Consider the following 122,456-nt stretch of genomic DNA (forward strand, 5'->3'; position numbering starts at 1 on the left):
AAAGGCCCCTGCCATGCCCCGTCTCCTGGGAACTCCCCCTATGCTGGGGGGGGAGCTGCAAGGGAGAATAATGTATGGGGGCTCTGCACCCCAGAAGCACTCCTGGCGAGGGGGAATCCTCAGGAGGCCAGATCCCATAGCTTCACAGCTACCAGGATCTGGCTTATCACCTTTACAGGAACAACAGTGCACAGAGCAGGCGTGACCCTAAACTCGCACTGACACTGACTTCAGCAGATTTCCTCCGGTATTACACAACCATCAATGAGCAAAGGGCCAGGTTCCCTTGGTATTCAGCCTTGTGGCGCAATAGAACCACTATCCCACAGATCCACATCAGAGCCGGCGAGAGGCTTTTATTCAAGTCCCGTAGCTCTCTTTCATCCTCCCGCTCTGGAAGTGAAACTTACCGGACGTCCCCCTCACCTTCCCACGCGCACTGTATTTTAACGAGACGGCCAACGCGGGTGGCGGCTGCGGAAGGAGGAGAGGAAATGTGACACATTTCCTAATGAATCCCTATGTCGAAAACTTGCACTGAATTCCCCTCATGAAATCTACAAAGGCCTCTCTCCGGGTGAAGTGCTAGTGGGACCAGCAGACTCAGGTTTGGTCACAGGTTGGTCTCCAGGGCTTTAAATAGTCTCATTTGAGGAACAACATCTGTCCTTGGCCTAAATTGGCAATTCAGGAGCTCCTGACCTCAGTATAAAGGCTCTGATGTCTTATTTAAACAGATTTCTGAGACTCTGGCTGGAGGGAGGTTGTCTGACATTGATCCGAGATCAGAACCACGTCTGGTACGGTATCTAGATACCAAGGAGGTGGACAGTTTACAAGTATCTGCCAAACTCTTCATAGAAGGCAGATGGACGGGGAGATAGGGTGCTGGACTGCAAGTCAGGAGTCCTGGGTTCTCTTCCTGTCTCTGCCTGTCACTTGCTGTGCGACGTTGGGCAAGGTACTTCATTCGCCTCTCCCTGCCTCAGTTTCCCTCTCTATAAAAAAGGCAATAACAACACTCACCCTCCTCTGCGGAGTACTTTGAAACCCTGACATGAAAGGCGCTCGAGAAGTGTAATACAGTAACGAGAGCGTCTCACATCCAAGGGTGAAGCAGGTTTCACTGGTCTGCTCTCAGGCGAGGCCAGGCTGAGACGGAAGGTGATCTAGCTCCAGTATTTGGGTTGCAAGCGCTTCCTGTTCGTTTACAAACAACTGTTTCTACTCGATTGTGTTTGAATTAATTTTCTTGTCACTGAAACCTGGTGGTTTCTCTCTCTCCAAGCTCATCTGGGCAAAGTCTAAAGCGTGGGGCTGTTGGCCTCTTTGCCAGGAAACTGGCGCAACCCCTGGAATTTCAGAACTGCGTCCGAGTCTCCAGCCATCCCTCCCCCCAGGATAAAGGGGAGGAAAACACAGCAGGGATGAGCGGAATGTGCCCCCCTTTGGGGAGGGACTCTGCGCCCCTTCTGAAGCATTAGTCAAACCTTGTTTTTGGGGACCCAAGCCTGGCATGGAAACCAAGGCGTTAGCCCCACCTAGTGGCACAGATGAGAATGGCGGGAGAATAAGACCCCCATAGCCCAGCCTCATTTCTTTACCATGCTCTCTGTCCTCCGCCTGCTCTCTTCCGTGCTTCAGATGGATCTCGTGGGCTTGCCATGTACCATGGATCCCTGCCTTCTCGATAAACATAGGCCCCTGGGCACTGCACAGCAACCAGCCTGGAGAGAGGAGGAGAGAACACTCACCAGGCGAAGAGATGTTCGTCACATTGCTGAATGCACCACTGGAAGGCGCTCCGATACTACGGTCATGGGCATGGTATAAAAACCTACAGAACAGACTAGGCTCCCTCCCTTTCACCTCTCTCTAGAGCAGTGGTTCTCAACCAGGGGGCTGGGGCCCCCTGGGGGGCCGTGAGCAGGTTTCAGGGGGGGCTGCCAAGCAGGGCCAGCTTTAGATTCGCTGGGGCCCAGGGTAGAGAGCTGAAGCCCAGGGCTCTGAACCTCACCAGCCAGGGCTGTAGTCAAAGCCTGAGCAATGTAGCGTCACGGGGGGGCCCTTTGGCATGGGGCACCAGACAATTGCCCTGTTTGCTACCCCCTAACTCCAGACCTGGCTTTTGTATGCAGAAAACCAGATGTTGTGGCACAGGTGGGCCGTGGAGTTTTCATAGCATGTTGGTGAGCGGGGAGGGGGGCTCAGAAAGAAAAAGGTTGAGAACCCCTGCTCAGGAGTGCTTCCCTGGCCCTCACAACATCCCTGTGAGGTAGAGCAGGGCTAGTCTCCCTAGGTTTATATTTGGGAAACGTGGCAGAGAAAGACTAAGTGACTTGCCCAAGGTCACCTAGGAGTCTGAGGACAGAGCGGGGACTTGACCCTGTGTCTCTCCAGTCCCAGATGAGCCCCCTACCCACTGGGGTGGACTGACCAGTACTACACCACTTTGCTCTCCTTGGCTGACTTGGGTCATTGTGGTTCCACTTCATCTGAACTCTCTGACCCATGCAGCTGCCGAGGGGCTGAGGTTTGCACCAGCGGAGGCCTCTGGAGCAAGGAGCGCTGGACCCCGAACTTGGATGAACTGATAATGGCGGCTGCGCCACACCTCTCTCTGCAGCCTGCGTGGCAAACATGGACTCACTCAGCTGATCACTCCAGCAGGCAGGGGCTCGGCCTTCCACTCTCTGGCTTAGCGCCTCTGCATTTTCCTCGCAGGATATTTCATTCTTTGTTATCTCTGCCAGACACATCAGATTCCTCTCGGCTGGCCGGTCTTCTGCAGCCAGACACGCCGGTATAGCCAGGGTCACTTGCCTTGTGATAAAAAGCATCTGGTCCAAGGTCCTTTCGGGTGCTGTTGTCCGGCTTCCAAGAAAACTGGAGCTCCATTAGAACAACCTCTGATGCCTCTCTGTTGACAGCACCCACTGCCCCTGGGCTGGGATCCTTTACATTGCTCCGTTTGCGTCTAAATCTATTGCTCCAGGGGCAGTTTTATCTTCAGATTTTAATTTTAGAGTTGAGTACCCCAAGTCATGAGAGTTTGTGTCCCACTCACAACCGGACTCGGCCCTGGGGAATACTGACAGGGGCGACCATGAGGGACACGTAAAGGCCAGATTTACCAAGGTATTTAGGTGCCTAGTGGGGTTTACAGCAGCGCAGATGCCTAACTCCCATTGGAAGTTACTAGAGCCCAGATTGTCAACGGTATTTAGGTGATAACTTCCATTGAAATCAATGGACGCCAGGGGCCCAAACACCTGTGAGGATGCAGGCCTAGGCTCCTAGCTTCATTGTAGGCTCCTAAACCCCTTTGAGAATCTGGCCCTAAATCACGACCTTCTCCAAAACATGATGTCATAAGAACAGCCTTACTGGGTCAGACCAAAGGTCCATCCAGCCCTGTATCCTGTCTGCCGACAGTGGCCAATGCCAGGTGCCCCAGAGGGAGTGAACCTAACAGGTAATGATCAAGTGATCTCTCTCCTGCCGTCCATCTCCACCCTCTGACAAACAGAGGCTAGGGACACCATTCCTGACCCCTCCTGGCTAATAGCCATGAATGGACTTAACCTCCATGAATTTATCCAGTTCTCTTTTAAACACTGTTATAGTCCTAGCCTTCACAACCTCCTCAGGCAAGGAGTTCCACGGGTTGACTGTGCGCTGTGTGAAGAAGAACTTCCTTTTATTTGTTTTAAACATTCTGAACACACACCCACACTTTCTCCCTTTCACTCACACCAGCCCTTTACTTTTCTTTCTGACCAGTTACATTCCAGATTTACCAGTGTCACTTGGCCACCTTTGCTCTTACCCTAATAGCCACAGGGTGGCTTCCCTGAGATCTCAGACGATGCCTCCCCGAAACCCCCTTCCCTTGGCCAAAGTTCTGTCTCACGGCCTTGCCCCAGGTCTAGGGCTAGCAGAGGGCTGCCATCACCCCGCCACTGAATTTAACAGGGGCAAAAAAAGGTGCTGGCTTGCAGCCCTGGAGACCAAAGTCCTGGCTTCCTCCCCAGCACAGGTGCGCAGAGAGAGGTATCAGGTTGCAGCGGTTCCTCCAGTGACTTGGCCTATCCTGGAGGGAGATTTGCTAAGGAGGAAGTTCACTCAATGGCCCATTCAGTTTTGCGGGCAGGGAAGGGGATTTTTCCATTGTTTGCTCTTCAGACATGAGCAGTTGGGGAATGAACTCTGCCTGCCCTTTTGTGTTTGAAGAGCAAACAAACAATGCAGAAATCCCCTTCCAGGGAGGCCAGGTTCAGCAGCTGGGCTGGGCTGCTTCCTCCCTGGGCTGTTTGTGTTGAGAAATCATGAGCTAGCCCCTGGCACCGCTACAACCAAAAGGCCGTTCCAGGCTGAGCGCTCGACAGCTGTTGCAAATTTCCTCCTAACTCTTGCTTTCCTGGAAATCTCCTTTTTTCCCCTTCATCCCCCACCCCCAAAGCTCTGTAATAAAAGGGAGGTCTCCGCTTTCACTCCCAGCAGAGCTGCCACCACCAAGACAAGACACTGCCCCGGACTTCGAGACAGATCCACCCGCGTCTCTGCAGCCAGCATGGGTCACCTTTCGCCCTTCCTAGCTCTGGTTGTTTTGCTGGGCATCTCGGTGTGTGGTGAGTGCATCCGTTCTCTGACCCTTCCCATACTCCGTTCTCTTTTCGGACTCATCCGGCCATGGCAGAGAGTGACGCGGGACTGCATGGGAGGGGCTCAGGTGGGCACCGCAGGGCATGCCTAACTAAGAACTGACACAATAAGTGAAGCAGTTGGGTATCTGAGCCGTAGTAATGTGCTTCCTTGCTACATAAAGGGGCAACAATTTAACTTTATAGCTTCAGCATCAGGCCTAGGGGAACCTAGGACATTTCACCGCTTTCTCCAGCCCCTTCCAGCTGAGGATCTCAAAGCACTTTACCAACCCTCTATCTAATCTTATCTATAGACAATACAGCTTCACAACCCCCCCTCGTGACAGGGAAACCGAGGCACAGAGGTGGAATGCTTTGGCCTAGCTCACACTGTGAATCCGGGTCAGAATCTGGACTAGAACCCTGTCTCAAATCTATAGACAATGCAGCTTCATCAGGCTCTGTCTCCCAAACGCCTAAACCCATAAACTAGGGTGGGCTTCTCAGGACACAACTCCCAGAGGCCACCAGCTGCAGGTATTTTTTGCAGCCCAAAAGGAACCATCTGAGCTCCTGCATTGCACAAGCCAGAGCTACTCAGCCAGGGAGTCCTGCACTGAGCAGAGGCTGGAGAGGGGAGGCAGTTTGAGACAATGCGGGTAAACTGAGGGAGACAAAGAACAAAACATATTTCTGCTGGTGCAAAACGGTGAGGGGGGGGGAGTGAAAGGCAGGTTAAATACCCTGCCCATCTGGGGAGAGATGGGGGTGGTGGAGCTGATAACAGAAAAGTTTGGGTGTGGAATCCGCTCGCTTGCCCTGATTTTTTTTGCTGCAATAGAATCTGATTCCCTGGAAACCAAAAAGCATCTTGGGGTCTAGATAGGACGAGGCTAATAATAACAATCCAGAGTGCGTTTTCATCTGTGTCTCTCCAAGCGCTTTCCAAAGGAAGGGTCATGACCACCATTTTACATATGGGGAAACTGAGGCCCAGAGACACGAAGTGACTTGTCCACGGTCACCCAGCAGACCAGTGGCAGAACTCACCTCTCCTGAGTCCCAGCCCATTGCATTAGCCACTAGGAAACACAGCCTCCCCTTGGGTTAGGATACCATGGTGACGGTTGCTGGATGGATCTACAGCTGAGGTTTCCTCCCTACCAGGGACGGAGATGGGGTGGGGGCTGGGGACACTGTTCATCTTCTTCTAGGTCGCTGAGCTGGGATCATGTACTACAATCTCACGTTTCGTACGTGGGGCTTTCTTTTTAGTTTCTTCTTCTTCAAGTTGCTGAAGGGGAGAGAGATTTTCAAAGGTCCAGGGAAAAAAAATCTGATTGTCCAACCAGCCAGCAGAGCTCTGCAGACACAATCCAATCGGCTGCACCATGAGCCTGGGCAAAACTATTTTTGACCATTATTTGCACAGGCAGTCTGATTGGTTAACACATGCTCTGCCCGCGTTTGTTTTTAAAAAGCCAGGGGGGAAGGTGATAGAAACCGGCTGATTCATCCTGGACCGATTTCAGGCCATCGCAAGAGAGACTCGTATGTGACGATACAGAATGCGTTACAACCGAGCACTTGCTGAAGGTCCAACTTGCCAGCCCCGCCGTTCCCCCCTTGTGCTTGAAGGCAAATGCGCCTTTGTAACTGAATCAGGCAGAGGAGGGTCTCAAACCTGTCTGTCTTACACCCCAGGGGAGCGCCCCAACCAGCTGGCTGCTCTGGGGTGGGCCTCTAAAGGTCTCGCTGGAGAACACAAACAAACTGTCCACGAAACAGAATTCTTGTTTCTCATCCATCGGAAGAGAAGATGCTCAGACCCCCCTGGGGAATGAGGGCCTGATACGTCCCTTAGCTAGATGCCCTGCTCTGGATGTGGTCACCGTTAACGCTAAGGGGAGACGCTCCCACAGGAAAGGAAGGCTGGGCAGAGCAGGTTCAGTGGCTAACGTTCTGTTTCTCCTCCCATCAGGGGGTCGCCCCAGGGGCCGTATTCTCGGGGGCTACGAAGCTCCTCCCCACCTGAAACCCTACATGGCTTCCCTGCAGGTGGATGGGAAGCATGTGTGCGGCGGGTTCCTGATCGCTGAGCAGTGGGTGCTGAGCGCGGCTCACTGCCTGGAAGACAAGTGAGTACCGGCCTTCGCGTCTGATGGGGCGGGAGCGCGCTGCGGGAGAGAAAGGGGGCGTGGAGGTGGGGCCAACTGGTTCTAATACAGACCCCAGTAGTTGTTTCAGGGTCGTTTGAGGGTCACTATGAAGGGAAAGCCCAGGGCCCAACAAGTACTGAGGCTGGATTCCCCTGTCACCCAAAGAACACATGTTCCTTCCTAGCCGGGGCTGGGTTGACTCTCCATGGCTGGGGAAAGGCCGAGGTTGACTACTGGTGATCGCTGTATATTGAGGTGAACTACAGCTGGGAGGGACCAGGACGCTCTCGCAGCTCAGTGTGGTGGGTGAGCAGAGCGCCTCACGCTACCGTCTCCATCTCGACTGCAGGCAAGGCAAGCCGTTCCAGGTCCTCCTGGGAGCCCACTCTCTCTCGCAGCCAGAACCGCACAAGCGCCTTTATGAGGTGCGCGCGGAGATCGGCCACCCTGGCAGCAGCACGGAGACCTACGACGACGACCTCCTTCTCCTCCAGGTGAGCACGACCCACAGCGGCACCATCCCCCGCTGCAGGCACGGTGCCTCCCAGACCCTACTGGAGTCAATGGGGGGGAAACTCCCACTGACTCCCGTGGGCTTCGGGCCAGGCCCAGCTCCTCACAGGCACCGAACTCCTGTTGATTTCACAGCTGAGTCTTGCTTGACTGGGCTGAGATCCAACAGGCCTGATACCCCACAGACATCTCTGGCTGGGGTCACCCCTGATTCACCCCACTGCAAGGGAGAGGAGGATGAAGCCCAAGGCACTGGCAAGGATAGGGCCCGTTCTATCCACCAGCTGAGGGAGAACCCTCCCCACACGGCTGCAGCAGGGACTTCAGTCACATTGGCACTGACTCCGTGGGTGCTCTGGGGCTGGAGCCCCCACAGGGGAAAAAAACAGTGGGTGCTCAGCACCCATCAGCCACCCTCTGATCCGCTGGTAGGCGCTGGAGGGAGGGGGTGGAGTGGGGGCAGGAAGAGGCGGAGTGAGGGTGGGGTCTTGGGGGGCAGAGTGGGGGCAGGGCCTCAGGGCACAGCGGGGGTGGAGCACCCACCTTGAAAAAAGAAAGTCGGCGCCTGTGTCCCGTCACCATTAGTTGGGGTATTTCCCAGGTGATCGTCACGTACCCTGTGCTAACGCAGCGCAGCTCTGTCCCCCTCTAGTGGCCACACCCGGTACAGGTTTGAGTCCCCTCCTGGTCCTTTTAGCTCAAGCTGTAGAGAGACTCCTGCTGGAAGATCCAGAGGTCCCAGGTTTTATCCCCGCAGAGCGCCCAGCCAGGGTCAGCGTTACAGCTACAGAGTCTGTCTCTCTCACCCCGACTGACCCTTGCCTCTTTGCCTCCCAAATCAGCTAGAGGAGAAAGCGCTCCTCAACGAGCATGTGAAGATCCTGCCCTTCCAGAGGCAAGACAGGGATGTCCCTGCCGACACCGTGTGCGAGGTGGCCGGCTGGGGTGAAATGAGCCACACTGGGAAACTGCCTGACAAACTGCAGCAGGTGGCGCGTCCGGTGATCAGCCGGGAGATCTGCAACCGCAGGATCCACCACGACAACACCATCACAGAGAAGATGATGTGCACCGACTCCAGGAAGAAGGACACCTGCCCGGTATCTATCTCTGGGAGAAATCCCTCAGCTCATTTCTCTTGCCTGGGGGGGTCAGAGCTGCGTCTATGCGCTTGGGTGTATCAGTGCGAACAGGCGTATGCGTGGGTGTCTGTGCAGGTGTGTGTGTGTATGATTATTCTGGTAGCCTACCTATCCTCCTGCTCCCGGGGGAAAAAACAGAAGCACGTAACTTCTGGAGTCCTGGGTCCTTTGCTCTCTCCCTGCAGAGCTCTGGGGCATCATTTTCCTCTTAGGCTGGAGTCAGGCCTGATTTTCACCTGTGTAAGAGAGCAGAATCAGGCCCTGAGTGTCACCCCCTTGCTGTTGGAAAGAGAGAAGAAGCAAAGTCCTAGTTTGTATGGAGCACATGTACAATCCCATAGATCTCAGAGTGCTCCCCGGAAGTGGGTCTCTCTTATTAGCCCCATTTTACAGATGAGGAGCCTGAGGCACAGATACTTACCACTGGTCACTCTGCAAATAAGTGGCCGGATCACCACTGAAGTAAATGGGACCAGGATTTCTCCCTAGATCTCCTGGCTGTTACACCCGAATCCACTTCACCAAACGGCCTCGCCTGGATACACGAATAAGGGGAATAACTAAAATCCTAGATCCTTCCCCCTGCTTTTAGGGCTTGTCCACACAAAGAGCTATTACAGAGTAAACTATTTCTGATAACTCCATGTGTGGACACTCTTATTCTGAATTAGCTTAGTCCAGTGGATTAAACTACTGCACCAATGAATTAAGGTGATTCTGAACGAGGCACTCTCATTCCAGAATAAGCGCATCCACCCATGGAGTTAATCTGCTTTAAACTCACACCCTGGATTCATTTTCACATGTAGCCAAATCCTTAGAGTCAGGTTCTGGCCCATCTCACCAATGACACCTATGCAAGATGGGCGTCGACTGCGCCCGCCCTCACTCCAGAGCATTTGCCACAGGTGGATTTGGCAGCACAAGTTGTAGCATCTTGACCTAGCTGCCCCGCCGCCCCCATGAACACGTTGCAAAGCTGAATACAAGATAATTATCAGCATGTGAGCAAACACGCAGGGGTGCTTAATAAAACTTCTAGCTTATCTTCCAGGAAGCCAGCCGGCAGGCAGCGGCGGTGCAAGTTACACAGCCCTTGCTACCTTGGAGCGGGGAGTTTGGTTATTTTTTAACCCCACATAACCTGTTTTCTGTTCAAAATGAATCGAACCATTCGGCGAGGTGGAAGGGTGGGGAGGAAGTAACCGTGATTCGATCCAAGCGCTGTGTTATGGCTCGAGAGACCACGCGGCCTAGTGGATAGGGAATGGAACTGGGAACCGAAAAACCTAGTTAGGTACAAAGGACTTGCCAGGTCCATCTAGCCCAGTAGATAACAGGAACCAGAACCAGTTGCTTCGGGGGAACATGCAAGAATTCCACCACAGGCAGATGTGGGACATTCTGTTCCCCCTTCCCCCCCCATTCAGTCTCATCCTGATCTGATAGGTAGGGATTAGTTCAAGCCCTGAAGCCTGAGGTTTAACATTATTAATGATGACCTATTAAATTGGGATATTCCTGACATCCCTATAAATGTACCATCTCCTTTCGGGATCTATTCCTGCCTCTGCCGTGTGTGCCTGGGCCGATCGCTCTGCTCTTCTGTGCCTCCAGTTCCCCTCCTGTCCCTTGTCTATTTAGCCTGTGGGTTCCTCGGGACGGGGTGTGTCATGCTTCGGGTCTGTGCAGCACCTGGCACAACAGGGCCTTGATCTCAGCTGGAGCCTCTTTTATCAAATATTGCATTATTTGATGCAATACAAATAACGGGGAGACACAGGGCAAGCTTCCCCCCACCATCTTGGACAAGGGGGGAGGGGTGTATGTAACAGACGCCCTTCTAGCCTGGGAAGGGTGGTGATGGGTAGCCATGCCCAGCGTGGGCTGATGGGCGAGGAAGGCTGGCAGACAGCCTGGCTCCCAGGACTAGGGAGTTGGCCCAGAAGGGGGGGGAAGAGGCACAGTGCCAAGAGGCTGATCCTGTGACTTGATTCTCCAGGGGGATTCCGGCGGGCCGCTCGTTTGCAATGGGATCGCCGAAGGGGTGGTGGCTGCCGGCTCTCGGGTCTGTGGGAACTACAAGAAGCCCGGAATCTACACCCGGATCCCCCCTTACGTCGACTGGATCGAGAGAGTCATGGCTTCAGCTAACTGAAGGCGGACGGGTCGGCCCTGGATTGGAAGGGACCCGCAGGGGCACACAGCAGACTGCACGCTATTTCCCACGGGCAGGGCTAGCGGCTAGCATGGCAGAGAGCACTCAGACACTGCAAACGTCAATGTAACCGGACATCGGGGGCTTATAGGGGTCCCCTACCCCTGCTTTCAGCTCGCCTCGCAATCAGATAAGCAATCCGATAAGCTCAGTGCAGCACTTCCCCGCAAGCAGCATCCCGGAGAGGGGAGGAGACGCCCTGAGCCAACTGGACGACTGGCTCCTTCCACCAACACAACGGCTGCTCCTGGAAACCACCCGGCCTAGCTCTCCTGTCTGCAAAGAGACGTGTCTGGCCTGCCAAAGGGGTGCTTTGCAAGGGGGTGGGAAGGGGAAGAGGTTGGTCACCCTACAGGATGGGGCTCAAGGCAGGATTTCAGGTGGCATCTTGTCAACTCTGCCCTCCCCGGCGCAAGCCTGCTCCAGTGTGGCTGTTAACAGTGAGCACAAGTATTGCAATAAAAGGGAACTGATTGTAACTGTGGGTCACCAGAGTCCTTGGGGTTGCACAGATGTGACACACTGGGGGTCGAATTGGGGGGGGGGTTCCTGGGGGAGGGGAAAGTGTAACAGGATCTTTCCTCATCCCACATCAGACGTGGCCCTTCCTCAGTTTCCCCACGTGGTTCACTCACTGTCTCATGTTCTGGTGGCACTTCACTCTCCTGCTCTTGGATGTGAGATTCTCATGCCGCTCCGTGATTTAGCCCTCTGGCCAAACCAGAGTCCAGAGGCCATTCCCTTCCCTGCCCCTCCCCGCCCCACACACACTGTTGGAGAGGGTGGGGGGGAACAAAACGCCAACTAAACAAGGCAGACGTCCAGCAACCTCACGCCGGCTCTTCCCTTGGTCAATGGGGGCCACACAACGCGCCACCCTCACCAAGCTACAGTTCCCCTTCCGGTCCAGTCCTGGCCTCATGGGTTCATTGGCACTGGGCAAGAGAAGACAGCATGGGGGAGGGCACCGTTTCCTCCCTGGACGACCCAGCCTGGCCCCCTGAGCAAGCACAAGTCTCAATTCCCTTCCACGCCAGCCTGCCCAGGCTACTTCCTTCAGGAGCTGTCCCTCCTGCAGGCCTCCTAATTCCCTTCCGAGGCAGGGGCTGCTGTCCCGGCTGCGGGCCTTGCCCTCTGGCTGGTGGAGAGACTCCTCTCCAGCCTCCCTGCAGCTCTCAGCCATGCTCACCTGCCCCAACCCATCAGCTGGGAGGCAGATCCCTAGGCACTGGTGGGGCTGAGCGCAACTCCCCTTAAAGGGCCAGTGCACCCTGGGACTGAAGGTGCTGATTTATTTAGTGCTGGCACAACAGCTCTCGGGGTTGAAGGCGTCTGCCCACTGCACAGACGGCGGCGGGGTGAGAATCCTGCATGGAGCACCAGACCCTGTCCTGGAGGGATGAGAGGGGAGCTGTTTCTGAGCAGGCCAATGGGTGCTGGCTGGGGAGGGAGGGTTTGGAACGGGCACTTTTTCCACTGGGGGCCGGGATGGAGACTCATCAAACTTGTCACCTAGGCTGGATCAGAACCGAGAGGCCAAAGAAAGACTCTCTCCTGGCCACCTGTGGTTGCTACTATTGTACTGATGAGTATTGGGTAGGTAGTAAGACACGGTTCCTGTCTCAATGGGCTTCCAGTCTGGGGCAGTTTTCCCGCTGAGGACATCTACTGATCTCTCCCAGCCTATCTCCCAACCCTCTGAAGGTCTCATTCACCCCTAGTGTAGCTTCATTGACTTCCAGGCAGCTACACCAGGGATGAATTTGGCTTCAACGCTCATGGGGAGTCTCCTTGTCTGAAAGGAAGGCTGCATAGACAGACGGGAATCACCAGACTGGATCAGAACTGAGGTCCATCATCCTATTTCTGAGCAGTGGCCAGCACTGGCTGCTTCAGAGGAAGGTGTAAGATCTATACAGTAGGAAGTTATGACATCATCTTTTCTAATTGCCGTCGGTTAGAGGTTGGTTTACCCCTGGAAGCAGGGGGGGTTATATCACCATAGCTCTTGAGCTCATCGGTATCTTGTGGCCGTAAGTTCCACAGGCTCATTGTGCCAGTTTTAGTGCCAGCTGCCATTCAAAGAAAAGAGAACCTGGTGAACCAGGGGTCTGTGGTGGTTTTGCATGGGAGCGGGTGGGAATCCCAGTTGAGCCATGCTGGTTTGTAGCATCTGCCAGGGAGGGGGAAACTTTCAAACTGATGGCAAAGTTCAACTGAGCAAAATAAAAACCCAGCTACAGGCTCGGCTAGATCCACTGGGAAACGGTCGTGCCCAGTTGTGGGTTCTCCCTGGGGTCCTTGATGCCTCTGGAGATGGCAAGGAGAGGAACTAAGATGGCTGCTGGATGGACTTAAAAAACTGCAAACGTCTCCCAAACTTTGCTTCCCCAGACCAAGGCAGATCCATGTCTGAGTTACACACCGTGAGATGCGGGGGGCATCCAGGGGGTCCGATGGTTCTGAACTTGGAGCTGGACAGTTACATAAACAAACCTCCATCTCACCAGCTGCCCCTCCCAGCCGCCTCCAGGCCAAAGCCCGACTGCTGTGCATTCCCGATGCAGTCCGCTCGGTCGCAGCGGAGGGGCAGAGCGTGCCGCAGGTCAGCAGCGATCAGGATTCTGGAGTCAACAGAAATCTGGTGCTTGGGGGCCTCCGGCTCACCAGGAATCAAGGCTGCTTATTGGATGTTGCATGACACCCCCTCAACACAGGCTGTTGTGTACTTTGCCCTTTACACAACAGTGATAGCACAAAGAAACCACCGGCACAATAGCCAAATAACCATGTTACTAACAACATACAAGGCCTAGTTACAGGCACACACACACACACACTGTTGCTCTGGCTAGGTTCTAAAACCTAGAGCCCAGTGAGCACCACTCGAGGGCTCACAGGTTACTTAAAGGGAGACCACCCAATTCCGGTACACTGCACAGTCCAACAGACGTGCTGTTCTCCACCTCTGCTCCCCTTCCCGCCCAAACCTGCAGGAAGATGATCAGGCCCCAGCATCTGCCTTGGTTTTACTTGCACATAAGGAAGTGAGCTGAGACCCTACAAACTCATTCCTGAGGGGAATGCACCTTGGGGGCTCTGTTTTCCCAAGTCCTTGAAGCTGGGCTGGGCGCTCAGCACAATGGAGCCCGGACTCTGCTGTTAGACTTGGCCTTATCCCGCCGTCTCTCGCATCTCTTCTGAGTACGGCTCTGTGGCTCTGTGGTTTCCGTTTTGCAGATAAAGCACCTTTGTGCTGATCCAAGCAATTTGCTGCTCCCTTCAAAGGCATAAGAGCCCGGCTGTGTTTTTATTTCAGCCCAGTCACACTTCGAGGACACAGGAGATGGAGAGATCCGGCACTGTCCTGCTGGGGCTGCTGCTGGCGTGTTCCAGCCATGCAGGTATGTGAATCGCACACCTGGGCCCGCTCTTGTTTCTCCGGCAGGATCTGCACTAGCCATGGAGCTGTGTCAAAGCAACACCTCCCCACACCCCGCCCCGCCCCGCCCGGCTCACTCCCTCACCTGGCATTGCACAGGCTTTGGCTACTGCCACAGTCAGATCCAAACCAGGCGCCGAAAGCCGGATCCAGCCACTCTTCTAACATGGGCTACGGCTGAGAGGCAGTGGGCGTACGCGGGGGAGCTGTATTTGACATCATGTCTTCTGGCCTTAGAGATCCCAGGGGCCACACACAGGGGTAGAGATGTGTACGCTCCCTGTGACGCTGGGGGCACAATTTTCTGCTCCCTCCAGATTTTCCTGCATCCGACTCACCAGCTGTTGGGCGCAGGTCTGTTTCCACCACTCACCCCACCCGTCTCCACGGCTTTGGTTTCTAGACCCTGGTGAATGCTGGACTCCTCTTAGCCAGGTCCTGCATGGACGCACGGCTGGCCGGAATGGCGGCCATCCTCACGATTTTACACGCAGGTCAAATTTTGCCCTGGGTTGCGCCACTTTGCTGGGGTTGAACTTGACCTTCTTGCCGCTCGGCTGGCCCAGCTGCTGTCCCGGAGCAGCGCAGGTACACTCAGACCAGCGGACAGTTCGAATCCTGACGTCCGCTCTCTCTCTGCTCTGCCAGGCGGCAGCAGATAAACTCCGTCTTCTCCCCTTCGGCAGGCAAGCAGGATGCTCTGATCCTCGGGGGACACAGAGTGCAGAATCACTCCAGGCCCTACATGGCCATCCTGCAAAGCGAATATAAGGAAATCCTGTGTGATGGGTTCCTGATCCAGCCAGAGTGGGTGATGACCGCAGCCCATTGCAGGACCGCCAGGTGGGTGCCTTGATCGTTCAGCTGAAGGCTCATGGGAAATAGGCTCCTTGGGTGCTGTAGGTGTAAACCCCCAATGCGTCCCCTCTTCCTCCATACACTACACATCCAGGATTCATAGCTGTCTAGCAGGCGTCTCTCTCCCCATGCTCGTACACTGCACTAGTCAGTCATAGCTTCTCAAATGGGGAAACTAAGGCACAGGGAGGAAAAGTGACTTATTGAAGGGCTCAGCCAGTCGGCCAGTAGCAGACAGGCTGAGAACCCTGGTTTCCTGTTTCTGAGACATGCTGCTTTAGCGAGAGAACCACGCTGCCTGTCTCAAGGACAGTGCACAGGGTCTGGGTTGCCGCTGATGGCTCTCTGTTCATGGGTCTGTTGCTTCTCACAGTAACACGCGAGTCCTGATTGCACTGGGGATCGAGCTGCTGAGCGACTCATCCAACCACTTAAGGGACATCGCAAAGTTTTACCAGCACCCTGATTACAACCCGACCACCTTGGAAAATGACATCATGCTGGTCCAAGTAAGTACCTCCTCCCAGTTCTCACCCAATTCCAGGGAGCCCGGGGTCATCATCACAGTTAAACACAAGGGCGCAATGTGTGTGTGTGTGTGTGTGTGTGTGTGTGTGTGAGAGAGAGAGAGAGAGAGAAAGAAAGAAAAGTCCGTGCTATAGTAATTGAGCTTTATTTGATAGCTAGCCTACTCCTGCTGCTGGGATGTCCTGTTCCAGGGCTGACGAGTTTACACTCCATGGACAAGTTTCAGAGTAACAGCCGTGTTAGTCTGTATCCGCAAAAAGAAGAACAGGAGTACTTGTGGCACCTTAGAGACTAACAAATTTATTAGAGCATAAGCTTTCGTGGACTACAGCCCACTTCTTCGGATGCATATAGAATGGAACATATAATGAGGAGATATATATACACACATACAGAGAGCATAAACAGGTGGGAGTTGTCTTACCAACTCTGAGAGGCCAATTAATTAAGAGAAAAAAAAAAAAAACTTTTGAAGTGATAATCAAGCTAGCCAAGTACTCCATGGACAGAGGTGCATGTAGCAAAAATGATGAACGGAGAGACCGGGCGGATTCTCCCCTGGAATTGCCCAATCGGTCAATTTGCCTGGCTACTTAACATCTCCAGGACTTGATTCTCCACGCCCCTGCACCTGCTGCAGGCATCAGCACCTGCGCAAAGCGCTACCGAATCGTAGCTCTTTGCACTGGTGTAAATAACCGTGGGAGCTGCAGGCCAAGGGTGAAACCTGGACCACGGTTTCTAGGTTATTTGAGTGCCCTCCCGAGTCGGCGGGAGGTGAACGTCACCCCGGTTCAAAGGGGTCTCATGCAAATCATTTAATCGGTTCTTTGCAGATGTGCTATTTCTGACGCTGGGAATGAGGACAAGGGGGCTCAACATCTGCCCTGCTGTGTATGTCCCACTTGCACCTACCTTTTCAGTCTCAGGATGCTCTGGTGTGGCTGACAGCATGCTCTTTGTCGGATATCGCTTTGCAACTCCGCTTTATAACCTGCATTTGACGGGTTACCTGCCACAGGGAGGGGATAAAATTTCAAGCTAAGAAACACACAAATACATAAAGAAATAGATTCGCTGACAATCCAGGCTAGAAAAGTTCTTTCTGCCAGGAGGGACTGAGGTTTTAAAAAATGGGAGATTATATTTTAGATTGTATTGCATCAGTGCCTTGCTATCTGAACGGAGAGCCGTTGTGCTAGGCTCTGCGCAGACAGAGATTAAGAGACAGACCCTGCTGGAAGCCCCCACAGTCTAAACAGGCAAAGGGTGGGAGAGGAAATAGAGGCTGAAATTATTCTCAAAAGCATTGAAGTCCCTGGGAGCTGCTGGGTGTTCAGCACATTTGAACACCAGTTCTCTTATTTAGGCACCTAAATATAGGGGTTTGGACTCCTAGTTTTTTAAAATCGTGGCTCTACTTTCCGACACATAAAAATGTCTGACTTTCCCTCTAGAGGGCACCAGGCTCCATCAAAGGCAGCCACTGTGTATTTAAAGCAGAGGTGGGCGAAATGTGTATTTCCAGCCAAAGGCCCAAAGTACCTGAAATCCGAGTCCAGGGTCTCTCCACCAAACCCAAAACACTGGGCCATCACAGGCCCTTTAGCAGACAGGCTAAGATGCTTCCCAGAGCCCTTCTACCCCTTGAGCATTGACTGACAAACAAAAAGGGCATTAGGTCCTGTGCCAAGCAACTGAGTGAGGAAGCATGCGCTGTGAATTAATTCTCCCACTGTCTGCAGCTGAACACCCCTGTTCCCTACGATAAAACAGTCCAACCAGTGAAACTCCCGCAGCAGGACAGGGAGATCCCCTGCAAGGCTGCCTGCAGCACCGCGGGCTGGGGACGCACCACGGATGACAATTGGGACGCACCATGGACACACAGCCCGGTTCTGCAGGAGGTGAACGTCACCCTGGTTCCTAGGGGCTCTTGCGCATCACTCCACACGCGGAAAATCACCAGGAATATGATTTGTGCTGGGAACGAGAAGCACAACGCCTGCCAGGTACCTTCTTTTCTCTTGCTCACTGAGGAGAGGCCTGATAAGTAGCAGACAGGCTCCAGGCTCACAGTTACCAGGGCCACAGTTACCCAGAAACCCTGGGGAATTTCTTCCCGACGGGGCATCCTGGGTAACTGATTGGCCCTTTACTGTAGTGCAATCAGCAGTCCGTTTCCTGTGTGGTTTAGACCAGGCTGGGCTACAGGCAGACTGTAGGTGATCTGCCTGTGGAACCCATTGCCACAGGATAGCCTCAAGAGCTTAGCAGGCTTCATAAAAGGACTGGACGTTTCTGTGGATCACAGGAATATCCGGAGTTATGCTAATATGGATTTGGGGGCAGGGGTGGAGGGATATAAACTCGCATGTTTCAGGGCATGATCCAACCGTTAACTATAAGAGGTCAGGAAGAAAGGCTCCCTGGGGGCCCATTATCTCATAACAACCTACTCCTGCGGTTTTTGCAGCTTCTTAAACCTATAAACAGCCAGCACTGCAGGAGGACAGATCCTGGAGCTCTGGTCTGATCCAGTCTGGTAATTCCCACATTCGTCATTGAGATCCAGATTTGGCTGTCAGGTCATTGGACTGCAGGCTTCCTTCAGCGAGCGTAAAATGCTGCTAGTCTGAGGCGTCAGCCTCTCACCTGCTCTTTGCCCGGGTGCAAGTGACTGCGCGAGAGGCAGGGCAAGAGAATGGCAGGCCACTGAGTTCAAGGGGTGATGCACCGAGAGGTGGGGGGGCCTAGAGGTGAGGGTGCTAGCTTGGAACGTGGGACTGCTCCTTTGCAGGCTTCCTGTGTGCCTGTGGTTAAATCACTTAGGTGCAGATCAAAGGGATTTAGGTACCTGACTCCCAGAGGATTTAGATGCCTAACTGCCTTTGAGGATCTGGGCCTTGCTCTCTTGGGGCCTGAGTTCCTCCTCTGTAACCTGGGGACAATAGCACTGCCCTACCTCCCAGAAGGGCAGTGAGGGTAGAGTCATAGGGATAGTGAGGTGCTCAGATACTGTGATAATGGGGCCTAGAAGTACCTAAGGTAGCTGCCCTGAGACATGAGTCAGATCAGGCTTCCGTGGTTCCTGTGCTGTTAACATAGGGCCTGGCTCTCGTGTGTCACGTCTGCAGGGCGACTCGGGCGGGCCGCTGGTTTGCAACGGCGTGGCTGAAGGCGTGGTCTCCTTCGGCAGCAAGCAATGTGGCAAGACCCCAGCGGTTTATACCAAGATCTCCAGATACCTGCCGTGGATCAACAAAATCATCAAGTCGGCCAGTTAAAGGATCCCGGGGGGCTGCTCAGCCCCCATCCTTCCCGATCAGCAACATCTCCCTTCTGTGAATCCTGCCCCAGCACCCCCGACAGGAATGGCTCCCTCAGCCTGCTCCCCCAAGTGCTGCTAAGAACCCCACCCACACCTGACTCTATTAAGAAAAATACAAGCCGAGAACGTGCTTGCTTTAACCACTTCACTGCTGAACAGGACAGTAGGGGCTCACCCCAGCTGGGTCTGGTGCGCTCTGATGGTGCACAGGACCCCGGCCTCCCCTAAAGGCTGTGAAAGGATTAAATGGGGAAGAGAGGTTTTTACATCTAGATAATCCAGTCTGGGAGAGTAATCCATTTGTTCTCTGTTTAATTCAGTGGTGACAGCGATCAGTGTGAGTTAGTGGCTGCACCACCGGGGATAAGAGCCTACTATAGCTAGCAGGGTTATTCCTTTAGCTCAAGCAGTGGACACTCTGCCTTTAGCACTAGAGATCAGGGGTTCAGTCCCCAGTGACACCACCAGAGGATGATTGTGTGTCCATACCCCACCTTTCCAATCTCGGCCTGCCCACTGATGCTACCAGAACTGGCTGTTGCCTGACCCATGTTGCAATGGCTAGGAAAGTCTCTGGATTCTTCTCTCCTTTATTTGGCCTATGCAAACTCGGGATCTCATTTCCTTTGCCCATAGTTTGTTCCACCCACCTGTCTTATATAGCTTGTAGTTCTTTGGGGCAGGGACCATTTCTCTGTGTTTGTACAGCACCTGGCACCAAGAAGCCCTGATTCATTTTGGAAGCTGCTAGGCCCTACCAGAAATACACATAATAAATAACAATATCCTGCTGCTATTTTGATACTATGAAGCCTTTTGCTTTTCTGTGTGAAAAATGCTTTTCGTCTGATCCTAATAAATCTGCTTCATACCTGGTGTTTGTCTGAAACCTGCTCAACAGAAATTTGCCCCTCTCCTGCCTTCCCTTCTCCGGGAGGATTTATTTGCAAATATTCCAGCTGCAGATTGGGAATGCCTCCTTTCCACCCCATTCCAGGGGATGTGCGCGCTATCTGCACCCAGGGCACTGTACATACTGCTTGGGATCAGAGCACCTAAGCTGTGTGTCATATGCCCTATAGTGTCTGTGTAACACTGACAGACCCCGGTCGTCGGCGGGCGGGATCAAACCTGGCACCTCTGGAGCTTAGTGCATGAGCCTCTAGGGCAGGGGTGGGCAAATATTTGGCTCGAGGGCCACATTGGGGTTCCAAAACTGGATGGAGGGCCGGGGAGGGAAGGCTGTGCTCCCCAAATAGCCTGGTCCCCGCCCCCCGACTACCTCCCTCAGAACCCCCAACCCATCCAACCCCCTGCTCCTTGTCCCCTAAGCGCCCCCCTGGGATCTCTGTTAAAAGCCAACTTGCTGTTAGTTAAGGCTGTAGTCAGCCTCATTTACTCTCTCTCCAAGCGGTCTCGGTGTCACGAGAGGGACACAGTCCACCCCCAGGAGGTGTGTGGGTTCCATCTGCATATGATGGGGATTCTCCTTTAGCCCAGCCGAGAGGGGCCTGTACCTGGGCCTATGGGTGCAAGTTCTGGGCTGTGATGTTTTGAGGGTAGTGAGTTTGTGAGGCTGATAGGAACCCAGAGGAAGCAGTTCTGTAGTGTTTCTTATGAGCTCCCATGCACTGAGATCAAGAGAAAACCTGGGGGAGAGGAAACAACACCTCTTTCTAGTCCCCACTGGCTTTGGCTTTTGAAGTCCCTCCTTGGTCATGAAAGAGGAATGTCATCCCACATCAGCCATCATGTGTCTGTCATGTGTACATATGTGTGCGCACACAACCTAGGCTCTCCAGCGTGGCCATCTCTAGTCAAGTTTGGGGGGAGCAGCAGGCAGTCCCTGTGCTGGAGTGCAGCAGTCGAAAGCTGCTCTCGGATGAAGGCGGAGCAGTTGGCCAGGGCCTCGGCCTCCGTTCAGGTAGGCAAGAGGAAGCGAACGCCAAACTTTAACACTTGGGGTGCATAGAGCTGCCATTGGACAACCCATAGATCTACTGCCACCTTGTCTTAGATCTCCTCTGAGCAGGCCCTAATGCAGTTCCCAAACTTTAACAACCTGTGAGCCCCTTTCACTAAAAGGTCAAGTCTCACGAACACCCCCCAAAAATGAATAGTTCCAGGGATTTTCTCCTTTACCTGAGTATAAATTATAACAGCAGTGATCTTGGCAATATAAAATTTGTTTTTATGACTTGCTTCTCACACAGTATTTATTATTAATTATTTATCATTACAGTATTTTTATTACATTATGAAAACGGCAACACGCTTCCAAGATCTCATTTTGTATCACTCTGAAGAAGCCTGTTCTAAGACAAGGCTCCTATGTTTCATCAAGGAGTATCAGATGTGAAACAGCAGGAAGGGATTTAAGAAGCCAACTCAGAGTTCCTCCTACACAAGCATTCGGGTCTTGAGCAGTCCAGGCAAACAACGCACGTTACAACAAAGCTTAAACTTCTTCTTCATCATAATTTTAAAAATAATCCTGGCTGCCTATTTCATTTTAAAAACAGCAAAAAATATCCACCTCCCGTTCCATTTCTTATAAGGAGTCTTGACGTTGAAATCTCCTCAGTGTGATAGAGATGCTTGCTTTGATCTGCTTAGCTCTTGGAAGTCCAGGGGCTCTGGGCTGCTGCCCCCGTGCTGCCCGGGGTTTCTAGGGACAGCTCTGTCCGCCATTAGGGAATTCTTTCCCGAGAACCCCCTGTAACATTTTGCAAACTCCCAGGGGGCCACGAATCCCAGTTTGGGAACCACTGTCTTAATGTATCATGTTCACTAGGGTCACCTTCTATTTCACCTCAGTTACAGATGCTTAGGGACCTTGTACAACTGCCCCCTCTCCCCCCCCCCCCCCCCACATCAGCCCTGCCTCAGAGCTAAACAGAGTTGAGTCAGGTCTATATTTGACTGGAAGTCAAGGGATGAGTGGTGGCAAAGGCTGGTGTTCTTGTATCTGCCCCAGTGCTGTAGAGGGTGCTGTGCTGATGGAGGGGCAAAACTGAGTCCTTGATTACACTTGTGTTCCTTAAAGATCCCGTGGATTCATGTGGAGACGGGGGTTAATCCCAAGATCTGGGGCAAATTCAACTCAGGCCATTACAGCTGCAGAGGGGGAGCATCATTACTCTGCCCACCTAGATTACTTAGTTCAGAGTATTCGGAGTGGTGGGATGGGAACTCAAAGCAACGAAGTGCCATTTTAGGATCCATCATGTAACCTCCTCCCATCTGCTGCGCACCAGCTCAGGTCAGATGTGGGCAAGTCAGTTTCAGTTGTCCCTGATCCATACACATCACTGAATCTCGTTAGAGGGGTTATAATTCATCTTCCACCTTAATGCAAGAAATGTCTATGTCAGCTCCAAAGTGCATCGGCTGCAAGAGCTACTTCACAAGAAAACACCTCAATCAATGAAAGATCTGCTTAGGAAATGCTGTCAAGGCAACACTCTGTCCAGGTACTTAGATTGATCATCACCACCTATTTATCTGATGCAAAGCTACAGAGCTGGGTACAGAAGTTTGGAGTCAGCATCAGGAACGCCGCCAGCTTTTCTGCCACCCTGAAATGCCGCGCCCCGCACAGAGGCGGCGTAAGGTCCCGCCACCGAAATACTGCCGCGGTCGCCACCCCCCAAATCGCAGCGCCCTAGGCACCCGCCTAGGTCGCCTAATGGGTTGCACCGGCCCTGGTCAGCATGCCTCACCCAGCACAGATCTCCTGCCTGGAAGGACCAGGTACATAATTCAGAGGCACTCAGCAAATTAAATCATCCATGCCCCAGGCCTCTGGATGCTAGCAAAACAGGTCAGGTTTACCCGCCATGCACTGGGATGCATAGTTCACATTTAAGGCCAAGATCCAGCTCTCTTTTCGCTGGGCACGGACCAAGGCCTTGCATCTCTGCTCTCCACTGGGCTCAGACCAGACAAGGAGTAGTTTAAAGATCAGAGGAAAAGGTTGCATATATGCAATAGAGCTCTTGCTGGTGGCTAATCAGAAGTGAGTAAAGTATACTACCCAGAAAGGTCACCTTCAGCTAGGAGCGTCTGCAGGGAATTCTTATTTACGTGTCTGACAGGAACACCCAGAGGCCTCAGCCCCGATCAGCATTCCATTGTCTGAGGTGCTGCACAGACACATAGGGAGAGACAGTCCCTGCCCCACAGAGCTTGCAATCTCAAAAGATGTGTTGCTATTTTCATTTCACAGGCAGGGAACTGAAGCACAGCGAGATTAAGTGACTTGACAATAGTCATACATAAACCAGTGGCAGAGCCAGAAATGGAACCCAGAACCTTCACAAGGCCAACCTGAACGGTGGCCCTACCACCAGCAGAGCGCATTGAAACATCCCCTTCCAGGGGCTAATAATCTGTCATAGTTTCTCCTCCGACATTTGTACGCGGGGCAGGCGATGGTGCAGCAGTGAGAGTGAACCATTTTGCGTCTCGGCACCTTGCAAGGCAGCTCAGCGATAAGATCGAGAGCTGAGACATTTGTTGTTTTCGTTCTTTTTTTCAGCAGAATCTGCAAATTGCTGATAAGAGAAATAACCAGTATAGTCTCGCAGCTTAACTGGCCGTGGGAAGGAAATGAGGGATAATCTCGGTATCGCAGCGCTCCCGCCTTGAGTCTATTAACAACCATTTTGGAGAGGCAGATTCCTGGATAGAAAGACAACTTCTGATTAACTCAAAGATACTAAACCACAGCTAATTTCCCCCCCTCCATTTTAAATTGCTCGTGATATCTTTCATCTAAAGGGGACAAATGCTTAGCACACAAAAGGCAAGGTGTGATAACTGATCATTGGTATTACAGAAGCACAAGCAGATCCCGTTGTGCTAGATACTGTACGTATAGACAGTCCCTGTCCAGACGAGCTTACAATCCAAACAGAGAAGGGCTAGGTGGGGAAACAGAGGCACAGAGACCTGCCCAACATAAGAGCACATGCCACCTGATTCTCTGGCCAACACCCTACACACTCAACCACTTTGTCTCCACTGAAGGACGTCCATAGCTGCCTATTACCTGGTTTCTTGTGCCTTCCTCTGAAGCAGCTAGCCACTGTCGGCGATGGCTACTGGCCCAGATGGATCACTGCTCTGACAAGAATTGCTCTGTTGGCTATCACACTGGCACCTAGAAGCCTCAATTGAGATCAGGGCCTGTTGTACCAAGCACTCCACAGAGACATAGTGAGAGATGGCCCCTGCCCCAAAGAGCTGACATCCTAACTAGAGAAGCCAGACAAAAAGATTATTATCCCCATTTTACAGAGGAGAAACTGAGACGCGGAGAGATGAAATGACTTGCCCAGGGTCACACAGGGCGTCTGTGACACCGCTGGAAACTGGACCCACATCTCTTGAATCCCACCCCACTGCCCCGACTTCTTGCTATGTGTATAGACAGCACCAGTGTAAAGGGAGGCCACCTCGGCTGGGCCCTCTGGGCACTGCTGCAATACGAATTATTGATGCGGAGGAGTAAGATTGGCGAGGGTGGTAGAGGGGTGGGGCAGAACGGAACTGAAAAGGAATGGAATTCCTACCCTATGTGGACACACTTGACCACCTTGGGCCGAATCAAGGTGATACCTGTGGACTTTCTTCTCTTGCCCCAGAGTAGGAGAGAGAGGTCTAGTGGCTAGGGCACAAGCCAGGAGAACCCCAGTTGTATTTGTAGTTCTGCCACTAGCTGACCTTGGCCACATCCCTTTGAGAGCTATGGATGACAATCGCTGTATTACAGCGAGGTATTATCATCTTCCTGCCATTGATGGTTTGCATGAGAAACAGCTTTGATCCCAGGAACGTCCTATCTGCATCTCCGGCAAGAAATGCAAACTGAGAAACAGCATCTGGCTTCTTACAAGACAATTTAGAGACGTTGAACGACTTTGGGAGGGTGAGAACATAAAACCCTGAGCAGATTAACTCAGATTTGCATAAGAGCCACAATAAGCGGGTAATTATAGTCTGACAGAAATGTGCAGGGGATCATCCTCCACCAGACATTCAATTATATCACCGCAACACCAATGGATTAAACCCTGGCTGCTGGTTCCTCATTGTGAGCTTGTAGGAGGCTGAGTTGGTGGAAAGACTCCGATTGACTTCAAAGTGATTTGAGTTAGGGTCTAGGTGTTTTAGCAGTGGGCTACAGTCACCCCCCTTTCTTGCCAATGCACACTCCACCCGACACCTCAGAGACAGCATGGGTAATGCGGATTCTAAGCTGCAGCCCAAACACTGATAACTGGCGCTAATTGGTGGACAAAAGAATGAGCCATGGCTCTTTATGGGGGTGCTTAAGAAAAGAGACTTGGGGGGAAATCATGACACCAGACGGACTGAAAGGAAGGAGCTCTGTTATCATGCCTGCCACCCCCACCATCTCCTGGGACCCTAGGATCCACCGTGGTGCTGTTGGGCCTTCACCATCCTGAGAGATGTCCTGACCGGACTGGGCTGGGGAGACGAAACCAACGACCTCACCACCTCCTCTGACTTTGGCTAAGTCCTGAACAGCACCTCTAATGTGAGATGGGGGCTCCTGCCAACACCCTCTCTTTCTCCCACCTTATTTCTTCTTTTCCATTCTCCTTCTGTTTAATCAGAGTCTGGATCAGTTGCCCAAGACTTGACTCTTTTGCAGCACTGACCAGGGAGGCAGCTAAAAGCAACACCCTAAACAGTCCAGCACCGGTGCGAGTTTGTCAGCTCTCGGGGTGACAGATCAGACCACGTGCTGTGCTCAAATCCCTCCAGCAGCGAGGTTACAACTAAGCATCAGCATCACCCCGAAGTCGCATTTTCTTTTCTCTTCCCTGTTGTGTGTGTCTGTCTTACAGGAAGCAGGATAGGACTTTAAACAACAGCAGCTCCCGCCATTCCCAACTAACTTTTCTCTTCTCCCCAACATGGGATAGCTAATACGCTCTTAAAGACTGTCACACGGGGAGGAGGCAGGGTTTCCTTATAAAAGCTCTCTACAGCTACAGGGAAAGGGAATAAGCAATAGTGTTAAAATAAAAGCCTTAATACTGTATATTTCCAACGTTTTACCTCTTTCCCCTTCTTTTTCAGTACCTTTAATAAAAGATGATAAAGATTTTTTTGACTGGTGCTTGTTTCCAAGGGAAGAGTTTTCCCTGGTGGGTACAAACAGGTGTCTCCCTTCTGCTGCGAGCAGGTGGGAGTGATTCACCCAGGACACCTCCAGTACCCCTGAAAGTGTCACACTCAGCAAGGGCAGCAGGTCACAGCTGAGACACACTCAGGGTGTTGGGATCAAATCCTCATTTTGAGTCCTGGGATGAGCCACATCCCTGCTCTAGAAGTCAGCTGGTTAGTGGGATCAGCCGCCCTTTTCCTTGTTAAGTGGGTCTCTGCCTCATTTTTATTTCTGTTGGGAGCCAACTTTCATCCCTTCTCTCTGTAACTGGACTGGCTGGGCACTCTCAGCTCAGTGCTCTGACACGACTGCCCCAACCGTTTGGTTGATGGAGCAGCACACACTGTGATCATGTTAAAAATTTCTTTTTGTACCTGACGGAGAGCCCTGGGGACCTGAGTCGCCTAGCATGGGAACTACGGGTGCTGCAGCACTCCCAGGTTTTGTGCGGGGTCCTGGCCCCCGACCCCACGCCTAGGGTTCCAGTGCTGCCAGCCCCACTCCTGGCGCTCTGCTCCCGGCCCCAGCTATGGTTCCAGCCTCAGCCCCCTTACCCCTGTCTGTGTCCCTGCACCCTCCCGGAGCCACGGCCCGGTTCTGGCCCCAGCTCTGGGGAGAGGGGGTGCGGACAGGGGTAAGTGGGAGGGCGAAGTAAAAAGTTGGGGGACCACTGGCTTTCAGCACCCCCACTATAAAAAGTATTCCTGCACCACTGCCGAGCCTTGCAGCTCTCCACAGAGCAGTGGCATCGCAGTATGAACTTCCCCTCCCACTACCCCAACCAGTCTGCCACCTCACCCCTTGCTGTGGAGACAGAGGCCAGATCAGGCCTCATGACCCATCGATGCCTTGATCTCTCTACTGGGAATGCCAAGGCTCCTACTATAGATTGTTCAAACAAGCAGGGCCAGCTGTGATGGTGATTGTTGCCATTTGTACACCTGGAATGAGACCAGTAACCACCAATTTAAAGGCACAAGGACCCAATTTTTAGAGGTACTGAGCAACTGCTGCTCCCCGAGCTGTGGGTGCTCAGCAGTTCTGAAATTCAGGCCTTCGGCACCTTTTCCTCCTGCATGATCATCATCTTCAGCAACTGTTATGAACAAGGGGGCTGGATCCACACCAGTGGCTATCCACCAAGTTTGGCTGTTGGTTCTCATCCGACTCTCTGCAGCCAGGAGGAGACACGCTCTCTCTGCACCAAGGTGAATTCACATGGACACCGCACGGGCTTTTTTGCATCAGACCGCTGGAGACTCTGCCCATGGGGAGCTGGGCAACTGACCGTTGCCCCCTGCTCTCCAGCCTCGTTCTTAAATCAACAGGAGATGGCAGGGCAGTTTTGTTTGGATAGCGCTTAGCATTTCAGAGGGGAGGAAACTGGCTTCTATGGAGACTCAAGACCCGATTCAAGCCAATGAGACTTACATTCTGCTTCCTGTGGCCCCCCCAGAGGTAGAGAATAGCCCAGTGCTCTTTGCCCATACACTCATCACACCCATTGGGGGCTGGGCTCTATATCAGTCTTGCTCCATTGTGACTGCTCTACAGTAGTTGGGCAGGGCCCCGGTGCAGAGCAGATTCTCACCAGGCCATTTCCCCTCCCGTTAAGTCCCCTTTATGCTGCCAAAGTGGTGTAAAAGCACCTGAGGGTGATGCCAGGCCTGCTGCTCTACAATTTGTACAAGATCTTACATACGCTCTAACTTGAAAGTTAACCAATTCATTTAATTCGAACACAAACCCCGATTTCCTAGTCCCTCAGTCACGCAGCCCCCCAGGATCCTGCAAAGGGACACACCTAAGCAGAGCCTTCTGAGCATGCAACGGGAGCTCAGCCAACTGCACGAACGGGGCCGCAGACTACGTCTGGAGCTGAACGTAGACGTACATTTCCTACTACAGTAGCCAAAAAAACCCTCATACCTCCTTGTGGTTAAATGTTCTTTTCAGACTTCTATTACCCCATCCCCTGAAACCGAAAACTATAAACAAGCCCCCCATAGCCCAGGGAGCACATGAATGAACTCTTATCAGCCATGCATCTAAATGCTGAAAACCCCAGGGCAATTGTGTGTAGTTGATGCCACAAAACAGCTGTAATTAATGTGCGGTTGTTGGTGATCGAGTGTCCACAAGGAAACGGTAGGGGAACACAATCGAGTACGGTACTCGCGCTTGCTGAGCTAGCATGCCCCTGCTCCCCGCATTAAGGTAACACAGTACATGTTCTTCAAGTACAAGTGTGATTGGGGGCAGCTAATGTCGAAAGGTGGGATGGGAGATCAAATATAGTCAGTTACTCAAAGTTTTTTTCCTTTTCAACTTCTAATAAATGTTGTTTTCAAGCAGCTGCCAGGTTATTTTCTTCCTCGTTTGGCTAGTGATTTAACCCCTCTTTCCTAATGGAGCTAAAATTAACATGGCTTTCCAGTTCATCTCCTTGTTTATGCACCAGGAGAACAGCGTGTGCATTAGATACTTGTTTCTGCAGCACTAACGTCAGCTTATTATGCTGTTGTCTAAATTGTTCCCACAGCAATAGAAATTTTAAAACATCACAGCAATGTAGTTCCACGTAGCTGCTGCTGAGAGTTTTAATGAAATTAACGTTTGTTTGTTTCATCCACATGGCCTCGCTTGTGGTCACCTAGACTTTAAGCTCTTTTAAGGCAGGGTCTGTCTTTCTACTAAGGCAAAGGTCCCCAAATTGTGGGGTGTACCTCCTAAGGGGGTGTGGATAAACATCCAGGGGGGTGCAGCAGGGCCCGGGCTAGCCCCTACGGGGGGCAGCGAGGGAGTGCCGGCCAGCCCCTCCCCCAGCTCTACTCTGGTCCCGCCCCAGCCGTGTCCCCATTTTCCAGCCCCGTCCCCAGCCTCGGCTGTGGCTCCATTCCTGGCCCGGGTCCAAGGCTAGGGGCGGGGCCAGGAGCGGAGCCGCACCTGGCCACGGGCCCAGCTGCTAGCCCCCACCACATCCCAGTTGCCGCTCTCCTTCCGTCCGCAGCCCCATTCCTGGCCCAACCCACTCACAGCTGTGGCCCCAGCCTCACCCCGTCTGGGTCTCTGCTCCCAGCTCTGGCTCGGGGGAGGGAACAGGGGTAAGAGGGGGGCATGATCCTCAGAAGTTTGGGGACCACTCTACTAAGGGTTTGAACAGTCCCTATTTCTAGACTATTGGGGCTGGTTGTAGCTACTGTAATACAAATAATTAATAGATTTTAACATTAGAAGAGATCCATGGATCCAGACCTAATGCATCCGAGGGTGCTGAGGGAGTTGGCTGATGTGATTGCAGAGCCGTTGGCCATTATCTTTGAAAACACGTGGCGAGCGGGGGAGGTCCCGGATGATTGCCCATCTTTAGAAAAGGGAAGGAGAACCCGGGGAACTAGACCGGTCAGCCTCACCTCAGTCCCTGGAAAAATCATGGAGCAGGTCCTCAAGGAATCAATTCTGAAGCACTGGGAGAGAGGAAGGTGATCAGGAAAAGTCAACATGGATTCACCCAGGGCAAGTCATGATTGACCAACCTGATTGCTTTCTATGATGAGATAACTGGCTCTGTGGATATGGGGAAAGCTTCTGATACGGTCTCCCACAGTATTCTTGCCAGCAAGTTAAAAAGTATGGATTGGATGAATGAACTATAAGGTGGATAGAAAGTTGGCTAGATCGTTGGGCTCAACGGGTAGCGATCAACGGCTCCCTGTCTAGTTGGCAGCCGGTATCAAGCGGAGTGCCCCAGGGGTTGGTCCTGGGGCTGGTTTTGTTCAACTTCTTTATTAATGATCTGGATGATGGGATGGATTGCATCCTCAGCAAGTTCGCCGATGACACTAAGCTGGGGAGTGAGGTAGATACGCTGGAGGGTAGGGATAGGGTCCAGAGTGACCTAGACAAATTAGAGGATTGGGCCAAAAGAAATCTGATGAAGTTCAACAAGGACAAGTGCAGCGTCCTGCACTTAGGACGGAAGAATCTCATTCACCGCTACAGGCTGGGGACCGACTGGCTAAGCAGCAGTTCTGAGGAAAAGGACCTGGGGATTCCAGTGGACGAGAAGCTGGATCTGAGTCAGCAATGTGCCCTTGTTGCCAAGAAGGCTAACGGCATATTGGGCTGTATTAGTAGGAGCATTGCCAGAAGATGGAAAGAAGTGATTATTCCCCTCTATTCGGCACTGGTGAGGCCACAACTGGAGTATTGCGTCCAGTTTTGGGCCCCCCGCTACAGAAAGGATGTGGACAAATTGGAGAGAGTCCAGCGGAGGGCAACGAAAATGTTTAAGGGGCTGGGGCACATGACTTACGAGGAGAGGCTGAGGGAACTGGGCTTATTTGGTCTGCAGAAGAGAAAAGAGTGATGGGGGATTTGATAGCAGCCTTCAACTACCTGAAGGGGGGTTCCAAAGAGAATGGAACTAAGCTGTTCTCAGTGGTGGCAGATGACAGAACAAGGCGCAATGGTCTCAAGTTGCAGTGGGGGAGGTCTAGGTTGGATATTAGGAAACACTATTTCACTAGGAGGGTGGTGAAGCACTGGAATGGGTTCCCTAGGGAGGTGGTGGAATCTCCTTCCTTAGAGGTTTTTAAGGCCCGGCTTGACAACGCCCTGGCTGGGATGATTTAGTTGGGGTTGGTCCTGCTTTGAGCAGGGGGTTGGACTAGATTAGACTTAGACTTCCTGAGGTCCCTTCCAACCCTAATCTTCTAGGATTAGATCTAGTCTGACCTCCTCTGTAACATCTGTAGGCTAGAGAATTTCGCCCACTAACCTCCTGTATTGAGCCCAGTAACGTGTGTTTGACTAAAGCATTTTCCATAATAGCATCCTGTCTTTGAAGCCATTAACAGATGGAGGCTTCATCACTTTCCTTGAGAGTTTGTTTCAGTGCTTAGTCACCCTCACTGGTAAAAATGCATGCCCTATTTCTTAACTGAATGTATCTGGCTTTTAACAGCCAGCCACTGGCTTCTCCTTGGGCCTTTCTCTGCTAGATTAAAGAGCCCTGCAGTGTCTGGTATTTTCTCCCTTTGAAGTTTCTCATACATGGCAATCTAGTCACTCAATAAAAGAGGAAAAAGCTTTCTGGTGATTTAAAGAGATTTTACCAAAACTTTTTGTACAAAATGAAGAGACCCGTTATTTACAAGACAGCTGCTAGTTCAAGGACAGCCCTACTACTTGTATCATCCCAGGGCAGTAATGTCCTTCTGTCACTTTCTCTGTTCCTCTGAAACAGGGAGAAATGCTCTCAATCATTAAAATATTGATACTTTACACTGATAAAAAGCCTTTCACCAGAGGATCAAAGTGATTTATAAAGGGTATGTGTGTGTGTGGGCAGGGGGGAAATCAGCATTATCCCTATGCTTTTAAAGATGGGAAAACCTACGTTAACCAACTTGTTCCATGTTTCACAGGCTGTCGGTGGGAGAAGTCCCATTCAACTGCTTTGACCATTAGACCATGCTGCCCCTTAGAGAATGGTAGAGAAAACCATCTGGAAAGATTCCCCTCTTAAAAATCCTCTTTTCCTTTCAGCTTAGAGCACAAAGGAAACAAAATCAATACAGGCAAAACCAAGGAGGATGAGAATCTAACCGTTCTACATTGCGTCTTGGGCAGTATTGAGTGGTTCCTTTGTGATGGCTGGATAAGGAAGAGCATTGTGTCCTCTCTTAAGGTTTCAGAGGGCTGACTCTGGTCCAAATTCCCAGAGGTTCCTAAAATGGGAAGGTTGCTCTGAGCTTTTCTCCCCCACCTAGAGAACGTTATTCTCTTTTCCCCCTGCAAGAGGAGATTTCAGGAGTAGCTGAGTGGCATTCTTCTCCAAAGCCCCCCACAGAGGCAGTTTTTGATCCAACGCTGCTCCCACTGTTTCACTGCTGTGGTTTTGTTGGGCGATTTCAGCATGGTTACGCAGCCACATCTGAGAGAGACACGAACACAGAAAACAGGTCACCTGAAATGCAAGCTGGCACTACCGAGGGACTTTATGGATCAGGTTGGGATGGAGAAATCATAGGAGGGAATTAGCTTTTTGTCCTTTCCAGGTGATGTTTGGGAGAATCAAAGCAAAATGGAACAGGTATTGGAAATGATCCCCAATGAAGAGGGGAGATCAGAGGAACCCAAGGCTGTCTTCAAGATAATGGCCCCCGGCTGCTATTTATATGAAATGTAGCAAACACACTGGCCTCGTCAAAACAATCTGGTCTGGTGACTTTCTATTAAAGCCAACATTTAAGACCAATTTAATCATCTGATCAGATGGCTGCTCGTTCACTGCACTATCACGGCATAATCCAGGCTCATTATTAGGAGAGAAGTGAGAGAAAGTGTGTGACTCTACACCCCATATTCTTCATAGCAATATTGTTATGATAGGATTATGGCATAACTAGGATGTATTTTAGACAAGGTAAGTCATGCGACATATCGTTGGAAAGGTTATGATTTACTGAATATGATTATCCTGTTTGTATGCATGTATCATTTTCGTATCTGAAGCTAGGAATATTGTCTATGCATCTATTACAAATGTGTTTACACCTGGGGAATAACCACTAGGCAGAATGCAATCAGTCTAGGGCCTTGTCTACACTACCAAGTTTTTGGGCGACAAAACAGCAAGAACAAGTACGCACTACAATGGGACTCTTGTCACCAAAACCCCGCAAGAGACTGTTGTCTTTTCCCCTCTCTTTATTGTCGACGAAGAGCCAAGTAGACACTGCTGATTGTTTCGTCGACAGAACTGGCTTCCGCCAGTAGCCCACAATGCCTGCCCCGATTGCTCTGCTCAGTGTTTTGATCTCTGCTGCCCTGCTGGCACGCGCCCCTTTCCTTTCAAAGCTCCGGGAAGTATTTGTGCGCTGCTCCGTTTGGGGAACAAACAAAGAGCAAATCATTGGACTGCTCCTGTCCTGCCCGGCACTAGGAACATAGCAGCAGGCAGAGGGGGACAGTCTGCTGTGGTGCTTAGCCACTCCTCAGCACGGAGAGCTCACCGAGCTCTCACGATGCTGCTCTCGGCAGCTGAGGGGGCTACAGGAGAACTCGGCCAACAGGAAGTTTAGACTTGAAATTAGACGAAGGTTTCTAACCATCGGAGGAGTGAAGTTCTGGAATAGCCTTCCAAGGGGAGCAGTGGAGGCAAAAGACATATCTGGCTTCAAGACTAAGCTTGATAAGTTTATGGAAGGGATGGTATAGGCTAATTTTGGCAATTAATTGATCTTTGACTATTAGCAGTAAACACGCCCAATGGCCTGTGATGGAATGTTAGATGGGGTGGGATCTGAGTTACTACAGAGAATTCTTTCCTAGGTATCTGGCTGGTGAGTCTTGCCCACATGCTCAGGGTTTAGCTGATCGCCATATTTGGGGTCGGGAAGGAATTTTCCTCCAGGGCAGATTGGCAAAGGCCCTGGGGGGTTTTCGCCTTCCTCTGCAGCGTGGGGCACGGGTCACTTGCTGGAGGATTCTCTGCACCTTGAAGTCTTTAAACCACAAGTTGAGGACTTCAATAACTCAGGGGTTTGTTACAGAGTGGGTGGGTGAGATTCTGTGGCCTGCGTTGTGCGGGAGGTCAGACTAGAAGATCACAATGGTCCCTTCTGACCTTGAAGTCTAGGAGTCTATAATCCCAAGAGGTGCAGTGATCAGCAATTCCTTCCCACAACACTGCACTGTGGGATACATACCCACGGTGCATTGCTCACCCTGTCGATGATGGTGCTCCCAATGTGGACATGATCTATTGACAGAGAGAGCAAGTGGGAACACCCTTTGGCGATTTCGTTTTGTCAACTTCTGGGTGTCAACACAGGGTTTATCAACAAAACTTAGTAGCGTAGACAAGCCCTCAATGACTGTGTGGGAAAGGCCATTAGGGAGAACAATAGGTCTTAGAAGATGCTAATCTCCCACCTGGGAACCTTCCTGGGGATGCTGCAAACAGCCTCTGAGTCATGGCTGTGGTGGCCCTAAGAGTCACCTGGTACTGGACTCCATGATAAACCTAGTGTTTTTCCACTGACCGGGTGTGGGAATCCAACTGGGAGACAAAGGGTTTCCACCATATGCTAAAACTATTTAAGGCAGGGGAGGGACATCATCATGGGTTGTTCTTCACTGACTCCAGCCCAAGAAAGAAGACTGCTGGAAACCCCTAAGCCGCAAAAGACTGAACTAGAGGAGAAGGGCTGAGTCCAGGCAAGAGGGCTGTCTAGCCTGCGAAAGGAATAACTGGAGTTTTAAGCTGCAAGCAAGTGCAGCTTGCCTTCAAGAATCTCCGCAACCTGCCTAAAACAACATTGAGGGTGAGAATTTACTACACGCATCCCATTTCTTTAGTATATTAAGCTTCGATTGCGGGTTTGTTTTATTTGCTAGGCAATCTGCTTTAATCTGTTTAATATCCCTTATAAATCACTTAAAATTATCATTTGTAGTTAACAAACTTCTTTTTGGTTTCAGAGGGGTAGCCGTGTGAGTCTGTATCAGCAAAAACAACGAGGAGTCCTTGTGGCACCTTAGAGACTAACAGATTTATTTTTGTTTTGTCTACACCAGTGTGTGGAAATCATAACGGTGGGGCAGAAAGCTGTGTATATTCCTCTCCACATTGAGAGGGGGAATTTCATGAGCTTCCGCTGTACAGATTTCTGTGCAGCGCAAGATGGTATAATTTTGGGTTTACCCTCTAGAGGGGGGTGTGCACTTGAGTACCGGGCAGTTCCTTAGCTGAGCTTTCCCACGCAGAGCTAATCTCAGCATCTGTGGGAAGCTGCCGCTGGGTGTGTCCCTATCCGTATGTGTGCTCGTAAAGTGCAGTCTGAAGCTTGAGGGAAGGCGTCGCAGGCTGTACAGTGTTAAGGGAACCCAGGCTGATGGGTCAGGCGGGGTCAGTGATACCCCAGTTCCTAGTGGCACCCTGGGGGAAATCTGTCACAAGGTGCAGTTTGGAAGGACTTCAAATGCAGACCCATTCTGAAAAGCGATTCTAAAAATGGCATTGTGCGGTTCTGTATTCATTCCCTTTCATCCACTCCAAACCCGGTACACTGAATAGTATCTCTAGCTTCCAAGCACGCAAACACAGCCCGGGGAGCTTTCCTAGTCATGAACAGTCGCCAGTTATAATCGGCAGCCCAAGTTCTGCCCTCAGTTATGCCTGTGCAACAACGCTGTCCTTATATCCTGCACCTAAAGCGATATTATCTTCAGATGTCACTGAGTGCAAAATTTGGCCTTGCAATTGGAATGTAGTTAACAATTCTGCTGGGCTGGGCTGGCTTTGCAGGACATAACAAGCAGTAAAACACACACAGAACAGTAAAACTTTGAATACCCCTGGGGAGCGTTGTATGGAGTAAGAATGGTGCCATTTTACAGACTTTTCAGACTAGATCAGCACTTTAGGGATCTTAGTGAGCCCAGGGCAAAAGGGTCAGAGTACAGCATAACCATGATGGTCTCGGCTTCCTTCCAATATCAGAGGGCATGAACATAAACTGAGAAAGAGCCATGTACTAAAGGCAACATTTTGTCATGTGCACAGTAGTTAACGTGGAAAAAACTACCAAGGAATTGCTAACAATACAGATCTATTAGTGTATAGGCTAACACAGCTTTTAAGCGGTCAAGCCGTGAATAAATACAGCCGTGAATTAACGGAGTTACACATGCAGAGCTTACCGGGTACATGACTTGCACTCCTCTGTTGGATACGCCCCTAAGTGAAGCCGTCTCAAGTGGTCAATTTTTGGCTGCCCAGGTGCCCTGCATAGGAAGAAAAAATGTGAGAAAACCACACTGCTGAAAAACTGTAAAAGCTGTTTCCATGATCGCAGGCTTGTTACACAGAAGGCTTGAGATCCGAACAACCAAGGTTCACATGGAACTATGGTCGACTGATTCCCTCTGGCAGGTGTGTCGTGTATCTCCTAATGGGGCGCTGTGATGACCCTTCTCCAAGTGTAAGGGGCTGCACTCAAGGGATTAAAGTTCTACTTCTACCCATTATGATTAACTATCACAGTCTCACAAACCGCTGCCTTCTTCCGGTGAGTGAATTTCTATTATATAAATAGGAAGCATTTAACCCTCATATCCTGGCCAAACCCCATCTTAAGAATTTACATTCTGCTTACCTAAATTCCCCCATAGTTTCAACCAAATACTGCATCTTTTCCTCCAAGTTCCCTGCTTAAACCTAACATAGGGAATTTGACAGAGAATGCAGAAGTGGCTGATTTCAGTGAGGGCTGACTTGATCCCTGACCATGCAGTCTGCAAAGCACAGTGAGATTTAACAGGAGGAAAGATACAATGTAAGGTAGTGTTGCATTTTTAATTCCCATCACATTTTATTCTTTGAATTCCCATTTCAGATTCCTTAGAGCCTATGTGTCAATAAAACACTATACCCATTTTAGAGACTGAAAAATCGAGGTGCAGAGAGAGCAAGCAACTCATCTGTGGTCACAGAGTGAATCTGTGGCAGAGTCAGGAGTCCTAACCCAGTCCCCTACATTAACCAATAGAGCACACTCCCCTCCCTAAGAAAGGAATAGCAATTTTGACTTCTGGTCTATTTTACTATAATCCCTAGATTACACTCCTTCCCAGAGCTGAGAACGGGATCCAGGAGTCCTGATTCCCAGTCCTCTCTCTCTGCTTTAACCACACTACCTGCTTGTTTCAGATTTCCATACCTGACAAAGACATCAAACTGCGATGAAACAGTGTGACCAATGAGTCCAGGGGCCTTCCCGAACTGCAGTCTGATGAGTTGCTTGTTCTGCAGCTTGCTGATAATGCCATTATTAATGGGTAACCAATCTACATTGGGAATAAGCAACTGGCTGGGGAGAAGACAACACTCGTCAATCAGGGTATCGTCTGGCTCGCTCGGGTGAGTTTCGTCACGACCTGCATGGGAGACGAAGCACAGAGAGAACTTCCTCTAGCATGCTACTTGCTTAAAGGACAATAAATGCTGTTGCCTGCAAGTTTCCCCCTCCCCGATCCAGTATGGCAGCTCAGGAAACAAATAAACAATCCTTTAGCCTCTCTTTCTCCTTCTAATTGCTGCAGACATACCCAGAGCCTCATTATCCCCAAGTGTTTTTCCTGTGTACAATATGCAACATCCACTGCGCACAATATAGGATGAGTCTCTCTAATTCCAGGAAGTTTTAAACCCTTACAGCACAGCCAGAGTTTAGTCAACAGCCTGAAGAGTAGGGACATGCTGTCCTGGGTATCTGAGGTTGCCGTGTAAACAGGGAGGCAGCTTGGCTTCAACAGGCCCCAGATCCGGATCACCACCATGAGCTCTCTAAGCATCCCCAGCGATGCCCCGTCTCGCAGGAAGCTGTGCCCTGGTCGCACAGGGGATCCCTGCAGGGAAAAGGAGGAAGGGAAGGGAAGAGAAACTTTTAGGATCTGGGCTCACAGACATCACCACCCGAACCATTTCCCATACAGGTGATCTAGCTAAGATACTTATATGGCCCCCCATTATTGTCATCATCTGCTATATTTTGCAGCATGGCAAGAGGTTAGTATAGTGCCATGTGCATTTGTGTTCGCTGTAGGCGCCCACAGAGCAGAAGATCAGAAGTCAGGAGTTCTGGAGTCCAACTCTGATTTCACTTACACAGGTGGTTTCTCCATTCAGCGTTACTCTGGATTTATGCTGGCATGAGCACAATCAAAACCAGGACTTGTGGTTTCTATTCCTAGCTCTGCCATTAATTTGCTGAGTGGTCATGAGTAAATCACTTTCCCTATGTAAGAAGAAAATAATGCTATTGACAGGCTTAATTAATGCTTGGAAAGCACTCAGACTTAGATGAAAGGCCCTAGGAGAAGGGCTAAGAAGGGTTATTATGTCCTCTGCGTAGATCTGCACACTCAATTTCCTTTAGCACACTGCAAGATGAAAAGTTACACTGAAAAAGACGTACTTGGCATTAACACTGGCTTCAGAGCAATCCATTTCTAGGACAACAGCACACGTTGGGCACACTGATTAACCCAAACAGCACATGGCCACTGAATGAAAGGCGGCTTTCGTTACCCGGCTGCCAAAGGTGGAGGACAAGTTCTCACCTGGTTAGGGAGGCTGGCAAGCAGATAGAGCACAAAGTCTCCCACCCACTGGATGAGCTGCTGCAGGGACTGCAGGGTAGTCATCTCCAGGACAAACTCCTCTGTCTTCAGGTTAATCATCACTTTGTCAATGTCTGAAATGGAAGCAAGAGAGCTCCTAGCACAGGGAGAAAAGAGGCGCTGGGAGTTTCCACCATTATGAACAGACTGCTCTCCTTGCTTTTAAACCCAGCTACTGACTACAAAGGCATGAAACTTTACAGCTACCCCAACAGGGCAGCCTATAAAAGGCAGTGTGGTCCAATGGGTAAGGCACTGGGCTAGGCTGCAGGAGACCTGGGTTCTGGTCCCAGCTCTGCCAACTGCCCTGCTGTATGTCCCTTCCCCCACTATGCCGCTGTTTCTCCTCCCACCCTTTGTCTGTCTTGTCTAATAGACCGTAAGCTCTTCAGAGGCAAGTCTCTGCCGAACTGTGAACCTGCAAGCCCGACTCTGGTTGGAGCGTCTATGTACTATCGCAGTATAAACAGATACACACCCCTGGGGAGCTTTCATGCCCAGCGCCTGTAACAGCCTACATGGAGTTGTCCACATTATCCTGTTTCATTGGTGGGCATCTGGTCTCTGACACCATCATCTTTTGGGGTTCCACCAACACGCCTCAGGTTCACAAGTGAGTGAACCTTTGCTGGGACTGGTAGCCACTAAGGTGTGGAACTCACTCCCCCTATGGAGTGTCCACCCTAATCTAAGTCCCCGCAACGAAAGACTGATTCAGAAAGGGAGGGAGCTGATCATCAGCCATGCAAATAGCCGTGCTGCAGCAAGGGATGCGAACCACTACCTATGTCCGTAATCTTGGAGCAGATCTCGGTGAGCCGGTCACCGGGGCTCTTGTCTGGAGTGTTCAGGAAGTGTGGGCGGAGCAGCGATTTCAAGGTGCAGCTGATGGCGATCAGAAATAGCTTGGCGTGATAGTCACACACGCGTGCCACCGTGTTGGAGGAAAGCTTGCAGAGAGAGGCCTTCATGGCAACGATGCGGGTGGAGAGAACCTGTTTGACAGGGCCACACAAGGATGGGCACAGAAACAAGATCAGATTTAGAATGAACCTACTTAAAACAAAAACCCATTTCCTCTCTCTCTAGACATCACCCTGAGGAATGAATGCTATTCTGCGTGTGTACTACCACTGGCCACAGTACCAATTTACATCAGCAACAGGCTTTACCAGCCTACCAGGAGTTTCCCGAGAGCTGCTACCAGGCAGGAGCTGCTAAAATCTAATACTCTGAAGGCAGAGTAGCCAAGACAGTGGTACCAACCATATGCTTAAAATGCTAAGTAAGCCTAAACCAGCCATGCTCTATCATTGGGGCAAACCCATTAGACACTAGGCAGTATGCTAAGTTCATGCATAAGAATTCTCTACACAGTAATCACCCTGGCTGAAGTCATATGCCCTTCCCAATCACTCCAAGCCCCCAACAGTAGATAAGTACCAGATTCGGAGACGCAGTGTAGCCTAGTAGTTAAAGTAACCCTTGGAAGTTCACTGGAAACCAGTGAACCCTGGAAATTAACATCCCCCCATCTACACCTGTTCCTTGACCCCCCTCCTACCAGTCCACACTCTGCCCTGGGCCTAGCGTCCCTCGGCTGTTCCCTCACCTGCTGCAGGGCTGCATTCTGGCGCATATACTCCTCATGCAGCTTCTCCACCAGGTTCTGCACCATGTTGGGCTGAACATGGAGCAGGATATCCCACCAGTCGTACCCTGTCACCATGCAGTATTCCAGTAGGAACAGCAGGTGGCGGAGAGACATGTTCATGTCCAGCACATGGCCCATGGAGGGAGAGATCCGGAGCATGCTGAGCTGAAGAAAGAAAGGAAAGGGAACACACATCAAGAGGATCCATCCATTCTAAGGGACTAACAACACATGGAATCAGAGTGGCAGGAGATCAGACAAAGTTATCATTGATCTACAAAGCCATGAACAGTGTCAGCAACATTCCAGCAAGTGTTGTCTGCACTATACCCTGCAAATGTACCCCCGCTATGATCTGTGGAGACAATCTCCTAGGGTACGGGCACTTCAGTCTCCATAGCAGTCTCAGACTTAGCTTCTCTGTTAAAACTCGCCACAAGAGGCCAGTTCTGGAGAGAGGTGTGAAAACTGGACTGAGACCTATTAAACTCAGTCCACACAAGTTAACGGCCTGTATATCTGACAATAGCAATTGTTAGTTACTACTGAGCTGGAGACACAGTTCTGTTAAACAAAGGGAAAATGCAGGCACTATCTTGGAAGAGACTCCCTGTCCCCTGGGAACTCCTGGAAGACCCATTGCTTGAGCCATTTAAGAGCAAGCAGAGCAGAGTCCCGGTGAACTGAAGGGAGTTTGTCCTGGCCTAGAAGAGCTAATAGATCTTTTCCCACACCTAATAGAACAAGGCAAAGTACCTTGCCATGGTTATCAATCCCAACCAGGGCCAGCGAAGTCCAGGAGAGCTGCATGGCTTTGAAGTGAACCAAAGGACCGGCTGCCCGCTGCCTTTTGATTGCCTGCTCATCCACTGGGCGCTGAGAGGAAGAACCATAGAACACTGCCATGGTCTGCAAGGACAGGCGATGAACTATGTGGACGCTACCATCATGGAAGGCCAAAGCAAGACCTGAGGGCAAGAAATATCTGGGGTTTAGCAAGTGACTCCTATTAGTGTAACCCATCCCACCCCCATAAGACACAGACAGTCGTCACAAAGCCAGACGGCATCTCTGCAGACAGCCCATTGGTCTCCAGCCTACCAGAAGCCTTTCTTCCCCATTCTGCCCCACATTTTTACAGTAATAAGAATACTCGGCTCGTCTATAGGATCCCGAAGCACCTTGCAAACATTAAGACTCTCTCACTGGGAGGAAGGTACACAGCACACCCATTCTGTTGTGTGTTAAACACTGATGCACTCAGCCCCATACAGGGGGAAAAGCAAAGGTGGGCCCTGCCTCCGAAAGCCTACAGTCTAAGAGTACATCTACACTGGAGCAGAGGTGGGATTTCCAGCTCGGATGGACGTACACACGCTAGCTTTGAACTACCTAGCATGCTAAAAATAGCGGTGAAGCTGCGGCAACAGGGCAGGCTAACCACCTGAGTACTAGCGTCTCAGATGGGATCGTGCTTGGGGCCCTCCCACTTGCACTGCTGTTCTTAGCAAGCTACCTCAATCAAAGTTAGTGTGTGCACGTCTACCCGAACTAGAAATTACACACCCAGCTGCAGTGTAGCTGTACCCCAAGAGACTGGCACACATACGACATGCTGGGTAAACTAAGGCAGGAAGGGAATTAAAGGCCTGATCTGCAGAGCACCTGCTTCTCCCACTGACTCCATAGGGGAGTTATGGGTGCTCAGCACCTTGGAAAAGCAAACGTTATTCTAATCAGGTCCTTGTATTGACTGTGGTACCTGAACACCCTAAGTGATTTGCCCAAGTTCACCCAGCAAGACAGTAGCAGAACCAAGAGAAGAATCCAGAAATCCTGACTTTCATCCTCCACTCTAACTGCTATATAGTATCCCTCCTCAACGCCAGCCTCATTAATAGCACTGCCTGGAGAACAGGCGCCCCGATCTTTCTAGGTTTCTTCAGTCCTCACTAGTAGACATGCAGAAAGTCCTTTCAAGTTGGGATCCAGTGACAGATGCCTCAGCACATATGACAGCTACAACAGTTCCTCCTGAGGAAGCTCCATTGGGAACAGACTCATTCCAGTTTTAAAGGACTTCTTCATTCCCGCAGGGCATCTTCTATCAAGACAAACACACTCCAAAGTAGCTGGGGCTCTCTCTGTTCAGAGGTGAGATGAACAGAGGCAGCAAAAACTTCCATCTGCAGCTAGATGTTCAGAAAAGAAACCTCCTCACCCAGTCCAGGGAAGAATTTGGTGTCATTGGCCACTTTCAGATCAGTATTGGTTAGGGAGATTGGTAGTTTCGGCAAAGCCACAGCTGAAACGCGATCCAAATCATTGGTGGCGGAGAGAATCCGCCATTTCAATATCATCGGCTGCTTGTCTCCAACTTGAAAGAAAAAACGGACAAAACAAATGACAGAATTTCACTTAAAAAAGTCAGAGAAAGTGTCACAGATGTCCCAGTCTTGAATTCTCTCCCTCCCCCCACATGCCTGGAATTAAACATTGATTATAAGTTTATTCACTCAGACTGATGCATTTTTATAGACTCATTAGTTTTACAAAAAAGTTGTGGGTTTTTTTTCTAAATCCATCATGATGGAGGGCTCTTCTAGTGGTGATTACCGAATGCATAGAAGAATAAGGATGGGATTTCGAGTCATAACTGGGTCAAGAGTTTACACTAAGTTTTGATTTTCCTTGGGCTCTGCTCCCGTTTTTGAGGAGCATCAGCTGCTGAAACTCACCCACAGGAGAGATCTGCTGGAAGATGTTATTGACTGGCAAGCCCTCTTTCCGGAGAGACCAGCACTCCACGATGCTGCTGTTCTGGTTGGAGGCACAGAGCAGCACCTTCAAAGCAGAAAGGAATTTTCAAACCAGGCACAGCTACAAAGCTGTATCTTTCGTGCCCATCCTCTAGACCAAAAGGAAGGGGAAGATTTGCTACTGTAACTGTCTGCATGAAATTCAGAGTACAGGAAGAAAAAGGCAAAACCTCTGTTTTTCAAACACCCGAAGTTCCAAGCTCTTCCTTGAATGTTTAACCGTCCGCACCCTTATGAGACAGACATCACAGGCAGAACTTTGATATGCATATCTAACAGCTGTCACACCCATTTACCCCTCCAAATTATGAACACTCTCATATCTACTGCCCTGTTTCTTCTCCCACAAGTCTGTAAAATGCAGCTCTTCTCAATGCAAGGAGAAAACAAAATCATAAAACCAGACAACAGGAATTGAACTGAACATTACTACAGGTAACAGCCCTAGAAACTGTAATCATCTCCTTAGTCACAGGACGTTAACTCAGATGCTCTGAGATAATGTGCTCCACCCTCACCTGAAGAAAATAGCGAGGAGTGGGGAGTTTGGTCTTTAACACCAGTAAGTTCTTGGCCCCTCTGCTGAGATTGCCAAACTGCTACCAATTATGGTAACATCTGTGAAAGACACCCGTCCACTGCCAAGCAGACTTATGCCACCAAATCATTTCAGATAGACCAAGAGTGTCCAAGAGTTTTAAGCACTGACTTGGGCTGGCTTTGAAGCAGGTGAGCTACAACTGAAAGACTCCATATCCCAGAATCCCGTGAACAGTCTAGTGCCCCTCAAGAGCAGCTATTTGTTTGACCAGTCTCCCAACAGAGAGAACAATAACCAGGACCAGTAGGAGTATGGCTTTTCAAACTGCCTTTCCATGACTCAGAGAGCCCAGCTATTACGCGCTAACACACCAGAGGGTAACATGTCACACAAATGTCTCACAATTAGGCCCAACCACCAGAATCTAGCTCTGAAGCAGTGCAAGAAAAGCCCCATGTGCATTGGTAGAGCTGGTGGAGAGCCCTAGACTGGAACAGCAGATGGGCTACTGGTTAGTGCAATAGCAAAGCTGTAGGGGGGAGTTTATAGATCCATGGATCCTTCCCTTTCCTTAGCGTTTAACTCTTGGAATGCTAGTATAACATAGGAGGAGGGAGCTCACCTGCTCGGACATGTCCCTGGCGAGGAATTTCAGGTGAGTGATGGCTGGATACTTGTCCTTGCGGGCTGGGTCTGTGGTGCACCGCATGAAAAGGGAGGGCAGAATCTCCGTGTCAATTTTGCATTTCTCGTTCACGACGCTGACGCAGACCTTGTAAAACTGGACGGGAGAGGTGCTGCTGCCATCTGAGGTGGCGACCACGATGTTTCCCCCGCCCGTGAAGGCAATGTCCGCCAGGGCGACGCGGCAGCGCAGACGGCACAGGCTCTCCGTGGATGTCAGCACTTGCCCGTTGGGCTTGAGGAGAGAGACTGTCACCAGGCCGCTGATGGTCACAGCGATCCAGCCTTCCATGGGCTTCCCACCAAACAGAGTCAGGGAGGGAGAGAACTTGACCCGGGAAAACTTCTCGCCGAAGTTCGATGCTCCGGACTGTGAATGGAGATTAACACACACACAGAGGTTTGATCCTAGGGCTGAACGACTCTGCCGTTACCTGAGTCTCCTTCTAATATCACTGCAACATAGTCTAGAGCAGTGATACTCAGTGGTACAGGAGACAAATCAGTGATCAACATTACCCAAAAGAGCCACAGTAGTGTTAATTCATTGTTTCATTTACTATATCTATCATTATTCTCAAGGCAAAATGGCTGAGCAAGTAGTATTTTATCTACTAAAATTATTTAACAACAGTAAAAGCATCCTGATTGGTTAATAATTAAATCACACAATGTTTTAATATCATGTTCCGCAAAGAGCCGCAGGAGACACAGTAAAAACCACTTGTAGCTCATGAGCCTAGGTCTGAGTATCACTGGCCTAGAGAGCTAAGCAGGGGATTAGGAATCAGGACATTGAATTCTTATTCCTGATCTTGCCATTTTCTCACTACGTGACCCTGGATAAGTACTTTCGCCTCTCTGTGACCGAGCTGTCCTCGTTTGACACATAGCAGGGGGAAAATATCAACAGCTTTTTGAAGCTGAGCTCCTCTGGTGAAAGGTGTAATGGAAATGCAGAGGGTCCATATTATGTACATGTGCTGTGAGCCAATAAAGGTCTATTTGCCTCCTTTTTTGTCCCTCGGAAGAGCGAAGCTAAGCAATGTCTTAGCAATGGCCCAATGCTGGATTGAATGCATCAGACGAGAGGAGTAGAAAATGAGTAAGTTCAGGCTGTTGGCCTGAGCAGAGAATGGGAACCACATTCCTCTCATTCCTGCTCCAACACCAACTTGCTGTGCAACCCTGGGCAAGGCATTTCGCTGTAAAATGGAACAAATATTTATCTCATCAGCGTATCGTGAGGGTTGTGTATTATGAGACGACCTGTGGAATGGAATGCCAAAGCCCCCGGATCTTCTCTAGAATCAGGGAGCTATTCCAGATCAAGCAGGCTAGATGGTATACGTATGGTCCCCATTACTAAGCACATCTTACAATTCTGAAGGCATTTATCCTCACAACACCCTGTGAGATAGGCCAATGCTCTTCTCCCCATTATACAGGACGCAGAGAGGCTAAGTGACTTGCCCAAGGTCATACAAAAAGTCTATGGCAGAGCAGGGATTTGAACCCATATCTCCCTAGTCTTAGACTACTGCCCCAACCACTGGACAATCCTTCCATGTGCGAGAGCTAGAACAAACCTTTTCCACGTGCAGGGCTAGCTTCACCCCATTGTGCAACCAGGAAAGAGCCACGATTGGATCTCCCTCCACCATGCTACCCACGGTGTTCTCCCAGCTGTTGGCCAGGTGATCCGTCATGCTCCAGCACTTGATGTATCCATCTGCATCTGCTGACAGAAGCCTGGAACCTAATGCAACACCATCAAAAGAAGAACAGCAAGGTCAGAGTACACATCTCACAGAGATTACCAAGAACCCAGCCACAGGCATCTTCAAAGCAATGCAGTGGGAGGGGGAGGCACCCAATGCAAGACAAAAGGATTAGGGAACATTACGCTCACACCAACATAAGCAGAAAATTCATAATTCAAGCAGCAATTTAATCTTGAGCACCAGTTCCCACTGTGTACTGGTGATACTGTGAAATCTTACCCCGGGTTGGGTTAATTCCTCAATGATTCAGCAGATCTGGGCTCTCACCTGTTGCTGGATTTTAAAAGTACCTCCCTTCAGCACCTTGCAGCTATTACAGGTTGGATTTCAAGAGGTGACTCCTGGTTCCCACCAGGACATTTGGTACTACCCCAGGAGAGCAATCTATTGCTAATAACTAACCCAAGAAGGATGAGAAGCACAGTCCTCTAGGAAATCCACTATGTGGATCGGATTGAACTGAACAGTGCAGATATTACATGATTGGCACTATACAAAGATTCCAGATAACAGGAATCTAAAAGAGAAAGGCCTCCATAAACTCCCTCTCTATGCCCCATCATACTGCGAGCAAGTTTATGAAGCCAACCCCCCCACCACCACCACCAACAACTATAAGAGCAAAGCTTACCTGACTGATCCCATTCCAAACAGGTGATGATTTCAATGTGCCCAGAGTTAATGGAATAAACATCCCAGGGATGCTCAGTATCAAGGATATGGATCATGTGGGTAAGATCTAGGCAGGGAGAGACGTCAAGTCCTTTTAAAAATTTGCAGTGGAATTTAATTGATTTTTAAAACATTCCATTTGTTATTGCAGGACATCAGTGAGCTTCAATTATTTGTACAGGGCCATAAACCTATGTTGCTTTACAAGACCAAAAAATAAAGTCTCTGCTCTGAAGAACTGAAGATCTAATTAGAGTGTTTTTCCACAGCAGGACTAGTGTGGAGCAGGGTTTTTTCCAGCTGGGGGTCATGACTAGGTGTCAAGAGGGGGGAGCAGATAAAAATCACAAACCAAGGAATGGACAAACTGTACCTTTTTCCTCCTCATTTTTGAGGTCTGTTGTGAAGGCAATCAAGTTCCTGCAGGACCAAGCACACACCAGTGGGATGGAAGGACAGTGGTTGCTTTTGGGCCTTTTCTCCCACTCACAGACATATGCCAAATCCATTGTGCCCTGGAAGCCCTCCGAGGCACCACTTGCCTGTTGCAAGCCTATTCATAGATTGCTGTGCCTAAGAAAGAGAAGAATGAATAGGACGAGCAAAGGACCCTAAGTTCATTGTCAAAGATCCCCTTTTAAAAACAGCAGCCATTTTCACTTTCCAAAGGAAATCTGTTGCTTTGTGCAATCCCCACTGAAAATAAGGATGCACTGACTTACATTATCAGTCAGAACAGCCAGAGTGAAGAATTCCCATCATGGCTAGTTTTAAACCTTACACCATTTAAAGAATACTTTTACCTCCTGTGACATAGCTGGACCCCTCTGCTCCCATTTGCATTAATTCCTTTCCCCACCACTCCCATGTCCTCATTCCTCTCGAGATCTCCCACTTAAGATCCTTCCAACCTTTACAGCTCATTCCTTTGTCCCTAAAGGTAACACCATTACAGATCCTGGACACGGTTAATTAGGGTTTCCCTTAGTAAAGGGTAGCCCATACTTGGGCATCTGAGAGCAAAGAAAAGCCAGTGGAGCTCATAATCTTTACAGCCACAATCACCTGGTTTAAAAGTTGTTTTCTGCTAAGGTGGAGAGAATGTGATCATACAGTTTATCCACTGTACCACTTCTTCCCAGGTAAGAATACCAAGTCTACAATCCAAATCCCATATTGCTCATTTTGCTTGTGGCCACCTATCTCCATAGCCCACTGACATAACAGTTCTTCTGTTTGAAGGAAGAATACAGCGAGATAAAACAAGAGCCCACGTAGCGGGCTGGATGGTTCCTTCCTAAATGGCGTAAGCTTTCTTGACATGTAGGTCCAGTAAGCACCCTAGATGATAATTAACTCCCTCGGAGCGTCTGTGTAACAGTCCCTGTTCTTAACCTGGAAATACAGGCCCATTAGCCTCATACGTATCTGTAAGCAAGTGTTGCCTCTACAGTGGAAACATTACCCCCTTGTTACTAGCCTTGGATCAACACTGGGGACTCTTAGATGCTGTTAGAAAACAGTATTTTTTCTTTACGCGATCAGCGACCGTGGTGCTGTGACGGTCACCAAGGTACCACAGGGGTCCCCCGGTGGTGTCACTCTCAGGGCTACCGTGGGACTGCCAGTGTTTCGCCTCCACCCATGAACCCTGCTATCAACAGCACCACCCTGGGGCAGCTGGGATCCCTCCACTCCTAACAGTGGGGTGGCCAGGATCTTCCACGCAGGCCACCCCCAATGGCACCAAGATACAAGGGTTGGGAGATTTCCCCCCCTCCCCCCCCAACACACACACACACACACACACACACACACAGATGGGGAAGTGTCCATCTCCTCCAAGATGGGGGGGGGGGGAACCCCCTCCCCCCACAGAGGCAGGGATAATACCTAGCCCCTCCCCCACACAGGAAGGGGGAGGGTAATTACCCCACCCCCACCCCAGAGAGAGGAGGTAACTGCCCTCCCCCCCCTCCTAAGAGACTCACCTACCTCCCCCCATCCCTCCGCGCCGCCTCCTGTCTGCCGAGAAAGGCCCCCTGCCCGGGCTGCCCCCCAACGGGCCGGAACAAACCTCTGCTCTCAGGGAGCAGGCAAGGGCCGCGGCTCGGCTCCGGAGCCCGAAGGAAGGGAGGAGGCGATTCGCCCCGCTGGCCTGTCTCTGTCAGAGCGGGAGTCGGTCTCGGAGCCGTTAGTGGACAATTCGCTCAGGCATGGCAGGGGGCAGCCCCAGTGTGAGGGCCTTCTACAGCCGAGGGCGCCGCTAGGTTAATGTGCATAGACGCTTACCCACAATTCCACATGCACGAGAAGCTGAGATGAGGGCCCTATTTCAATAGAAATAAATGAAAACACACTATTATTACAAAATGAAATCGGTATAGGTATGAATTGAAATAAGAATATGCATTAGATAAATGTATTTTTCAAAATATTGAGTTCACCCTCACTAAAAATGATTTAAATTTATGGAGCTATAAATACAAAGCTGGCCCCTCTAAAATTTGTGCTCGCTTCGGCAGCACATATACTAAAATTGGAACGATACAGAGAAGATTAGCATGGCCCCTGCGCAAGGATGACACGCAAATTCGTGAAGCGTTCCATATTTTTCTTGCCTGCCATTCCCCCCTTGTAAGGAGTGAAAGGAAACAACTCCTAGGGGTATTTCTAACTCTCTCTGCAGCAGGGCTTTACAAATGAACCTAAGGGGTGGGGGCTGCCCAAATATCCCCCCCAAAAAGCCTCAGCCTTTGGGAAAATCCAAGCCCCCCCAATCTAATTATTCAGAGGTACCCAAAGCAACCCTCACATATCTCACTCTTAATTCCCCAAATCTCAAGTAAACTCCAATATCTTGATATTTACATAGACTCAGATACACCCCACTATTTTTCCTATTTGGTTACATACAAATAACTCTAGCTCTTGGTATTTGCATCAGTGCAAATAAATCCCAGCAACTTGCTACTTGCGTAGACCCAAATAAACCCCAATATCTCCGTATCCAACAAAACGTCACTATTGCAAGTAAATTTGCAGAATTCCCCAGGTTCTCTCTATTTAGGGAAAGTGACGTGCCATAATCTTATTGGCAGGAGTTCTTGCCCGGCTTGGGATTTTGTTACACCCATGAAGTTCTACGAACCAAGATCAGGTTTTAAGCCACAGCCAGGCCAAGTCTGGAGTCAGCCACGTGGGGGCTTGCGGGCAGCACAAGCCAGGGCTGAGGTGCAAGCAAGCTGGGAGTGAGTTTTGGAGTGAATCAGGGGCTCGGAGGTTTGAGCAAACACCCACCCACCATCAGGTGCCAGGGTGGGAGTTGTGGTTTCAACATGAAACTTCGGGGAACTGCAGAACACGCTGTCAGCAGCTTCATTCACACTAAAAAAACTCCCAAGCACAACGACCTGGTGTGGTAATCTGTGCCAAACCCCATTCGCATGGGCACTGCCAGTTTCAGGTCCTCCTGGCTCCCATGAGCAGCGGAGGCATGGTCGGGGTGCAGAAAGTTACAGCCCCTAGTGCCCACCCTGCCTTACCCAGCTCCTTGGTCTGCTCCCATTCCCTTTCCACGCTGACCCGTTCCAGGAACATGAAACAACCTGAGAACTGGGGACGCATTCAGCTTCCTGACAGCGGGGCAGCCCTCTGCCAGTACCTGGCAGGTTGTGTCATGGACCATGGGCAGGGTGCTAGGGGCTGTACAAACAGAACAAAAAGACGCTCCCTGTCTCTCACTTTGCAGGATGCAGTGTGACCAAACAGGGCCTCTGGGACAGTTCTCTCTCCACGCTGGGGCTTAAAGTCACTCCTCTGTCCTGGGGCTCTGTGGACACACCCGAGGCCCTGGGTTGATCCCCCAGGGGCATGCAGCTGGCTGGTTTCATGCTCCCTGATTAGCCTGGCTGGCAGGTGGAACAAAGCATTGTGTCCCTTGTCCCCTCCACATGACCACCCCTGTCCTCCACACCGTCCAGCAAAGGCAGATGGAGGCCGATTTAATGCACTTGCAACCCCCCTCCCCCGTCCCCAAATGAAAAAGTGCAAGACGAGAAAAGCAGACAGAGAGCAGGTGGTGCTGGGAAGCCCCGTGGGCTCAGTCCTTGGGCCTGATAGCTCCAGTCAGAACCCGCGAGGGGCTTCGGCACGATGGCTGTTCCAAACAGCCTCAGCTCTGCCAGAAGGAACCAGCCAGTTGGGTTGGCCAGAGGCCCAGGAGGCCTCTCCCTCCTTACAAGCTTGCTACGCTGCCTGGCTCCTGCCTTCCTTCCCATCCAGCCTGGCAGGGGGTAACGCTTCTCCGCCACGGGTGGCAATTAGAGACCTCCTAGGGCTGCGTGGGGAGCCGGTAAGTGGTAAGAGCCAGAGCGAGCGCTCCACGGGGCTCCATCAGACCGGTGCCTTTCATGTGCCTGTGAATAAAACTGCTCATTAGGGCCTGGCTGCCCTGCGTTTCCATGTTCAACAGCAGCTTGCAAGGGGCTGAGGCAGCACGGTCTGGCCATAAACAGGAGGGACAAGGCACAAAGCCCAGGCCCCGTGAGTGACCCCGCTCCCACTTTCTGCAGAGGCTGGGGGAGTGGGGCGAATGGGCATCTCCCCTGGCTCCCTGGAGTCCGACTGCAGATCACGAGAACATTCCCCCAAGAAAAAGGAAGATTGAAAGGACAGTGGAGGATCTGGACCAAGTTGTTCAGATTTTAGATCCTTACTCCCAGGGTCCTCAGACTTCTGATTCCACCCACTTTCTCCTCTTAGTGGTGGCTCTCCCACGAGAGGGGTTGTATCTGTCAGACCCGCAGCCGTGACTCGAGGATCATTAAAAAAGAAGAACAGGAGTACTTGTGGCACCTTAGAGACTAACAAATTTATTAGAGCATAAGCTTTCGTGGACTACAGCCCACTTCTTCGGATGCATATAGCTATATGCATCCGAAGAAGTGGGCTGTAGTCCACGAAAGCTTATGCTCTAATAAATTTGTTAGTCTCTAAGGTGCCACAAGTACTCCTGTTCTTCTTTTTGCGGATACAGACTAACACGGCTGTTACTCTGAAACTCGAGGATCATTGCTACTTACCGCACCGAACCAAGCCCCTGTAAGCCCTGGGTCACGCTCCAGCTGCGGAGCCACAGGAGAATAGCCTTCTACTGCTTCCAGCTCGTGGAGCGGCTGGCCCACATGAGGAGGGGGGAGGTGTTACACTCCGCCCACAGGGAGATCCGGTCCCACTGGTCCACACAGTCACCTTCCACAGACCCAGGCCTGGTGCTGATTGGAGAGTTGGGTGGAGAGCTGAGATACTGCACAATGTGGCCCTATAAAGTTGGTGGGGGGGTCAATTCTGGCCCAATCACCAGGAAAAACTCCAGTTCGTCAGCCCCAGAACAAGGGGCCTGTGGGGTGGAGCCCCTGGGGCCAACCTGATCGCAGCACAAACCCCAGCTGAGGGAATCAGGCCACACCCCATGCTGCAGCAATGGGAATGAGAGCCAGGCTTAAGCAGCGATAAAACCCAGCCAGAGTGAGGAAAAGGTCTCCAAGCAGCAAGGCTGGGGAGGGACCCTGATTAAGCAGCGGGGAGACAAGGGACCCTGAGAGGAACTTGGAGGATGGGTAGGAAGTGACGCTGGGAAAACCACAGCACAGGTAGACGAGCAGCCCTAGCTCTCCAAGCCAGGGCCCTAGGCCAGAGCCCAGAGCGGGGCTGGGTTCTCCGACCAGCCCCAAGGCAGGCCACTACGCACGTGTCCACACTGCAATTAAACACCCGCGGCTGGCAGCAGACTCAGCCTCGCGGGGCTGTTTAACTGCAGTGGAGATGCTCGGGCAGGAGCCTGGGCTCTGGGACCCCCCTAAGAGAGCGGCTGTGCCACACCTGACCCCAGGGGAGCAAACCCATTCACAAGGCAGCATCTTACTAGTAGCCCATCACTGCAGCTCCCCCGGGGGCACTGGCGAATCCGTTCCCGCCCCAACAGATAAAGCTTCCAGGGGTCCAATTTATAGGTCTTAGGACTAGACATCAGCACGGCCTTTCCCCTCCTCCCCCCTTGACACGGGAAAAATGCAACCCCCAGTGGTCGGGAAATATAGCCAAGTGTGGGAGCCGGAGGAAGAGAGACTGTACTGCAGCCACCCGGACGCGACCCTTGTTGGACAGAAAGACAGACAGGTGTGCGCACATGCATTGTAGGAGGATGCTTGCTGGGAGAAACAGGCAGCAATGCAAACTACTGGATCGATTTCACTCAGACTCCTGGGTTCTACGGAAGGCCATGCAGCCCCACGGAAGCGCTACCCATCACCCGTGGCCAGGACTCAGCCCTAAGGCTGATCCCACTTACGTGGCTGTAAATCGGCTTCAGTAGGGGCTGCCCCCGTGCTGTGAGCACGGCCCACTGCGATCCCAACGTTTCCTCGTATTCCCGTCTGTATCCACCTGTCGTCTTAGATTTCGTTTGTGAGCAATTTAGGGCAGTGTCTAGCACCAGGGGGCGCTGGTCTGGAACGGTTAGGTGCTAGCGCTGTACAAGTAACAGGCAAACTTGCCCTTCAGGCTTTGGCCACACAGCAGTGGCACCCGTTTCACTAAAATCAGAGCCACCTTCTGTGGCGCAATTACATCTCTACCAGAAGCAACAGCGAGTCCTGGGCACCTTTAGAACTAACAGACGTATTGGAGCATAAGCTTTCGTGGGTGAACACCCACTTCGTCAGACGCATGTACCTGCTTATGCTCCAATACATCTGTTAAACTTAAAGGTGCCACAGGACTCTGTTGCTTTTTACAGATCCAGACTAACACGGCTCCCCCTCTGATTTCTCTACCAGCGTGCATTCAACTGACTGCATTACGGTTCTAGCCAGGGAAGGGGCAAGGTTGTTCTCTACTGGCTCAGAATCCCACACATCCTTTTATCTTTGCTAGCCGAGCTCCTTCACCTCAACCTGCTTGGTCTGTCTCATGCACCTGTAAGGTCATCTTCTAACCAGCAAGGTCTTTGGGACGGGGCCAGTCATTCACCCTCTGTACAGCACCTAGCACAACCAGTGGTTAATATGAGCAAGAAATCTATTTACAACTGGCGTCATTCAGTCAGAACTCAAAGGCCACAAGTTACAGAGAGGAATCAGTTGAATCACTGGTTTAGAAGTGGGACCCCAGAAGGCTTCCACTGGTTTAACTATAATCGAGTTTCACAGCTATATAGTTCAACTGGTGGAACTTGTGAACAGACAAGGCCTCTTACTGCTAACAGAAAAGAAAAAGAAAAAAAAGGGGAGAAAGAAAAAGGAGGCACTTTAAAAATGGTACACAAGTACCTTTAAGAAAAACAGGTCGACTGTTTGATAGTTTCAGAAGTCTGCTATTACGGAGCACAAAGCTTTTGTATAGTAGACTGATTGAAAATATAATTTACGTCTATGTCAGTTTCACAACACCCAGGGGGCTAAGTGGATTCAACGCAGCGAGCGGTGGCAGCTGGCCCGGTTTCTCTTCAAATGGAAGATTGGACGGTGCTACAGCAGAAGCCCTGGAGTTTCTCCCAGTTAGGACGACTCACCAGTTAATTGCCTCACGTCGGAGCGCGACAGGATATTCCATCAGACCACGTCTTCACTCCGGACCACACGGTGGCACAGCCGTACCACTGCCAGACCTCCTGGGTAGCTGATATATGCTGACGCGAGAAAGAATCACCCCCCAAGGAGTGTCTCCCGCCGACACAGCGCTGTCCACACCAGGTGGTTTTTTCACACCCTTCACCGACAAAAGTGCTTGTGTAGACAAAGCCTCAGTGTCCTACCCCTCTTGCTAACAATACCCACCCTGGCTTGGACAGAGGGCGATCGTTAGTACACGACACACGAGCAGACAGATGACTCCGGAGCACCATGATTTATTGTCCTTGTGCACATACTTTCAACAGCTGAGTCAGCTCAGAAGGAAATTTTTTTGTTTTTTCCCCTTTCAGCAGAAGCCCGTTTTGGCCTCTGGTTGATAGCAGATTAAAGCATTACAAACTCCACACAGGCGCCGTCCCACGCATGGATCTGCTCAAAGACAGCAGGTGAAGGCTGCCATTAAAACAGGTGACGGTCCTTTCAACCGAGGCAAGAGCTGGCAGATACGACTGACACAATTAAAAAGAAAAATCGATCACCATTCCCAGAAGCACGACACACAACATCCATATCCACGTTACAAACCGCAGTACGGTCCTGACTGCGTGCTGGGCTGCACGGAGGCACTGCCCGTGCCAAGATCGCTTTGGTTTGCGTCGTCTCACCAGACCAGGGCTTTCAGGAGCACGGGCTGGAGAGGCAGCGTGCAGAGATGGCAGGAGGGGAAGCCAGGCCCCAAGGCAGAGCAAAGCAGGGACTCTCGCAGGAGTTGGCCTTCTCTGCCCAGAGCAGCTCCCCGAATGGTGCGTGGGTCAGACACGCCCATGGGAAGTCAAGCGCTGCATTGTCCGGCTAGACCAGACCCTCGCCCGGGAGAGCACGGCTGTCCAAAGCAAATCTCTGTGGCTGTGTGTGAGAGGTTTTTTTGCTGAAAAAGTTTTTTACATCCAGCTGGTTTACAAGGGAAGAGATGTCAATGGAGCCCGATTCTCCACCCACTCGCTGTAAAGCCTCACGCACGATCTACACTGGTGCTCAGTGAGAAGAGGGGGAATGGGCCTGATCCTGCCCTCTGGGAGCCTCATTCTGGTCACTAACCCGTATAAGTCAGGAGTAACTCCAGTGAAACCAACGGAGAGGAGACTCACGCCCTGAGCCTGTGCGGAGAGCGCTCCTCAGTCGGGATTCTTCACTACTCACCTGCAGAGAATTCCAATACAGGAGCTGTTCCCCACAGGGCTGGATCAGGGACACAGGCAGCGCAAGCTGGTGATGAATCAAACCCGGCCCATCCCTTTAAACCAGCTGCTATGTACAGGGGAGAGCAGCTCTTGAGATGCACCAAATTAAACACCGCAACACGTAGTATATATATTAAAAACCACACACATCCCAACAGGCTCTTCACGGCACTAGAAAGCTGGAAACGGAGCTATTTAAATTGTACCATGATATAACCCCCCCCCGCCCTCCCCATCCGCCGGAAACCCCTGGCAGACCCAGGTGGCCCAAGCGGAGACGTTCAGCTCTGACCACCCCGCCCCGCTTGCGAGCGGCAGGACTGCCGGGGGCCTGGCTTCGATTCCACAATCACAAACACAAACCTGCATAAATGACACACCATATTCAGAAAAGGCCCCCGCACTGCAGAGAAAGCCAGAGCTTTGTGTTCAATGTCTCACTGATAACTGTACCAAAGCTTAAACGATAGTGATCCGGCTTCAGGGGGATGTTTGCTCAATGCCAATCCACACGGATGCACTAAACAATGGGCTAGTTACTCCCACTCGGGGCTGGCTCCCTGGACAGCTTCTCCTCTGAGCTTCTGTGGGAGCTAACAGATCGCTCTCCCTAGTCCAAAACCAAGCAGCCAGCAGGGGAGGGGGGCGCCGAGTCCTGCTTGGACACTCCTTCGAGCTTTTCACACAGATCTTTCACTCCTTTGCCTTTCACAGAGACAAGGCTAGGCAAGTGCTAATGCGTGCATTCGGGGGGAGATCTACGCCCCCTGTACGCCACTGGATTGTATGCAGGGCTGAGCCGTGGTGCTTTAAAGCACTAACTCTGTGGTGGGTAGCGAGCGGAAACAGGGTTAGGCACCAACCAAAGCAGTGCCCGCCCCCGACCCTGCAAGGCTGCTGCAGTCTGTGGTAATTCCCCTGCCGCCCTGGGTTTGTGACATGCAACTTACAAGTGATCTGCTCCACCAGCTGCTGGACGTTCAGGCCCCGATTCAGCAAAGCACTTCAGCCCATGCTTAAGCTTCAGGCACCTGTCGAAGTGTTTGCTGAGCTGGGGAATGAGACCAATTCAGATGCTCAAGGGCCAGGTCAGAGCAGCTGAAATGCTAAGGCCGAAAGGGAACTGTTTTGTCACAAAAATACTGCTCCAAATTCAGCCCCAGTGGAAGCCAGAGTCCCCCAGGGACAGGTTGGTGGTTTGTGTTGAAATGAGCTGGCGTGTAGACACTCACGCTTCCAGGGAGCGCAGCTACTGCTGGGAGATAGCGCCACACCCCAGGCAGGGCTCGGCAGACTGGTCTCGCCCCTTACGCATGGTGATATCTGGCGGCAGCAGCAGGTCCTGGAGTCCCCCTGCCAAGCTAAGAGGCCAGTGAGTCAGAGAAATGAGGGCAGGATGTGGCCCGAAGGGGCTGAGATGAAGGGCCCATCTTCACTATTCAGAAGCGATCTTGTTCCCCCAGCATGGTTAAAAGCACGTGAACAGGACTTTCACCATCACCCCGAACCTGGCTGGATCCTGAATCTGGAACATGGCTCGGGGGGCAGAAGAGACACAATCAAGATCCCATCTACGCGACAAGAGGGAACAGTATCGCAACAACAGCCAATATGCATTTGACAGTGTCGATGGGCCGCTGAGGGAAGCCTGCAGGGCCGATGCTTCCTCACCTCCCACCAGCCTACAGGCAGCAGGGGAGACCCCTGGAGTCAGCTCCTAACCCCCTCACCCACTCCAACCAGGACTCTGCCCACCCAGAGCAAAGGCTTCAAGAGAGGCAGAGTCCTCAGTCCTTGAGTGGGGGTTGGACACTTGAGCATGATGAAGGTTGACGTTTTGGGCTGTCCAGCAGGTGGTTCCACCCCCGACAGAGTGGTCTGCCTGGGGGGTGCTTGCAGGCCTCTGCCAGGCCCCCCTGCGAGCAGCAGAGATGGTGCCCTCCCCTGGGTACCAGGAGCAGTACGGAGAAGCCTTGGGTGGAACCAGGAGCACCCCGGGGGTGGGGAGGAAGCTGGAAGTCACACCCCAGTGTTGCAACAGCTTTGCCACACGGGGAAGAGAGAGTGGCAGCTGCGGGAGATGCCTGCAGGACTTCAGCGATGGGCAAGGGAAGACTTCTGATCTTGAAGCAGGGCCCAGGGGGCGGTGATCTAACCGGCTCCACACAAACCCACCCGCCGGTTAGACCATCACACAAGTGCAGAGAATCGTTTGAGAGGGTGGGGACCCCCCCCCTTTGTACGCCGAGGACTGAGTGGACGGAGAGCAGATTCGGGGATCGTAGAAGCCTTCAGAGCACTGAGTGGGATGTCTTCCAGACCTATCAGCTCATCTGCTCCAAGTAGGCGGACAGCAGTAACTCCGGGGGCAGGAAGTCTCTGTGTTTGTTGCTCACTTTCATTTGGCGTTTCCCTTCAAAGTCAGAACCTGGACAGAGAGAGGAAGGAGTTTGAATTCTTTTTTTGGAACCAGATCATGCCTCTATCTCTCACACAGTCAGAGCAAAGACCACAGGATTGGGGCCTGCAATTGGGGTTATATTCTAGGACCAAACAGAAAGATACAGTGCTCTTCTACTCACTCACCCCAGTGATCAGACCAGGTGGGTCTCATTAGTTCTGACCCAGGGGGATAAGCTATACGAGCACCTAACACAGAAGGCACCAGAGGCATGGACAGCGGTGTCCTGCCTGAAGAAAACTGTAGCCACAGCCACACTCAGGAGAACTCTTAGGTTGAGATTTGTGTTTTGTTACTTAAGGTTGAAGTTTTCAAAGTTGCCCAAGGGGGTTGGGCAGCCAAGTTGATAAATGCAAGCCCCAAAGAGGGGGTAGGCTTGGGCCAGATCCAGAATGTTTGCGTGCACTGAGTTAAGAACGGGGCAGGAGCACACCTGCTTGCAGACCCCCTCAATGACCTCTTACAGCACTGCCCAGAGAGAGGCAAGTAGGTCAGCCATCTTTTACAGATGGGGAAACTGGGGCACAATATGACTTGCCCAAGGTCAAAGTCTCCGGCAGGATTTGAGACCAGGCCTGGCCCACATCTGAGCTACTAACCCACTGTGCCTCCCAGCTGCGAGGTGCTGTATTCCCAGTAGGATTTGTATGTGCTCATTTCCAACGCAAAGTTTGCCTCACCCCATGAGCTCCCTTCGCACACAGCCAGCACGCAGTGTGTCCTTCCAGCCCATCACACCCTCCAGACAGACACACTCCTGCTGGTTCTGGGTGGCCAGGCCAGCTCGCTGCCTGGAAGGGAGCTGCAGGCGGCAAGAGACTGATTGGGCCAAGTGAACAGCGGGCTGTTTTGAACCGGCTGAGCCGAACCTCCTGATGAACACGTGGAAGGACGGCAGGATGCCACCCCCCAGTGAACGGCTCACCCAGAGCGGAAGCCGATAGCGAGATCAATTCCAGGACCCGCAGGACGTCTCCTAAGGGCTCAGCCTCGCAGCGGGACGGCGAATCTCTGGGCCAAACTCGGCCCCGGTATAAGTAGCAGCCATAGACGCCGACGCCGTGGGTGCTCCGGGGCAGGAGCACCCACAGGGAAAAATTGGTGGGTGCTCTGAACCCACCGGCAGCTCCCCGCCCCGCCCCAGCTCACCTCCGCCTCCTCCCCTGAGCACGCCTCTTCTTTCCCCAGCTCCAGCGCTTGCCGCCACGAAACAGCTGTTTCACGGCGGCAAGCGCTGGGAGGAAGGGCGGAGGAGGGGGAACGCAGCGCGCTCGGGAAAGAGGCAGGACTGGGGTGGGGATTTGGGGAAGGAGTCCAATGGGGCAGGGAGGGGATGGAGTTGGGGGCGGGACTTTGGAGAAGGGGTTGGAATGGGGGCAGGGGCGGAGTGGAGTCAGGGCGGGGCCGGAGGGGGGGGGCACGAGCACCCACCGGTGCTGGGAAAAGTTGGCGCCTATGGTAACAGCAACTCCCACTGACTTGCCAAGATGCCAGAGCGAATGGGGTTCCCGGCCCAGACATGCCACCCAACACACTCAACTCCATCTCCCCTCATGCACACCCCGCTAGCTGTAAGCAGCTCTGCAGCTTGGGAACGGATTCCTTCCTCCCTCCACCCCCGGGCTGGGCCGGAGGGGGCACGGAATAACGCCGCACAGCAGGGAGGGGAGCAGAGCCCAGGGCAAAGTCGAGTGGGTTGCAAGAAGTTCATTGAGCTGTGTAATTAAGGGCTGCGTCCAGGGGCGTTTGGCCCTAAGGGGACTGGCCATACAGAACGGTGCTGAGCATTTGAGACAGCAACTTGCGTTTCCAACGGCTGTAGAAACGTTAACCAGTCAAACCCCACAGCTCCCTAGCGGGGCAGGAATGAAGCACTGAGATACACGACTCCTCACTGGCACAGCTGGGATCACAATGCTGGAATTCCTGCCTCCCAGCCCCACGCGGCCTTCAAATAATCTCCCGGGGTAACCCAGCTCCCAGGGCCAGGGGGGAAGCGCCGGCAGCCTGTGGCGTGAGCTGCAGTGGAAGGCGGGCGGGGGTGAGGGGAGGGTGGGGAGGAGGAGGCTTAGCTGGAGAGGCCCGATAGCAATGGAGAGAAGAGAACCAAAACAAGGCTCTTACTGGCAGAGACGAGGTCCATGTACTGGCAGAGAGCGTGGAGCAGCAGCCGCTCAAAGCTGGAACAAAAACAAACCAACCGGGCTTTGGTCACACGTGGTTCTGTAAACTCCATCATAAGAGCTCACGGAGCAGCAGGTCAGGCCCCCTGTGGCAAACAAGCTATTGGTCCAGATAACAGGGCCGGCTCCAGGCACCAGCTAAGGAAGCAGGTGCTTGGGGCGGCCAATACCAAGGGGCGGCACTCCCTCCGGTATCGGGGCGGCGGGTCCGGGTCTTCGGCGGCGGGTCCCTCAGTCCCTCTTCCTCTTCGGAAGAGAGGGAGTGAAGGACCCGCCACCGAACTGCCGCCGAAGAATGGAGCGACGCAATTAAGCTGCCGCCGAAGTGTCGCTGATTGGCTTTTTTTTTTTTCCCCCCCCCCCCCCCCCTCCGGCCGCTTGGGGTGGCAGAAAACCTGGAGCCAGCCCTGCAGATAACCTGAGGTTGGAGCGAATCTCTCTGAAGAGGACGGGTCTGTTGAGTCCCTCTCCAGCCAGCAATCTCAGATCCGATCCGACTCTTGGGGTATGTCTACACTGCAGTCAAACACCTGGGGCTGGCCTGCATCAGCTGACTCGGGCTCATGGGGCTATAAAAATCAGTGGAGACAGCCAGGCTTGGGCTAGAACCTGGGCTCTGGGAACCCTGAGCGGGGAGGGTCCCAGAGCCCAGGCTCCAGCCCAAGCCTGGACATCTACACTGCAATTTTATAGCCCTGCAGCGTGAGCCCCTCCGCCCCCGAACGCGAGTCAGCTGCCGTGCGCCAGCGACAGGCGTTTTATTGCAGTGAGGACATACCCTCATTTGGTGGCTGGAAGGCAGAAGATTGGGTTCGAGGGGATGAGGGCAGAGGCCTCCGATCCCCACAAGTCCATTGCAACAGGCAACTCTGAAGAACTCGAGTCAAAGGCCCCTTCGTGGGGCCGCTCGGTCTGGCTCGTGCCTGCGGTCGGCAAGATCAGCCCCGAAGATCCAGTGTACCTGGCACCTTGACAGATTGACTGTCACACCCCTCCAGTGACCTCATTTCTAAGCGAGAACCCGCTCCAGCAGGAGTCACCGGGCAAAACCCTCCCTCCCCCCACTTCCTCTGGGACAGGAGCCAAGGTGCCCTGGCGTCCCAGCGGCAAGGAAGAAGGATTACCTATTGTCCATCATCGCTGTGTAGACGGAGTGAGGGGTGACGGAGAAAAAGGCCAGTAACTCCTCCTCCAGACACTCCAGGGTCCCCTGAAAAATGAGAATCAAGTGGAGGTGACAATATGACTGAGAAGCTATTTGGAAGCTTGAAACCAGCATCAGGTCGCCAGCTGCAGGCTAGGAGCTGTGTGCACCCGGAAAGCTGGGCCAGCCGACAGGCCGACCCGCGAACAGGATGCCACGAGATCCTCAGACATCTCCCTCTGAAGTGGACGGTTGCCAAGATAGTGTCTTCCATATCCCCGGGCAGCAAGCTTCTTGCGTTCCCTACATGGTGTCACGTTCAGCCGTCTCGCCTGGGCAAGCAGGGGGGTGATGCATGCAGCTAGTCACAGGGACCGGGCCCCAGGAACTTCTCTGCTTTTGTAATCAGAGCCAGGTTGGGGGGGGAGAATGTAGCATTTCAGATCTGACTCCTCAGCTGGTGGCAGATCAGTGAGTCCCAGCAGACCAGGCCCAGCTCCCCTGTATCAGGGCAGGTGGGCCCAACTGAGCGAATTCAAGGGGGGAGACAGGGGCGATAAAAGGCCTGTCAGAGGGGGTGTGATTGCCCTGGAGCTGCTGTTGCAGAAGAGTAACAGAGCTGGCCGGGAGCGGGAAGCCGCTCGAAGCAGGATCACCAGAGACCCCTGGGAGGGGAGGCTGTGAAACCCTGGGACAAAGGCTGAGCGGAGGGACCGTTTCGCTTGCTTACGTTTGGACAATAAACCCAATCGCAAGGAGGCTGGGCATGGCAGCGTAGGCTTGAATGCTGGGGAGAAGCCATGCCATGTCACGGTGCCCTCTTGCAAGCCTTTCCAGGCCCACTGAGAGCGACCGATCGAGATGTAGGACGTGAAGCACCAGCCTTTAGCTGTCACCAATGGAGAGGGAAAATCATTCCAACAAGGGCATTGGATCAGGACTCCCGGGTTCGGTTCTCAGTTCTGCCACTGATCCATGCAGGATCTTGGATAGGTCACTTCTCCCCCCGGCCCCCGGCTCTTTAATCTGCAAGGGGGCCGGGACCCTCTCTGTATTCACACAGCGCCTAGCATAATGGGCTTCCGATCTCCGGTGGGGCGTCTAGCCTCTGCTGCAATACAAATAATTCAGATGGGCGTTGGATGGGGACGGGATGGGGGCACCTCGTTCTCTGCAGCCCGAGGCAAGCAAGAATCCAAGAGCAGCAGCCCCCAGGCTCCAGAGCTTGTGAAGAGAAACCTCAGTGCTGGTGTTTCCCCTAAACAGTCTCTCCCAGCCAATATCTACATTCGCATTAACAAGCCGGCAGCAGCTAAAAGGCTTCCAGGAGGTTACTCCGGCGGCCTGCTGCTGCCTCCCAGGATAAGAAGCGAACAGCTCTTTGGAGCACGGTGACCTAAGAAATTAGCAGCGAAGATCGGTGCCATTGGAGAGCAAATTGGAGCAGCCACGCCAGGCACGAGCTAGGGCTGCTTTTAAAAGCAGGGGCTGAACAGAGGCAGCGGAAAAACAGACCAAGAAAATTACAGCACCGAAAAGCAAAAACAAAGGGAGCGGAGCGCAAGGGCCCTTCGGTAATTGTCAGTGTACACCTACTGACGGGCCTGGTCATGTCTTCCTCCCGGCAGCGGAGGTGCATGCTGGGAGTGTGTACCGGGCCTGCGAAGTCTAGATACCCTTGTGGAGCCTTCATGTCATTCTCTTCCCCACCTCCTTCCTACAGCCCGTGCTCCCCTCTCTCTTCATACGAGCACGGCGGCCAGCAGCAAGGATGTTTGATACTGGAACTCTAGCAGAGACAACTTCGGCCTCTGGCGCGAACCAGGGCTAAGGCGTCAGAGGGATAAACCCTCCGTCTCTGGAATAGGAACAGCACAGGCTGGGGCAGAGCAAACCTCCCCGCAGTGGTCTGCCAGCGCCCCCCAACCCAATGTGGAGAGGCTGCTGCCCTCTCAGCGCCCCACTGGCTCCTTGGCTTCCCCCTGCCGAAGTTTATTAATAAAGGGAGGGCAGCTGTGATTTGTGTGATGTGGACACACCAGGAGCTAGCTGGAGACCTGGAGACACTCGACCCCCTAGCCCCCCACCCTCAGGGACTGAACAGCCAGCAGATGACAAGAATTCGGTCCTTACTGGCCCGGATCACATTGAAACCCCACAACCTAGAGATGACAGGCTCCATTTCCACCCCGCCCCACTCCCAAAATCTCTGACCCCTCTGGTCTTGAACTGACCAGACGTCTCTGGTCACTCACTGTGCACTGCGATTTCGACACCCGCTTCCCATTAACGGTACGGGGTGAAAACATCCGCCCAAGCTTCCTGTGCCAACTGCAGCATCTCCAGCTGCAGCCGGGGGCGCGATCTGCAGCTCGTGCAGACGTCCCCATGCTGGCCTTAGGCTAACGAGCTTGCTAAAAACAGGAGCGCAGCCGGGGTGGCTTGGGCTGCGCGAGCCCACCTCACCCCCGCGTACGTGCTCGCTTGTGTGGCTGGCAACACCGCATCCTCACGGCTATTTGTAGCGAGCTGGCCAGATGGAAGCTAGTGCAAGTCCCACGGCCAGCTGTAGCGTAGAGATACCCTTGTGCAGCAAGCTGCAGCAGCATCAGGAAGTGTCAGGACAAGCATTGGCTCCACCCACTGGATGGACGGGGCACGTGGGCCACTGAGTCTATAGGAATCTTCTAGTTCTAGATGGGAGCTTCCGGCACCTGGATGGTCACCTGACCAATGACGTGCCAGGGTCTCACCATAGGGATCCTGCCTCGTCTCAGGGTGGTGCGAAGCCGGCGGCTGATGCGCTGGAAACATTCTTTCGGCGTGTAAGCAGGATGCTCTGGAGGAAACAAAGGAAGAGATTTAAAGAATCGGCATTCCCAGTGTTGTTCAGGGATGCGACAGCGGCAGCCGCAAGCCAGGGACTTGAATCAATGTTGCCCTCAAAAGTGGGAAACCAAGCAAACGCAGAGTGAAGGTCACACTCCTCAAACACAAGTCACCTGAACTCTGCCCTCAAACACAAGTCACCTTAACTCTGCCCTCAAACACAAGTCACCTTAACTCTGCCCTCAAACACAAGTCACCTTAACTCTGCCCTCAAACACAAGTCACCTTAACTCTGCCCCAGTGGGGACGTTGAAGGCAGCTCAGCCAAGAGGGATCTGGAACAGGAAGAGGAACGGCTGTGACAGTCACCCCAGTGATTCCCTGCTGCTATAAGCCCCGGATGCCTGGAATCAGGGAGACACGAGCTGCCTCCCCTCTGTCCTGGACCAGCTTCAGCACCAGCACAGGGATGAATTTACCTCCATAGCTCCGGGTGGCATGACCTGCCCCCTCTCACCTCTGTGGGGGCGGGCAGACACACCTGATAAACTGAGGCTAATATTAACTAGCTCCCTGATGATTCCTTTAGCAGAGAGGCCAGGTTGTCGTGCTTCTCCGGCACGGAGTGATGGAGGAGGAAATGTGAGCAGGATGCAGCGGGGCAGCAAGGGGACACCCGGGAACGTAACGCCCACTTCAAGATTCAAAGTCGCCCCTGTCCAGCCTTCCCTCCCCCTCTCGGTACCTTTCCACTTGTCCTCCGCTTTAACAGGGAGCTTCCTCTTGTGCTTGTTCTTGGCCTCTTCCTCTAGGTAGAGCAGGACCCTCTCCTGTTCCTCACCAGACCGGTTCATGAAGTCATTCCAGATCTGCGAAGGGAAGTCACACCACAATTTCAGTGTAGACGTGTGCAGCAGACTCAGAGTCAGTCACCAGAACTCGGCCACCTCAGGTACATGCAACGCCGTGGTCTCCAGGCACCATTTGAAACTTGGATAAATTACTGCCCTGCCAGCCCACCCACCTCCCAGTCCTTGAAGCTTGTCAGATGGGGCAAATCTGTTCATTGAAGTCCTCGGGCAGCCTAGAAAATCCACAGCCTGCTAGGAACAGAGATGAACAGACTAGTTTACAAGAAGAGCTTTGCCTGCCTAGCCCCACCCTTGTAACAATGCCCGAGTTCACACCCAGAGATACTGGATCAGGGTTTGGCGCTCGTAACACCAGGGCTCTGAACTTGCTACTTATTCATTCTGGGGGCATCTCAAGGTGTCAGCTCTGATCCAAGAAGTTCTGCATGGCCCTGGTGTGGCAGTGATCCCCCTCCAGGATGTTTTGCTGTCAGCTCCTGGGACTGAAAGCTCCGGCACCTGTGGCAGGATATTCTCAGAACGGGCTTTGGACTTTGCCCCTCCGGCCCCTGGAGTATTCCAGGACTCTCCGCAAGATGAGCTGTCTGGGTCAAGCGGTTCACTGACCACCAGGTTGTTTCGGGGACAGGAAATGCAGATTTTTGTCGTCTTTTTAGACCCAAACTATTAATGGGTTTTTTAAATGAATGTGACGAGTGCTGAAGTGATGGTGCCATTTATGAAATCCAACTGATCTCAGCCCTAAACGCTAATTTAGGCTTCCTAACTCATGCCACACTTTGATCATAAAAGGCTACAGGCCTGCTGGGTTTATTACTGGGTTCAGTCCTGCGTTCACAGCACCAGCTCTGCCCCTGGATCTTGGATAAGCTGGGGAGAGATCAGCTTTCTCGGCATTAAAAAGCACACATGAGCAAGGCGATGCTGTATTCTATTGGCCAGATTCCAAGGCCAGAAGGGACCACGGTCATCATCTAGTCTGACCTACTGTGTAACCCAGGCCAGAGAACTTCCCCAAAATAACTCCTAGAGCCACATCCCATCTGGATTTAAAATTTGTAGAAAATCCGCCACAACCCTGGGTAAACTGTTCCAATGATGAATTACTCTCCCTGTTAAAAATGGACATCTCCTTTCCAGTCTGAATGTGTCTAGCTTCAACCTCCAGCCAGTGGATTGTGTTACACTTTTCTCTGCTAGTTTGAAGAGCCTATTATTAAATATTTGTTCCCCGTGTAGGTACTTATAGACTGAGGATCGAGTCACCCGTTAACCTTCTCTTTGTTAAGCTAAATGGATCGAGCTCCTTGAGTCTGTCACTATATAGCGTGTTTTCTAATCCTTTAATCCATCTCATGGCTCTTCTCTGAACCCTTTCCAACTTGTCAACGTTCTTCTAAAATTACAGACACCACAGCTGGACACAGCATTCCAGAAGAGATCGCCCTAGTGCCAAATACAGAGGTAAAATCACCTCTCTGCTCCTATTCAACACTCCCGTTTATGCATCCCAGGATGGTATTAGCCTTCTAGATACAGATTTGCTTCAGCAGCTCACGTTCAGCTGATTATCCACATTCCCCCCCAATCTTTTTCAGAGTCCCTGCTTCCCAGGATAGAGGACCTGTCCAGGAAGTACGGCCTGCATTCTTTGTTCCTAGATGTATACCGTTGCATTTAGCCATATTAAAAACGCATATTGTTTGCTTGCTAAGCTATTCAGACTGCTCTGTATCAGTGACCTGTCCTCTTCATTACTTACCACTCCCCCAATTTGTGTGTCACCTGCAAACTTTCAAAGATGATTTTACACTTTCTTCAAGGTCATTCATCAAAATGTTAAACCACACAGGACCAAGAACAGATCCCTGCAGAATCTTACTAGAAACAGAGCTGTTCAATCACGATTCAGGGTTTACAGTTACATTTTAAGATCTATCAGTTAGCCAGCTTTTAATCCACGTCATGTGTGCTATGTTAAATTTGGTATCTTTCTAGTTTTCTAAATCAAACTGTAGTGCGGTACCAAGTCAAATGCCTTACAGAAGTCTAAGTGTATTACATCAACACTATGACCTTTATCATCCAAACTTGTAATCGCAAAAAAAAAAATCAAGTTAATTTGACAAGATCTATCTTCCATAAACCCATGTTGAATGGCATTAGTTATACTACCCTCCTTTAATAAATCAAGTCCTGTATTAGCTGCTGCATTATCTTGCCCTGGATCAATAGCCGACTGACAGGCCTATCATTACCTAGGTCACCCCCTTTACCCTTTTTAAATATTAACACACCATTAGCTTTCTTCCAGTCTTCTGGTACTTCCCCAGTGTTCCAAGACTTATTGAAAAAAATCAATATTAACAGTCCAGAGAGCTCTTCAGCCAGCTCTTTTAAAATTCTTGCATTCAAGTTATCTGGACTTGCTGATTTTAAAATGTCTATCTTTAGTAGCTGCTATTTAACATCCTCTTGAGATACTAGTGGAATGAAAACAGTGTTATCATAGGATATGACATCTTTCCTCCCCGTCCCCCCCAAATACAAAACAGAAATATTTATTGAACACTTCTGCCTTCTCTGCATTATTATTGACAACTCTACCAGCTTCATCTAGTAATGAACCAATACCATTGTTAGGATTCTTTTTGTTCCAAATATACTTAAACTCCTTCTTATTTTTCTTAACTCTGCTGGCCATATAGTTCTCCGTTTGTCCCTTTGCTTCCCTTATCAATTTTCTACCATTCCTAGCTTCTGATTTATATTACTATCAACCCTTCTATTTGTTATTTTATTTTTTAATATTTTATAGCTGCCTTCACCTCCCCTTTAAACCAAGCTGTTTTTTTAAACCAATATAGCCTTCTTCTTTGATTGTGGCTTTTGGGGCATCTAGTAAAGTTTTCCTAAGCAATTTCCAATTACCATTCACTTTTTTTTATTAAATTCTTCCTTGGAGATGACTGGGCTCATAATTGTCTTCCGCATTGTGAAACTGCCTCTTTTAAAGCACCAAATATATATACACTGATGGTCTGGACTTTATTCCGTTTGCACATTTTAAATGTGATCAAGTCATGATCACTTGTACCTAAGCTACCATTACTTTTTAGTTCTGTGATCAGTTCCTCTTTATTTGTCAAGACGGGGTCTAACGTAGAATTTCCCCCAGCTGGATGCAACACTTTATGAGTTAGGAAATGGAAATTTCACAGATGGTTTAGTGCTGAGCACGTGAGATATCCAGTGTGAGTCACTCAAACTGAATCCCCCATGATCACGCAGCTTCCCCCCCACACACACACTATAGGGAAGTGTGTAAGAAGATGGTCATCCTGCGCCCTAGTGTGATTTGGTGATCTGTACCAAACACCAACTAATACCGCATCTGGTGCTTTATCTGTTAGACACTGATCCATAAGCGTTCAACATCATTTTCTTCCACGTTATCAGCAACTCAAAAACAGGTAAGGCCATTTTTGACAGAGTGCCCCCTCCCTTTTTTGCCTTCTTGATCCTTGCTAAATAGGTTAGAACCCCTGATTTTAATATTCTACTCCTGGGACTCACCCCACAAGGTTTCAGTTATGCCAACTAGATCAAATTTATGCTCCTGAATAAGCAACTTCAATTCCTCGTTTGTTACCCAGGCTCCTAGCATTGGCATACAGGCAATTACAGAATTTCTTCTCTTCATATCCTTTGGTCCCTTGATTAATTTTGTCCTCAGCATCCTGATTCTATACTAAATGATGCTTGTATCTTCCCTCCTTTTTACCCTCCCTGTTTGTTAGTAGTTTAATGCCGTCCTGACCATTCAAGCCAGCCTGTGCCTAAGGAAATTAGTTCCTCTTCTACTGAGATGGAGGCCATGCAAACTATACAGCTCCCTCTCCCAATAGAAGGTGGTCCAATGTTCCACAAAACCAAAACTATACACCACTTACCTAGCCAGCAGTTCACTTCCAGCATCTTCTGCCTTGCCTTTTCCTTTGTTTCTGGGATTTCTGAGATGATCACTTAGACATTATTCTTCTTCAGCACGCTTCCAAGTTCCCTGAAGACATCTTCTATCGGCGAGATCTCTCACAACACGGTATCATGAGTGCCTCTACGAACCACCACCAATGGTTCCTTTCCCACAGAGTTCCAAATCCGATCCAACCTTAGAACGACATCTCGGGGCTTAGCTCCAGGAAGGCAGCGCACCATCCTGTTTTCTGCTCGTCCCTTGCAGAATGTTCTTCCGATTCTTCTGAGCATTGAATCTCCAGCGAAGATAGTCTGTCTTCCTCCGCTGGTTGGAGAACTTTGTGGACAAGCTTGATTTTTCTGACAGGTTGGTCCAAGCTGCCATCCACACGTGTGTCCTGTACATCTCTCCATTCCTTGGGACCGGTGGATCTTGAGAGATTTTCTTCAGTTTCCATGTTAAGGGCCTGATATTGACTGGCAACTTCTAACTGCGTGGAATTCCTCCTGGTCTTCTGCTCTGGTGGTCCAAGCTTGCCCATCCTCATCTATCCCCAGCTATGTAGAATGCTGCTGTGACCTCTTGTCTCTGGTGGTTACATATTGCTAGGTCTCCTCTGACTGATTGGTAGCCAGCTCCTTTCTTCCTTGAACCTAGAGTACTGATGTTTCCTGAACCTGGCTGTCTAGGAGCTCCTCAGCTTCTGATTTTCAGTAGCATCTCTACTTGCCCCTCCAATCCAAGAATTTTCTCCTCCGGCACAGCCACCAACTTGCCCAGGAAGTCCCTTCTGGCTTCAGGCAGGAAAGAAAACATGACACATCCGTAGCAGGTCACCACCATGTGTTTACCGCTGGCCATCTAAAAGTCGCATGTAGAGCTTCACCTAGAGAGAGTGCCTCTCACATTCCCTCACTCAACTCCCTCTGAAACTGTCCTGTTAGGTGCCTCCGTTCATGGCTCTCAAGTGACTTTTTATGCCAAGTCTCCCTGCTTAGCTCAGCTCTGCCCCTCATCACCAGGCAGCAATTAACCACTCAGACTTCAGACAGACCAAACACCACTCACCAAGTCCCGCTACCTCCAACCACAGAGTCCACAGCTAGACCTTCCGACAATCCCCTGGTAGCTGCCTCTGTTCGCGTGCAACGTTAAAAGCCTAAACATCTAAGATAGGAGAGAGAAAACAACATTTCCAAACTTCTTGTTACAAAGCAGATTGCTACGTCTTGTCCAGCCAACCGCAGGATGGAGGTTTGGCAAGACACGGGTTTTGACGGAAGTGTCAGAGCACTGCAGGTCACACAGAGTTAAACATCAGGCACAAACCAAGTTGTTTGATGCTGCAAGTGTCACTCCAGACAAGGCAAGCCTTGATTTAGCAAGCACCTGTTTAGCAGGAAGTGCTGCTTGCTTTGATAGAGAACTTCCCGAAACCGATAGCTCCTTTGAGCCAGAACCTGAGCGGGAACTAGTTCAGCGCTGGAGTTTTTGCTCCTATGCACAGACAAAGCCTCAATCTCTCTGCTCCACCCACAGGCAACCTCTAACATTAGCCTGCCACATGATTTGTAAAGCTTGCCGGGCACATGAAGGCTTGACCTGGTGTGATCACTCATCAGGCAGAGCGTGGATATCAACGTTCTACTCGCTGGTTTTGTGTCCAGCTGTCACTCACAATTGGCCTGACTCACACACCCGGGGGAAGGTCTCAAATGCCAGGGCTTGAGACGCTGAAGAATTTTGCTTGGAATGAAACGCTCTCTCCCAAGGCAACCTGGTCTGAACAGACATCCCGGGCGGTTCAGTCAGTGAAGCAGGCGGTGGGCATAACAGCTCATTACAACCTCCTACCCCAAGCCCTGGCCACGGAAGTCCTCCCCCAGTTAATTACCTATTTAATCTCCTCACAGAGAAATGATTCCAGTTTCCCCAAACAAAAGCTGCCCTCTATTAAGTGAGTGTCTCAAATGATGCCTCTGCGGCATCTGCTTGTCATTACAGCCCCAGGGGACAGGAAGGCAGATAGAAATCATCATTGACTGGGCGAGTCAATGGCGAGCACTAAAACGCTGAGTTTCTTCACAGCTCTCTTAACGGAGGACGCCACTGCGTTCACTAGCTAACGGCTCCGCTGGGGCGAGCCCCCGCTCCGTTCGGCTCATTGTGCAGGCTCTTGAGGGTTTCCTGGCACGGGCCGTGCCTGCAGCTGCGACGGGCCCACGGAAGCTTGGCAACATGCCACACTGTCTACATCACCCCAGGGAACTTTCCTCCTGACCTCTGACCCCCAAAATAGACCAGGGAATTAGCTTCTTAGCCGTAAAGAAAAAAGTTGTCGCGGCCTCAACGCACCCACTTCCGTCGTCCCATCAGCTGGAGGCTGTTTCTGGACAGAAAACGGACTCCAGTGTGAATTAAGACATGGCCTCCCATTCTAATCTATAAATACTCCAGTGATCACCTCAGGATAGACCCATCGTAGGAAAGACAGGAGTTTGGCACTTTAGAGATCATCTCCAAGGCCCCTGCCCAAGGGAAGCCGGAGAAGGCACATCACAGCTCTTCCCCAGACAGGGGAGTTTGCAATTGTCTGGTCCAAAGGTCTCCTGGTACATATTTCCGCTGCTTTTGAGGGAGGATACGGAGCTCCCAGCCACAGGAAGCCCAAGTAAACAGAAGACCCCTGGAAGCCAAGGGAGCGCAGATCTTTCCGCGCATGCCAGCCTTGCTTGGAGAAGTCACACAGCCCAAGGCAAAAGAGGGGACACAAGGAATTGCGCTTAATTTGGATGCTAGCACTGGGCTCTCAGATGCGCTTGTTAATTGTATATGAAGCGAAGGCCCCGCCCCACTCAGGAGTCCATGTGGTGCCCTGGGAAGGGCAGGATGGAGGCGCTTTCAGGGAGGTTAAAAGAACCTTGAGGCCCCAGTCTCCATAACTTTCAGACCAGCCAGATCCCCGGGCAGCATGGACTAGTGGGCTGAGCTCAAGGCTGGGAATCAGGAGCTCCTACGTGTTATTCGTGGCTCCGACACAGACTCACTGCGCAGTCCTGGCCAGGTCACCTCCTTACAGCACCGGGAGGCTGAGCATTAGCCAGTGTTCCTGCAGCACCCTGGCAGGGACAGCAAGGCTCTAAGGACCAAGCGATACCATTACTGGGCACTTTATGCCCAGGTTTCCCAGCGTGAGCCTGAAGCAGGTACCCCCGGCACCTACCTCCATGTACGTTTCGTTGTTGCAGGCCTCCGTGAAGATGCTTGGGGCAGCCGAGTGCGTGAGTTCCCCATCGTCATTCCCACATTCGTCCCGCTCCAGCAGGGTCATCAGGTACCGAGCTAGGAAACAGAGCCCTTTAGAAACAAGGAGCGGGAGCGCCAGGCAGAGCGGCTCTCAGCAAGATTATTGGGAGTGACTCCAGCTGGAGTCCCAGCCTGGGGTTCTCAGGCCAACGCAAAGCAAGAGACTCACCTGCACCAGGGCTGGGGCTGGGCAGGGGAAAGGGGAAGGAGAGCTACCCAGGAGCCATGCCCTGCACTGGAAACATAAGCAGGAATTGTTCGTAGCCCCTTCCCATCCTCCCAAATCAGGGATCAAGCATTCAACATGGCAGAGACTCAAAGTCATCAAATCCCAATAGGGGATTGTTCCCTACATTTTCCGGAGCTCTGTCCCAACCAGTTTGGAGCCTCCACCACGTCCTCTGGGAGACTGTTCCTCCCTCCAACGGCTCAGGCCACTCTGAACGTCTCCTCTCCGGAGATTCAGCCCGAGTCTTCCTCAATTTCATCCCATTACTCCTCGCCAGCCCCTGCGTGAGGTAAGATCCCTCACTCCACAGCCGGGCAGAACCGCATCAGCTTTACACCAGCGCATCGTGCAAACCCATCGCTAGCTGACTAGTCAAGCGAGAGCCTTGGAAGTCATTAAACAGAGGGGCAAAATCTACCAGAAAATACATCGGGTGGGGGGAGTCTGAAGACAGGGGGGCGGAGATCAGAGGGAAATATATTAGGAGCATTTTAAATAAGCAGTAGCAGCACATTGGCCAAGGTTTGCACAGGTGACCATGCAATCTGACACACCTGAAAGGGACCTGGGTTTCAGAGGGTGGATGCTCAGTCAGGCACCTTTAAAAGTTCTCAAATTGCGTAACTACCCCTCCACCCCACAAGGCGCTAGTCACCTTTGCAAGCCTTGGCCTGTTTGTCCAGAGGGCTCCACACAGTCACCTCTGCAGTGACTAGCTTCAAACTATCTCACTTATGTACCTGGCATACAGCCTGGCGATGAGCAAGTGCAGGCAGAGCCAGATTCCACCAGCCTCACTCACCGTGAACCGTGCCTCACGCTGCAAGCAGTTCCCAAGGAAACAGCCCGGACTACCCCAGGGGTAAGAGACTGCTTAGTGCTTAGGGGGAAGAGGCTGCATGAAGCACAAAAAGGCTTGATCCTTACTGTTCTCCAGCCGCTGAAGGCTCTTGCGCCCCTTGGCCTTTGGGATGAGGTCGGAGTTGCGGATGGCCTGGTTGATGTAGTACTGCTTCCGTTTGGAGGGGGAGAACCTCTTGGATGGGGAGCTCCCCAGAGGAGGCAGGCAGTCTTCAATCCTCCTACAGAGACAGAGAGCACACACTGTGAGAGGTGCCACCTGCCAAGGGCTCTGTTCAGATCCTGAGGCCACCAAGGGCTGGCCCAGCTGAAAGGCTCTGGGGACCTAGGCCAGGAATAGTAAGAAGAGGGGACTGCAGGGCAGCCTTGAGGATCGGATCAGCTGCGTATGGGGAGCCCAGGGCCGGAATAGCAGGGGGCCTGCAGGTCAGGACAGGGCCAGCACGAGAGCTGTGAACGGGGAATCCAGGGCTGGGGTAGAGGTCAGGACTGAAATGCATCAGCAGAGCTAAGCAGGGGAGAGGGGCCGGGCACGGCAGAGGGAAGCCCGGATAACACCTATTCTCATCCGGCTTTGTGCCAGCCAATGACACATTCACTCAACGTTACAGTCAAAAAACTCCCAAAACAACCACCTCCATTCTTCAGGCATCGAAGCCCAACTGGAATAGATTGCTTCAGTGGCCATGTAGTAACAACAAGATTTGATGCTTAATTAACTCTGCCAACATGCAAGTAAATAGACTGCCTGCTTCTCAGCAGAACGAAGACAAATTCCATCTGGCAGCCCAGATTCTCAGACACCCAGAGACTCTGTTATTAGAACCGGACCTAGCAATGCAACGAGCGCACCCGGGTTAGAGAACATGCCCATATGGGGGCTAGTCCCGGGCAGGCGAACCTCCGCAACCAGCCAGTGGAGCGATCCCCAGAGCGAAGTGTTTTGTTCTGATCCACCAGTGCAAATCTAGAGGAATTCAACTGGGATTTCTTATGCAAGTGTCAAGGGAGACTTGGGCTTGGTGATTTCTCACTATTCCTTGGCACGATGCATGAGCGCTGATGAACTGAGACGGTTCCCTCCAGTAAGGGGTCACTACCTCAAACCCTGATTGACACTGCTTCTTCTTGTAACATTCCAGGGGGCATCACCCATAGCCGCTGACCCTTTGCACATAGGTGAGGATCTCAAAGCACTTTAGAAAAGGTAAGTACTATGGTCTCCATTTACTAGATTAAAAAAACAGCCACACAGAGCACTTTAGGCCTCTCTACAAGTTTTGCACTGACACAACTATTTTGGTTGGGGTGTCATTTTTCACCAAAATAGTTATACCTGGACCACAGCCCTAGTTGGTGTATCAAGATGCCTTATACCAGTATATGTTATTCCTGTCAGGGAAGGGGAATAAACTATGCTGGTATAAGGCACCTTTATACTGGTATAGCTGCGTCCACGCCAAGGCTGGGCTGTTTGAACTGTATCACTGTAATTAAAGCAGTAGTCCTTGTCTAAACACACAAGTTGTAAGTGATTTGTCCAAGATCACGAGGCAGAGCTAGGAACAGAACCCAAGAGCCCAGATTCTCTCCCCCGATCTAAAATGATACAGTAGAACCTCAGAGTTACGAACACCCCGGGAATGGAGGTGGTTAGTAACTCTGAAACGTTCGTAACTCTGAACAAAACATTATGGTTGTTCTTTCAAAAGGTTACAACTGAACATTGACTTAAGACAGCTTTGAAACTTTACTCTGTAGAAGAAAAATGCTGCTTTTAACCATCTTAATTTAAATGAAACAAGCACAGAAACAGTTTCCTTACCTTGTCTATTTTTTTTAAACTTTCCCTTTTTTTAGTAGTTCACATTTACCACCATACTGTACTGTATTTGCTTTATTTGTGCGTCTCTGCTCCTGCCTTACTGCATACTTTCAGTTCCAAATGAGGTGTGTGGTTGACTGGTCAATTTGTAACTCTGGTGTTCGTAACTCTGACGTTCTATTGGTGGTAACATTATCCTGATCCCTATAGAAAAGTCATGAGCGAAAGCCTGCATAGCTGGCAAGTACAGGAAACCCATTTAGAGATAAAGCTACAAGCTGAATACCTTGCCTGTAGAGCAACCTGAAATTAGCATATGAAAGGCCGAGCAGGGAGACAGAACTACTTGACCTTCGAAGTGAATACAATTGATAAACGAATGAGATACTCGCTCGCTACTGTCTGTCCTCTGTGATGCAGAGCAAAATTATTCCACCAAATCTACCTGGGCTGTTCGCCAACAACCAACTAAAGAAAAAGACCCAGCTCTGATGTATTCACACACCACAAGCTGCTTTGTTTTTACTGATCATATAAATCCATTTTCAAGGCCAGGGTTTTTATATTATGCACAGATACACTGTCATTATCATCATCTGAGGATTATTTTTTGTCAAGATCCAAATTTCTTGGTCAAGATCCAGACCCCCGAGAGAACAACAAAATAATGATCATAATAAGCAAATAAAAAGATTTCAGGGTCCGTTCTAAAGCATCTGGCAGTCCCGATTTGGCCCACAGTCCATCTATTGACTACCCCTGGTCTAGCTGAACCTCCTGGTAAATATTAAACCCAAGCATGAATTTAAGAGGAGTTCACTGAAGAGCTAAGTTGACTGTTTTTCTTTAAGAGCACAATACTTTCCATCTGACTTTTTTTTTTTTAAAAAACCTGCAACTGTTACAATCAACACCCAAGATCAACATAATTTAACATGTTTCCCTATTTCCTCCTCCCAATATCTTTGTGCGTTCGGCAGCACTCTGGGTGCATTCGGCAGCAAGCTGCGTGCAATCAGTTTCACTGTTTGTTTTCCCCTTTTGTTTGTGTGGGTTTCCACACAGCAACAGGAGACCAGCATAAAAAAACAACCCTGCAGCTGTAAAAAAAAATTGGCAGAAGGGGGGGGAGGGGCAGATCTAGCAACTGAAACTTTTTTTTAAATGGTTTGAAACTAACTACCTTTCAGTTGTCTCTTTAAACAGAGGCTAGTTTGCAAGTTTAGGGGAACGGAGGACCGCCCGTACCCGCCCAACCCCGCAACGCTGCTTCCGCCAGTTACTACACCCAGCTTTGTGTCATCTGAGGTCCTGCTCTTCAGACCAACAGGGGGGCCTTCCTTGCAAGCACACCTGGTGATGATCACAAGGGCAGCCACGCAGCATCGGCCAGGTGAGTCACAATGTTATGGTGCTTGGGGCCAAAGTTTCTGCTCACTTTAAATCTATCTCCTAGGCCTGGAGTACTGCAGATCAGAGACCCGTCTCTCCCCCAGGTCCCTCCAAGGCAGCCGGCGGTCATCTTTTTACCCATCCTCATCCGGGTCAGGCCAAGGGCAGGAATCCCCTCGGTTCTAGGACTCCCTTCCTGCAGTAGCGCCAGGGGATTCCCGGTGAAGCTGCCTTTGAGGCCTAGTCACCCCATCTCTGAACCAGTGGATAGAGCACTGGACTGGGAGTCAGGAGACCTGGGTTGTACACCTGGGCTCTGCCATTGGCCTGCTGCAGGAGTCACGTCAGATATGTGCCTCAGTTTCTCCACTTGTAAAATGGTGATAATGATGGTGATCTTCCTGTGTAAGGCGCTTTGAGATCTACTGATGTAAAGCAATGCATAAAAACCAGGGATTATTAGTCTATTCCTGGCCCTGCCACTGACCCACTATGTGACCTTGGGCAAGCCACCATCCTGGTCCCCGCCCCCTCCTACCCTTTGCCTGTCTTGTCTATTTAGACTGTGAAAATGCCGCGCCCATTGAAGTCAACAGGAGTTTTGCTATGAACGTCAATGGATCCAGGATTCCATCCTAAACTCTTTGGGGCAGTGACGGTCTCTCACTACATACAGAGCCGAGCAGGGCCGATAGGGCCCTGACCTTATTTGGGTGTTACTGTACTCCAACTAACCCAGCTTTGACCCCCCTGAGATCTCTCCTTGCCGATCCCTTTCTGGGACTATTTTTTCTGCCCAGTTTAAGCTGTAGGCTGGGGCCTCTGGCTAATGGTTTCACTTTGTTTGGATTATTTATAACAGTAGAACCTCAGAGTTACAAACACCCAGTGTTTCAAACTGACCGGTCAACCACACACCTCATTTGGAACCGGAAGGACGCAATCAGGCAAAGACTTGACAAGTTAAGGAAACTGTTTCTGTGCTTGTTTCATTTAAATTAAGGAGGTTAAAAGCAGGGGTTCGCAACCCTTTTCGTTCTGAGGCCTCCCTCAACATGCTATAAAAACGCCAGTGCCCAGCAGAGCTGGAGGGGGGAGAAATTGGGGGCTCCAGGCCAGGGACCCTTGAACATAGGTGTAGTTTGACTTCTATTTGGGGGGGGGGGCAAAGGCCGCTTGCTCCGAACCGCAGGGTCCAGGGACGGAGCGCCACCCCGACCCCGTGACTCACCTCAGCAGGTGGCATCCACCTGTCAGGGGCTGTGTGCCGGTGGCTGCTCCCCGAGGGCTCTGCCGGCCCCGGAGCCAGGTCCCTGCCTGGGTAGCTCTGACCGGCTGCGTGAGCAGTCAAAGGGGGCTGGGAGCTGAGGAGCAGCCGCAACCCCTGGCACCAGCAGCAGACGGGGGAATGCCAGGGCTGCCCACTCCATGGCACCACCAGCTAGAGGAGCCGCTGCCCACGCTGCCTGGCACCAGCTTCCCGCCTAGGATCTGGCCCCAGGGAGGGGCCTGAAGGAGAGGAGAAGGTGGGGCGGGTGGAGCTGCCCCCAGGCTTGCCCCACTCTGGGTAAGGCACTGCAGTTTGGGGGGGAAACACCCTCATGCCCCCTCAATTCCGCCCATGAACTCAGGGCTTCTAGTTTTGGCGGGGGGAGCTCAGGGTTTCAGCCCCATACTGTTCCCGGCTTCAGTAGGAGGAAGGGGGGAAGAGAGGGGAGCTCTGGGTTTTCAGCTCCAGGCTGCTTCCGACTTCAGGGGGAGGGAGGGAGGGAGAGAGGAGGGGAAGGGAAGCTTGGGGTTCCAGCCCCCCGCCACCCCCAGCTTCAGCCCCATGGGAGGCACTGGGGATGGGGCTTCAGCCACACGCTGCTCCCGGTTTCAGCCCCACGGGGGGGGAGTGGGGGGAGCAGGGCTCAGGGTTTCAGCGGTGGGGCCACGCAGCCCCGCTGAAATGGCTCGCGGACCCCCAGGGGCCACAGACTTGCAGTTCAGAACCGCTGGTTAAAAGCAGCATTTTTCTTCTGCATAGTAAAGTTTCAAAGCCCTTAGTAAGTCAGTGTTGAGTTGTAACCTTTTGAAAGACCCAGAACGTTTGGTTCAGAGTTCTGAACAACCTCCATTCTCGAGGTGTTCGTAACTCCGAGGTCTTATTGTACTTTGAGATGGGGATTTGACGAGTAAGTCACAGCCCAACTGTGCACGGGTTGTAAAGAGCAATTTACAATTCATGACTCAACTTTATTTAAGATTTAAACCTGCTCCAGCCAGACTGAGAATCCAAACACAAGCAGCATTGTGCTAGTGTATGAGACCAGGCCAGAGACTCCCAGCGACTGTCACTGCAGGCTAAGTTTGGTGTAAAGAGTAAACAGCATAAATGACAACCGAAAAAACCCCCCAAACAAATTAAGTTTCTAATAATCCCAGGTATTCTTTAAAAAGAACGCAAGAAATTGTAATGCAGGTTTCATACGGAGAGCATCCAGTCTGACTCCTGAAGTCTGACTACACAGAAGGAAGAGACACCTCTGGGTCCTTCAGTCAAAGCAACTGCTGTCTGGATCATGCTAATTCCACAGTGCATAAGGAAGAGTGGCCTCACATTTAAGGCATCGGATTGGGATTCAGGAGATCTAGGCTCAATGCCTGGCTCTGCCACCGATTTCCTGTGTAGTCCTGGGCAAGACACAGTCTCTCTGTGCCTCAATTTCCCCATCTGTAAAAGGGGGATTAGAATCCTTCATGTTTCCTGTTTAGATTGTAAACTCCTTGGGGACATGGGCTGTCCCTCACTATGTGTCTGGGTGTACCATGCTACTGTAACTAATACTGGCTAAGAATGCCACAAACAGGTGGGTTTGATCAGTCACACTTCCCAGCAACCAGCACTTAGGAAGACCAGGCAAGGGGAACATTGGGAACCTTCCACAGAAGTTGCTTCTATTGTAGAGGTCTGGTACTTTAGCTCAAAGAGTCTTGATTAGTGGCAGCTTGAGCTCAATAACATAGGTGGATGGTTTAACCCTCCACATGGAGTTATTCAGAAAGAGGAAAATGCCCCTCAGCTGTAGCTACAGGAAAATTGCCTGGCTCCACTGAATACCCTAATTCTGCCAATCTGGAGCCCCATTACACATCCCCCCTCGTGAAATGTGCATTACATAAACAGGGGCTTTGGCAAAGCTCCCCTCGCCATCTGGAAGATGGGAGGGCTGTGCTGGCAGGTTACCAATTGTAAATGGCATACAGGGATGGGAGGAAGGCAAGGTTTTTAATTTGCCTCCATATCCTGATTTTTTTCTTAAGTGGGGCCACACCAGGGAGAGAATCTCTATTGTAAAATCTCTCACCCCTTCCAACTGGGGCAGGGTCAGAGGGTCAGAGATGATCTTGCAAAACAGAGGCAGGAAACTGGAGTGACAACGAACAGAAGCAGATGGAGAACCTTGCACAGTGCTAGAGCTACAGAAGAGAAGGAGAACCTGCACAGATGTCTCCAATATAAGCATGGCTTAAAAAAAAAAAATCATCCCACATATAGATGAACCGGCTCATCATAAAGTTGACGTGCATGGAACCAACAGGTTTCATTTAAGTGTCTCAAAATCTGTAGACCTAGAGTTAGTACCAGAATACCAGTAGCCCACCGGCCTATTGCATTATCTGAGATTTGTTTGACTTAAAGAGGATTTTGCAGAAGAGGAAAAATCCAAGGTAATGCATGTTCTGAAATACCCAATTTTAATGACACCTTAAGGCAGTCACAGCTCACCATAGCAGGGCAAAGAAAAAAATAAAGAGGACGTTTCCCTCTGACCTCGGCTGGAAAAAAGTTTTTAGAAATAAACAAGCAAGTTTCACCACCGAGGGCGTGTTCCAAGACTTTGGTGCCAAGTTTAATTTGCCTTGTGCTAGCAGGTTAGCTCTTGCCGTCCTGCCTGGTATCCTGGCAAAAAGCACCACGCTTATAGGTTAGCAGGCAGGCCTTTCATCCTACTCTGAGACTACTTCTATGCACGGAGAGCACTTTTGCGCCGTCACTGATTAACCCTGTTCCTGAGAAGAATATTCAGGTGGAAAATCTACCCCGAGGTTGTTCTGCTGAAGTTATGGTTTTGCAGTTCACCTTGTCTGTCAGGAATCAACACTTTCTTCTGACCTCTGCTTCCGGACTGGCACTTGGAAAGGTTTAATGCACCTGAAAGCATTTGTTCCAGTCTGCCAATTCAGCCCTTGTCCAAGTCTTTCCCACGTGACTTTAGTGGCAGATTTCAAGAAGCAGTAGAGCTAGGGGTGAATGCTTTATCCCACTGGAAGGATGCTGTTCCTGCCTGATAATGCACAGCACAACTTGCTAGCTCCAGCTTTTCTTAAGCTCATAGCCACTATGAAGACAGCGTCGCCTAGACAGGGAACTGGAGTAGGACTCAGGAGGCATGGGTTCAAGGCACAGGTCTGCCAGCTGACCTTAGGCAAGTCATTTCACCCATGCCTCAGTTCCCCCCCCACACCTGTCAAATGGCGATAATGACCTACTTTTGAAAGGGATGATACATGAACTAGGTGTTAGTAGTAGCTACCGAACAGTTCAAGCAGAAAAAAATCCACACCAGAAGGTGACTGGCATGCCTTTCGCAGGTCCCGTCAGGGCGACAGACAACTGGTTTAATACTCCCTGGGAATCTCCGATCTTCCCCCTCCCTGCCAGCTTTTAAATGGTAACAGATTCATTTTCAGCCTTGGAGACTCACAAGGCATGGTGACCTTACAACCACGCAGGCCCCTCGGTAACGGGCCCCAGTCCAGGAGTGAATAGCAAGTCCAACACCGGCTTAATTTTCAACCCGTGACAGTCATAGCAGGTTGCCCAGATACTCCTACAGGCAGGCCAGGCACAGCATCATGCCAAGGCCTGTTCACAAGCTCTTAGAAAGAAGGCAACATTTTTCTGGCAGCAGCGTGAAGCCAAGCGACTTTTTCCTAGCGTTCCACCACCACCACTTGCTTGGCCAGCTCCTTCCAATCCTTTTCTCCACTTACACAACCAGTGGCCTAGAAAGGGGACTAGTTCTTGTTACCACTCTCCTCCACCCTGAAGAGCTCTTCGCCACACAGATAGCCCCAGTGCCATCAGCTTCCCCCAGAGATGCTATATTCTGCTGTTCCTTCAGCATCACAGCACGGACAGCGTTGCTGCTAGAGAGTGTAAAACTCTCGCCCGTCGCTGCTTTTTACGCCACGAGCGAACGCGTTCTCATCTCTCACCCTTTCGCCTCCCCCCGCCCGGGTTTGGATTAAAAACGGGCTGGGGAGCAGAGCACTGAGAACACTTGTGCAACCTTGAAGTCACTGCTCATTCTCTAGCGACAACAGAGCAAACTTCCAGCCAGTGCTAAAGCAAGCCACAAACCTCACAATGACATGCACCTGGCAGATTTCCACATTGCTGCTCAAAACCAGTTCCTTAATGGCTCTTCCCCCTCCCCACAGGTTTAGAGGCAGTCAAAGGAATCAGCTGATTTCATTACAGGAGAGCTGTAAACAAACACACACTTTCTGGCCTTTACTACTTTATGAACAGGATACGCTGGGAATGGTCCCGAACGGCCCCTCACATTAGAAACTGGCTTTGCAGAATTGACCCTCATGCATTAGTCCCAAGGAAGATCGCTGTTCATGCTAGGACAACAGTCATGGGAGCAGGGCTTCCCTATTCGGTATGGACAGCATCCTCCTTCTAGAAAGCCATCCTATACAGACTATAACCCCCGAGTACCACATGGCTTCCAGACAGATACCCTGGTTAGGATCTCTAGGGCCCTGCTGGCAACCAGGGTTTTACCCATTTTAGCTAGCACCTGATCCCTATAGCCACCATGGCAAGGGCCAAAGGGACGGTCCAGTCTTGGGACCATTTCTGACAGGAGCATCCTACATGAAATGGGTCATTTCAGCAGATGACAGTGGCAGACTCAGTTTCCCCAACATGCCCACGTAGGCAGGTCTGAGCCCCAGACGCCCAACAGGCAGAACAAGGAGAATATGCCCCTCGAGGATTTCTGTTCACACCCACCTTTAAAAAGAAAAAAGCTCAGGTAATCAACCCAAACCAGGTGCTTGTCAAGGTCTTCCCCTTCCACGATTTCTATACCGACTTCGATCAGTCCTTCTGCCTTGTTAAGTGCTGTGGCCGCCCAGCCGTTAGGGCAGAGCAGAGAGTCAGTACCTCTGTATACTAAATGCAGTGAGACAGGGACTCCGCGGGACCCCCTCCCAGGGCCAACTCACGCCCTCTCTCTAGGCCCAGCTTCGCTCACAGGTGGACGATGAAGCTAACTTAACTCCATAAAGTATTTGGTGACCTTGGATGAAAGCTGCTATAATTGCAGAGCGTAAACAATAATTAGTTAATTATCCGAGTAATAACCCTGTGCCCCTTATCCACCCAATGCTTCCAGCCTGCGGTTCACGAAGAATAGAAAACAAAAGGTCTCGTGGTACAAAACATGTTACCATTTCCTGAGGTTCATCTAACTCAGCTGGTTTCAGCCTTTTCCATACTTGTGATCCCCCTTTCCAACAGGAGCTTTCTGGAACCTTCCCCGCAATCTAGCCCCGACAAATCGCAGGGTAGTTACAACACCCAAAGTCCATTTCCGACTCCCAGGTCGAGACTCCAGGACCTAACACCAGCTCTGGTGGATAGCCAGAGGCCTGATTCTCCTTTGCCTTAGACGCTGGAGAGGAAGGATTGTTTAGTGATTAGAGCACTAAACTCTGGAACTCAGGAGACCTGCGTTCAATTCCCGGCTCTGACACACCTCAGGCAAGTAAGTCACTTGGTTGGTATGTGCCTCAGTTTCCCCTCTAACATGGAGATGAGGCTCCTTCTCTACTGCACAGGGGCGTTGACAGGGTAAATACATTAAGTCTTCGATACTATGGGAATGGGGGCCACAGAAATATGTATCCACACCCGAGTGCCACAACTATGCTGACCTCACCCCCTAGCACAGACGCCGCTAGGTCATAGCTGTGGTCCTATAACCCCCATAGTGCATACAAGCCCTAAACTAGACAGACCTTTTCCAAATGAGCATGTTATGCAACCATTCTGGTTGGGGACATAATACCCACCTAGGACAGCTACATTAGATGCAAAGCAGGGAAGAACAGGGCTGGGGAATCCCACTGGCAGGAGGCCTCAGGGCTGTCTATATGAGATGGTTGCACTGGTTTTATTCCAGGTGTTACTTGAAACCAATGTAGTTAAACCAGTGCAAAAGGCTGTGTGAACACGTATCCCAGTTTAAGCCAGGCAGCTTGTTTCAGTTTAGCTTAAAATCAACTGAGAACTGAACAACAAAAAAGCTTCTCCACAGGAATTTGCTTCAAATTAACTTTAACTGGAGCAACTTCTGCATTTAAACAAGGCCTTATATGGTACTTTCAGGGCTGTAGTGGGGCACAGAGGGAAGATAGCTGGATCACAGGCCCTTTGGAGGTTCAAAGAGCCCTACCCAGAGGAAGGTAAAAGGTATTTGCATTCCCTGGGCGGCTGATCAGAAGGGAGGAGGAAACAGAGCCACGACTTTCTATGTGTCACCAAGACAGAAGGGTGTGTGTGCGCGCAGGGGAGTGGCCTTAGCACCTGTGCCAGGTGAAGCAGATGCCCTAGACATGTATGGGACCAAGGTCTCATTCTAGGGGGAAACGAAGTAGAGGAAACCATAGGCTGTTCCAGTCTCTATAGGTTCTCATACCACCTTCTTCCCTATAGCTCTGAGCACTTTCAACTGTGCTTTAAGCAAGATGACTAGTGATGTGCAGTCTGGGCTCTGTCCCCACTGGGTGCAGGCTTGGGCCACAGTGTGTGTGTGTGGGGGGGGGTGGGCACAGCCTTGAGGCCAGAAGATTGGAGCTATTCAGGTTTAACCCCTCACTCCCTGAAGGGAGAAACAAGGGAGAATAACCCTCTAGTATTTACCCGACTGGGGGTGGGGGCAGTTCCTCTTTTGTCTGCCCCCCTTTGGGGTAAGGGGTGGGATAATATGGTACCAGAGAAAGGGAGAAGAACATTAATTTATCACCACTAGGGCGAGTGAGGCCCCCAACCTCAGAGAGGGGGGGATTGACCATGTGTGGGGACTGAGCCCCTCCCTGGGATTGGGGGGCAGAAAGAGGGGATTTCTCCTATGTGGGAGGGAAACAACCCCCAGAACCCTCGCCCTGAAAGCGGGGGGGGTGATCTCCCCTGTGGAGACAGGGACACCCCGCGGGAAAAGAAAATCTCCCCTGTGTGGAGAGGGAACCCCCTGGGCTGCCCCCACTCTCCCAGGGAAGGGGGCTCGGGATCTCCCCAGGGGGCAGAGAACCCCCACTCTGGCTGCTCCCAAGAAGGGGAAGAATCCTCCTGTATAGGGACCCCTGGAGAAGCGGGGACCCCCCGGACTGCCCCCCCCCCGGCAGGGGGCCCCCAGGGACGGACGGGGGACCCCCCGGACTGCCCCCCCCCGGCAGGGGGCCCCCCAGGGACGGACGGGGGAACCCCCGGGCTGCCCCCCCCGGCAGGGGCCCCCCAGGGAGGGACGGGGGACCCCCCGGGCTGCCCCCCCCGGCAGGGGGCCCCCCAGGGACGGACGGGGACCCCCCGGGGATCCCCGCACCACTCACAGGTAGGGCTCCTCCGGGGCCTGCCCGCCTCCGGCCTCCCGGCCCGTCAGCACCACCATGGCGGGGCCGGCCGCGGGAAGCGGCTCCGCTCCGGATACAGGGGCCGCGGTGCCAGAGCCGGGTCCCCCGCCCCGCCGGAAGTCGCGTCAGGCAGGGGGCGGGCCCGGGCCGGGAGAGCTGCCGCTCGGCCTGGGGCAATAGAGACAGAGGGGCAGGATGGGATGGGGGGGCAGCAGGGGATGGGGCAATAGAGACAGAGGGGGCAGGATGGGGGGGGCAGCAGGGGATGGGGCAATAGAGACAGAGGGGCAGGATGGGGGGGGCAGCAGGGGATGGGGCAATAGAGACAGAGGGGCAGGATGGGGGGGCAGCAGGGAATGGGGCAATAGAGACAGAGGGGCAGGATGGGGGGGGCAGCAGGGAATGGGGCAATAGAGACAGAGGGGGCAGGATGGGGTGGGGGGGCAGCAGAGGATGGGGCAATAGAGACAGAGGGGGCAGGATGGGGGGGGCAGCAGGGGATGGGGCAATAGAGACAGAGGGGCAGGATGGGGGGGGCAGCAGGGAATGGGGCAATAGAGACAGAGGGGCAGGATGGGGGGGGCAGCAGGGGATGGGGCAATAGAGACAGAGGGGCAGGATGGGGGGGCAGCAGGGAATGGGGCAATAGAGACAGAGGGGCAGGATGGGGGGGGCAGCAGGGAATGGGGCAATAGAGACAGAGGGGCAGGATGGGGTGGGGGGCAGCAGGGGATGGGGCAATAGAGACAGAGGGGCAGGATGGGGGGGGCAGCAGGGGATGGGGCAATAGAGACAGAGGGGCAGGATGGGGGGGCAGCAGAGGATGGGGCAATAGAGACAGAGGGGCAGGATGGGGGGGCAGCAGGGGATGGGGCAATAGATACAGAGGGGCAGGATGGGGGGGCAGCAGGGGATGGGGCAATAGAGACAGAGGGGCAGGATGGGGGGGCAGCAGGGGATGGGGCAATAGAGACAGAGGGGCAGGATGGGGGGGGCAGCAGGGGATGGGGCAATAGAGACAGAGGGGGCAGGATGGGGTGGGGGGGCAGCAGGGGATGGGGCAATAGATACAGAGGGGCAGGATGGGGTGGGGGGGCAGCAGAGGATGGGGCAATAGATACAGAGGGGGCAGGATGGGGGGGGCAGCAGGGGATGGGGCAATAGAGACAGAGGGGCAGGATGGGGGGGGCAGCAGGGGATGGGGCAATAGAGACAGAGGGGCAGGATGGGGGGGGCAGCAGGGGATGGGGCAATAGAGACAGAGGGGGCAGGATGGGGGGGGCAGCAGGGGATGGGGCAATAGAGACAGAGGGGCAGGATGGGGGGGGCAGCAGGGGATGGGGCAATAGAGACAGAGGGGGCAGGATGGGGGGGGCAGCAGGGGATGGGGCAATAGAGACAGAGGGGCAGGATGGGGGGGGCAGCAGGGGATGGGGCAATAGAGACAGAGGGGGCAGGATGGGGGGGGCAGCAGGGGATGGGGCAATAGAGACAGAGGGGGCAGGATGGGGGGGGCAGCAGGGGATGGGGCAATAGAGACAGAGGGGGCAGGATGGGGTGGGGGGCAGCAGAGGATGGGGCAATAGAGACAGAGGGGGCAGGATGGGGTGGGGGGGCAGCAGGGGATGGGGCAATAGAGACAGAGGGGCAGGATGGGGTGGGGGGGCAGCAGGGGATGGGGCAATAGAGACAGAGGGGCAGGATGGGGGGGGCAGCAGGGGATGGGGCAATAGAGACAGAGGGGGCAGGATGGGGGGGGCAGCAGGGGATGGGGCAATAGAGACAGAGGGGGCAGGATGGGGGGGGCAGCAGGGGATGGGGCAATAGAGACAGAGGGGCAGGATGGGGGGGGCAGCAGGGGATGGGGCAATAGAGACAGAGGGGGCAGGATGGGGGGGGCAGCAGGGGATGGGGCAATAGAGACAGAGGGGGCAGGATGGGGGGGGCAGCAGGGGATGGGGCAATAGAGACAGAGGGGGCAGGATGGGGTGGGGGGCAGCAGAGGATGGGGCAATAGAGACAGAGGGGGCAGGATGGGGTGGGGGGGCAGCAGGGGATGGGGCAATAGAGACAGAGGGGCAGGATGGGGTGGGGGGGCAGCAGGGGATGGGGCAATAGAGACAGAGGGGCAGGATGGGGGGGGCAGCAGGGGATGGGGCAATAGAGACAGAGGGGGCAGGATGGGGTGGGGGGGCAGCAGGGGATGGGGCAATAGAGACAGAGGGGGCAGGATGGGGGGGGCAGCAGGGGATGGGGCAATAGAGACAGAGGGGCAGGATGGGGGGGGCAGCAGGGGATGGGGCAATAGAGACAGAGGGGGCAGGATGGGGGGGGCAGCAGGGGATGGGGCAATAGAGACAGAGGGGGCAGGATGGGGGGGGGCAGCAGGGGATGGGGCAATAGAGACAGAGGGGGCAGGATGGGGTGGGGGGCAGCAGAGGATGGGGCAATAGAGACAGAGGGGGCAGGATGGGGTGGGGGGGCAGCAGGGGATGGGGCAATAGAGACAGAGGGGCAGGATGGGGTGGGGGGGCAGCAGGGGATGGGGCAATAGAGACAGAGGGGCAGGATGGGGGGGGCAGCAGGGGATGGGGCAATAGAGACAGAGGGGGCAGGATGGGGTGGGGGGGCAGCAGGGGATGGGGCAATAGAGACAGAGGGGGCAGGATGGGGTGGGGGGGCAGCAGGGGATGGGGCAATAGAGACAGAGGGGGCAGGATGGGGGGGGGCAGCAGGGGATGGGGCAATAGAGACAGAGGGGCAGGATGGGGGGGGGCAGCAGGGGATGGGGCAATAGAGACAGAGGGGGCAGGATGGGGGGGGCAGCAGGGGATGGGGCAATAGAGACAGAGGGGGCAGGATGGGGGGGGCAGCAGGGGATGGGGCAATAGATACAGAGGGGCAGGATGGGGGGGCAGCAGGGGATGGGGCAATAGAGACAGAGGGGCAGGATGGGGGGGCAGCAGGGGATGGGGCAATAGAGACAGAGGGGCAGGATGGGGGGGGCAGCAGGGGATGGGGCAATAGAGACAGAGGGGGCAGGATGGGGTGGGGGGGCAGCAGGGGATGGGGCAATAGATACAGAGGGGCAGGATGGGGGGGCAGCAGGGGATGGGGCAATAGATACAGAGGGGCAGGATGGGGGGGCAGCAGGGGATGGGGCAATAGAGACAGAGGGGCAGGATGGGGGGGCAGCAGGGGATGGGGCAATAGAGACAGAGGGGCAGGATGGGGGGGGCAGCAGGGGATGGGGCAATAGAGACAGAGGGGGCAGGATGGGGTGGGGGGGCAGCAGGGGATGGGGCAATAGATACAGAGGGGCAGGATGGGGGGGCAGCAGAGGATGGGGCAATAGATACAGAGGGGGCAGGATGGGGGGGCAGCAGGGGATGGGGCAATAGATACAGAGGGGCAGGATGGGGGGGCAGCAGGGGATGGGGCAATAGATACAGAGGGGCAGGATGGGGGGGCAGCAGGGGATGGGGCAATAGAGACAGAGGGGCAGGATGGGGGGGCAGCAGGGGATGGGGCAATAGAGACAGAGGGGCAGGATGGGGGGGGCAGCAGGGGATGGGGCAATAGAGACAGAGGGGGCAGGATGGGGTGGGGGGGCAGCAGGGGATGGGGCAATAGATACAGAGGGGCAGGATGGGGGGGCAGCAGAGGATGGGGCAATAGATACAGAGGGGGCAGGATGGGGGGGGCAGCAGGGGATGGGGCAATAGAGACAGAGGGGCAGGATGGGGGGGGCAGCAGGGGATGGGGCAATAGAGACAGAGGGGCAGGATGGGGGGGGCAGCAGGGGATGGGGCAATAGAGACAGAGGGGGCAGGATGGGGGGGGCAGCAGGGGATGGGGCAATAGAGACAGAGGGGCAGGATGGGGGGGGCAGCAGGGGATGGGGCAATAGAGACAGAGGGGCAGGATGGGGGGGGCAGCAGGGGATGGGGCAATAGAGACAGAGGGGGCAGGATGGGGGGGGCAGCAGGGGATGGGGCAATAGAGACAGAGGGGCAGGATGGGGGGGGCAGCAGGGGATGGGGCAATAGAGACAGAGGGGGCAGGATGGGGGGGGGCAGCAGGGGATGGGGCAATAGAGACAGAGGGGGCAGGATGGGGGGGGGCAGCAGGGGATGGGGCAATAGAGACAGAGGGGGCAGGATGGGGTGGGGGGCAGCAGAGGATGGGGCAATAGAGACAGAGGGGGCAGGATGGGGTGGGGGGGCAGCAGGGGATGGGGCAATAGAGACAGAGGGGCAGGATGGGGTGGGGGGGCAGCAGGGGATGGGGCAATAGAGACAGAGGGGCAGGATGGGGGGGGCAGCAGGGGATGGGGCAATAGAGACAGAGGGGGCAGGATGGGGGGGGCAGCAGGGGATGGGGCAATAGAGACAGAGGGGGCAGGATGGGGGGGGCAGCAGGGGATGGGGCAATAGAGACAGAGGGGCAGGATGGGGGGGGCAGCAGGGGATGGGGCAATAGAGACAGAGGGGCAGGATGGGGGGGGCAGCAGGGGATGGGGCAATAGAGACAGAGGGGGCAGGATGGGGGGGGCAGCAGGGGATGGGGCAATAGAGACAGAGGGGGCAGGATGGGGGGGGCAGCAGGGGATGGGGCAATAGAGACAGAGGGGGCAGGATGGGGTGGGGGGCAGCAGAGGATGGGGCAATAGAGACAGAGGGGGCAGGATGGGGTGGGGGGGCAGCAGGGGATGGGGCAATAGAGACAGAGGGGCAGGATGGGGTGGGGGGGCAGCAGGGGATGGGGCAATAGAGACAGAGGGGCAGGATGGGGGGGGCAGCAGGGGATGGGGCAATAGAGACAGAGGGGGCAGGATGGGGTGGGGGGGCAGCAGGGGATGGGGCAATAGAGACAGAGGGGGCAGGATGGGGGGGGCAGCAGGGGATGGGGCAATAGAGACAGAGGGGCAGGATGGGGGGGGCAGCAGGGGATGGGGCAATAGAGACAGAGGGGGCAGGATGGGGGGGGCAGCAGGGGATGGGGCAATAGAGACAGAGGGGGCAGGATGGGGGGGGCAGCAGGGGATGGGGCAATAGAGACAGAGGGGGCAGGATGGGGTGGGGGGCAGCAGAGGATGGGGCAATAGAGACAGAGGGGGCAGGATGGGGTGGGGGGGCAGCAGGGGATGGGGCAATAGAGACAGAGGGGCAGGATGGGGTGGGGGGGCAGCAGGGGATGGGGCAATAGAGACAGAGGGGCAGGATGGGGGGGGCAGCAGGGGATGGGGCAATAGAGACAGAGGGGGCAGGATGGGGTGGGGGGGCAGCAGGGGATGGGGCAATAGAGACAGAGGGGGCAGGATGGGGTGGGGGGGCAGCAGGGGATGGGGCAATAGAGACAGAGGGGGCAGGATGGGGGGGGGCAGCAGGGGATGGGGCAATAGAGACAGAGGGGCAGGATGGGGGGGGCAGCAGGGGATGGGGCAATAGAGACAGAGGGGGCAGGATGGGGGGGGCAGCAGGGGATGGGGCAATAGAGACAGAGGGGGCAGGATGGGGGGGGCAGCAGGGGATGGGGCAATAGAGACAGAGGGGGCAGGATGGGGTGGGGGGCAGCAGAGGATGGGGCAATAGAGACAGAGGGGGCAGGATGGGGTGGGGGGGCAGCAGGGGATGGGGCAATAGAGACAGAGGGGCAGGATGGGGTGGGGGGGCAGCAGGGGATGGGGCAATAGAGACAGAGGGGCAGGATGGGGGGGGCAGCAGGGGATGGGGCAATAGAGACAGAGGGGGCAGGATGGGGTGGGGGGGCAGCAGGGGATGGGGCAATAGAGACAGAGGGGGCAGGATGGGGTGGGGGGGCAGCAGGGGATGGGGCAATAGAGACAGAGGGGGCAGGATGGGGGGGGCAGCAGGGGATGGGGCAATAGAGACAGAGGGGCAGGATGGGGGGGGCAGCAGGGGATGGGGCAATAGAGACAGAGGGGGCAGGATGGGGTGGGGGGCAGCAGAGGATGGGGCAATAGAGACAGAGGGGGCAGGATGGGGTGGGGGGGCAGCAGGGGATGGGGCAATAGAGACAGAGGGGCAGGATGGGGTGGGGGGGCAGCAGGGGATGGGGCAATAGAGACAGAGGGGCAGGATGGGGGGGGGCAGCAGGGGATGGGGCAATAGAGACAGAGGGGCAGGATGGGGGGGGCAGCAGGGGATGGGGCAATAGAGACAGAGGGGGCAGGATGGGGTGGGGGGCAGCAGAGGATGGGGCAATAGAGACAGAGGGGGCAGGATGGGGTGGGGGGGCAGCAGGGGATGGGGCAATAGAGACAGAGGGGCAGGATGGGGTGGGGGGGCAGCAGGGGATGGGGCAATAGAGACAGAGGGGCAGGATGGGGGGGGCAGCAGGGGATGGGGCAATAGAGACAGAGGGGGCAGGATGGGGGGGGCAGCAGGGGATGGGGCAATAGAGACAGAGGGGCAGGATGGGGGGGGCAGCAGGGGATGGGGCAATAGAGACAGAGGGGGCAGGATGGGGGGGGCAGCAGGGGATGGGGCAATAGAGACAGAGGGGGCAGGATGGGGGGGGCAGCAGAGGATGGGGCAATAGATACAGAGGGGGCAGGATGGGGGGGGCAGCAGGGGATGGGGCAATAGAGACAGAGGGGGCAGGATGGGGTGGGGGGCAGCAGAGGATGGGGCAATAGAGACAGAGGGGGCAGGATGGGGTGGGGGGGCAGCAGGGGATGGGGCAATAGAGACAGAGGGGCAGGATGGGGTGGGGGGGCAGCAGGGGATGGGGCAATAGAGACAGAGGGGCAGGATGGGGGGGGCAGCAGGGGATGGGGCAATAGAGACAGAGGGGGCAGGATGGGGTGGGGGGGCAGCAGGGGATGGGGCAATAGAGACAGAGGGGGCAGGATGGGGTGGGGGGGCAGCAGGGGATGGGGCAATAGAGACAGAGGGGGCAGGATGGGGGGGGCAGCAGGGGATGGGGCAATAGAGACAGAGGGGCAGGATGGGGGGGGCAGCAGGGGATGGGGCAATAGAGACAGAGGGGGCAGGATGGGGTGGGGGGCAGCAGAGGATGGGGCAATAGAGACAGAGGGGGCAGGATGGGGTGGGGGGGCAGCAGGGGATGGGGCAATAGAGACAGAGGGGCAGGATGGGGTGGGGGGGCAGCAGGGGATGGGGCAATAGAGACAGAGGGGCAGGATGGGGGGGGCAGCAGGGGATGGGGCAATAGAGACAGAGGGGCAGGATGGGGGGGGCAGCAGGGGATGGGGCAATAGAGACAGAGGGGGCAGGATGGGGTGGGGGGCAGCAGAGGATGGGGCAATAGAGACAGAGGGGGCAGGATGGGGTGGGGGGGCAGCAGGGGATGGGGCAATAGAGACAGAGGGGCAGGATGGGGTGGGGGGGCAGCAGGGGATGGGGCAATAGAGACAGAGGGGCAGGATGGGGGGGGCAGCAGGGGATGGGGCAATAGAGACAGAGGGGGCAGGATGGGGGGGGCAGCAGGGGATGGGGCAATAGAGACAGAGGGGCAGGATGGGGGGGGCAGCAGGGGATGGGGCAATAGAGACAGAGGGGGCAGGATGGGGGGGCAGCAGGGGATGGGGCAATAGAGACAGAGGGGGCAGGATGGGGGGGGCAGCAGAGGATGGGGCAATAGATACAGAGGGGGCAGGATGGGGGGGCAGCAGGGGATGGGGCAATAGAGATAGAGGGGCAGGATGGGGTGGGGGGGCAGCAGGGGATGGGGCAATAGAGACAGAGGGGCAGGATGGGGTGGGGGGGCAGCAGGGGATGGGGCAATAGAGACAGAGGGGCAGGATGGGGGGGGCAGCAGGGGATGGGGCAATAGAGACAGAGGGGGCAGGATGGGGGGGGCAGCAGGGGATGGGGCAAAAGAGACAGAGGGGGCAGGATGGGGGGGGCAGCAGGGGATGGGGCAATAGAGACAGAGGGGGCAGGATGGGGGGGGCAGCAGAGGATGGGGCAATAGATACAGAGGGGGCAGGATGGGGGGGCAGCAGGGGATGGGGCAATAGAGATAGAGGGGCAGGATGGGGGGGGCAGCAGGGGATGGGGCAATAGAGACAGAGGGGCAGGATGGGGGGGGCAGCAGGGGATGGGGCAATAGAGACAGAGGGGGCAGGATGGGGGGGGGCAGCAGAGGATGGGGCAATAGAGATAGAGGGGCAGGATGGGGGGGGCAGCAGGGGATGGGGCAATAGAGACAGAGGGGCAGGATGGGGGGGGCAGCAGGGGATGGGGCAATAGAGACAGAGGGGGCAGGATGGGGGGGGCAGCAGAGGATGGGGCAATAGAGATAGAGGGGCAGGATGGGATGGGGGGGCAGCAGGGGATGGGGCAATAGAGACAGAGGGGCAGGATGGGATGGGGGGGCAGCAGGGGATGGGGCAATAGAGACAGAGGGGCAGGATGGGGGGGGCAGCAGGGGATGGGGCAATAGATACAGAGGGGCAGGATGGGGGGGGCAGCAGAGGATGGGGCAATAGAGATAGAGGGGCAGGATGGGATGGGGGGCAGCAGGGGATGGGGCAATAGAGACAGAGGGGCAGGATGGGGGGGGCAGCAGGGGATGGGGCAATAGAGACAGAGGGGGCAGGATGGGATGGGGCAATAGAGACAGAGGGGCAGGATGGGGTGGGGGGGCAGCAGGGGATGGGGCAATAGAGACAGAGGGGGCAGGATGGGGTGGGGGGCAGCAGGGGATGGGGCAATAGAGACAGAGGGGCAGGATGGGGGGGCAGCAGGGGATGGGGCAATAGAGATAGAGGGGCAGGATGGGGTGGGGGGCAGCAGAGGATGGGGCAATAGAGACAGAGGGGGCAGGATGGGATGGGGGGGCAGCAGAGGATGGGGCAATAGAGATAGAGGGGCAGGATGGGGTGGGGGGGCAGCAGGGGATGGGGCAATAGAGACAGAGGGGCAGGATGGGGTGGGGGGCAGCAGAGGATGGGGCAATAGAGACAGAGGGGCAGGATGGGGGGGGCAGCAGGGGATGGGGCAATAGATACAGAGGGGCAGGATGGGGTGGGGGGCAGCAGGGGATGGGGCAATAGATACAGAGGGGCAGGATGGGATGGGGGGGCAGCAGAGGATGGGGCAATAGAGATAGAGGGGGCAGGATGGGATGGAGGGCAGCAGGGGATGGGGCAATAGAGACAGAGGGGCAGGATGGGATGGGGGGCAGCAGAGGATGGGGCAATAGATACAGAGGGGCAGGATGGGATGGGGGGGCAGCAGAGGATGGGGCAATAGAGATAGAGGGGCAGGATGGGGTGGGGGGGCAGCAGGGGATGGGGCAATAGAGACAGAGGGGCAGGATGGGGTGGGGGGCAGCAGAGGATGGGGCAATAGATACAGAGGGGGCAGGATGGGATGGGGGGCAGCAGAGGATGGGGCAATAGATACAGAGGGGCAGGATGGGATGGGGGGCAGCAGGGGATGGGGCAATAGAGATAGAGGGGCAGGATGGGGTGGGGGGCATCAGGGGATGGGGCAATAGATACAGAGGGGCAGGATGGGGTGGGGGGCAGCAGGGGATGGGGCAATAGATACAGAGGGGGCAGGATGGGATGGGGGGGCAGCAGAGGATGGGGCAATAGATACAGAGGGGCAGGATGGGATGGGGGGCAGCAGGGGATGGGGCAATAGAGATAGAGGGGCAGGATGGGGTGGGGGGCATCAGGGGATGGGGCAATAGAGACAGAGGGGCAGGATGGGGTGGGGGGCAGCAGGGGATGGGGCAATAGATACAGAGGGGCAGGATGTGGTGGGGGGCAGCAGGGGATGGGGCAATAGATACAGAAGGGCAGGATGGGGTGGGGGGCATCAGGGAATGGGGCAATAGATACAGAGGGGGCAGGATGGGATGGGGGGCAGCAGGGGATGGGGCAATAGAGATAGAGGGGCAGGATGGGGTGGGGGGCATCAGGGGATGGGGCAATAGAGATAGAGGGGCAGGATGGGGTGGGGGGCAGCAGGGAATGGGGCAATAGATACAGAGGGGGCAGGATGGGATGGGGGGCAGCAGGGGATGGGGCAATAGAGATAGAGGGGCAGGATGGGATGGGGGGGCAGCAGGGGATGGGGTGTAGCAGGGCATGGGGCAATAGATACAGAGGGGCAGGATGGGGTGGGGGGCAGCAGGGAATGGGGCAATAGATACAGAGGGGCAGGATGGGATGGGGGGCAGCAGGGGATGGGGTGTAGCAGGGCATGGGGCAATAGATACAGAGGGGCAGGATGGGATGGGGGCAGCAGGGGATGGGGCAATAGATACAGAGGGGCAGGATGGGATGGGGGCAGCAGGGAATGGGGTGTAGCAGCGCATGGGGCAATAGAGATAGAGGGGCAGGATGGGATGGGGGTGCAGCACGTGCCTGGGGGCAGCAGAGGATGGGGCAATAGAGACAGAAGGGCAGCAGGGTCTGGGGGTGCAGTAGAGGACGGGGGGCAGGATGGCAGGGGGGAGGGTAGCATGGAAGAGGCGCGCAGCTTGGCTTGTGGGCAGAATGGGGTGGAAGTGCAGCAGACCGGGGGCAGGAAGACTTGGGGATGGAGTGGAGCAGGGAATGGGGGCGTGGCACTAGATGGGGGTGCAGGATGGGATGCAGGTGCAGAATGCCGCAGAGGATGGAATAGGGGTGCAGCATGGCCTGGGGAGTTCAGGATGGGTGGGTGCCGCAGGCAATGGGGCTGAAGCAGGGAGCGCCGCAGAGCATGGGGGTGTGCAGCATAGTTTCGGTGCAGCAAAGTTTTGGGCAATACAGGGAAGGCTGCAAGGTGGCACGGAGTGCAGCAAAGGCTTGTGGCATAGCCCAGGTCTTGCACACACATTCATACAAGTGAGGCCCTGCCTCCCACCCGGCACAGGACTGGCATTGCCACTCACCACCCTCCCCGGCATGTACCTCTGCACCCTGTTTTTTTGACCAAAGTGGGCATTTGTCCCGTTTGCTCTTGCCTGGGACAGCCGGGTCAGGGCTTAAAGAAGGGACTGTCCTGGCCAAAATGGGACATATGGTCACCCTAGCCAAGATAGGGACTTAGACAACGGTGACAGTGGGTGGCAGAATGTGCGGAAATTATGAAAGAAGAGGGTCCTCTGTTGAGTGGAGTCAAATCATTAGTGTCCTTTGTGCCCTGCGGCTCCAGGGCTGCTCTTGGAACCCCAAGTCAGGAGCCAATACACCGTGGAGGCAGTGCCCTTCCCTGCTCCCCTGGAAGATCATTTGGAAACCCCAGCTGGACCACGTTTCGCTGGAGAGGCCCCTCGCCTTCAGCTTGTTTGTGGGTTTCAACGAATAAAGCCCTCTATGGCTTGCATCCTGGCTTAAACCGTTTGGGACCTCGGAGTCTACCTCTCCCTCTTTATGCTCCATTTCAACCGTTGAGATCAGCTGGCAAACTCTTGCTAACAGTCCCCAGATCTGAATTCTGGAAGGGGCGCGGGGCATTCTGGGCCACGTGTCTACACTGGGAGTGCTTTCCCTGTGTATTATACCAGCAAAGCGCTCCTGGTGTGGACACGGCTATACTGGCAAAGCTCTCCTTTTGCCAGCTTACCTTAATCTATAATCAGGGGTTCTCAAAGGTTTGTCCTGGTGACCCCTTTCACATAGCAAGTCTCTGAGTGCGACCCCCCTAATAAATTAAAACCACTTTTTTATATATTTAACACCATTATAAATGCTGGAGGCAAAGCGGGGTTTGGGGTGGAGGCTAACAGCTCGTGACCCCCCATGTAATAACCTCGTGACCCCCTGAGGGGTCCTGACCCCCAGTTTGAGAACCCCTGATCTACATGTACCCCTGAGCAATACATGCTCTTCCATTAAAAGCACTGCTTTACCAGTATAACTGCATCTACACTAGAGGCCTGCACCAGCCCAGCTCAGGCAGTCTGCCAGCTATGTTGGACAAAATATAGTGTGGACATGGCTTATGGCGGGGGGCAGGCAGCCTCTGCCCTGGAATTTGTTCCCCCGGGGGTCTGACAGAATCTGAGTTTGTGGACTTTAAGGGCACATCTCTTTATCCTGTTTTGTGCCTAAAGCTGGTTGGGATGGGTTGTGCTTTGACATCCTTGAATGGAAAGTGCTAGGATGGGACGTGTGCTCTTATTAAATCCAGAGGAGGGTTCTAAGCTAGCTCACTGCCCAGGCCATCTGGAGCAGAGTTTGCAATGACAGCCGTGGGCAGCACAGCTGTGCCAAGCAGGGCTGTTGTGTGTGTGATGCCGCTTTCCTCAGCTTCACCTTGGTTTCATTATTTTTTCAGCGAGATGGGCCCCCGCGGCCTTTTACCCTGCAGTGGCTGAGAAGCAGCTGAAAATGAAAATGACATTTGTGCTTGCAGTTGCACGGAGCTTGCTTTGACATTGACATACCATTGACCTCCTATATTCGCTCTCGGTTCCCCCTCTTCCCACTCCCAAGGCTGTACTTTCTCCCTAGAAATGTGCCCTCTCAATCACCCGGGTGAATGAAAGGTATGGTAGAGTCCCAAGAAGTTCAGAGACGTGCCCCAATTTTGAATACTGCTGCAAACTCCCTGGATTTTCAAAACTGGGCTGAGAATCTGTCAATCTAGTCACCAGTACCACAGCATCTGAGCACCTGGTAGTTTCTCTGAGGCCTTGTCTGCAGAGGGAAATTTACCAACAGAACTACCCTGGTATAATTAGACTGCTGTAGTTCTCTCTAGAATAAGATTCCAAGATGGTCACTGTCTGTGTGTGGCGAGGGATTCATGGGGATTGGGGGTGGCTCTTAGATTTCCCAGACTGATTCTGTCATGTCTTGCAGACAAGCTGGACTGTAGAGATGAACCCAAACCCTGGATCTTAATCTTGAACTTGAGGCAAGTTCAGCTCCAGACCTGAATTTCACGGTCTGGGCGTACCTCTATAATGGATCAATCCAGAGCCCTGCATCCAAACTTTGGGAAAGTTCGGATTTGAATCCTGAGCCAAAATCCACAGCTGGAGCCCACTTCTAGTATACAGGAAGCAGGGCCGGCTCCAGCTTTTTTTGGGGGGGGGGAGCCGCGATTGGCAGCACTTCGACGGCAGCCCTACCGCTCCGAGAGGGACTTAGGGACCTGCCGCCGAAGACCTGGACGTGCCGCCCCTTTCCATTGGCCGCCCCAAGCACCTGCTTCCTTTGCTGGTGCCTGGAGCCGGCCCTGACGGGAAGGGATTCCTTTCCCTTCTCTGCCCATCCCTGTATCCCAGTTATAGGGTAGTAAGGACCAGCAGGAATTGGACAGAGCTCATTGTTCCCTAAATGGGAAGCGCTCCATACAGAACAGTCCCCTGCCAACCTCCCCTTCTCTGCTTTCACAAAGCTCTCGTGGACACAGTTTATTGCGCCTCACGCTATCTGTGGAGTTTTGCTGTGAATAGTTGCAGCTGTATTTCATCCCCTTCCCTCTTGTCCCAGGCAGTAAAGTGATTGTTCGTTCATATTGAACTACCTAGGTACCACCATGTGTCTGTGGTAGGGTGACCAGATGTCCCAATTTTATAGGGACAGTCCTGATTTTGGGGTCTTTTTCTTATATAGGCTCCTATTACCCTCCACCCCCTGTCCTGAGTTTTCACATTTGCTAGTCTGTGACGGGGTACATACCTCCATGCATCTGTGCTGCTGCAGGGGCTAGCCTCCTGGCATGTCTGGGCAGGGGATGTGACAGCTGCTGAGAAGTACAAGCCAGCACTATTCGGTCTTTTAGGACAGGAAGCAGCAGCCTGCAGCCAATTGAAACTGCAAGAGGAGGAAATTTCACCAGTTACCTATATTGGAAACCCTAGTCTTGCATAAAGGTCCCAATCCATGGAAGTTAGGAGCCTAAATACCTTTGAGGATCTGGGCCAACATCCCTTGTGACCTTTAACAAATTAACAGTGTGCCAGATATAGGTATCATGTGTACAATACATCCCCCCTATAAACAAAAGAAGTTTGGAGATGCTATTACCAGTGTTCCTGCTTCATATCAGCATTAGGACATGCCATAGTGCTCCCATTCTGGGTTTAAATCTTCTTTATCTGGAGCAACACAGCCGTGGTGTCATCTGGTGATTGTATTTGTGTCGATGGTACTCTTCAGTCTGCCCAGTGGGTAGTTCTAAGGGCTTTTTTGTATCACAGTTAGTGTTTTCTTCACTTGCTGTTTTAGCCTCACAAATCATATTTTTGTCAACAGATGTGATTGCCCCCATATGAACAGTCCTTAGGTGTCTGCAGATTCCCCTAACTAATTGTCCAGTCTCTGTCTGAATTCCATATGACCTGAGTTGCTCTGCTAGTTACATTACCATGCCAGGGTGCCACCGACCCCTTACATTTTGCATAATTATGATGGAGTTTTTGGTGAGATTTCAGTGTTCTGGCATTTGTCTCATAGAATGATTTCAGTTGTCATCCATCCAGCTCTGTTTTATTTTGTCATGCTCTGCAACTCTAGGCATTAAAAGAGACTCCTTCACAAGTTAAAAAAAATAAAATAAAATAAATAAAACCACCCCAGTCAGGACCCCAGCATTGCATCTCATCCCCTTGTTGTGTACGAACATCAATCTGAATTTCTTACCAGAGCACCGCCAGCCACACAGTTTACATGCCTATTGGGACACAAAGGAAACAGAAGAGGAATGCCAGACCAGATCCTCAACGCAACCGCACTGACGTCAGTGGAGCTGTGACACATTGACAATATCCTGGACAAACCTGGTGGAGTTAAGATAAACTCCACTGAATTAAGTTGAACCTGAGTGAATTAGCTGTCAGACCCCTGGGGCCATTGTGTTAAAAATGAAAATTGTGTATGTGCTATTGTGGAATTGTCCGTAACTCCTGTAGGAGGCGATGGATGCTAATGTAGGTCTTCCAGTATCAGTGTCTTGGAAGCCACTCCCAGGATCTCTTTTTGACGGTGTGTCCCGGTCGAAGACCAGACACCTGGTTACCCTATCCAAGAGAGCCAATGGAGCAGGACGCCTGGGAGTGGGTGACCTGGCTGGACCACTGAGGGGAAATACAGGTGCAGTTGCCCTGAATTGCGACAGGAGTGACCCCAGCTATAGATCTGGCCCCTGGTTTTCTTGTTTTTTTCGCTCGTTTCAGAGTTAGCAGCGTGGCTTGTTTTCCATGGATTTTGCTGCTGTAATTACAGGGTTCACCCTGAGGAAAGACGTCTCTGCGCTGAAGTGGTATATTAAAAAAAAAAAAAGAACACTCTTTTAATTTCAGAGGTTCACACTCGGCAGCCTGTTGTCTTGTTACCTCGATGAATATCTCCTCTCCTTCAAATCTCTGCCGTAGGTTTAAGAGCTTATAACCAAGCAAAATAAAAAGAACAAGGAGTACTTGTGGCACCTGAGAGACTAACAAATTTATTTGAGCATAAGCTTTCGTGGGCTACAGCCCACTTCATCAGATGCATCGAATGGAACATATAGTGAGAAGATATCTACACATACAGAGAACATGAAAAGGTGGAAGTTGCCCTACCAACTCTAAGAGGCTAATTAATTAAGATGAGCTATTATCAGCAGGAGGGAAAAAACTTTTGTAGTGATAATCAAGATGGCCCATTCCAGACAGTTGACAAAAAGGGGTGAGGATACGTAACGTGGGGAAATATTCAATCTATTATGCAAGGCAAAATACAGAGCATCAACAACTTCAGCCAAGTCTGGGCATCCCTCCTTCACCAGCTGATTGGAAGGACAGAATGCCACAACTCTCCAATCACTGGGGGGCTGCCCGTTAAACAACACCTCCAGAGGAACAGCAGAATGTTAGTGCTGGCTGTTCACCTGTCGGCTCCAAGGAGCCCACCTCTCATCCTCCGCTCCCTGCAAAATGCTGGAGGCCAAGCTATTGTGCAGCCAACAGGAACCAAACAGTAGGATGCTGTTTCCTGATTCCAGCTCAAATCATCCATCTCCTGCTTGCAGTAGGTTTCAGAGTCACGAGGAAGGGATAGGAAGTTGGCCAGGGTATGTTTCCAAGCCCCTAAGTAATATGCCAGCAGCATCTGCCTGGTGATAGGTGTTAAAACTTTCGGGAAAGGGTTAAGTGGGTTTAGCTGCCTCACTGAGGCAGGTGGCTCACTACCCCACTTGGATATGAGAGGGGTTGGAGTGAGAGTCTGGGGAGAGAAGATCTAGGGTGTGGGCTGAACAGTGCAGAGGGAGGAACTCTAGGAGCGGCCACGCCTGGGGTGATGGTTTAAGGTGAATGTTATGTGGCGTTATTAACAAGGACGTTTTTAATGATTAACTTCGGCAGGAAGGCAAGTTTGTGGCCCTGTGAAGTGTGTGGACTCTGTTTTAGAGGAGGCCAGGAAAAGTTTACCCCCTGAACATGGGGATTTATAAAGGAAACGGCCTTTCCTGCTACAGCCTCACTCCGGACTTTATAAAGACTTCGGCTGTAGCTGGCTTGTGTGTGTGGTGCCCAGTGGGCCACAAAGTCTTTCAAAGCTGCTTTAAGGCAACTGCATAACGACTAATTACCTTCCCCTTGAAGTAAAGCTCCGTAGCTCTGTTCTTCCTTTAAGACCCAGGAGAGAGAAGCATAACAGCCTGCCGAGAAAATTGTCTTCAGAGGAAAGAACAGGCCTTTTTACTAGCAATTTAAACAGTTGGCGCCGTTCCCTTTTATACCTGGCAAAGGCAGGAACAGCCTGTTCCAAAGGAAATGAAGAAAATAAGAGTTGTGGTTTCACTGCACTGCGAAGGGATGGGACCATGGGCGACGGGGAGCATAGGCCGGGGAAGGCTGTGCCTCCCCAAACAGCCTTGCGTGGCCCTGCCCATGCTCCACCCCAAAGCCCCCTCCTGCCTGCTTCCAGTTCCCTTCCCGCCCTTCTGTGGCCAAGAGGCTGGGGCAGGCAGGCTGGGGCTGGTGCGCACAAGGCCTGGGGCTCGGGCTACACCGTGCTGACCGTCCATTCACCCAGCGTTCCGGGGCTGGGGGCGCTCCTGGGCTGGGGGTGTGCAAGGGGGTCGGTGGCCATGCAGGGGTGTGTGTGCATGCTCCGGGCTCTGGCAGGTGAGGGGGGGCAGAAGGGGAGGAGTAGTGGAGGGGCTGGGGGCTAGCCTCCCCCAACAGCACATTCACCCACCGCCCATGGATGGGACTCTCTGTGCATGAGGGGAGAAAAGGGGGCTTTAAACTACCTTTGCCCCCCTCGCATTCTGGGACCAGGCCAGAGCCTGCTCAACCCCTGGTATAAACTAGAGCAGCTCTAACTGCTATGTACTAACTGTTCATATAGACTCACTAACTCTAACTGACTTGCTATGGCCCGGTAAGGCCGTGCATTCTGGCCATTCCCCCGACCCAACTCTCCTATCCTGAGAGCGGGACATAGAGCCCTTACGCCAGATGGACAGTGGCCCTTCCGCATGGGGGATTCTCAGGCACCCATGTTCCCCCACATTTAGGCCCCTTTCCATGGCATAGAGAGGCCTTAATGCTCTCCGGTTTGGGAAATATCCCAGTTTCCATGCGTTCCAATCAGAGGCACAGGGTTTTATTCCACGAGAGAGACCCCTGGCAAGGAAGTGAGTTAGGGGCAGAAACTGAGAGGTTGAGTGGAGGTGACTCCCATCACGGCTAAACTTTCAGCCCTTGCTATTGCACGACTCCCTTGAGTTTAGGGTGGGATGTTTCTCTTCTACCGAAACCTCCTAGATTAAAATTCGGACCCCACCCTTGGAAGGATGGTCTGGTGGCAAAGGCACTGGACTAGAACTCAAGCTAGGTAGGAGCCCTTCCAAGCTCTGCTACAGACTCCATCAGTGAACTTGGTCAAGTCACTTAAGGCTTGTCTGTTCAAACAGTTAATGCATGACAAGCAGGGTGTAAAACTAGACTAGCTGTCTGTGTGTGTCCCACTCCTGGGCACTAGAATCATAGACTATCAGGGTTGGAAGGGACCTCAGGAGGTATCTAGTCCAACCCTCTGCTCAAAGCAGGACCAATCCCCAACTAAATCATCCCAGCCAGGGCTTTGTCAAGCCGGGCCTTAAAAACCTCTAAGGAAGGAGATCCCACCACCTCCCTAGGGAACCCATTCCAGTGCTTCACCACCCTCCTGGTGAAATAGTGTTTCCTAATATCCAACCTAGACCTCCCCCACTGCCACTTGAGACCATTGCTCCTTGTTCTGTCATCTGCCACCACTGAGAACAGCCGAACTCCATCCTCTTTGGAACCCCCCTTCAGGTAGTTGAAGGCTGCTATCAAATCCCTACCCCACCCCAATCTTCTGGTCTGCAGACTAAATAACCCCAGTTCCTTCAGCCTCTCCTCGTAAGTCACGTGCCCCAGCCCCCTAATCATTTTCGTTGCCCTCTGCTGGACTCTCTCCAATTTATCCACATCCTTTCTGTAATGGAGGGGCCAAAACTGGACGCAATACTCCAGATGTGGCCTCACCAGTGCCGAATAGAGGGGGAATAATCACTTCCCTCGATCTGCTGGCCATGCTCCTCCTAATGCAGCCCAATATGCCGTTAGCCTTCTTGGCAACAAGGGCACACTGCTGACTCATATCCAGCTTCTCGTCCACTGAAATCCCCAGGTCCTTTTCTGCAAAACTGTTGCTTAGCCAGTCGGTCCCCAGCTGTGGTGTGCTGTGGTGTGCTTTGAAACAGGAGCAGTGGGGAAAAGCTTTGCACACAGTAGCATGGTCCACATGCACAATGAATGCCCAGTAGCTAGCGTGAGGTCGTGTTACACCTCAGCTTGCTGCGTACTAACTGTTCATATAGACAAGCCCTACGTCTCTCTGTGCCGCCGTTCCTCCTTTATTGGGGAAAAAAAGAGGACGAAGCACATCTTGTCCTCCCAGGGGATTGCAGGGAAAAACACTTTGAAGACTGTGAGGTATTTGGATAATACAGTAAGTGAGCCGTATAAGCACCTCGGCTAGATAGAGCCTTTTGTTGTGCATTTTCTGTAGTGAGTGTTGTGTTTCCATCTCTGGAGAAAGCACGTTGGAGCAAAGACCTTGCAAGCGACGTTTTCTCCATTCCCTCCTCAGTTATTCAGCCTCATGCCTGCCAATCCCCCCAAGACATCCTGGGTTTCATTTGTTGCCTCGTGTTATTTATTTTGATCGCGAGCCAGACGCAGTTAATCCTTCTGGTCGGCGGCAGGGAAAATGTCACCGGCTGTGTAGTAATGGCGCAAACGGAAGCCAAGCCCCTGGGGCAGAGCAGGGCTTCAGAAGGTGAAAAGGCCTCACGCGGTCTCCCAGCAACCCCCTGAGGGACGGATCTGAAGGGTGGCCTCCTCTCTGGTTTGGGCCAAATGCAGGGGTGAGAAGTGAGGTGGTAGAAGTTAGACGCCCCAATGCTACATGATTAGGATTCTTTGTATTCTGGTAACACCGACGAGCCTGCACAGACACAGGGCAAGCTGTGAGTCCGTCTTTACAATCTAAGTGTCAGACAAGCGAGAACCAATGGATATAGACAGACAGAGCAGTACAAGGAAGCACTCTTGGTCTGCGCTCACCCTCCCTTAGGCTTTCGGGCCCCGATTCAGGAAACCACTGAAGCACGTGCTTAAAGTGCTGTCCTGCAGAGATCTGTTTTCCTGACTCCGGGCCTCAGACCCCCTTAGATCTACTCACATCCACGTGCCCACGTGTAAAGCCTTTGGTGTCACTTGCAGGCCGAGGAGGGGGACGTTAACGCAAGGAGAGGGCTACTTGAATCTACTTTGTCTTACATCCATCTGCTCATTGCTGGGAAGCTGCATCCCGCGTCCCTGCTCTCCACTGCATCTGTCACACTGGGCTCACGCTGTAGGACAAATCCAGAAGGAGGGAGAGAATGAGGATTACACACTGGAAAGTGGATGGGGATTTAAGTAAGTCTTGAGTGGGCGTAGGCTGAGCTGGGACCGATACACTGTTGGGACAGGAACAAGTGTCATTTTCCCCCGTTTCGCGCTCACCTCTGAATCTGGCCGTGTAGCAACTATAGAATCATAGAATCTCAGGGTTGGAAGGGACCTCAGGAGGTCATCTAGTCCAACCCCCTGCTCAAAGCAGGACCAATCCCCAACTAAATCATCCCAGCCAGGGCTTTGTCAAGCCGGGCCTTAAAACCCCCTAAGGATGGAGATTCCACCACCTCCCTAGGGAACCCATTCCAGTGCTTCACCACCCTCCTAGTGAAATAGTGTTTCCTAATATCCAACCTAGACCTCCCCCACTGCAACTTGAGACCATTGCTCCTTGTTCTGTCATCTGCCACCACTGAGAACAGTCTAGATCCATCCTCTTTGGAACCCCACTTCAGGTAGTTGAAGGCTGCTATCAAATCCCCCCTCATTCTTCTCTTCTGCAGACTAAATAACCCCAGTTCCCTCAGCCTCTCCCCGTAAGTCATGTGCCCCAGAGCCTTGATCATTTTCATTGCCCTCAACTGGACTCTCTCTAATTTGTCCACATCCTTTCCGTAGCGGGGGGCCCAAAACTGGACGCAATACTCCAGATGTGGCCTCACCAGTGCCGAATAGAGAGGAATAATCACTTCCAGCCTCATGCGGTCTGTGGTGCAGTCTGCACTGCAGGGATATATGTGAGCAAAGATTTATTCCCTTTGTTACTATGAGCGCGTTGCCATCCGGGGAACCTCCTGATGGCAAGGCACGGTGCTGCAGGCTCTCTGCCTCAGTTTCCCCAACCAGCATTTCCAGCCTCCCCTGGTGGTTTATGTGGCTCAGCCTTCCAGCTTGGCCAAGTTCAGTTCCCTTCCGGCCGTGGGGGGGTGGGAAGAGTCCAAGGTCACAGCCCAAGAAAGCGCAAAATAAGAGTCTTTGTCCCAGCTGGGTTTAGTTCTAAGTGTAGCCCCTTTAGGGTCATGCATCCCTGCACTCTCTGGGCTCAGCTCTCCGTCGCTCTCCTGCTGCTGCCGGTGGGAGATGCCCTTGTCAGGGCCTGGCTTAAGAACCTTTGGCAGGTCCCTCCAAATAGTTCCCCATCAGGGCCTGCCTTCCCTCCAGACATGCGCAATCTGAGCCCACTTCCGAGCTCCAAACCAGCTTCTCTCACCACTGATCTCTCACTGTTGATCTGCTCTCATCCCCAGAGGAGTGGGCTCTCTCCTTTCTTGCCTCTCCCTTCTGGCCTGACACCCTCTACGGGTGGGTGCAGGGAGGGGGGCTGATTGGGCCGACAGCAGCTCATTAACCCTTCCAGGTCCGCGTGGGGTTTGTCTCCCTTCCATACTGTGACTCTTTGAGAGCCGGATCCAAAGTTGACTGAAGCCAAGCAGAGTCTTTGCATTGACTCCAGTGAGCTTTGGGTCTGGCTCTGACAGTTCAATCTTTGCCACTGACTCAGTGGGAACCACTCTGGGTTCTAGTTTGTGGCACTTGCTAACTGCACCCTCGGTCTCACTGCAGCCAGGCCGGTTTGGATGCTGAAAAACCCTCGTTCCTTGCACTGCTTCCAGTCTGGATCTCGCTCCTTCCAGCCACCGGAGCTTTGGACAAGGGAGTTTTGGGATAAGTGGTTCAGGGCTCCGTGGACTCATGGGGGTTCGGCTTGATGAGGCCTCTCTGCTTTAACGGCTGCAAAAAAAATCCCAGCCGAGAGAATAATGTTTTCAGTGGAGAGCTCTCGACCTGGCATTTAAATGATTCATTGATCCTTTGTGGATACCCCCTTGCATGTGCCTTACAGACCCTGATACGGAGCTGTTCCAGCCTGCCACCGTTCGAAGGGCACTCCAACTCCTCAGTGGGAGTGAGGAGTGCGAAATTGACAGAACAGGCCAGCACTGCACAAACCGGCTCACGTGTTCCTAGCCCCATCTCATTGCTCTGGGATATGACTTCACCCGGAATTGTGGGTCGGGTCAGAGGGGTATGGAATGTGTGTACCCCACTATTGTGATCGTGGGGAGTTCTGCCCGCACGTTTTCCTCCCCCTGCCCCAACGTAGCTGTTGGGGGGGAGGGTATTTTAGATGCATGCCTGGGGACCGGTTGATCGTTGTCCTGCAGCTCGTGCAGAAGCCAGAGCAGAATGCTCCCACGTCGCAGCGGTGTAAATGACTGCTAAAGGTGCAGGCAATGAAGAATCGGGCCCACCGTGCAGGGCATGGATGGATCAGGCCCCTGGTGTTCTCTGTCCATGCTGAGCTACTGTCATCTGAGAAAAAAAACGGGACAAGGGGAATGAAAAGGAATCAGATTACAAACCCCAATGGTGCATCCACCCGGAACATGAAGACAAACTAGGCAAAATCTCCTATTTAGGGAGTGTTTTAACCCACTCTGTGTACTGCAAGGGCAAACATCAGACCTGTCATTGGTGCCACCTTATGTAAAGATGAAAGTCTCCGCAGGAGTCTGACACTTTAAAAGGCTTTTCGTGAGAAGGCAAAATATAAATTCACCACCTTTCATGTGGAAATGGGTCTGTATTGATTGTTTGGGCCACACAGGGAGCTGTAAAGGTCAGTCTTTCGTAGCGAAGGTCATGTCATAAGAACATAAGAATGGCCCTATTGGGTCAGACCAAAGATCCATCTAGCCCGTATCCTGTCTTCCGACAGTGGCCAATGCCAGGTGCCCCAGAGGGAATGAACAGAATAGGTGATCATCAAGTGATCCATCCCATTGCTCATTCCCAGCTTCTGACAAACAGAGGCTAGGAACATGATTCCTGTCCATCCTGGCTAATAGCCATTGATGGACTTATTCTCCATGAATTTATCTAGTTCTTTTTTGAACCCTGTTATGGGCTTGGCCTTCACAACATCCTCTGGCAAGGAGTTCCACAGGTTGACTGTGCGTTGTGTAAAGAAATACTTCCTTTCATTTATTTTAAACCTGCTGCCTATTCATTTCATTTGCCAGAAGCTGGGAATGAACGACAGGGGATGTCCCTCTCCTCTGTTCCTGGCTCAGCCATCAACTTGCTGGGTGACCTCAGACAAGTCATTTTCCTTCTCTGTGCCTGAGTTTCTCCACCTAAGGGCAGGTCTGAGGCTACTTCACCATCTTTGTAAGGTGCTTTGAGATGGTTGTTTAACATCGTTTCATTATTACTGCTTTAAACATGACACAGGCTCTAGAGGGAAAGGGAGGAATATCAGGTGGTACAGAGGGCTAGCAGACCAGCTTTGAGCCTTGAAATTGGGGCTTGTCCAGGACAGAGGCCTCATTCGAGCCCTCTACACAGGGGTGAATTCCACCCAAAATGCAGACACGGATCCCAGGTGTGGCCTCCTCCACAGCTGGGAACTCCTCCTCCTCGCCACCCTGGCCGGGGGGCTCTGCCCCATCGGGTCAGGATGACCGCAGCCTCCCCTGCATCTTGTGCCTGCAGGGATGGGGTGCCACCCCCCAGCAGCCCAGACAGCTCTTTGCAGCTCCGCTGTCAGAGCCCAGCTCCCTCATTCCCAGGTTAGGGTGACCAGATAGCAAGTGTAAAAAATCAGGATGGGGGTGGGGGGGTAATAGGTGTCTATATAAGAAAAAAAAAACAAAATCAGGACTGTCCCTATAAAATCGGGACATCTGGTCACCCTAGCAGGGCACAAGGGCTGCAGAGGGCGCCCTGCGAGGCTGAGCTGTGACACCAGATCCTGCAGGCACCCGCCTGTTACCGCTTCGTATTCTCTTTTGTCAATTTCCACGTGTCAGCTGAAATCCACCTGTACGCACAGTTGTGGATTAAAATCGAACGCTGCCCAGCCTGTTCATCCTCCACGGTTCCACAAACACCTCTCCTCTAACACTCGCAGGACGACGTTCCCCGCCGGGCAGCACGACATCACAAGGCGTAGGCACAACCGAACTCCTCCAAACAGGGTCTAAGTGGTTTCTAGCGCTCTGCACAGGGGGCAGTTACACCACTGATGATCACAAGTGGAGAAGAGCTTGGGTGTGCGGGAACGTCAGCTGATGTCAATCGACTTTGCTGACCTACATCAGCTGACGATATGTTTATTCAAACCGTGTTTCCACTGAGTGTCCCCTGGAAAGGTAAGTGGCAAACACACACCAAGCCTTCCGACCTGAGGGCTGGGGGTTTTTTGCTTCACAAGGAGCAATCCACATATAATTCTGATTAATTAGTTGATTAAAATGGTGAATTCTTAATGAAGAAGACCAAGATGTCCCCCCCCCAAAAAACATGCCACTTCTTAGCCCTGGAATATGTTAGCCTTTGTGAACTCTGCTGTGCATTGAGCGGGAGTTTTCAAAGAACTATCCACGGTGTCTCCAAGATCTCTTCCTTGGATGATAGCAGCTAACTTAGACCCCATCCATGTATATGTAGAGTTGGGATGATTTTTTCCAGTGTGCATTACTGTGCACGCAGTTTTGTGAGATCCCTCTGTAACTCCTCACAGTCTGCTTTGGACTTAACGATCGTGAATGATTTTGTATCATCTGCAAATTTGGCCACATTACCGTCCACCCCCTTTCCCAGATCATTAATGAATATGCTGAACAGCGCAGGTCCCAGTACAGATCCTTGAGAGCCCCTCAGTTCACCTTTCTCCATTGTGAAAACTGAGCATTTATTCCTACCTGTTGTTTCCTATTTCTCAACCGATTACTGATCCATGAGAGGACCTTCCCTCTTATCCTAGGGCTACTTCATTTCCATAAGAACCTTTGGTGAGGGACCTTGTCAAAAGCCGACTGAAAATCTAAGTACATTATATCAACCGATCACCCTTATCCACTTTCTTGTTGACTCCCTCAAATAATTCTAGTAGATTGGTGAGGCATGATTTCCCTTTACAAAAGCTGTGTTGACCCTTCCCCAAGAAATCATGTTTATCTACGTGTCTGATAGTTCTGTTCTTTATTATAGTGTCTACCAATTTGTGCAGTTCCTGGCCTGTAACTGCCCAGATTGCCTTTGGAGCCCTTTTAAAAAAATTGGTATTACCTTAGCTACCTCCCAGTCACCTGGTACCATGGCTGATTTAAGCAATAGGTTACCTACCAGAGTTAGCAGTTCTACAATTTCATATGCAAGTTCCTTCAGAACTCTTGGGTGAATCCCATCTGGTCCTGGTGATTTATTCCTGTTTAGTTTATCAATTTGTTCTAAAACCTCTTCTACTGACCTCATGCCAATACCACGTCCCTTGTTGTACCTCCTGCCCTATTTTCCCCAGGTAAATATAACTTAGACAAAAGCAATCCCATGAAGTCTCTGAAGATGTAAAAACTCTTCTAAGCAAGTGCACAGGGTGCCGGGAGAAGCACATTTATGAGATGAAGACTGTCTAAAGGTCTCTGTAGCTATTCAGCAAATGTTGTTTCTCCCTCAGTTTTTCTGTCACTCACTCTTAACTCAGTGTCTTTTCCTCTCTACAGTTGCCATATAAGTCACAAACCTGTGGACACTTCAGTGCTGTCTGTTAAGTGCTTTGAGTGCACTCAGGACTGGGCCTCTCAGTGGGTTGTTGGAAGGGATTCAGCTTGGAACCTCTAGAGCTAAACGTATGATCCTCTGCCGCCTGATCTGAAAATAACCCTAACTCCCTTAGGCCAGGCTGCAGCAGGCTCATCATCCACTCTGTGGTTCGGCCACCACAGAGTGGGACAGAGTCAGTTCCATCCATGCTAGGAAGGCTTTTTGGGGAAAGAATCCCATTTGCTGAGTGGTTAACCATGTTGTCTATTCCCGGACACTCCTCTGATCTTGCCAGGAGCCCTCTCTCATTTACCATTATAGGACGGGTAAGAAGGTCATGACCCCCTGAACACCGGTTCACACCCCACCAGTGCAGCTCCACCAACAATAGCAATAATGGTGGGTGCTAATGTTGACCGGCTCAGGGCAGGTCTGTACTACACAGTGGTTAAAAAATGCTGGAGGATGCTAGCACTGTGCCTACGGGCGCACCACCACCAATGCAGCTTCACCTCTGTTGGGAGACCTTAACAGAAATAACAACGAGGACAAGCCCTCTGAGCTACAGCCACGTCACCTCCCTATTTGAAATTTTCTACAGCCACATTGCGCCATGCACTGGGGCTTTGCTGCGCTTTGACAAAGTTTTCAACCAGTTTAGATGTGTTAGCCAGAGCCCTGGGTATTCTGCAGCCCCGAAATCAGCACGAGACTCCATCCCTTGCTACAGAAATGGACAGCCATTTTTTTTTTAATTACATTTCTAGCCATTGTGGTTGTGAAGAGAATGTTTTAAACGTGAACCAAATGCAGGGTTGTCGTCTTGAGTCAGCAGGCGGCTTGAAACAATAGCTGTGAGAGACGTGAACTGCTCCGTTCATAGCGCTATGAATGTTAGCTCTGGAGCAATCGTTGTTGACTCTGAAACTTAATGATGTTTTAAAAAAGAACACTGTTCATTATTTCTCTCCTGATCATTTTAGCAGGAACATCCACCTAGTCCGCGCATCTCCCCAGAACCAAAGAGCCTCTCATGATTTTCTGGGTACCAAAATCTCCCAGTGTCCCCTGTCCAGATTTCTCTCTCCCCCCAAACCCAACAACTTATATGGGAAATAATATTTATGCCTAGGAGGCCAATCCTGCATCTTGGGAAGTCAATGGCAAAACTCCATTGACTTCAATAGTGAAAATCAGACCCACCAAACACCTTTCATTGGTAGATTTTTTTTAAAAACAAAGAATAGCATTGTTTGTATCCTATAGATGAGGAAACAGAGGTGCACAGATTGGAAGGGAGTCGCCCACAGCAAGTCAGAGCTAGAAATAGCGCCAGACTCCTCTGATCACCACACCGATGTCCTAACCTCTGGACTACCCCACCTCCCAGGGGGCAGCCTTCTGTTTCCCGAAACTCACCACTCCGCAGTGGGGAATGATGCTACACGAAGCGCTCTGCAATGCACAGCGTGAACCAACTGCAAGCAGAAAGGAAAAACGCCAACTCCTTCCCGTGACGGACGGTCGACTGAGGGGGTGTCGCTAACTACGGTAGGTGCCACGGAGCGACTTGAACCCGTGTTTGGTTCCCAGCTCTGCCACTGGAGACGCTTCGGGTGATTGCTACTCCACAGATGCAGCTGCACTCTAGACGGGGGACTGGCTGCAGCCCGTACCATTGCGAAGAATGCCAGCCGGTCTGTGCTGTGCACTCTGTCCATCGCCAACCCAGAGGAAGGCTGGCGAGGGCCCTAGTCAGCATTTCACTCCTCTCTCTTCCTTTCCCCATTGAGTCCCCGGGCAACAGAAAAACCAACCAACTCTTTGGAAAGGCATTATTACCGCAGCAAGGGGCAGAGAGGCCTTTGGCTGGGTTTAAACAGCCCCAGCATGGCACAGGCTCAAAGCCATGTTGCCTCACTCATGTGGCACTGTCAGGGCCAAAGAGCCGATATTGGGATGGAGTGCTAATTAAACCTGTGTGTAACCAACGTATAGACCCTCCAATGGTCTGATGTTCCCAGCTAGTATCAGGATTAAGTGTCCGCCCCCCCCCCGCCCCATCTGCTTCACTCTTCCTTCTCCTTAATTAATATGTAGTCCTTAATGGAGTTGGCGTACTTTTAGAAAATAAGGAGCTCTAATTATTCCGTCAGCACTCATTAGGAATGTAATTATTTTAATGTGTCCGGGCACTCAAGAGCCACTGAGCACCTCTTCAGAAATATATGCCCTGCTTATATGGGACGCCACAACATCAAATCTTTCAAGAGCAGTGTTACTAATGGTTGCAAGGGACTATTAAGGCAGGGAGCAATTGACTACCCGATGGACGCTGAGGGTGCAGAGTGTGCTCTCCGATGCATAGTGAGCCGACTGCAAGGAGAGGGGAAATGCCAACTCCTTTGTGTGATAATCACCAGAGGTGACGGTGTTAATGAAGCTAGGTCGGGGTGAGGAAACTATGGCCCGCAGGCCAGATTTGGCCCGTCAGGACTTTGGATCTGGCCAATGGGAGCTTTGTGGGAGGTACCCGCAGGCAAGGGCAGCGCACAGAGCCCTCTGTCCCCCTCTCCCCCAGGGGCTGCAGGGACATGGTGCCGGCTGCTTCTGGGAGCAGCGAGGGGCCAGGGCAGGCAGGGAGCCTGCCCTAGCCCCGCTGCATGCTGCTGCCAGCCTGGAGCTGCTCAAGGTAAGCGGTGCTGGGCCAGAGCCCACACCCCAAACCCCTCCTGCACTCTGCACCCCAACCCCTTGCCCTGAGCCCCCTGCTGCACCCCAACCCCCTGCCCTGAACCCCCTCCTGCACTCCACACCCCCTCCTGCACCCCAACCTCCTGCCCAGAACCCCCTCCCGCACTCCACACCCCCTGCTGCACCCCAACCCCCTGCCCAGAGCCCCCTCCCGCACTCCACACCCCCTCCTGCACCCCAACCCCCTGCCCAGAGCCCCCTCCCGCACTCCACACCCCCTGCTGCACCCCAACCCCCTGCCCAGAGCCCCCTGCTGCACCCCAACCCCCTGCCCTGAGCCCCCTGCTGCACCCCAACCCCCTGCCCTGAACCCCCTCCTGCACTCCATACCCCCTCCTGTACCCCAACCCCCTGCCCTGAGCCCCTCCCGCACTCCACACCCCCTGCTGCACCCCAACCCCCTGCCCAGAGCCCCCTCCTGCACTCCACACCCCCTCCTGCACCCCAACCCCCTGCCCTGAGCCCCCTCCCGCACTCCACACCCCCTGCTGCACCCCAACCCCCTGCCCTGAACCCCCTCCTGCACTCCACACCCCCTCCTGCACCCCAACCCCCTGCCCTGAGCCCCCTGCTGCACCCCAACCCCCTGCCCTGAACCCCCTCCCGCACTCCACACCCCCTCCTGCACCCCAACCCCCTGCCCAGAGCCCCCTCCCGCACTCCACACCCCCTGCTGCACCCCAACCCCCTGCCCAGAGCCCCCTCCCGCACTCCACACCCCCTCCTGCACCCCAACCCCCTGCCCAGAGCCCCCTCCCGCACTCCACACCCCCTCCTGCACCCCAACCCCCTGCCCAGAGCCCCCTCCCGCACTCCACACCCCCTCCTGCACCCCAACCCCCTGCCCTGAGCCCCCTGCTGCACCCCAACCCCCTGCCCTGAACCCCCTCCTGCACTCCACACCCCCTCCTGCACCCCAACCCCCTGCCCTGAGCCCCCTGCTGCACCCCAACCCCCTGCCCTGAACCCCCTCCTGCACTTCACACCCCCTCCTGTACCCCAACCCCCTGCCCTGAGCCCCCTCCCGCACTTCACACCCCCTCCCACACCTGAGTCCCTTCCTGCACACCACACCCCTCCCACACCCCGCACTCCCTCCCGCACCCCAACCGCCTGCCCCAGCCCTACTTTCACGGTCCTGCATGCAATTTCCCCACCCAGATGTGGCCCTCAGGCCAAAAAGTTTGTCCACCCCTGCACTAGGTGCACGTGGGGGTCCTTTTGTGTTAGCTGTGCCTGCAGGTCTCAGACACGGGGCTCATGCAGACCAGGATAGCGAGCGGTCTTCAGGTGCTTTAAAAGGAGCCAGATTCTGGTACCTCTGGCAAGCTGAGACATTCCCTCCCAGCTCTCAGCTGGTATACAGCCATCAGTGCCAACTCCTGCAGCAGCTATCTCCCCAGGGGAATGAGGAGGTGCCACCAGGTGGCAGAATTTCACTTTGCCATGCCAGTCCTCAGCTAGGGTGACCAGATGTCCCGATTTTATAGGGACAGTCCCAATTTTGGGGTCTTTTTCTTATATAGGCTCCTAGTACTCCCCACCCTGTCCCGATTTTTCACATTTGCTGGTCACTCTATCCTCAACCGATATATTGCCCCTTAAGGTACGTCTCCACTGCAATAAAAAACCCGCGGCACCGAGTCTCAGAGCCTGGGTCAACTGATTGATGCTCACGGTGCTTAGGCTTCAGGGCTCAAAATTATAATATAGATGTTTAGGCCCGGGGTCTGAGACCCTCCCCTCTTATGAGGTCTCAGAGCCTGGGCCCAAACATCTACACTGCAAGTTTTAGCCTCGCTGCAGGAGCCTGTGAGCCTGAGTCGGCTGCTGCGGGGCTTTTATTGCGGTGTAGATGTAGCCCTAGGGACCACCCACCAGTGGCATAAGTCAGAGCAGCCCCTAGGCTGCTCTAACTCAAACTGAGGCAGTTGGAGACTGGGCCTCAGAATCAGATAGCTGTAACCAGATCTCTGGTTTTCCCCACGTTTTGAGCTGTGTCGAGCTTGACAGTGGGAGACAATCTGGGCCCGGGCCAGTGTGGGAATCAGTGGGTTCTCTGGGCCTTTAGAATCATGCTTGGAGGGCTGCACAGAGCTGCCTCAATCCAGGAGCAATTTGGTGCCTATTTTTCTCTGTAACCTTGGCAATATTTGTAAAATCCTGGCTGCAGAACAATTATAACCTCAGGGCCCTGTGTGAGGCTGAGAAATTAGAAGAAGAAGGAAGAGCAGACGGAGAAGGAGGAGGTGGGGACGCAGAAGGAGCAGAAGGAGACGGAAGAGGAGGAGGAGGAGAAGATCGGATGAGTGGCAAGAGAGTGACCCAAGAGTCTGAGTACCACAGAATTACAACAGCTCCAAGGTGAGAGGACAGAATCAGTCATGTTGCCTGGCGCCGCAGAGACCCCAGATAACAATTCGGAGATGAGAGAGGGGACTGTGCCGCACGGTGACATTAGTAGACCTCAGACAACCGCACGTGTCCTTCTGGCTTCAAGAGTGAGGCCAGGGGTAGGGGTGAGAGGCCACAATGCCCACATGCCAGGCAATGAGACACAGCTAAAGTCACGGCTGTGCCAAGGTCTTACGGGCCAGCGCTGAAGCAAGGACACCCTGCACAAAACCACGACACCTGCTTCAATCCCTGCTTCAGATCCCTCCCGACAGCTCGAGCAGTGGCTGTAAGTGCTCCAGCCATGCACCCCTCACTCTTGGGTCAGTAGCATTTTGAGCAAGTGCAAAAGCGCTGCAGAGGGGGTTATCACCCCCGGCCCCGAATGGGCACCATTGTGCAGTGGGTGCCCAGCACCAGGCCCTGGGTGCCTAGAAGCAGCCCTGTTCGCTGCCCAGTTCTAGCTGGCATGCACAGGTGAAAGAGAAGAAGGTTTCCATCGTCTTGAAGTCAATGGGAGTTAGGTGCTGAAATCCTTTGAGAATAGGGCCTGAGTGCTTTCTGGGATAGACCTTTTACCATCTCCACCTTTCGTATTCAGCGCACACAAGGGTCCTTTCTCACCTTAATTCCCCACCGTTCTGCTGCTTTGCTTCTCTTCCCCCATCCCACCTCCCACGTTGTCTCCTAGCCCTGCCGGCTCCAGGTTTCAACAGTGCTAGAGCAGGTGCCATCTATGTACATTGTGTCTGTGTATGCTTTACGTCTGAACATCTTCATCCGCGGCACTAAAATCACGTAAGGCCATGTCTACACCAGCACGTAGGTCGGCAAAATTTTTTGTCGGTACAGCTGTGCCGCTCGTACGCTGGTAAATGTAGACATGGCCTAAGTCATGTTCTGTTCTGAATCTGACAACGGATGCCTTGAGATGGCTCCAGACCAATCGGGGGGGCTCATCTCCCACCGGATAGTGAATGAGTTTGATGCTGGCTTTCCGACACTGCATCAGCTTCCGTGCAAAGTTTGATTTCCCCCATTACCCGTGCTAATTTGGCCATTCTGCAATCACCAGCCAACAAGCTAGCACTAGTGGGCTGACAGCTGCTCCAGGGTCCTGCAAGAGGCAACAGTTTTTTATTTTTTAATGCTACAGACGGCTAGCCCTTAGATCTCCCTGCTACATGACAAGAATCATTTTCCCCTTCAACCATGCTGATTACTGCCCAACTAGCTTGCTTTTAAAGTCCTAGCAGGTTGGCAGCCACTCCTGGATCCTACAAGCTGGAATATTTTTTTTAAATGCAAGATATAATTAACCTTTGGAACTACCCGCCACATGACATTTCTGAAGCAACAGTAATAAAAAAGGATCTGCTATCTATGTAGATGAGACCAATAACTGTGATTACACTAGATACGATGAAAATGGCCTGGGCTCTCAATCCTCGTGCTTCAGGGTATAAACTGATCCCCATCTGGGTTCATATGTGCAGTCTCCCTTCATGGTGCAGTATTGTGCAATTAGATGCATGCTTTAATGGGGACACCTTCCTCTGGAGGCTCTACTGGGGAAAGGAAGAGCTGGGCCATTGTAAGGTCTGTAGTGGACATGCTTCAGTTAGCTAGGTCGACCTAGTCTCTCTGGGCCTCAGTTTCCCACCTGTGCAATGGGGATCACAGCACCGCCTTACCTACGAGGTGTTGTGAGGTTCTCATCCTATGGTAGCAGGAGAAGCTTGGCTAGATCTTCTCTTTATCCAAAGTACAAGGGGTTGGTAATAAGATATTTCCCAAAAAGATGTCCTGAGCTGAGAGAATCTAACCAGACCCCAACACCTTACATTTCCCCAGAGCCTTTCATTTTAAAGCTCCCGGTTCATGACTGTTCACCCCACTGCCGTAGGGCGGTAAATCTTATTCTCCCCTCTCGCTTTATTCTTGGGAGACCGAGGCGCAGAGAAGCTGAGGGCTGTGCCCAGGTGATGGAGGGAGAGTCGGTAGGGAAAGAACCCAGGAATCCTGCCCTCTGAACTCCTGCTGCTCCTCGCCCCTCTCTCCCCCTCTGACTGTGCATTAAAAAACACACACTTTTGATTTGTTCCCAGCTGCTGTTTATTTCTTTAACGGGGTGGGGGGCATCTCCGCGCGGCGCCCCCCTGGACCTGGGGCAGCCCCCCACTGGGTGGGACTTTTCCCCCTGCCTGTCTCCCTGCGAACGCGCCGCTCCCCGGAGGCGCCTGCCAGGAGGGGCTTCTCGCGTCTCCACTACAAGAGGAGGGCGCGCGGGAAACCAGAGCGGATTCGGAGCGAGGCGGAGCAGAGGGGATGCGGCGTCCTGCTGAAGCGGCTTTGCAGCCACCGGCCTCTGCCTTTGGGGCTCCATCCCTCCAAGGGCAGCGCTCGGACTCCTGGGTTCCCCGCGCCGGGCGGGGGAAACGGAGTGGCAGGAGCTAAACCACACACACACACACCCCTCAGCTGGTCCCAAACTTTCTGGGCTAGTTAGAGCCGCCCCTCGGGAAGGGAGCTCGCCAGGCTCGGGAGCCCTGCGCCGGGGAGTTCGGGCTGCGGGCTGGAGAGGGGCAGAGTGAGCGGGGAGCCTGGGGGCCAGGGCTAAGGGGAGAACCCAGGAGTCCTGCTAGGGAGCGGACCCCTCCCGCTCCAGGGAAAGGCAGGGGCCCTGCGCTCTGCGCCCCGGGACGCGGCGGGGACCATGCGGGGAGCATCCGCCGGCGCCCAGCTCAACGCCTCGCTCCTGCTCCCGAACAGCTCCTCCAACAGCTCGGAGCCGCGGAGCCCCCCGCGCCTGGTGGACGCCTGGCTGGTGCCCCTCTTCTTCGCCATGCTGATGGTGGTGGGGCTGGCGGGCAACTCCCTGGTCATCTACGTGATCACCAAGCACAAGCAGATGAGGACGGTCACCAACTTCTACATCGGTGAGTCGGGCACGGGGTGCCTGCGGCTGGGCACAGGGCACCTGGGGCTGGGCACGGGGCACTCTGGGACTGGGCACGGGGCGCCTGCGGCTGGGCACGGGGCACCTGTAGCAGGGCACTCTGGGGCTGGGCACGGGGCACCTGGGGCTGGGCACTCTGGGGCTGGGCACAGGGCACCTGGGGCTGGGCACTCTGGGGCTGGGCACAGGGCACCTGGGGCTGGGCACGCTGGGGCAGGGCACGGGGTGCCTGCCGCTGGGCACGCTGGGGCTGGGCACGGGGTGCCTGCCGCTGGGCACGCTGGGGCTGGGGCACCTGGGGCTATGCACGAGGCACCCTGGGGATGGGGCACATGGGGCCGTGCATGGAGCACCCTGGGCTGGGGACGGGGCACCTGTGACTGGGCATCTTGGGGTTGGACTGGGCATGGGGCACCTGGGGCTGGGCACGGGGCACCTGGAGCTGGGCACCCTGGAGCTGGGCATGGGGTGTCTGCGGCTGGGCATCTTGGGGTTGGACTGGGCATGGTCATGCTGGGGCTGGGCATGGGCCACCCTGGAGCAGGGCACAGGGCACCTGGAGCTGGGTATAGGCCATGCTGGGGCTGGGCATGGGGCACCTGGAGCTGGACACTGGCACCCTGTGGCTCTAGAATTGGGCAGTCGGGGCTGAACTGGGCAGCTGGGCACTCAGTGGCACTGACTGCTTGGCAGACTTCCTGGAGAAAAGTTTGGTGAAGATAAGAAGCTACAGGTTGTCTTGGCTAAATGTGCATCGACATCTGTAAAGGGGGGAGGGAGGATGTACAATCAAATGGCGTGCAAGTTACCAAACGTACTATCCAAGTTACCTTGCAGCAGGACCCCAGCAAATGCCTTAAAATCAGGGAACTGTCAGAACTTCAACACAAGGAAGTCAAAGAAAAAGTGAGCAAAGAACGTTGCAGACAAATAAGAACTGCTCTAAGGATAAAACTCAGCTAGAAAAATTTGATCCATGCTATTAGTAGAATGATACACTGCCAGAGTGATCAAGTAAGAATCAAGAGAAGAAAAACAATTAACATCCAAACAAGAAATCTCCTGGTGATTCATAAAGTAATGGATATCAATCAAGACATGGACAGGATGTACATCTCCCAGTGTGATGGTCTGCAATCAGTGGAGGAAGCAATTGACAATGAAGAATATAACATCAATATATATTAGGAGTCAGCCAGAATTAAAGATCATCTGGTAGTGATAAAAAGCCTGTGTCCCAGCCCAAGAAAGCATGAAAGAAAAGAAAAAGCAAATTGTCAAAGAAAGACTCAAAAGATTTACACAGAAATCAATGCACAGGCGGTGGCGAGAGAGCTAACCCATTAGCAGTTGAAGATTCATGCTTATGGACGGATGCCTCAAAAGAGAGGGAGCGCGCTCCAGAGCAGTCCTTCAGGGTTAATTTCCTTTGAAACAAAATTGACCTATCGAATTATTTACGGTATTTAACCTCTTTTTCAAGGGCCTGGAGGAAAACATAAAATCTTGCTGCTCTAGCTGGCAGCTGACCCTCAACATTGCAGGAGTGGTAAGTAACACAGAAGACAGGTCACTTATTCAGCGCAATCTCTGGATCACCTGGGCACAAGCAAACAATATGCGTTTTGATACTGCTCAATGTACCCATTTGCAGCTGAGAACGAAGAACGTAGGGCAGGATGGGGGTCTCTCTCCTGGGAGGCAGGGACTTTGTAAAAGATTTGGGGGCTGTGGTGGATAATCAGCCGATTAGGAGCTTCCAGTGCATCCCTGGGGTCAAAAGAGCTAATGTGATCCTGGGAGGCATAAACGGGAATCCGGAGTAGGAGCAGAGAGGTGATTTTACCTCTGTATTTGGCACTGGTGCGACAGCTGCTGGATTCCTGTGTCCAGTTCTGGTTACCACAATTCAAGAAGGTCGGTGATAAATTAGGGGGGCTTCAGAGAAAAACCTCAAGAATGATTCAAAGCTTAGAAAACCTGCCTTTTAGTGATAGACTCCAGGAGCTCAATGTATTTACCTTAACAAAGAGAACGTTAAGGGGTAACTTGATCACAGTCTAGAAGTACCTACATGGGGAACAAATATTTAATAACAGGCTCTTGAAACTAGCAGAGACAGGTCGAACGTGAGACAGTGGCTGGAAGTTGAAGCTGGACAAATTCAGACTGGAAATAAGGTGTACAATGTTAAGGGTGAGAGTAATTAACCAGTGGAAGAATTTGCCATGGGTCATGGTGGGTTCTCCACCACTGACCATTTTTAATGGTTTCCTAAAAGATCTGATCCAGGATTTATTTTGGGGCAGTTCTCTGGCCTGGGCTATTCAGGAGGTCAGCATATATCAGTAGTTCTCAACGCCGAGGTCTTGCAGGGGGTACTCAGCTCCTCTAGATCAAGGGGTGGCGGGATGGGTTTAGGGGGGTTGCAAGTGCATGGCCGGCATTAGGGGGTGGCAAGCGGGGCAACTGCACAGGTCCCCATACCACAAGGGACCCCACAAAGCTAAATTACAAGTTGGGGCTCAGGCTTCAAACAAGGCTCACAAGTGCAAAACAGGCTCGAGTACCACACTGAAGTGTAAGTACAATATTTATATTAGGGCTGTCAAGAGATTAAAAATATCAATTGCGCGGTTCATTGCGCTCTTAAACAATAATAGAATACCGTTTCTTTACATATCTTTTGGTGTTTTCTACATTTTCAAATGTATTGATTTCAATTGCGACACAGAATACCAAATGTACAGTGCTCACTTGATATTTATTTTAGATTACAAATATTTGCACTGTAAAAAAGAAAAGAAATCGTATTTTTCAATTCATGTAATACAAGGATTGTAGTGCAATCGCTTTATCATGACAGTTGAACTTACAAATGTAGAATTATGTACAAAAAAACCCTGCATTCAAAAATAAAACAATGTAAAACTTTAGCGCCTACAAGTCCCCTCAGTCCCTACTTCAGCCAATCGCTCAGACACACAAGTTTGGTTGCAATTTGCAGGAGATAATGCTGCCAGCTTCTTGTTTACAATGTCACCTGAAAGTGAGAACAGGCGTTCGCATGGCACTGTTGTAGCTGGCATCGCAAGATATTTACGTGCCAGATACGCTAAAGATTCATATGTCCCTTCATGCTTCACCCACCATTCCAGAGGACATGCGTCCATGCTGATGACGGGTTTTGCTCGATAATGATCCAAAGTAGAGAGGACCGACGTATGTTCATTTTCATCAGGGCTGGCTCTAGGATTTTTGCCGCCCCAAGCAAAAAAAATTTTGGCCGCCCCCCCTTTTTTCGTGCCTCCCTCACTCCCAGTCCCGCCCCAAATCCCCGGCCCCGCCTCCTCCCCCAGGGGTGCCGCATTTCCCCCCCCAATTGCTTCCTGTGGCCCCTCCCCGCAACCTCCCGCCCTAGCTCACTTCCGCTCCGCCTGCTCCCCCGGGCACGCCGCCGCTCAGCTTCTCCCTCCTCCCTCTCAGGTGAGGGATGGGGGAGAAGCGGAGCAGCGATGCGTTCAGGGGAGCAGGTGGAGCGGAGGTGAGCTGGGTGGGGGCGGTGCAGGAAGTAACGGGGGTGGTAGAGGAACCGCTCCCTGCTCCAGCTCACCTCCGCTCCACCACCGCCACCGCCTCCCCCGAGCGCCCCGCCACTCGGCTTCTCCTCCCTCACAGCCTTGCTGTGCAAAACAGCTGTTTTGCGCCCAGCAACCCTGGGAGGGAGGGGGAGAAGCGGAGCGGTGGCAGCGCGCTCAGGGGAGCAGGCGGAGGCAAGCTGGGGCAGCGGGGGCACTTTTTCTCCATGCCACAGAGTCAGTGCCTATGATGGCCAGCGCCAGAATGCCGCCCCTAGAAATGTGCCGCCCCAAGCACCTGCTTGTTTTGCTGGTGCCTAGAGCCGG

At 52.9% G+C, this 122,456-nt stretch overlaps 5 protein-coding genes, 1 long non-coding RNA gene and 1 other non-coding gene across 9 annotated transcripts in view; 4 read left to right on the plus strand and 3 right to left on the minus strand.

The window, feature by feature from the left end:
- Positions 1-311: 311 nt before the first annotated feature.
- On the minus strand, positions 312-10,455 carry LOC128828770 (uncharacterized). Its single transcript, XR_008443234.1, has 3 exons — positions 8,569-10,455; positions 1,605-1,727; positions 312-998 (listed from the first exon to the last, which is right to left on the minus strand). It is a non-coding gene; the product is annotated as an uncharacterized LOC128828770 (long non-coding RNA).
- Positions 4,400-11,157, plus strand: LOC128828769 (complement factor D-like). Its single transcript, XM_054013707.1, has 5 exons — positions 4,400-4,631; positions 6,628-6,784; positions 7,155-7,299; positions 8,161-8,418; positions 10,463-11,157. Exons 1-5 carry the CDS (start codon positions 4,574-4,576, stop codon positions 10,616-10,618), a joined length of 774 nt encoding a protein of 257 aa, XP_053869682.1. The 5' UTR covers positions 4,400-4,573; the 3' UTR covers positions 10,619-11,157.
- Positions 11,158-13,134: 1,977 nt separating this feature from the next.
- On the plus strand, positions 13,135-19,713 carry LOC128828906 (mast cell protease 1A-like). Its single transcript, XM_054013938.1, has 6 exons — positions 13,135-13,283; positions 13,925-14,082; positions 14,807-14,963; positions 15,352-15,487; positions 17,252-17,518; positions 18,644-19,713. Exons 1-6 carry the CDS (start codon positions 13,135-13,137, stop codon positions 18,791-18,793), a joined length of 1,017 nt encoding a protein of 338 aa, XP_053869913.1. The 3' UTR covers positions 18,794-19,713.
- An 11,416-nt stretch (positions 19,714-31,129) lies between these two features.
- MED16 (mediator complex subunit 16) lies at positions 31,130-48,409 on the minus strand. 3 transcript variants are annotated; one of them, XM_054013766.1, is made up of 15 exons: positions 48,380-48,409; positions 46,758-46,957; positions 46,344-46,451; positions 45,518-45,687; positions 43,867-44,298; positions 42,623-42,728; positions 42,106-42,261; positions 40,641-40,852; positions 39,843-40,049; positions 39,015-39,225; positions 38,171-38,304; positions 37,264-37,456; positions 36,769-36,985; positions 35,750-35,833; positions 31,130-31,976 (listed from the first exon to the last, which is right to left on the minus strand). In XM_054013766.1, exons 2-15 carry the CDS (start codon positions 46,891-46,893, stop codon positions 31,850-31,852), a joined length of 2,493 nt encoding a protein of 830 aa, XP_053869741.1. In that variant the 5' UTR covers positions 46,894-46,957; positions 48,380-48,409; the 3' UTR covers positions 31,130-31,849. The 3 variants fall into 3 exon arrangements, with proteins under 3 accessions (XP_053869741.1, XP_053869739.1, XP_053869740.1); XM_054013764.1 differs by having other exon boundaries at positions 48,376-48,403; XM_054013765.1 differs by lacking the exon at positions 48,380-48,409 and adding an exon at positions 47,450-48,134.
- Positions 48,410-48,893: 484 nt separating this feature from the next.
- LOC128828949 (U6 spliceosomal RNA) lies at positions 48,894-49,000 on the plus strand. Its single transcript, XR_008443261.1, has one exon. It is a non-coding gene; the product is annotated as a U6 spliceosomal RNA (small nuclear RNA).
- Positions 49,001-54,277: 5,277 nt separating this feature from the next.
- On the minus strand, positions 54,278-85,127 carry R3HDM4 (R3H domain containing 4). The gene is made up of 8 exons (XM_054013383.1): positions 85,014-85,127; positions 73,190-73,344; positions 71,951-72,069; positions 64,622-64,745; positions 63,801-63,886; positions 61,028-61,113; positions 59,845-59,900; positions 54,278-57,687 (listed from the first exon to the last, which is right to left on the minus strand). The coding sequence occupies exons 1-8, from the start codon at positions 85,070-85,072 to the stop codon at positions 57,584-57,586; spliced, it is 789 nt and encodes a 262-aa protein (XP_053869358.1). The 5' UTR covers positions 85,073-85,127; the 3' UTR covers positions 54,278-57,583.
- A 32,801-nt stretch (positions 85,128-117,928) lies between these two features.
- KISS1R (KISS1 receptor) overlaps positions 117,929-122,456 on the plus strand; it is a 15,126-nt gene continuing 10,598 nt past the window's right edge. Inside the window, exon 1 of the mRNA XM_054013693.1 lies at positions 117,929-118,531. Within this exon, the coding sequence (XP_053869668.1) occupies positions 118,309-118,531 (223 nt within the window). The 5' untranslated portion in view covers positions 117,929-118,308. The remainder of the gene's footprint in view (positions 118,532-122,456) is intronic.

Source organism: Malaclemys terrapin, chromosome 24, assembly GCF_027887155.1.
Source record: "Malaclemys terrapin pileata isolate rMalTer1 chromosome 24, rMalTer1.hap1, whole genome shotgun sequence".
NCBI lineage: Eukaryota > Metazoa > Chordata > Testudines > Emydidae > Malaclemys > Malaclemys terrapin.

Coding starts and splice junctions, on each gene's coding strand:
- R3HDM4 (XM_054013383.1), bottom strand. CDS start 85,072: ATGGTGGTGCTGACGGGCCGGGAGGCCGGAGGCGGGCAGGCCCCGGAG. Junction 73,345..85,013: donor GCCCCGGAGGAGCCCTACCT/GTGAGTGGTGCG, acceptor CTGTCTCTGTAG/GAGGATTGAAGACTGCCTGC. Junction 61,114..63,800: donor GACGAGGCAGGATCCCTATG/GTGAGACCCTGG, acceptor CTCATTTTTCAG/GGGACCCTGGAGTGTCTGGA.
- MED16 (XM_054013766.1), bottom strand. CDS start 46,893: ATGGATTTGGCATATGTCTGTGAGTGGGAGAAAAGGCCCAAAAGCAAC. Junction 42,729..43,866: donor CCAGGGACATGTCCGAGCAG/GTGAGCTCCCTC, acceptor TCTGCTTTGAAG/GTGCTGCTCTGTGCCTCCAA. Junction 38,305..39,014: donor CTCCAAGATTACGGACATAG/GTAGTGGTTCGC, acceptor CTTCCATTTCAG/ACATTGACAAAGTGATGATT.
- LOC128828769 (XM_054013707.1), top strand. CDS start 4,574: ATGGGTCACCTTTCGCCCTTCCTAGCTCTGGTTGTTTTGCTGGGCATC. Junction 6,785..7,154: donor GCTCACTGCCTGGAAGACAA/GTGAGTACCGGC, acceptor TCTCGACTGCAG/GCAAGGCAAGCCGTTCCAGG. Junction 8,419..10,462: donor GGAAGAAGGACACCTGCCCG/GTATCTATCTCT, acceptor TTGATTCTCCAG/GGGGATTCCGGCGGGCCGCT.
- LOC128828906 (XM_054013938.1), top strand. CDS start 13,135: ATGGTTCTGAACTTGGAGCTGGACAGTTACATAAACAAACCTCCATCT. Junction 14,083..14,806: donor GGCGTGTTCCAGCCATGCAG/GTATGTGAATCG, acceptor CCCCTTCGGCAG/GCAAGCAGGATGCTCTGATC. Junction 14,964..15,351: donor GCCCATTGCAGGACCGCCAG/GTGGGTGCCTTG, acceptor TGCTTCTCACAG/TAACACGCGAGTCCTGATTG.